Source organism: Oryctolagus cuniculus, chromosome 7 (genome assembly GCF_051225735.1).
Source record: "Oryctolagus cuniculus isolate XC-2025 breed Fujian yellow rabbit chromosome 7, ASM5122573v1, whole genome shotgun sequence".
Taxonomy (NCBI): Eukaryota; Metazoa; Chordata; class Mammalia; order Lagomorpha; family Leporidae; genus Oryctolagus; species Oryctolagus cuniculus.
In genome coordinates, this window is record NC_142873.1 from 144,720,143 (window position 1) to 144,841,183 (window position 121,041).

The window sequence follows — 121,041 nt, forward strand, 5'->3', positions numbered from 1 at the left end:
CTGTGCTCACATTTTGCTGATGTTTTTCTCCAAAGAGCTTTCCCTCATCAACTGCAGCTCTTACCAAAAAGGCAGGATAAAGGTGTCATTCTCTCAGGGAAGGTTTGTGGTTTTTCTTTTCTGGATCAAGTTTGGGTGTTCTAGACAAGTCCTTAGATAGGGAGAGATAGGTGGTGCAGGAGAGGGGGTTACAGAGCATGTGAGGGCCTCAGAAGCTAGAGTTCAAGTGAGGAAGGGGATATAGGGCAGGAAGTTAGAGGGTGGACGAAAGGATGTGGCCAGACGTCTGGGCAGAGAGACGGAGCGCTTCCTGAGAAAGGCAGAGAGCTGTGGAGCCGGCTTGCTGTCCTTTCAGAGCTGGGAGTTGTGCTTAGCAGGTGATACTTTCGTTCCCACTCGGAGAAGGTGCATGGTGGGGTTCCTGCAGGCCTGGGCTCTCTGGGCAAGTACCCTGGAGGGAGAAGGAGGCAGGGCAATGTTGGGCAGAAGGGCTACAAGGATGACCAACAGCATGTAGGCTGCTGACAGCAGAAGTGAGAGCTAAGCAGATGCTTAGGTGGAGAATGAATTGGAGGTCGCAGTTATCTTGCTGGGCTTTGAGTTTCAGTTTTGGAGTTGGGGTTCAGAATTGCTTTAGGGGCCAGCCTTGTGGCTCACAGCAGGTTAAGATGCCGACTGCAATGCCAGCATCCCATATGGGCACTGGTTCAAGTCCTGGCTGCTCCACTTCCAATCCAGCTCCCTGCTAATGGCCTGGAAAAGCAGCAGAGGATGGCCCAAGCCCTTGGATTCCTACACCCTGGCGGAGGATGAAGTTCCAAGCTCCTGGCTTGGACTTGCCCAGTCCCCCTATTCTGGCCATTTGTCGGGGGGGGGGATTGCTTTAAAGGAGCATGTGAGCAGGGGCAGGAAGGATGGGAGACTGGGGTCAGAGAGCATGGTTCCACAGGCCTCTCCTGTAGCCACTTGACCCTGTGCCCACCATCTTCTGAGTCACACGGGGGCAAGAACTGGTCATGATTCCTCCCTGAGCCTCCAGCACCCAACCTGGCACAGAATAATGACACAAAGCTTTGAGGCTTGATTGAATGAGTGAATGAAATGTCACCTACATGGCGTTTACCAGGGGCCCACATGATAAACCAGCCCACTGGTTTCCCCAAGATTTCTGTGAAGTGGGGTCCACTATGATCCCCATTTTACAGGTGAGAAAACTGACATACAAAAGGGAGAAATAACTTACTCATGATCATGGAACTAGGAAGAGGCAGAGGTAGTCTATAAGCCAGCAGTCTGGCCCCAGAGTCTGGGGCTATTCGTTAAAAAACGAACAAACAGTTATTTATTTATTGGAAAGGCAGAGTTACAGAGAGAGACAGACAAACAGACAGAGATCTTCTATCAACTTGCTCACTCCCCAGATGGCCCCAACAGCCAGGTCAAAGCCAGGAGCCTGGAATTCTATCTAGGTCTCCCACATGGGCAGCAGGGGGCCCAGGACCTGGGCCATGGTCTGCTGTTTTTTCCAGGTACATTAGCAGGGAGCTGGATTGGAAGTAGAGCAGCTGGGACATGAACAGGTGCTCATACAGGATGCAAGTGCTCATGGCATTGCAGATGGGGGCTTAACTTGTTGCACCACAATAACCAGGGGTTATTCTCAATAGAAAAATGAAAGCACAGCGCCGGCCCTGGAATAGTCTAAGGAGACAAACTGGGTGTGGAGATTAAAAATTTAGGGGAGAGGGCCAATGCCATGGCTCACTTGATTAATCCTCCGCCTGTGGTGCCGGCATCCCGTATGGGCACTGGGTTCTAGTCCCGGTTGCTCCTCTTCCAGTCCAGCTCTCTGCTGTGGCCCGGGAGGGCAGCAGAGGATGACCCAAGTGCTTGGGCCCTGCACCCGCATGGGAGACCAAGAGGAATCACCTGGCTCCTGGCTTTGGATGGGCACAGCGCTGGCCTTGGTAGCCATTTGGGAGGTGAACCAGCGGAAGGAGGACCTTTCTCTCTGTCTCTCTCTCTCTCTGTCTATATCTCTATCTGTCAAATAAAAAAAATTAGGGGAGCTCCCTTAAATGGGGTGTTCAGACGAGACTTTTCTGAGAAGGTAGCACACTCCAGGTGAGAGATAAAAAGGACCAGGAACAGGGGCAGGCATTTGCACAGCAGTTAAGACAGTACCCGGGATGCCCACCCCCATATCGGAATGCCTGGATGCGCGTGCCAACTCTGCTCCTGACCGTAGCCTTCCCGTTCATGTGCACCTGGGGAGGAGGCAGCAGGTGATGACCCGAGTGCTCAGGTCCCTACCACCCACATGGGACACCGAGATTCAGTTCTTGGCTCCTGGTTCAGCTCAGTTGTTTTGGGCATTTGGGAAGCAAACTGGCAAATGGGAGATCTCTAGCTGTCTGTCTGTTTTTCTCTCTACCTTTCAAATAAAATAAATAAATAAATAAGAGCTAGTGCAGTGAAGAGCAAGGGAAGAGTGTCCTAAGAAACGGGACCAGCACCCAAGAAGTTCCTGAGGCAAAAATTCAATGTGTTCTAGGAACTGAAAAAAAGAATCCATCGTGGCTGAAAGAGGAAGATGGAACCGCAGAGGTGGCACAAAACAGGCACACAGGACCTGGGAGGCTGTGGCAAGCATTTGGACTGTACAATTCATTATTATTATTATTGTCTCTTGTTTTTGTTATTCTTAGCAAAATGAATGGGAAGCCCCTGCACAGTTTTCAGCAAGGACTGATGTGGCCCACCGTGTGTTCTAGAAGGCAGACGCGATTCTGTTCTGTTCATTTGCTTATCCCGTCCCTAATTCTTGGGATTCTTCATTGGCTCTTTCTTACCTTCAGTGGCTTATTTATCCAGGGGCTTTCATTTGCTCACCTGTTAAGGCCTTTGTTCCTGAGCAGTCCTCTGCCCAGAGGCCCTGCTACTCTGTGCCAGGCCCTTGGAGGGCACCAGAGACATCCGTAAGAGCAGGAGCCAGTCCTTGTCCTTGAGGAAAACGCGTCCCACAAGCCCATCCCCCAGCAGCTGGCGGAAGTTGTCGCCTCTGCCCGGGCTGAGGGTGGCAATCAGGGACGGCCTCCTGCAGAGATGCTGTGAGCCAGGCCCTGGAGGACTGCGGAGCAGGCAGGGACCAGCCGCTTTCATCTCTGTGTTCCCTAAGGCTGTCAGGGGACAGGCAAGGATGTTTGCTTGTTAATTGCACATGTGGACCAACTGCCAGTCAGTGAGTGCTTGATGGGGCAGGTGAGGCTGCGCACGCCGCGCTGGGCTGAGGCCATCCTCCGGAAGTCCCGCGGCTCCCCTGGGGCTTCCTTCTCCCATTCTCCTGGGAGAAAAGCATTCCTCTCTGCATCTCACCCCTCTCTGTTGCCTTTACAGTCACATGGGACACACCTGAGCGTATGCACACATGCACACATCCCTACACACTCCTGTGCACTCATGAAAACACACCTGCCTGCTGACAGATCCCCAGCATCTCACCGTGTCATTGCCTACAACCTCCCTCCCTCCCTCCCTCCCTCTCTCATCCACACATTTCTGTGTTTACACCTCCTCCCTGCCTCCCCCACCACAGCCCAGTACACAGAACTTCCCTCCCCTACCACATCTATTCTCCCAGTGACAGGGGAGATTTCTCTGGTCCTTGTTTGTTTGTTTGTTTGTTTGTTTGTTTTTGACAGGCAGAGTGGACAGTGAGAGAGAGAGACAGAGAGAAAGGTCTTCCTTTGCCGTTGGTTCACCCTCCAATGGCCGCCGCGGTCAGCGCGCTGCGGCCGGCGCACCGCGCTGATCCGATGGCAGGAACCAGGAGCCAGGTGCTTTTCCTGGTCTCCCATGGGGTGCAGGGCCCAAGCACCTGGGCCATCCTCCACTGCACTCCCTGGCCACAGCAGAGGGCTGGCCTGGAAGAGGGGCAACCGGGACAGAATCCGGCGCCCCGACCGGGACTAGAACCTGGTGTGCCGGCGCCGCTAGGCGGAGGATTAGCCTAGTGAGCCGCGGCGCCGGCCCCTTGTTTGTTTTTTAAGATTTATTTATTTATTTATTCGAAAGGCAGAGTGACAGAGAGAGAGAGAGAGAGAGAGAGAGAGAGATATCTTTCATCTGCTGGCTCACTCCTCAAATAGCCACAGTGGCAGGAGCTGAGTCAGGCTGTAGCCAGGAGCCAGAAACTCCATCCTGGTCTCCCACCTGGGTGCATCATCTGCTGCTTTCCCAGGTGCATTAGCTGGGAGCTGAATTCCCAGCAGGGCAGCCAGGACTTCCAGAAGGGGTGCTGGCCGGGCACGTGGCAGCTTAACCTGCTGCACCACAGCATGGGACCCTAGTGCTTGGTTTGAGGCTGCAGAGGCAACGGTGGAAGCAGGGGTGGAACCCCAGGCCAGGGGTCAGGACTCACTACTAGCGGCAAAGGCTGGGACTGTAACAGAAGAGGAGGCTTCGCTTTCTCTAAAACAGAGCTGTGGGGAGCGACACCCCTCCCCCACTGGATGTGGCCCGAGGGAAGTCTCTGGCTGCTCCCTACCCTCCCCAGGCACAGAGACAGCATCCACAGCAGCGGCTCCGGTGACAGCAGTCTGAGGTCCTCTGGCTGAGTGGACCTGTTCCTGGGCTTCCCCAGGAGGAACTGGCCTTCCTGTGGCAGAGAAAAGCCCATCTTCCCCCACCCCAGGGATGCCCACAGCACAGGTGTCGGTCGGGAACCATCGGGAAAGCTCTGCCTGGGGCAGGGGCTGGGAAAGCAGCCGGGGTGCGGGGAGAGGCCTGGGAGAGCCGACCCCCACAACCAGGGGCCGGCGGGAAGTGAGGGCGGGCGGGCCTGGATCTGGGGGCCCCTCCCCACTGCGGGCAGCCGGGTCGGGGCTGGGGCGTGACAACGAATTCTCCCCGCCGCCACCACTGCCACCGCCGCCCGCGGCTGCAATAAGAGAAGTCCGAGGCGGCTTCCTCCTCCCTTGTCCAGAGGGGGCGGCGGGCAGAGGCGGGCAGCACCCCAGCCCTCGCCCACGTCGGCACTCGTAGCTGCGTGAGCCCCGGCTGGCTCGCCGGGGGCTGGCGGAATCAGGCTCCCCTGGCACCAGGTAGGTCTGGCCGCGGCAGGTGGGGGCTGGGACAGGTCTGGGAGAGGAGGGGGCGGGCTGGAGGCAGTAGGGACACTTGAACTTAGACAAGCTACAGAAGTTGAAGGCCAAGGGAACCTCACCTCGAAAAGGGCTGAGGGGGGAAACCGCAGAGACCTGGGAGTAACCTGCGGGGCAGGGCCCGGGGCATCTGGGAACCCCCAAGGCGGGGTCTGGCGGGGAGGCGGAGTGGGGGCCTGGAGGGTGCGATTTGGAACGCGGGGTGAGAGTCGGGGGAGGCCTGGGGTAGAGAGTGCGGGGACTCTGAAAATGCAGCATTTGGGAAGGAGTTCCGTGGGGTGCGGGGACATTCGAGAAGAGGGTCAGGGAGAGCGAGTTCTGGCCCGCGCAGTTTAACGGGGCCATTCAGGGGCCCAGTAAGTACCCTCTGTTCCGCATCGTCAGAAGTCGGGGGTCAAGCCTAGGCCCGCAGGCCTGCGGCCCCCAGACCTGCCCGCCCCCGCACTGGTGGGCGCCAGGGGCCGGCCGCAGGGACTCCTGCAGGGCGCTTCCTGGGGAAGTCCCCGCCCTCCGCAGGGACGGCCTCTCCCGGCGCCCCCTCCCCGCCAGCGGCGGCGGCCTCGGTCCGCGTTCCTCTCGGGATCCGGGAATTGCTGGCCGCCCCGACGGAAATCCTGCCTTTGACCGCGAAGGCGCGGAGGGGCTGTGTCCATGGCAACCAGAGGGCGGAGAGGCGAGCTGGGCTCTGGCTGCTTCGGGGCTGGTGGCCGGCGCAGCCCCCCACCCCCACCCCGGGGGCCCGGTCTTTGCTGCAATTTGGAGTCCTTATCTTGGGAGGGGTGCGGGACAGAGGAGGGGGTGCTGATGTTCCATGATCTGGGATCCTGGAGTGGGGGGCTCTTAGCAAGACTATGTCCTCAGTTGCTGTGTGACTGTTGCAGGTCAGGCTTCTCTGGGCCGCCTCCTTCTGTTTGAGCTATGGAGATAGAAGCTGGCTACACCTGCCTGCTGGCCCCGGGTGAGACCCTGGCCTGCAATGCGGGTTTTGCTGAGGGTCCTGGAGGGGGTAAGGGGCTCTGTCCTTTGCCTTCTCAAAAACATGGAGGGGGACAAGAGAGGGACCCACACACAGAGGGCACCTAACAAACAGATGTCCTACATCTCTTGTAGGACCCATGCTGGGGAGATCAGCAGGGGTGAGATCTGTCCCCCACCTTTCTTGGTGCCACACCCAGGTGGCCACCCCTCCAGTCAGTGGTTTTTTCAGGGATCCTGAGGCCTTTGGCACCTTTTCATCTGTGCTGGGGATGGGAAAGCAGGCTGCTAACCCCACTTCACAGATGGGGAGAGGGAGGTTTGGGAGTCGGTGACTGGCAGGACCCACAGTAGGGACCAACAGTCCAGGGCACCTTGCCTCTGAGCCACCCCGCCCCCCAATCTCATCCCTACCCAATCTCTCAGAGCCCCCTGGAGAGGGAAGAGGTACATGGGGGAGGAGGTTGGGGGTCCTTGGGCTCCTCCACCAGCTCCTGCTCCCCAGTGGGTGTGAAGCAGTGAGCGTGGGCGAGAGAGAGAGAGAGAGAGAGAGAGAGAGAGAGAGAGAGAGAATGTGCGTGTGGTTTGGGCTTTGGGTGAATGCGTGTGAGCCTGTGAGCATCTGTGTGTGCACTGGGTTTCCTCTGCACCCACCTGGGGCTGGTGTGGTGAGGGAAATGGCCTGACCTTCGGAGTTTGGGGAAGGATGAGCCAGGGTGCACTCCCACCCTTGGGCTGCCCAAGGTGGGAGAGGGCCCGATGCCCCACCCTGCAGGACCTGGGAGGGGGCTTCCGGTCTGCCACACTGTGGAACCCGGACTCCTCTGCCCTCAGCTGCCCCTGGGCACGGAGCCAGCTCCTGAAAATGCTGAAGCCCAGGCCAAGCAAGTGGCACTGGGAGCCCTGTGCAGAGGCTGGCGTGGGTGGTTCAGTGCAGGTAGGAAACCACAGTACTGCTGAGAAGCGGTGCCCTCGGGAGCCAGCTAGGGCCGACGGGCCGGCACCCGGGGTGCGGGGTGGATGCCCGCAGCCACGGCTCTGGTCTTGGCGAGGGGCCCAATGGCACTGGGACTCACCTGCCGACCTTAGCCTTTCCCCTGCCCCACCCCTGCCCGGCCGGAGCCTTGAGGAGAAGCCGGAACTCTTGCAGGATGGTGGTTTCCGGCTGCTGCCCAGAGTCCCAGTTCCCTTTTGGTGAAATCCCCCATGCGTGGTTGAGGCCAGCCCAGCCCTCCCACCTCGCCTGGGAACTTCTCTTTCTTCTCCGCTCTGCCCAGCCCCGTGCCCTCAGCTGCCTCCCCCTACTGTGGAGGGTCTTCCTCAAAGGAAAGGAGGGGAGTGAACCTTCACTGAGCACCTACTGTGTGCCTGATGCTTTGGGGGCTTGACTGCATTTGAAGCAACCCCTTGAGGGAAAGATCTGCATTCCTGTTTTTTAGGTAGAGCATTGACAGCTGAGGGAGCTGCACGCATGCTCTTTCTCGGGCAGGGGAGAATTTCAGCCTGAATCTGTCTCTGGATCTCACAGATACTAGGCTGGGGGTGGAGGGGCACCCAAGAAGATCCCGTTTCTACCTCAAAGCCCTGATGTGGCTTTGGGAAGTGTGGACCTCAAGAAATGATGGGTGGGCGTGGGTCTTCCTACCAGGAGTAGGGGCAGGGCCGGTTCCCTGGTGGGTGGTCAGCTACCTCATGACAGGGGTGGTGTGTTCCGTTGGCCAGGGACTATGTAGAAAGCAGGACAGGCACCAGTCAGAGACAGCACGGTCTGGCTGCTCAGGCTCCTCAGGCTTTGGAGAATGTCGCAACAGCCCTGGGAACAGAGCTTTGGACCTGAATAAATAGCCCTGACTTTGAATTCCCTGTTTGGCTGTGTGACTTTGGGCAAGTCACTTCCCCCCTACATAGGAGCAGGTGGGGGATGGGTGATAAATGGTCCCTGGGAGCCAAATTAGCTTTGCTGCTTGTGGTTCTCAACTTCACAGGGCTACTGCACGCCCGGCAAGAAGCTCATCTCCTCGAGCCCTGCCAGCAGCTCCGCACAGAGGGGCAGGTGCAGAGACTGATGTCCTTCATGCAAGGTCACTACTGAGCAGAGCAGGGCAGGGCCACACAGCAGCAAGTGCTGGACGTGGGAGCAGCACGGTCCAAGGCCAGGACCTCAGTTCTGATACCCATGACCTGCTGTTGGCCCTGATGGGGCTCAGAGAGCTGACTCCCACCAAGTAGATGTTCAAGGGGCATATTCAGGGCGAGGGCATTGTGGCACGGTGGGTTAAGCCTCTGCTTCCAATGCTGACATCCCATATCCAAACGCTGGGGTTGCTCTGCTTCCGATCCAGCTCCCTGCTAATGTGCCTGAAAAGGCAGCGGAAGATGGCTCAAGCGCCTGTACCCCTGCCACCCACATAGATGGAGTTTCTGGCTCCTGGCCCAGCCCTGGCTGTTGTGGACATTTGGGGAGTGAGCCAGCAGGTGGAAGACCTGTCTCTATCACTCTGATGCTCAATGTAAATAAATAAATCTTTTTTTTTTTTTTAAAGAGCCATTGTGCACAGCCCAAGTTCCCGCAGTGTCCAGAATGCTTGTGGTCACTCTGGGCTGCTACTCCCTTTCTGGTCTTAGAAGTCTGGTACTGAGAAAAGATAGAAGTGGCTTCAGATTCAGTGACTGAGGGTATGTGGGCAGATCTCCTTCTCTCTCTGGGCTGAAAGGAAATTTCGAGTGTGTAACACCTGGCCTGGTGCACAGTAGGTGTTTATGAAGAAACACTCATCAGTGCTTCTACGAGGGCTACAAAATAGAACAGTGCTCAAGGCAGGCTTTGGAGCCAAATGGATTAGCATTGTGTTTTAGCTTCCTTCACTTGCCCTGCCATCTTCAGCGAATAACTTAGCATCCCTGTGCCTCAGCGTCCTCATCTGTAAAACAGGACTAAAAGTGAAGCCTCCCTCTCAGGGTCACTGAGTGAGATTACGCCTGGAAATTGCCTGGTATGATGCCAGCCACTGTGTAAATGTTTAATAAACGAGCACATTTGTTACTAGTCTTTACTGCCACCCCAACTTCTAGGATGCCCAATTACTCCCCACAGAGTGGGAGGCACAGGGCTGGAACCAGCCTGGGGAGGATGTGGAGTCCTGGGGCTATGGCCACCAGACGCAGGCGGCTGAGCAGAGAGGCCGCAAGCTGCCCCCTCTCTTTTTGCCTGTTTGGCTCTTTAGCTCTCTTCGCTGCATCTCGACCTTTCTCTTCTGCTCCTGCCTCTTTCAGTGCCTCTGCCTCTCCTCTTCACCTTGCATTTTCGTCGCTGTGTCTCTTTGTTTCTTTCTGGCAGTGCTGCAGACGGTGGAGCCAACTAATGCTGGCTCAGGTTGGTCCCGCACATCTCCCAAGCCAGCATTCAGGAAGCCACTCCAGGAGCTTTAAATCAGCCGCAGGAGGAATATCTACACCACGGACATCAGCAAGTGGTGCAAATCAGGATTTTCTCATTTGAGATTCAGTTTATCAGCACACCATACTCTCTCTCTCTCTCTCTCTCTCTCTCTCTCACATCCCTCTGTCTTTATGCCTCTATTACTGTCTCTTCCTCTTTGTCTCTCTTATCTCTCAATTTCTCTTTCTCTCTCTCTCCCTGTTTTTGAGAGATACCACATATACATACCCGAGCCATCACCTGCTACCTCCCAGGGTGTGTACTAGCTGAAAGCTGGAATCCATAGCAGGGCCCCAGGTCTTAAGCCCAGGTGCCCCAGTGTGGGATGCAGGCAACCCAAGTTGCTTCTTAACCAGTGGATGAAATGCCCATGCCACTCCTGCCTCTCCTGTCTCCTCATGTCTTTTTCTCTTCTGACAAAATCCTGTGAACCAGGTCACATTCAGTGTGGCCCTTCACTGCCTTGGGCCGTGCAGACCCCCAGACCCTGGCCCCATGTCCCCTGATGCCCTCAGCATTCCTGTCCCCGGAGAGCCAGGCCCAGCTGGGGCTTTGGTCCTCATCAAGCCTGGAAGTGACAAAGCTCTGACAGCTGCCACCTCTGTCTGCCGCCCACACCGTCAGCGCTGCCAGGGCTCTCCTCGGCCCACAGAGCTTTCTGCCTCCTTGCCCAGGGCTGACAGTCTCTGAACACCATTCAGAGCAGGTCTGAGAGAAAGCCAGACTCTAGACTGATAGGGATACATTGTGGCAATGTGCACTTGGGAGGTAGCAACATTGTATCTGCATGTGGGGGAGGGGTGGACCTGTGGATCACCTGCAGAGCAGAGCCCCACAGTGGGTCTGAGCGCCAGCCCAGGGCTGAGCTGTGGCTGCCACTGTCCCTGTCTGACAGGCAAGGCAGAGAAGGGTGGCTGGGCGCTGTGATGTGGGAACAAAATGCTAGGATACATCATTCTGTGTGGCACTGGGCAAGTTTCTAAACTTTTCTGTGCCTCAGTTGTCTCATCAACAATAATCCTTGAATCCCAGAGCTCTGATGAGGATCCCAAGAGGTGTTTTAGGTCAGGGGCTTCACAGAGCTGCTGCCACCTCTTCAGCTCTCCATCCCGTATTTGCAAGTGGACAGAGCTGGGACTGGGCAGCTATGGGGAGGGTGTCCTCAGCACAGAGGGACCCGGGCTTTCTATGGAGGGGCTTGGGCAGCCCAGGGAGTGGGGAGGCCCAAGAATGGGTCAGGAGTGCTGTGCAGATCTGGGGTCAGCCCTGGTCACCGGCTTTTCTCACAGACCCAGAAATCCCTTCAGCTGGGCCCAGATGTCCCTTCTGGGCCCCCTCTGTTCTCTCTCCCGACCCTCACCGGCACTGCAGCTGCCTGGGGCCCATTCAGACAATTGGCTTCACCCAGGGGAGGGTCCTGGGGGAAGGATGTGAGCCCAGGCCTGGTGACAGGGGCTATTTTAAGGGTGGCCTCCACCGCAGCCTGCCTCACAGTTTACCACATGGGTGTCACCCTCTCTCCCCAAAAACACACACCAGAGAACAGTTACCGTGGAGGGTGATTGGGCTGATGGGACTTGGGTGAGGTCAAGGCAATGATGTGACAGAGCCATGGGCCAGGAAACTGGACGTGGTAGATCCAGGAAGACTTCTTGGAAGAGGTGAGTGGTTCTGGTAGGGAGGTTAGGACTCAGAGAGAGGAAGAGAGAAAGAGAGTGATGTCCACCAGGAAGCTTCCTGGGGGTCCAGAGAGGGAATCTGGGGGTTCCTGTACCCAGGACCTTCAGGCCCCTCTGGGGGAAATCAGAGTTCATTAGGGAGGCCCCACCCTAACTCTGCATTCCTCCCATGTCTTAGGAAACCAAGCCCAGTCCCCGGCCAGTTCCTCTCTGAGTGGTGCAATGGCAGTTTCTGTGTGGGGGTGGGGACCCCTTGCTCAATGACCTCCCTGCCTGTTGCTCAGAGGACTCAGCTGCCTAAGAAGGCTTGGCGCATGGTGGGGGGCCTGCCCAAGGGACTCTGGTGGCCCCAGCTTTGGGCTGGGCCTCTCCCTGATGTGGGGATCAAAGCAGAGCTCCGCAGTAGGTACCTGCTGCCCCTCTGTGACCAGAGGCGACCCTGGGGCTGCTGTGGGGAGGGGTCGCACAGCTCAGGCTGGGGCAGAGGCGGAGCTTGTGGGGGAGGGGTTTGTGTTTGTGAGACAGTAGCTGGGGGGCCTCTGTGTGAGCTGAGCCTGGCCCCTGGAGGAAACCCACTTGGAGATGGGCCCAATGCAAAAGCAGGAGTGTGGCAGGGCAAGAATGCCCTGCAGAGAGGCAGCTGAACGCATATGCGTGTCCACGTAGACAGGCCGTGTAGGTGTATTTGTGAACACGTGTGTGCGCCGTGTGTCTCAGCCAGGCTCATGCGAGTCTGTGTCGGGGTGTGCTCATGTGTCAGGTGTTAGGTGGGCATGAGTGTGGGAGTGGGTGTGGAGTTGTCCCACGTGGGGCGATGTGTAAGTGTGCAGGTGTGGTGGGGAGGAAAAGGGGGGCAGAAGTCACGCTGCTGGGCAGGGCAGTCCGCAACTGTTTCCGGCCTCCCCTCAGGTCCCCCGACCTTCCCAAGGATCATGGCGCAGCCCCACTGACCCAGGAGTAGAGGCCTTCGGGGTGAGTGTGGCGGGGAGGACTGGGGGTTTTTGGGGTCAGGAAATGGGCTGGGGGTGGCCTTCCTGGGCCTTGCAGCTCCTCACAGCCCCCTCCTCCCACAAGGCCTGTTGCTAGGTAACGGATGGGGGAGCCAGAAAGAGGCAGCTTGAGAGGCCTGAGGCTGGACCCACGACAGGAAATGGCCTTGATCCCCCTCTGCAGGGAGCCTCCAGGTGCAGGCACACAGCCCTCACACGCACCCCCGCACACCGCTGTGCAGATTCATGCACGTACGCACACAAAGACACACAGAGACAGGCATACACACAGGCACATGTGCTCTCCCCACAGAGCCATGGACCCTGTCACAGACAGCGACACCTTCTCACACAGACCTGCACATGTTCACACACACACACACACACACACACACATACTGAGACAGGCACACCAGCACAGACGTGCACACACGCAGCCAAACACAGGTGCCGAGACACATACACGAATTCACACACACACACACACACCTGCACATGCACACACACATTTGCAAGGAGCTACACACATACAAGCAAGCTACACACAGACACAGGGACACAAGCACCCTGAGGGATTCACAGCGATGGGAGGCGAAAATATGAAAGAGCCATAGCAACACCCTGATGTGGAAAACCAGCCTGGAGGAGTGGGCTTGAGCCACTGGCTATCTCCAAACATGCCCCGGCCACTGGCCGGTGGAGCTGGCTGGCGGGGGGGGGGGCATACCTGGGCCACCCTCACCTTCACAAGGGGGGACCTCAACCCAGGGGAAGCCATGTGCCTGTATGAGAGTGTGCACAGGAGTGTGCATGCCAGCTCTGTGCAGGGACCCCTTGGTGAGGCACGCCCCCTTGTGTAGCAGGGCACCTGGAATGGGCTGTGTGTTCTGCAAGAAGCTGGAGCCGGGGCCCAAGGAGGATGTGGGCCTGGAAGGAAACTTCAGGGCCTCTGGGGCTGCCGACCGCTATGGCCCTGACCCCACCCAGGGCCGGCCGGCCTCCTCCTTTGCACACATCCCCAACTACAACAACTTTACCCCTCAGCCCTCCAGCCACACCTTCCTTGGTGGGGGCACCGTCAAGGGCATCTCAGGTGAGTGCAGGGGGTTGGGGGCAGGTGCGGCCTGGATCTGGGGAGAACTCGGGAGAAGGGGAGACTTGGACTTGACCCCAGGGAGCCTCCAGAACCAGTGTAAGAGCAGCCCTATTTCCATGACTGCACAGGCTGGATTGGGGAGCCTGTGCAGCCTCCTCCTGGGAGCCCTCCGAGGTGGGGGATACAGCTGTGCTCTCAGGCTGGGGGGGACCTGGTAGCAGGTACAAATGGGAAAGGGACCCTTCTGGGCCACTTGAGTGCCACTTTGCAGTTAGGAAGTCTTGGCAGGAAGAAGAGGAATGAGCAACATGGAGGACCCCCAGGTCCTGAATCCTCCAGGGGCCAAGTCAGAAACCCACAGGGCACCAGTGGTCCGTGGGTTCTGGGGCATTGCAGCAATGGGCTGGGGAATGGGTTCTGGGGGTTCAGCCCCATTGGCGCCGCTGTCCTGTGCCCTTCTCGGCTGAGTGGTCCTGGCTCCACAGGCTCTGGGGTGACCCTGTTCATTGCCCTGTATGACTATGAGGCCCGGACAGAAGATGACCTCACCTTCACCAAGGGCGAGAAGTTCCACATCCTGAACAACACGTAAGTGACCAAGCCACCCAGCTGCTGTGGGGCCTGTGCTGGAGTCTCACCCATTTCCCATGCTCAGAAAGCGCCAGGCTGCTTGAAGACACATAAATGACAGCCTGAGCAATGGCTATGACATGGGGTGGGGGAGCATAAGGAACAATGGGTACATGACCTAAACAGGGTCCCCAAGGCAGCGGTGATCAGGGCGGGCTTCCTGGAGAAGGTGATTTTAGGTTGCGACTCCAAAAATGAAGAGCCAGTGAAGGCACAGATGAGAAAAGAGGAAGAGGGTGAGAGAGACCATGGAGTGGTTTGTTCTGTCCAGATGAATCATGAAGTGCAGGATGCGGGTGGAGCGCGCAGAAGCCGGGGAGCAGGTAGGCGCAGGGGCTGCAAGGTGTGTGAAGCCCTGCTGAGGAGTCGGGATTTTATCCAGAAGGAAGAGGGTGAGTTCTTGAAAAAGTTCATGGAAAAGGTGTCCTGTGAAAAAAACTATGGGAGCTGGCGCTGTGGCGCAGCAGATTAAGCCGCTGCCTGCAGCACCAGTATCCCATGTGGGCACTGGTTCAAGTCCCAGCTGCTCCACTTCCCATCCAGCTCCCTGCTAATGTACCTGGGAAAGCAGCAGAAAATGGCCCAAGTGCTTGGACCCCTGCACCCACCTGGGAGACCCAGAAGCTCCTGGCTTCAGCCTGGCCCAGTGAACCAGCAAATGGAAGATCTCTCTCTCTCTCTCTCTCTGCTTCTCCCTCTCTAACTTTGAGTTTCAAATAAAATAAATCTTTTTAAAAAACCTGTGAATGAATTTCAATTTTTTGAATCAAAATAACTTTTTTTTTTTTTTTGGACAGGCAGAGTGGACAGTGAGAGAGAGAGACAGAGAGAAAGGTCTTCCTTTGCCGTTGGTTCACCCTCCAATGGCCGCCGCGGCTGGCGCGCACCGCGCTGATCTGATGGCAGGAGCCAGGTACTTATCCTGGTCTCCCATGGGGTGCAGGGTCCAAGCACTTGGGCCATCCTCCACTGCACTCCCTGGCCACAGCAGAGAGCTGACCTGGAAGAGGGGCAACCGGGACAGAATCCGGTGCCCCGACTGCGACTAGAACCCGGTGTGCCGGCGCCGCAAGGCGGAGGATTAGCCTAGTGAGCCACGGCACTGGCCCAAAATAACTTTTTATATATTATATTTAAGAAGACTTATTTGACTTATTTGAAAAAGTGAGAGAGAGAGAGAGAGAGAGAGAGAGAGAGAGAGAGATCCTCCATCCACAGATTTGCTCCCTAAATGGTTGTAATGGTTGGGCTGGGCCAGGCCAAAGCCAGGAGCCTGGAACTCCACCTGGGTCTCTAACATGGGTAGCAGGAACCCAAGCACTTGACCAGCTGCTGCTGCTATCCCAGGTACGTTAACAGGGAGCTCGATTATAAGTAGAGCAATTGGGACTCCAACGAGCACTCACATGGGATGCTGACATTGCAGGTGGCAGCTTAACCCAGTGTGCTGTAACACTGGCCCCTAAACTTATCTTTTAATTTAATTTTTCCTTGAACTTTAAAATTTTTATTCATTTATGTATTTATTTTTGCAAGAGAGACAGACAGAGGTGGTTCACTTTCCCTCTATCTCTCTCTTTTAAACATTTTATTATTAAACTACAGTTAACATACCAAAAAGTGAACTTAAGTGTACAGATCAGTGAGTTTTTTTTGTTGTTGTTATATGATTACCCTCATAACCATCATGGTTCACTTTTTTTTGACAGGCAGAGTGGACAGTGAGAGAGAGAGAGAGACAGGGAGAAAGGTCTTCCTTTTGCCATTGGTTCACCCTCCAATGGCCACCGCGGCTGGCGCATCACGCTGATCTGAAGCCAGGAGCCAGGTGCTTCTCCTGGTCTCCCATGTGAGTGCAAGGCCCAAGGACTTGGGCCATCCTCCACTGCACTCCCTGGCCATAGCAGAGAGCTGGCCTGGGGCAACCGGGACAGAATCCGGCACCCTGACCGGGACTAGAACCTGGTGTGCCAGCGCCGCAGGTGGAGGATTAGCCTATTGAGCCATGGCGCCGGCCATGGTTCACTTTCCAAACACCCCCAATAGCCAGAGCTGGGCCAGGCCCAAGTTGAGAATTTAGAACACAATCTAGGTCTCCCATATGGGTGGCTAGGGATCCAAGCACTTGAGCCTTCCTGGGAGCTTGCCTTCCAAGGTCTGTGTGAGCAGGAAGCTGGAATGAGGGGTGGAACCAGGACTCTGATGTGAGATGTAGGCATCCCAGCCAGCATTTTATCTGTTAAGCCAAACACCCACCTCCCCCCTACCCCTTGAACTTGAAGTCTCCTTGTATGTAGCCATTGGCAGGTTTCCAGCAGGGAAGAGATGTCATCAGCCGTCCGCTGTGTCCCTGAACCCCAGAAAGAGGCCCAGAGGCCTGGGTGACCCCGCTTGTTTCTTCTGCAGAGAAAGTCCTTGGGGGCAGTGGCCGCTGGGCAGGTTTTGATGTCCGAGGGGAGGGGAGGACCAGGCCAGTCTGCGCCCAGCCTCTGTGTGGCCCTGCCTGGTCCCAGGGTGCCCCAGGGGCTGAGGTTGTCTGACTGCCCCCTGTTCTGTGCCTGCAGTGAAGGAGACTGGTGGGAGGCCCGGTCCCTCAGCTCTGGACAAACTGGCTACATTCCCAGCAATTACGTGGCCCCCGTGGACTCCATCCAGGCTGAAGAGTGAGTGCTGGCTTGGGGGGGGGGGGGTGCATCCAGACAGGGCCCTGGAGTCTGGACTCCAAGGCTACCTCTCAGGCAAGTCATTGCCCCTCCCCAGCCTGTCTCCTTATTTCTGGCTCTGTGAAGTCATTGAGGGAATGGAAGGAGGTGATGGAGGTCGTGGTTGTGTGGGCAGGCATGCTCACGCTGCAGTACTGCGCTCTGCACAGGAGGTTCCTGCGCAGGAACAGAATCAGAAATTGTTCATGTGCTGTTTTACAAAGGAGGAAGCTGAGGCACAGAGACAGTAAATACCCCGCCCAAGTTCCCAAGGCTGGTGAGTGGCGGGCCGGAATGTGACCCCAGGACACCAGGCTGCGCTGGTCGCCATTACGCATGCTGACAGCAGTGCGGGAGCTTTAGAGCATTCCAGAGTGTTGGAGACCTGCAAAGCAGCCTGAATCCTCTTACTTCCTGCTTGTGGATACCTTCACAGACACCAGTACTCCACCTGCCCCGGGTCCTTTGATTCCCACACGAACATCACTGACAGGACTGTGACCCCCATGTCAGAGATGAGGAAGCTGAGGCTCATAGTCTCTCCTCACCACCTCCTACACATGTTGGGAGAGAGAAGATTCGGGACACTTTGCCGTGTGGCAGTCGTTGGTGGCGGACTGACCTTGGGGAGAGGGAGGAGCCAAGGGGGCTGGACATCTCCTTGGGGAGCAGAGTGGGTGTCAGTGCCATTCAGGTGCCATTCATTCAGACGAGGAATGCAGGGGCCCCAGGGTGGGAGAGGGGGCGCTGGGCTGAAGTTCCCAGAGCTCAGGTTGTGTTTTGTGTGGGAGGCCTGTGTTGAGGCAGACCCAAGGAAGGGGCCCTTTTCCTAACTGTCACCAAGATGCCTCCCTGCCTAGGAGTGGAAGCCGGAGTGAGGGTGACGAGGAAGGCTGCCTGGGAGGGTGACGGAGGAAGGAGGAGAGTGAGGAGGAGACTGGCCTGACCCCAGCTCCGGGGAAAGCAGCCTGCAAGGAGAAGCCCCTGGAGAAGGGAGGGAACCCAGGCCAGGCTGAGCAGAACAGCTCCGAGGGTGCAGGCGAAGTTTCAGGAAATGAGGGGCGGAGCAGAGGCTGCTACTGCATTGGGCAATGGAGGTGACCTTGGTGAGAAGTGAGAGGGAGGTGACGAAGTGGAGAACCAGGTGAGAAGCAGAGGGGGAGGGTACGGCAGGATGTGGGTGACAAGACAGGACTCAGAACAGTTTTCTTGGGTGGAGCAGGACAGACGGGGCCCCTTCGGGCATTGGGGCTGCTTCACGCGGTGGGGACAGGGTCCCTGAGCAGAAGGGCGTGGGCAGGACCAGAGCCCAAGTGCACTGGGGCCTTGGTCTGGGGAGGGAGGTGGAGGCAGCGGGCAGGTGGTTCACGTCTGCATATCCTCTGGGAGGCAGTGTCTCGGAAGCTGGGTTGCACTCAGTGTGGTGCTGTGGTTACGTGAGTGTCATGGTCAAGTGCATAGGCCCTAGAGCTGTAGCTCGGGTTCCTATTCTGGCAACACAGCTTCAGAGCGCCGTGGCCTTGGGCAAGCTGCCTGACCGCTGGGAACCTCAGCTTCCTCATCTGTGTGCTGGGGCCAGCAAGAGCACCCATCTCAAAGTGTGGGTCTGCAAATTGATTGGATGCACGTGGTATTAAGGCAGAGCTCGAAACAAAATAAGTGCTGTTATTATTATATTGCTTATTAAGGAAACCACTAATGTCATAGACGCAGGTGGGGGCAGGGCTGTGAGACAACCTGGGGAGGTGTCCTGTCTCCACTGCCCTTCAACAGCCCCTGATCCCCCTCCTGCCTGTTCTCCTGGCCATGCCACTTGCCAGGGCCTTCTCCTGTTTCCCAAATTCTGCCTAGTACCCAGGTGTGAGCTGACCATCCAGACTTTGGAGATTTCTACCTCCCTTGATTCAAAAACTATGCTCCTTCTAATTCGTCCCAAGATGACCACAGGCCAATGTCATAATTGCAGCACATCTGAGTCTTCTACGCCACCTTTGGTCACTTTGATGGCCACGGTGTACTCACACCGTTTACGGCTGCAGTTTGATGCCAGAAAGAGCCATCAGGTGCCAGCAGGAGGGGTGAGGCCTGAGGTTGATGTTGGGACTGACAATGCTTAAGAGAGTGGAGAAAAAGCAGCCAGCAGATCTGGGCAGGATTGTCAGAGAAGAGTGGAGAGAGGATGCTCTTCTGGAAGCCGGGGAGGACAGGCTAGGAGATGGGGGAAGGGAGGGATCTGAGTGATTGCCTGGAGGGCGGAGGTGGGCAAAGAAGTCAGTTGGGTGGCAAAGGGTTCTAGGTGGGAATCATCGGACAGTCTTACAGGCGGTCACTTCCCCTCTCTGAGCCTCGAGTTCCTCCTCTGTGAGAGTGTGTGAAGGGCCCTAAGGAGAGGGACTCAGGGGCTCAAGACGCCCTGGTGCAGTCACCGGTGACTGGGGTTCTAGCAGCCTCTTTATTTGAAAGGCAGACATCAGACAAAGATCTCCCACCTGCTGAAACCAGCAGCCAGAAGCTCCAGAGCTGGGTCTCCCGTGTGGGGGCAGGGACCCAGGAACTTGAGCCACCACCTGCTGCCTCCCAGGGTGCTCATCAGCAGGAAGTTGGAATTGGGAGCAGAGCCAAGGCTCCAACCCAGGCGCTCAGATACAAGATGCAGGTGTCCCAAGCGGCATTTGAAATGCGTGCCAAGACCTGCTGCTCTCACAAATTTATTTATTTATTTATTTATTTATTTATTGACAAGTAGAGTTATAGACAGTGAGTGAGAGAGAGAGAGAGAAAGAGAAAGGTCTTCTTTCCGTTGGTTCACTCCCCAAATGGCTGCCATGGCCGGTGCTGCGCTGATCCAAAGCCAGGAGCCAGGTGCTTCCTCCTGGTCTCCCATGCAGGTGCAGGGGCCCAAGCACTGGGGCCATTCTCCACTGCCCTCCCGGGCCACAGCAGAGAGCTGGACTGGAAGAGCAACCAGGACTAGAACCTGGCGCCCATATGTGATGCCGGTGCCGCTGCAAGCGGAGGATTAACCAAGTGAGCCATGGTGCCGGCCCCAGCTCTCACAATTTTTAAAAAGACTTATTTATTTATTTATTTATTTATTTATTTATTTATTTTGAAAGGCAGAGTTATGGGGTGAGAGAGAGAGAGAGAGAGAGAGATCCTCCATCACTTTCCAAATGGCTGCAACAGCCAGGGCTGGGCCAGGATGAAGCCAGGAACCAGGATCTTCATCTGGGACTCCCACATGGGTGTCCCAGGCACATTAGCAGGGCACTGGATCAGAAGTGGCTCAGCCAAGACAAGAACCGGCCCAGCATCACAGGCAGCAGCTTAACCCATTACACCACAATGCCGGACCTCAAAATTTTAACTCAAGGGCTGGTGCCGCGGCTTACTAGGCTAATCCTCCGCCTGAGGCGATGGCACCCTGGCTTCTTTCTAGTCCCAGTTGGGGTGCTGGATTCTGTCCTGGTTGCTCCTCTTCTAGTCCAGCTCTCTGCTGTGGCCCGGGAAGGCAGGTGGTTGGGCCCCTGCACTCTCATGGGAGACCGGGAGGAGGCACCTGGCTCCTGGCTTCGGATCAGCGGAGTGCACCGGCTATAGCAGCCATTTGGGAAGTGAACCACCAGAATGAAGACCTTTTAAAAAATTTTTTTAACTCAAGGAAACCCAAAGAGTAGAGACGGGAAAGCTCCCCTTTGTTGGGCACCTGCTATGTGCCAGGGGTTTTCCACGCCCTGCTCTGGGATCTTCACACAGGCTGAGTCCCATTGTACGTGCGAGGAAAGTCTTGGCTGCAGAGGTGACTGCCCAAGGGGCTGGGCTGGGGTCTGCACAGAGTGTCCCTGACTCTCACCTGCCCTTCCCAACAGGTGGTACTTCGGAAAGATCGGGAGGAAGGATGCAGAGAGGCAGCTGCTGTCCCCAGGCAACCCCCAGGGGACCTTCCTCATTCGGGAGAGTGAGACCACCAAAGGTGGGGGCTGCGCCCTGGCAGTGTGGGGAGGGGCCCCCTGCCCCCCAGCCCTGGCCTCTTCCGGCTACCAGACTGGGGAAGACGCCGACAGCACACCTGCAGTGACCCTTTCCCACCCACAGGCGCCTACTCGCTGTCCATCCGTGACTGGGACCAGAGCAGAGGTGATCACGTGAAGCATTATAAGATCCGCAAGCTGGACACGGGTGGCTACTACATCACCACGCGGGCCCAGTTCGACTCAGTGCAGGAGCTGGTGAAGCACTACATGGGTGAGGGCGGGCGCCTCCGGTCGCTGAGCCAGCCCGCTGATGCCCTTGTCCATAGGAGAGACGGAGGCCCAGAGAAGGGAGGGTTCTCCCAAAGCACTCGTGGCCACACCGGGCTCAGGATACTGCTCTGCGGGCTTCACCAGGAAACTGAGGCAGGCATCCCACCATGGCCAAGCAGCGCCCCCTAGCATCTGAGCAGGGAATTGGCCAGTTTCTGGCATCAAGTCCTGAACCCAACAGGAAGTTTAAGCACTGAGCTGCCTTGTATGCCCACCTTCCCCTCCCCACCCCACCCCACTCCTCCCAGCACCAGCAGGGCACTAGGACTGCCCTGTGGCAGGGAGGGAACCACCGTGACAGGGACCACAGCAGGGGATGGCAGAGGCTGTCTGCACTTTGGTGAGACACCCTGGCGGCTGGTCAGGCATGGATGCCCAGGGCAAGGCGGAAGGAGGAGAGTGCTCAGAGGCAGCAGCTGCCACACTCAGGCAGCAGAAGTAGAGCAGAGGCAGAACGGCCCAACCTGGAGGGTTGGCTGGTCGGTCAAGGGCAGGGTGGGGGTCAACGCCCTGCCTGGACTGGTTAGGTCAAGGATGGGCCTCATGTCCATACCTTGTCTGGACTCCCCACCCCTACACCTGTCCTGATCTCACTTTCTCCTTCAAGACCAGCTCCCATGTGAGAGCCCCCAGTCTTTACAGGAAAACCCCTTGTCCTGTAGGGATCTTCTGTCCCCCTGGGGTGCCACGCCCTTCCCTGGGTACATACGTGTTCATTGACTCAGGGCCAGGGGTGCATTCCCTCCTGGCCTGTGCCCTCCTGGGAGGCCTAGTTCTTCATAGTTGGGCACCAGGCACCAGTGGGATGAGGTGGGGGGGAGGTGTGGCCCTGGCCCATGGGTAACCTGCAGCCCTCCTCCCTCCAGAGGTGAACGATGGGCTGTGCCACCTGCTCACGGTGGCCTGTGCCACCATGAAGCCGCAGACCCTGGGCCTGGCCAAGGACGCCTGGGAGATCAGCCGTGCCTCCATCGGACTGGAGCGCCGGCTGGGCAGCGGCTGCTTCGGGGATGTGTGGCTGGGTATGGAGATGTGAGGTGCCTGGGGGGGGGGGGGGCGTGGGGAAGGCCTGGGCCCGGGGGGAGCAGTCCTGACGCGCTGGGCCGTGGGACAGGCACGTGGAACGGCAGCACAAAGGTGGCGGTGAAGACGCTGAAGCCGGGCACCATGTCCCCGAAGGCCTTCCTGGAGGAGGCGCAGGTCATGAAGCTGCTGCGGCACCACAAGCTGGTGCAGCTGTATGCCGTGGTGTCCGAGGAGCCCATCTACATCGTGACCGAGTTCATGTGCCACGGTGAGGGCGCGCGACACTGGGTGGGGGTCTCTAGGAAGGGGACCAGAACCCTGGTGAGTGAGAGGCCCCTAGGTAAGAGGACAGCAGGCCTGGGAGTGGGGGCGGAGCCTTGGGATGGGGTGTGGGTAGGCGGTGGGTGGGGCTTGAGCTAAGGAAGCCAAGCTCTGTGCTGAGGGAGGGTCTGGGCAGAGTCCGTGAGGGGCGTGTCCAGGAGAGGAAGAGGATCCTGGAGATGTGTCTGGGTGGGTGTCTGAGAGCAGGAGGCGGTGGGCGAGGCCAGCGAGAGGGCTGGGGGTTCCACGGGGGTAACCGGGCGGGTTCAGGAGAGAGGTGGGCCTGGAGCGGGGGTCCTCACTGATTTTCTGGCTTCCTGCCCCCAGGTAGCTTGCTGGAGTTCCTCAAGGACCAGGAGGGCCAGGATTTGAGGCTGCCCCAGTTGGTGGACATGGCAGCCCAGGTACCCTTCAGCTCCCAGACCTCTCTGAAAATCACCGCGCCCTGAAACACCTGGCCAACCCCTGGAAGCGCCACCCAGCCCCTGTGCCAGCGGGGCCACCTGGGGAAGGGCACGACTCCTCCTTGAGTCTCAGTCTCCCCATCTGGAAAGTGGGTCTTGCAAATGGTCCCCTCATCCCTCAAACAGGCCGTGGTCCTGTGAGGTCACGCGAGCTCCTGTCTCTTCACACTTGACCCCCAAGGTAGCTGAGGGCATGGCCTACGTGGAGCGCATGAATTATATCCACCGGGACCTGAGGGCGGCCAACATCCTGGTGGGGGAGCGCCTGGTGTGCAAGATCGCAGACTTCGGTCTGGCCCGTCTCATCGAGGACGACGAGTACAACCCTCGGCAAGGTGCCTGGCCTTGACCCACCCCTCCAGGAGTTCCTGGTGCACCAAGGGGTGGACGTGGGCCCCACATCCTCAGGATCCTTGCCCACCCTGGTTCATCACCCCGGGGACACCCTCATCCTGATCCTTCCAGCCCCAGTGCAGCCACTTCCCAGCCATGTAGCCTGTAAAATGAAAATCCCCAGCCAGCGGCAAGTCTGCAGACCCCTGCCCTGTGCCAGGTGCTGCTAGGAGTCTTCAGTGAGCTACGGCGGGGTGTAGCAGCAGTGCGAACTCCCGCCAAGGGGCTGGCGCCTGAACCCCAGGCCCTCAGCTGTGTGACCCAGGCGAGTCATCTGCCTGCTTTGCCTCCTTTTCCTCATCTGCAAAATGCAGGCAGGGGCAGCATTGCCATCCTGGGGCTTCTGTGAGGGTTAGCGGAGCCACTGTGCACCTGTCCCTGCAACAGGGACAGGCACATCAGAAAGGCTACACGAGTATGGGCTGTGGTTAACCTGAGCATCACTATGAGGCTGACAAAGCACCCAGCACCACACTAGACACACACAAGAGGCCCTAACGAGAGCTGGGTCCTTTCTGCTCTGCCAGGGGCCTGTATGTTCAGGACCCCCAAGATCCCCATGTCATTTCCTTCCTTCCTTCCTTCCTTCCTTCCTTCCTTCCTTCCTTCCTTCCTTCCTCCTCCTCCTCCTCCTCCTCCTCCTCCTCCTCCTCCTCCTCCTCCTCCTTCTTCTTCTTCTCTCTCTCTCTCTCTCTTGCTTATTTGAAAGGCAGACTGACAGAGAGATTGTCTATCTACTGGTTCACTCCCCAAATGCCCAGAACAACCCCAGGCTGAGGTCAGGCCAAAGCCAGGAGGCTGAAACTTCATCCGGGTCTTCCACATGGCTGGCAGGGCCCCAGGCACTTGAGCCATCACCTGGTGCCTCCCTCCCAGGGCACTGGCAGGGAGTTGTTCCCACGGACCTCCATCACTAGCTTTCCCTCCTCCCTCAACCTCCCAGGGACCAAGTTTCCCATCAAGTGGACGGCTCCAGAGGCGGCCCTCTTCGGCAAGTTCACCATCAAGTCAGATGTGTGGTCCTTTGGGATCTTGCTCACCGAGCTCATCAGCAAGGGCCGAGTCCCATACCCAGGTTTGGTGGGGAGGGGGCCGGGGACGGGCTTCCTCCAGGCCGCCCCTTCGGGAGGGAGCAGGCCCTCTGACCGATGGAGCCCACCTTTCAGGTATGAATAACCGGGAAGTGCTGGAGCAGGTGGAGCACGGCTACCACATGCCGTGTCCCCCAGGCTGCCCCGAGTCCCTGTACGAGATCATGGAGCAGACCTGGCGGCTGGACCCGGAGGAGAGACCCACCTTCGAGTACCTGCAGTCCTTCCTGGAGGACTACTTCACCTCCACAGAACCGCAGTACCAGCCCGGGGACCAGCCCTAGCCTGCCAGGGTGTCGGGCGCCCTCTGGGGATGCCCATCACCCCTTGCCGGTCCCCAGGACTCTGACCCTGAGCCCCCCCAGGCTGTGAGCAGATGCAGGTGCTGTGACGCTGGCCAGGGCAACCCAGATGGGGCACATGGGGGCTCCGAGCCCTACCCTCACCCATTCTGACCCCAAGCACTGCTTCTGCCCTTTCCCACTTAGGCCCCCTGCATGCCTCTAGCCTCTCGCCCCGCCCCCAAACACTCCGACCCTATGTGGTTATTTATAGCTCGGCATAGCCCCTTCCCTAACTCACCTCCTGACCCTGCTCCCCCACCGTGCTGTCGGGCCTCTCTGATCTGAGCGCCGGAATTTACCTCGACCCCCCCCTCCCGTAAGTTACCAGCCAGGAGGTCTTGGCCTTCCCCTTTGCCTGCTGGGTGGGTGGGGGCTGCAGGCCGGGGCCAGAGCAGAGGGGGTAGGTTGCTGAGGGCTCGCCTCCTCGCTGAACAGTGTGTGTTTATTGATTTTGTAAATAAGGAAAGTTACAATATGAATCTCCAAAGTACCAGCCGTGAGCATCCCCTGAGCTTCCTCTGGATGGGATGGCGACTGGGGCGTGGCTGTTGGGAGGGAGGTGACCAAGCAGGCGTGGCTTTGGGAGCTGGCAGGGAAGGAAGGCAGGAGAGAGCACTCCAACTCCTAGCACACACAGGGCACCCTTTCAGGGCACCCTTTCAGTCCCCCTGCTCGTACCGTGGCAGTTTAGGGTGAGTTGAGAGATGGATACGGAAGACAGATAATGGGAGAAGCATCAAGCGTGTCCCCTTTGCTAGCAACGTGGCTTTCGCTTTGTGTGCAAGGGCCTTGCTCATTCTGTGCCTGAATTCAGCAGATTTGCCACCCATCCCAGGCACAACCTTGGCCTCTAGCCACAGGGGCAGGGCAGCTGTCAGATTCCCCAAGAGGATGAGGAGAGGGCAAGGAGGAGGGAGAGCTGATTGGCTCTCACTGGGGGCATCCCGTCCCCCAAGGGGAGGTTCTGAGGCAGTTTTGTTTGTCACAGTGACTGAAGGCTCCTACTGGCACTTTGGGGGCTGTGATCAGGGGCGTAGAACAACCTGCCATGCACCTGTGCCCTGAATTGCCCCGCCCCCAGCTCCCCTTGGAGAAACTCTGGCAGCCTCTGTGTGGAAATCAGAGCGCGGGGAGGCAGCTGCCGTCCCCTGGCTCAGTGGGGGAATGGGCTGGGACGGCCGGCAGTCGCTGTTGCAATAGGCAAGCAATGATGGCACATGGACTCCCTACAGGGCCCTGGGCTAAGCAGGACCCAGGCATGAGTAAGACGCGGCCACACCCGGGGGGAGGTCACGGGCAGGCTGCAGAGAAGGAGTGGTGGTGGCGGCGGCGTCTGCCGGAGGTCCCCTCTGCTCCCATCCATCCTCTCATTGACTCAGGACCTGAGCCTGGTTCTCTGCTTAGTGCCATTTGCAGACCAGAAGCCTGAGGCCAAGGGTTCCGTGATGTATCCAGGTCACACAGCTGGATGTGAGAGAGCTGGGATTTGAACCCAGGGCTTACACCAAAGCCCGTGGTCTTTTCTCTTAGACCTCCTTGCCTCTAGGCTTTGGGAAGAGAGTGTATCTCTCCTGCATGTGTGAGGGATCCTCCTCCTCCCTGTAGTCATTCATGGAAGGATGCCCTGGAAATCCACCCCCGAGTTGAGTGGCCTACAGGAAAGCAAGCCAGGCAGACCGAGGATTCTCTGTGTGTAGCCCTGCAGTGGGGCGGTTGAATGTGAGCCCAGAGATGGAGAGAGAGGCTGTCGTGGGGGCCTTAGCTCTGCAGACAGCTTCTGTCAGACCACAGCTTCTCCAGGGCCATAGTTTCTACCCAGCCAGACTCAAAAGAGCCTGATGTGGAAGCCAGAGGCCAGCGTGTCTACCGCGGAGCAAGCAGCCAAGAGCTGGAGCCGGAGCAGGAGTGCCGGCTGCGAAAATCCCACCTCTGCCCCTCACCAGCCATGTGACGGTGCTGCTCGTTAATCTCCCGCAGCCTCAACATCCCCATCTGTGAAACAGCAAGGGAATGCCCAGTGCATGCTGGGGGTCTGTGTCACCACCGTTTGCAAGGTGTTTCCTCCGTGCCCTGCATCCCGCCAAGTGCGTGCAGCTGGGTCGCCTTGCTGCACCCTACGCAGAGGCGGCTGTGGCACCGTCGTTTGGCTAATAATGAAACCAAGGCACAGTGAAGTAGACCAGCTCTTTCAAGGTTGCCAGGACACGTGTGGAGAAGCAGAGGCTTAACCCAATCTCTGAGCCCAAACCGGTGCACTTTGTATCCACAGCCTTTCCTGGAGCCAGAGCATTCTCGCCTGCCTCCGAGGACCCTGCCTGGCACCCGATGCCCGCTTGGTTTCAGTGCAGGCGCTACAGGGCGGTGACCTTCTGGGCGGCCATGAGGCCCCTGACCGCTTCTCCACAGAGACCAGAGTCTCCAGGGCCTGGGCCCCCAGGGTCTGATGGTTCCCTGTCTCTCCTTGAGGAGCAAACGAATGAATTCTCTTTTGCACCCCCTTTCCTACACAGCCTCCTGTTCCCTTCAGATAGAGCACAATGCAATTGATTAGGCTTCTGCTTTCTCAATTTCAATCACATCCTCGCCCTGCCTCCCTGAGATTACAGGCGGGTCACCTTGATTGCGGTTTGCACCGTTCACAAACTCTTCAGTCGTTTACAAAACCATCTCTCGCCTCATTCACTCCCCCACCTGGCTCTTCTCTGCCATGCGTGGATTTTACTGGCTTAAGACTCAGAGGGCAATTTTATTTCCAAGTTCATGGTGGGGGAGAAGGACACCTAATTGACGGATGCTGGGTGTTTCACACGCATCGTCTAATTGGATGCTCTCAGCGAAGCAGTGCGGGAGTGTGATGGTCCCCATTTCACAAAAGAGGGAACAAAGACTCTGAGCAGCCACTACACGCACCCAAGGTCACCCAGCTGGATGGGAGAACCAGAGTCGGAGCTCAGAACGCTCATGCATCCCACCGTGCCACATCCCTTTATTCGCTGGAGCAGCGTGCGAAGGTATAACACCAGGCCAGTCAGGCTCAGGGAGCCACGGTGCAAAGGGTCCGTGCTGAGGATCCTCCTCCTAGAAGAACAAGGTCCTGTGTTGATTTTGCACACGCTTACTGATGTCTCCTGCAGGCTGGTCCTGTGGAGGAGGCAGAGCCATAAACAATCACAACGCTTTGGGGCAAGGTCATTCCGAGAGCCAAGGGAGAGTTCTTGGAATACGTGAAAGCAAAATCTGCCTGGTGAGGTAGCTAAAAGGTGAGGTCATCGCCAGCTGAGGGGACAGCACGTGCAAAGGCCCAGAGGTATGGTAGAGCAAGGCCCATTTGGGCAAGTGAGAAACATTATGCATGGGAGGGCTGAGGGTGCTGATGCGGCATGCAGGAAGGTTGGAAGGTCAGAGACAGGAAGTAGGTGGGGGAACCAAGGGATATGGCCCCTGAGTTGTGGGGAAAGGTTAAAAGACATCAGTGGTTAGGAAACAGGGCTCGTTTTGCAGGAAGCTATCCTGAGTCCCTCTGCTCCAGGACTGGCTGGATAAGTCCTCAATCCAATCCAGTAGTTGTCCCCAGGTGCAGGGTGGAAGCCTCCCTCGCTCCCTCTCGCTCCCTCCCTCCTCCATCTGTCACCCTCCCCGCCCCCCCACTCTGCCTGGATGGTCCTGCAGCGATGTCCACGCTCCCTCTAGTGGGGAACATCGGTACTACAGCCTGCACAGCGGGAAACTTTCCCCTGGGATCTTCCCGCTGCCGGTCAGGAGACGCAGCAAAGTCCCGGCTGGTGACAGGAGCTCAGGGGACAGACACAGGCAGACAATGACAATAAGGGGTGTGTGGCAGAACAACGCAGGGTCCTAACTCCGTTGGGCAGGTGGAAGTCCGGAAGGCTTCCCAGAGGAGGTATTCCTTTATTGCAGACCCTCCCCCCACCAAAAAAAAAAAGTCAGCTTTTGGTTGGTAAAGAAGCAAGAGGAGGGAGGGCATTGAGGACCAGACAGCACGAAGTGAGCTCGGAAGCTGGGAACGGGACTGTGGGGGGCGCGGGTTACACTCACACAGGGGCAATGGGAGTGCGGAGTTTGCGGGGAGGCAACAGTGGCTGAAGGCGAAGATGAAGATGGTGAGGTCTTGTCTGCCATGCACCTGCTGGGGACCCGCAGAGTTCTGAGCAAGGGCTTCACAAGGCTGCAGTCACCTTCCTGAGGGAGCTCCCTGGTGACCAACGTGGAGGCGTGATGGGAAGGGAGGACGTGGAGAGGGACGCCTCTCCGGGACACAGGTCACACTAACAGGGACACACAGTTGGACTGGGCTGTGAGTCAGGCAAGCAGGTGATGACCCTCTGATGTGTCGCGGCCAGACACCCAGACACACAAGCAGAGAGCGCACGCAGGCCCCTCGTCTGCCCAGGCACTGGCAGCCAGCGAGAACCATGAGAACCACGCACACCCTGCCGGCCTCAGGAATTCACACACACGCAGTGTGGCTGTCAAGGGCCCTCCCCTGCCCCCCTCAGCCTCCCCCAGGTCCCTCACCACCTCCGGCAGGAACAAAGCTGACCTTTGCCCTCTGGCCTCTGGCCTCCCCTCCCACACCCCCTGCCCCAGAGGGAGGAGCTGTTTGAAGTCTGGGCTGCAGCTGGGGTTTCCGGTTGCCTGGAAGAATGCGGGAGGACTGCACAGTGGAGGGAGGGGGCCGGCTGGGAGGAGGGCTGAGGAGCCTGGGGGCCTTAGGCCCCACTGTACCACAACGAGGAAGCTTCCTGCTTCTGCGGTATCTTGGGCCCTGGCTCGGACCTGTTCGCTTCCAAAGCAGAGAAAAACCAGGGCCATGGTGGCTCTGGGCCCAGGGACTTCTTCCTCCTGGAGCCCCAGCTCAGCGGTGCAGGACAGCCCAGTAGCTCTGTAGGGCTGCTTGCCTCTGGGGACGTGGCCCTCTGCAGCGCCCTCAGGTCCCCCCGAGGCAGCCCCCTAGCTACAACTTCCGTATTCAGGCAGCAGCCTGTCCCTTCCCAAGGCTCACCGCCTTCTGCCCTCTCCACGAGGCCCAGGGCCGGGCTGCAGGCTGCTGTGACCTCCCAGTTATTGTCATTATTATTATTATTATTATGACTCAATGTTTCCTCCTCATGCCCTTGCTGGTTTTCAAAGTGCGGTCACGTCCATGTGCTCAGTTAGTCTCCGCAGCTCCGCCCCCATCTTCCACGCGGGGAGACCCAGACTGAGGTGAAGGAACCAGCAGCAACAGCGGGTTCAAGAGCAGGTCTGCCTGGCTCCTCGCCTGTGCGGTCTCCAAAGCCGGGGGCCCCACAAGTTTATCTCGCGGCTCTCACGGATACTTCCCCGGATCTGGCTCTACCACCTGCTGCGTCCCATGACGCAGAAGTGGTTGGAGCCGGCTAAGCCCAGAAAGGGCTGATGCAGGCTCTTCTAGAATCCGGGTCCCCTCCCTGCAGTCAGTCGCCTTTCAGGATCCTGCCTTCCCAGCCGCCCTGCTGGCCCGCAGATGCAGACATTAGACAGTAGGTGGCAGCAGCAGTCCACAAGAAGACTCGGCTGGAGTTTGGGGAGACCCCAAAAGCAATTTGAAGAGGCTGGGGGAGAAAGACCAGCCCCCAAGTAACAGGGAACCTCTACAGGGCTTGGTTCCCAGTGCCAGTCAACAACTTGGGGGCTAACGGCACCCATATATTCCGGGGACGGGGCAGGTGACCAGCAAGGGGGAGGGGGTGGGAGGGGCATGCTTGAAAAACCCTAAACTTCTATTCCCCTCTCATTTGTGGAGCTGGCCCCTCCCGTGCCTTTCCCAAACTCACCTTCATCCCAAATAACCTGGACGCCATACCTCCCGGAAGCCATCCTGTATTGGCTTATCCCATCTCACTGCCTCCCAAAACTTGAATTAGACGGAGTCAGGTCCTCACTGCTGGGGCGGGCGGGCCAGGCCTAATGGGCGGGGAGTAGGGGTGGGTAAGAGAGGAACCCAAGCTTCCCGCACCCGCCCCGGTGCCAGGCTCTGTCCTGTGTAGGGCCAGCTAAGGCGAAATGCCAAAGTCTCATCTACTGGTAAGAACTCGAGTCAGGCGATGGAGCTGCAAAGGGCTTCCAATGACATTGACCTGCTTTTGTCACTATCTGGCCACTCACTGCTCCCCGTTCCAGGAGGACAGCTTTGAGTGCAGGGGCTAGCTTGTCTGCGAGAAGCTGCTCCCGGATGGAGCCAGCCGGGCACGGCAGCCACGCTGGCAAGTCGAGGGGTGCACTGGTTGGAATCCTAGACTGCTCCTGTCACTGCCACAGCTCCCCCCACAACAAGAGCCCCTTCACTTCCCACCCCCATCCTCTATTTTGCCCTCTGGGGGTTCCAGATTGTTGAATATGAGGGGCTTGGGAGGAGTGCAGGTGTGGAGAAGATGGTGACCAGGCGAAAGGAGTGAGGGACAGGTGGGCTGAGAACAAAGACATTGTTGGAGGAAGTGCAGACCGGGGCAGCCGCTGGGAGGAGGTGGGACCTGCAGGACCTCTGGACGCCTGTGCCCGGCGGACCTCAGTTAACATTTGCTGAACGGAAGCGCCGGGAAGGGCACACAGAAGCACGGCACGGAGAGAAGCCAGGCACAGCGCATGGAGGAGGGGACCACAGCCACAGCACAATTTCGCCGGGCTGTAGCAGGACGCAGGGGCCCGCGGTGCCTGCGGCAGTTCTTCCGGGGCCGTCCAGCCGCGACAGGCCCTGGGCCGAGCACATTCCCATCTGTGGGTCAGGCCAGGCAGGGGGCCCGCAGCCAGGGGCTGCAGAACAGATGTGACCTGAAGAGGAGGTAGGTGAAAGTGCTGAGCCCAGCCCCGGGCGCAGCAGGAGCTCAGAGCTGTGGAATCTGAATCCTGCTTCCGCGTGGGGCTGTCTGTGGGGTACCCAGGACTTCAGCGCTCTCGCCGCCCTCGGACGTCCAGGAAAACGAGGTGTGGGAGCTCAGAGATAGACGGAGAGGAGGGGTCGCTGGTGCAGGGGACGGGGCTCGCTGGCTCGCGCTAAAGTACGCCACGGGAGACCTTTTTAGAAAGGGAGAGCGCCCCCAAATTGAAGAACCGCTTCTCTCCTCTGCCCCTCCCTTCTAATCGGGACACCCCGGCAAGTCGCAGCCCCGCTGGCTAATCGGCACCCCCCGCCCCGCCCCGACTCCCCGTTCCACTCCCATTCCATTCTCAGGCCCCGCCCCCTTCACTCCCACCCGCAGCCTCCGCCCTAGCCACAGCGCCCAACACGGGGCCCAGAGGCCGCGGGAAGCACCCCGGCCCGTCGGCCACCGCCGGCTCCGCGGCCCCAGGCCCCTGCGCGCACTGTCCCCGCGCGCCGCGGCCGCGCCGTCGGAGCAGCCGCTCGCCCCGCCCGCCGCGCGCGCCGAGCGGCCGGGGCGGGGACTACAAGTCCCGGCGTGCCGCGCGCGCGCTCCCCCCTGGGGTTCCGGATGGTGAGCGGCGAAGGTAAGGAGAGCTCGCAGAGGCAGCGGCGGCGGCGGCGGAGACGGAGAGCGGCAGGCAGGCAGGGCGAGGGCGAGAGACGGAGGGAGGGAGCTAGCGAGGCGGACCAGACAGACAGACAGGCGGGCGGGCAGAGCGAGCCACCCGCTCGCGGCGGAGCGAGCAGAAGGCAGGAGGAGGGAGGGAGGAGGGGGAGGGAGGGAGAGAGGGAATCCAGCTACCACCACCCAAAGCCAGCGTCTGCTTTCTGTCCTCATTTCCTTTTCCCACCCAGCTCGGGGAGCAGAGAAAGGCAGAGCGAGCGCGGAGGGGAGACAGGCAGAGGGACAGACAGACAGCCGGGGAGCGCGGGAGGGCGGAGGGCGGAGGAGGAGGAGCAGGCGGACTGCGCGGGGCGCGTTCCCTCCCAGGTTTGCGCTTGGGGGGGTGGGGCGGGGGTGTCCAGGGCCGACCGAGTGTGTGCGCAGCGGGGGGAGCGAGGGGCGCCGCGAGAGCCAGGAGCGACGAGGCGGGGGGCGCCGCGGACGCGGGGGCCGTGTCCAGCGGAGTTAGCGGCGGAGAATGTGAGCCGAGGCGCGAGCCATGCTGTCAGCGACGGCGGGCGGCTCAGGGCTCCTCCGCGACTCCTCTCCCCAGCAGCCGGGCGCCCGCGTCGCTGCCGCCGCCGGAAGACAGACGCCCCCCAAAGCCCCTCGCCTGGCTCGGACCCACGGAGCCGGCAGCCCTGCACTCCGGTGAGTGGCGCCTCCTCCCCAGCCCCAGACCCCCGCTGGGGACCGGCCGGCTGGGCTCTTTTGTGCAGCGCACCAGGGGGGGCCCCCGCGCCCCCCGGTCCGGTCCGCCGGACCCCGTGGCTGCGGTGCCCGCGGTGCGATCGGTCTTTGTTTCCACCGGGGCCCGCGGCTCGGCTGGGCTCGGCTCGAAGCCTGGCAGGCAGCGCCGGGAAGGGGGAGGGGGAGGTGGACGGGGAGGGGGGGCGGAGAGGGGGGGTTCTCGGGTTTCCTGGCCGCCCCGCGGCTCCCCCGGCTCGGGGGCGAGGTGCGCGCCCAGCGCTGCCGCGCGCCCCCTCCTCCTTCCCCCTCCCTCCGCCTTTGGATTTAAAACTGCAATTTGCTCTCCAGCTTGCTGAGAATGTGGGGGGGGGGGCATGAAGGGGGACCGTGGGAGCGGAGAACAAGGCTGGATTTTAGGATCGGCGCTGGGAAAAGGGGAGACTGCGGAGGGAGGAGCCCCTCCCCTCCAACCCCCAAATCCCAAGGTTCCACTGGCGCTCTGGGAGTTGAGGGGCGGGGACCTAATGACCCGGAGGGGGTGTGGGGCGGAGGAGGGATTTGGGGGCGGCCAGGACCGGAGGGGTTGGGCCGCGTGCCCGGTTACCTGGCGAACAAAGTCGGCTCACTTTTGCATAAATAAATAAATAATCGCCTATCAATGCGTTTCCTCTGGGGCTCTGATTGAATCGGCCCCCTCTTCCCCAGGGGGTGGGGTGCTGAGTGACAGCTGTCAGCCCCCTGGGCCGGGAGCTGGGGGTGAACTGCTGACTCTCCGTGCTTTCTGGCTGTGGGCGCCTTCCCCTACTGGGTCTGGGTCCCCGGGCAGAGCCAGAGGGGCAGGGGGCTGGCTCTCAGTCTAGGAAATAACCTTGTTTCCTGTTCTACAGGAAAAGGGACAGCAACCCAGAGTTCGGGGGCTGGGGATGAGGACTGATGGGAGCTGGGGGGGGTTCCCCAGCAGCCTGACCCCCCAGCCTCCTGCCAGGCGAAGGGGCCAGCTGAGGGAGGAAGGATGTGGGCCTTGCTGGCCGGAGGCGGGATCTGGGGCTGTCCCTGAGGCGGGCAGCGGGCACAGAGCGGGAGGAGGGAGAGAGAGAGAGAGAGGAGAGAGAGAAGCGGGGGCGGGGGCGGGAATTCTCTACCGCAGACCCTGGGGGCCAGGGCCAGATGTGGAGGGGTGGGGAGGCTCCCCTCCCTCCCAGCTTGGGGGCCCTGGGGCTGGGCTGGGAGGGGCTGAGCCTGGTGCCCTTGGTTCTGCACCAGTGCCTGACTGGCAGGGCCAGCTGAATTTGGGCCCAGGCGTCACCCTGGGAGGCAGGGCTGGGCTGCACCAGCCTGGTCCCTGAGCACAAGGAGCGACCCTTGGGGGGCCCGTGCCTGTCTGGCCCGGCAGGCGTTTCCCGCCGGACCAGTTGGTGTCAGGCGGGACTTGGCCCCGGCTCCCTAGGCTGAGCTCAGGGTGTGAGGACAAGCTTTGCCTCCGGGTCAGGGTGGCCACATTTTGTCCGCTGCTGCTGCTGCTGCTGCCGCCGCCGCCGCCGCTGGCAGGGCGGGGGCATGTGCCTGGGCCTGGGCAGAGTCCCGCCGGGGGCATCTGGGGTGTTTCTATTGTTGGCTTGTTCCTGTTCCGTGTGGCCCGGTGTGTGTGAGCTGGGGCTGTGAGTGAAAGCTGACTAGTCTGTCCATCCTACTATCCCCCACCCCGACTTGGGGGGGGGGGCAGGTGGGCCGGGCTGTGGTGGTGACCTGTGGGGGACTCTCCAGGTGGCATGTGCATGCCTCTTGTCCTCATCCTCCTTTGAGCAGATGTATATTTATTTTTATAGTAATGGAAAATCAAACTGGATAGTAAGTTGAATTCATTTTTTCTCCTGCTGTGTCAATAGTTGGAGTAACCCCCAGAGACTGGTGAACTGGCCCAGAGTGCCCACCCATGAGTGGTTGCAAAGACCAGTGAGGGCATGAGCTTGGGGGGCCAGTGGGCACCAACCCACGCCAGTGACGTGTCCCCCTCAGGGCCTCACACTGGGGCAGGTGCCCAGGTGGGCAGGCATTGCCCCTCCCCAGGTGTCCCCCCCAACACACACACACACACACACACACACCAGGTTGCAGCTGGCCTCTCAGCCACCTCGCCGGTCAGTTCCTAAGTTGTGCCCAAGCCCTCAGGGACGTTCCCCTGGTGGGCTCTCTTCCCCGCCTGGGCTCCCAGCCCACGTGCTGATATTTATTTTCTGTAGTAAAATCCATTTTTAATGCCGTTACTTTTGAAATAATATAGAGAGAAACAAATGTGATGTGTTTAAGTTGCCCTCTGTGAGTTTTTAATGTGATCTATGGCTGAGGTGGTGATGGAAGGAGCTGTTGGGCTTGGAGAAATTTGGTGTCATAAAGAAAAAGAGCTTGCTGTTTACCGTGGTTGCTGGGCTGGGGGGTCTGGAAGCAGGGTCATGGGGGCAGGGAGCCCCCGCACGCACCCCCGCTGCTGGGGTGGGCTAGCTCGGCTGAGCTTCTGTGTTTAGCATGTGAGGGTTCCAAAATAATTTTGCGTTGTGCCGCAGCCCATGATGGGACCTCCGGTGAAAGGGCTGGGGAGCTGGGGGGAACTGGGGGGCTCTGTTCCCCCCACACACTGCCTGTGCTTAGGTCTGGGCAGGGAGGCTTCTGGAACCCCTGTGAGCTGAGTCGGGAAGTGCACTGGGGGAGGCCGGGCTTGCTTTCTGCAGATGAGGGGCTGGGGTCTCTACCTGATGGTTGGGGCTGCTCTGGATCTTGGGGGGCAGACTGGACCTGGCGGGGGGCCGGGGGGGCTGGCGCTGGAGTGTAGAGCAGAGGAGGGCCAGTGCCTGCTCTCAAGTCTGCCTCAAGCAGTGACTGAGCCGCTGCCTCTGTTCCTGACAGGACAGGGTTTCCTCCAGGCAAACCTGAACGCCCTCATTTTCTCCTCCCCCCTCTGTCCCACCCCCAGGTCAACTACTTTTTTTTTTTTTTTTTTTTTTGGTTTCTGGAATACAGAGCTCTGTGTCTCATGCCAGCCACCCAAGACCAGGGGGGTTGCCATGCCTGTGTACCAGATGCCCAGGCCCTTCTGGTCTGGCTGGGTGAGGTCAAGCAGATTCACTATTATGGGATGGAGCCTAGCTCCATCTCTGGGTCCCCTGGGTCTCTTGGGAGAGGGGGGAGCCAAGATGGGGTGGAGCTAAGGACTGCAGGAGAGTGCAAGGCTAACATTGTTGCTAATGCCAGCAGATGGGCCCCCCAGGGAGAGAACAGGGGAGAGTAGGGGGTGGGGAGGAGAGCGAGGGAGACCCAGACAGCCACATGCCTCGGCAGCGGGAAGGATGGAGACTGAAGGCAGGGATGAGACAGGGAGAGGAGGAGGCAGAGTCACAGTGCCAGGCACAGGGCTTCAGGGCACCAGAGGACCAGGTGTAACCACTCCCCCGACCCCGCAGCCAGACACAGCACCGAGGGCCTCTCCTGCAAGATCAAATGCTGGGGTTGTTTTTGGAGGAGAGATAAGCAGATGTCTGGGGGAGGGTGGGAGGGGAGGACAGGTGAGAGAGAGAAGGAAAGCCTCCCACGGGGGAGGGAGAATGGGGCACCAAGAGGAACCCAAGAGGCCAGAGGCAGGCCCTTGACCCCAGGGCAGAGTCTCCCCTCTGCCTTCCCCAGATGCCTGGGAACAGGATTGAGCTCTTGCTGGGAGCTGGGGGTGGGACCTGAGGTTGGTCCAGCACCCACAGGTTGTTGGGTGCTCCGTGCCAGGAGGCATCTGGGTTACAGAAGCAGGGAACATTAGGGCCCAAAGGCACTGGCGGCGTCATCATCCAGTTGGAACACCCCCTCCCCCTTGGACAGGATATTGAACCCAGAGAGGGGAACCCAGAGAGGGGAGCTGCTTGCCCAGGTCACAGGTACGCTGGGCTGCAGCCTAGGCTCTTGGCACCCCGCCTCCCTTAGCTGGAGAGGTGGAGCAGCTGCGGGGGGCCTCCTGGGTGCAGAGGGGACCAGAGCCTGGGGAGAGAAGCAGGCAGGCACCCTTGTGGCCAGGCACCCCCCCTCCCCAGGGGAGGGGGAGGCGCCGCTGCCGGGAGAGAGAGAGAGAGAGAGAGGGAGGGAGGGGAGAGAGGAGGGGAAACAGTGAGTCAGGCTTCCAAGAGCTGAGGATGAGAGCGCCAGAGCTGGGAGGGAGAGGGCAGGGAGGGCTGCTCAGAAGGGGGGGAAGAGGGAGGGGGCCCAGCCAGGGGCAAGGAGAGTGAGAGAGGGCGGGAGCCAGCCCCTGGCCCTGGCCCAGCGGCAGGGCTGTGCAGAGGGTGCCGCCAATATGGACTTTGCCCGCGGTGGGTCAGGAAGGAGCCAGACTCTGCCCCTGCAGGCAGCATCTCTGTCCTCATTCCTCATTTATGATCCCACCCCAGGGTCTCCGCAGGGGTGACCAGCATCCTCCCATGCCTGCCTCCTGCACCCCGGTTTCCCATCATAGTGAGCTACTGGAGGGGAGGGGGCACAGAGCAGCCTGGGGCGCTGTGGGAGCAAGGTGCAGGTCTTGAGTAGGGCCCTCATTGAACCCTTGGAGGTTGGGTCACCTCAGAGAGTGCTGGCCTAGGGGAGGGGGCGCTGGTGAGGAGCGCTGGGTTGCACTGTGAAGCCCTGGTCTGGCCGTGGCAGGGGCCACTTGGGGCCTCTCAGGGTGGCCAGTTCCAAGATGTGGACATGGTCCTTGCATGTCTAGAAGCAGCCTCCATTGCTGCAGGGGCTGGGGGAGATGTGGTGCGGCCTCCCTATGTCATGTCGCTCTGGGTAGCTGGGAAGTGGAATGGCCCCCATGGATCTGGTGAGAACTGCTTGTACAGCCCCTCATGCCTGGAGCTGGGACCAGCATGGGAGGGGTCTTGGAAGGACTGCCTGGAAGGGAGGAGGGAAGGTGCCCCCACCCCCCGCCCAGCTGACAGGAAGCTGTGGCTCCCAGCCCCTCCTTCCCTCAAGGCCTGGATCCCAGGTTTCTTCCACTGGCCAGGCAGGGGGAAAATGGGCACTCAGGATCCCTCTGCTGCAGGCCTGGCTCTGGGGGGACTGGGAAAGTGAGGCCCCTGCCTTCTCCCCTACTCTGCCCCCCAACACATGCAGAGCTCAGCTGCACTGAGGCCCTGCTTTCTCTCCTCCTTCTGTTCTGGGGTCCTTGGCCTGGGAGCCCAGGGGAGAGGCTGCTTCTACAGCTGGCCGGCCCCGAACTCCCTGTTCAGCCCAGCTGCTAGTGAATCTTCCAGAAGCTGCAGCTCTGTACCCCCTCCCCACCCTGGGAGCCAGGAGGGGCCTTTGTTGACCTGGAAGAGAGTGTCTTGGGGAGTGAGTGGGCACCCTTAGAAGGACTAACGCAGACAGCCAGACAGATGGGTGGTGGAACAGATGGACAGAGACACCCACGCACACAGACGGAGAGAGACAGACAGATGGACTGGGACAGGGAGAGACGGACGGACAGAGGTGCTGGCAGAAAGAGGAGTCAGAAAAATTGGAAGGACTGGGAGAGAACCCGAAAGGCAGAGACTTGGAGACAGGCGGGGTAACTGAGATGGGGGAGAGAGAGGAGAGGCAGGAAGAGATAAAGAAAGGGGGAAACCCAGCCGGGGAGAGAGAGGAGAGGCTTGAGGCTACAAACCACAGGCAGGGATTTGATGAGGATCTGGAAGGTGTTTTCTGCCTCTTCCCTCCCCAAAGCCTAGGGCCAGCCAAGTCTCCATTCCTTCCACCCCCCAGTCCAGTTCCCAGCTGCTAAAGAGGTCAGGGGGAGAGGGAGGGAGAGAGACAAGCCCTCCAGAGCCCCCTCCCTTGCTCTTCTGTCTGGGGGAGGGGCAGTCGCTGACCCCCATGCAGATGGGCTTGTCTCTAGAACAGGTCCCCTCACACTCACCGCTCAACGGGAGGGTCCTTGTATCGATGCACCCCCCATACTCACACCTGTTTACACAGGCCCTGCTCATGCCCCCCTTCTCTCTCTCCCTCCCTCCCTCCTTCCTTCTTTCTCCCACACACACACATGCACGCGCACACACACACACACGTATTTGTGACATGGAACTCTCCACCCTCACACTCATTCTGTATCTCACAAATAGAACTGATGAGCGGGTCCCTGTGCTTCCTTTCCCATCCAGGTGGTGACCCACAGACCCTGTCATGGGCTCTTAAGACACATTGCCCTCCCCCCACACACACACTCACACTCTCACATCTCTGGTGGCAGTCACACTGGAGCAGAGAGAGGCCTTGCACTCTGACCCAGGTGGCAAGGTGCAGAGGCAAGAGCCCCCTTGGTTGGTGGCAGCTGTCCTGGGAAGGTGCAGGACCTGACCTGGACTCAGAAGTGGCCAGGCGACTTGGGTGGCGGGAAAGAGCTGACTGGTGGCTGGTGAGGATGTGTGTGCACGCACGTGCAGGAGGGGTGGCGGGGGTCTGTCTCCGTGTGTGAGACAGAGATTGAGTGCTTGTGAGATGGGATTTGGTGTGACAGGGAGCGCCGAGGTGTATGGAGTGTGTGGGTGTGTGCATGCCAGCTCCTTGTCAGGTGTGCATGTGTGCATGCGTGTTTATGTGATGTGTGTGAGATGGGCGTGTATGACAGTCCAGGGCTCGCCGAGTGGGGGTGTGGGGTGAGCTGCGTGTGTGAGGACGCAGTGGGATGCACGCAGACGGGGGTGGGGGTGTGGGAGCTGTGTGGGAGCACAGGGCCCATGTGTAGGTGAGGGTGTCCCTGCAGTGTGGGGCCGGGGCGCCTGCTGCTGGGGTTGGAGAGGGGCTTTCCAAGGCCCGGGTACCACCTGAACAGAGACTGTCGGCACAGAAGGGGCTCGGGCTCCCAGCTGGGCACTGACCCACACAGACGCGCACAAGGACAGACGGAGCCGCCTGTCCTCCCTCTTCCTCTCCTGGCGTCAGTGGTTTTCAAAGGAGCGTCGGTGAGGACTGTCTGCTGTGCAGTCCCCCGCCCCAGCCTGTGCCTCTTCAGACACAGCGATGCCCTGCAGGCAGCTTTGTGGAGGCTCCTGCCTCAACCATCTGAGGCAGATGGGGGGGCTGGGATCCCCGCTGTCCCCCAGGGAGCCAGGAGGTGGCCCTTGTTCCTCTGGCTTGGGCACAGCACGGCACAGCAGAGGGGTTCTAGCAGGTAGCCCACAGAGGGGCCCTGGGCAAAAGCCAGGACTTTGCCGCTTGTCTCCTCAGACGGGCCCCCACCAACACCCAGCAGCCCCAGCTTCTCTCTGGACACAAGGATCCAACTGCAGCCCCCAGTACTTCCTAAGTAAATAAATACAACTGCCCCTGCACTCACAGCCCCAGCCCTTCTAAACACAGCTGCTGACTGCTCAGCACCCCTACACACACACACACACACACACACACAGCCACTGCATACCCACACCCCCATGCCTCCTGCACACACAACCACCGCAGGGCTGCGGCACTGCCCCAAACACCGGGACCCCAGGGGCAGCCGGCTGCCAGCCACATGAACTCCCCAAACCCCTCCGCTCTCTCATCCCAGGGACCCATGCTTGCCTTTCCACTTACAACACGTAGCTACAACCCGCACCCAGGCCAGCAGCCCCCCACCACGGTCCCACACCCTGCCCTCGCAGGAGCTGGGCGCAAGTCCCAGCATCTTTCAGAGACGCTGCCCCAATTCCTCCCCCCAAACCCGCTGTGCCCCCAACAAGCTCAACAGCTCTCCAGGCACATTTACAACCCAGCGCGTAACCTGAACCCAGATTTCACGACCCCTGACACCCACACACACCCCTTCTGCGGCATTCTCAAGCTATCAACTCCCTCTCCCACCCCAGAGCCTCGCCTCCTCCACCCAGGACCCACTGCTGCCCGGGCCCTCTTCCACTCACACTCCTGGAGCCCCGGCTCTCCCTGCAGCCCCAGCCCAGCGCCACACACACATGCACACACACTGACGCTCTCCAGAGTGTCCCCTGTAGCCACAGCATTTTCCTCAGACACACAGTTGTGGCTTCCACCTCTCCTGGGTCTCCACGCAGAAGCTCCTGCCAGCGTCCCGCACGCCGCTGCAGACCCCAGGACCCCCGCAGCTGTCCAGCTCTAGCCCTTTACTCAGCCCGCGGGACACCCCCCCCCCCACAGCCCTGCACCTCTGCCGATGCCGGCGGCCCCGGTGCACACCTGCAGCTTCACCCCTGTAAGCTCGGAGCAGTGCGTCCCTGCCCCCCCTGCACCCTGTCACAGAGCCCACCTCAGCTCTTCTGCAGCCCTCACTCCCACCAGTCATGCATTCCAGTCCCACACGTTGCTCCCTCGCCTGCTGCCTGCCTCCCCTTCCCAGAGCCACCTCTGCCTGGGGAGGCATCTCCACCCCTTCACTGCCCCAGGCCTCCCATTCCTGCACGGTGAGACTGAACTGCTTCAGAGCCGCTCCACCCAAGACCCTGTGCTCGGTGCCCCCCGGCCTGGGCTTGGGGTTAGGAGCTGCTCAGGGGGTGAGGCAGAGCCCCTTGGCGCCCAGTCTCCCTGGTCTCCCAGCCAAGAACTCTTGAGTAGCCAGCCCTGCCCTGGCTGTGGCATGCCTGGGGAGCAGGGGAGTTACCCAACCTCCATTGCTCCCCCCTCCCACACCTTGGCTCACCTGGGAGGGACACTGGGCCTGGGGCTTCAGGGAAGGGTTGGGGAGGGTGCTGGGTCGACAGCCCCCCAGGCCCGTGCTTCGGGGCTTGGTTTCCCTAGGACTCCGTTCAGTTCCGACAGGGAAGGTTACTTTACGAGATGCATGATTTTAAACGGAATCTCCACCATCTGTTCCACCCCCTAATTACAGATGCACAGAATCCGCCTCAGAGGGCAGCGCGAGGGGAGTGATTTAGAGGCAGAGCTGCTTCTGCCTGCATTAGGGCTGGGGAGGCTGGGGGGGCTGTGGGTGTTGCTCACAGCCCCCCAATCCCGTCTCTTTCCCAGGGGCCCCTTGTGCCTCTTCTCTTGCTGGAGGGAGGCTCATGGAAGGGTCTGCCTGACCTCCAGGACCTGAAAGCAGCAGTAACTTGTGCTGTGGGAGGGGTCCCCAGGACATGGCCTGTGCCCCAGTCCCTCCAGCCCTGGGATGCAGGCTCCATTAGGGCCTTAAAAAATTCAGTGCATCGATCTCCTGCCTGCCTCCTGTGCCCTGGGGAGCCAGAGGCGCAAGGTTGGCCCAGCTGTCTGCCCACCCCAAGGTAGCAGGGATGGGTGAGGCAGGGAGGGGCCAGGTCCTGGTGGAACAGACACAGCAGGCCCGCCCGCCCACCAGGTGTGTTGCACCCCAGTGCCCCTCCGCCCTGGAGCCGCTGGCACGCCTGGCCCTGGCCAGAGCCACAGTCTGTCTGCAGGATGGGGTCAGCACCGGGGGTCAGACAGAGTGGGCCAGGGCCTGAGGCACACCCTGAGGCCAGGCCCATCTTTGCCCAAGGGCACCAGGGTCCCGCGAGCACCGGCCTGCTCAGTGATGGTGGTGGCGGCGGCGGCGGGTACACTGCGGTAGGCTCCGGAGCATTCACTGCGGGGAGAAGGGAGAGAGGCTGGGCTGGAGGAATTTTAAAGATTGCTGCAGGCAGGAGGGTCTCTGGAACCCTGCGGAGCGGGCAGTCATGCAGAAGTAATCCTATGGCTGCTGCCTGCCTGGAGGAGCGCAGTGGAGGGGGGTGGGGAGGGAGAGCCCAGCCGCTGTCCCTCTGCCACTGGCCCTGCCCCCGCCAGCCCTGGAGGGAGCCAGGGACCCCGGGGGCCTTCCTGAGGAGGCACCTTGTTCCACTGTGGCATGTGCCCCCTAGAGGGGCAGCGCCACAGCTGTTGCTCAGCCCTGAGCTCTAGGTTTTATAAATAATGCAGCTCAGAGGTGGGGGCCAACTCAGCCCCCGGTCACCTTGGGTCACCTACTGTGGTGCCTCCAGCTGGCAGTCCCGTGGCAGAGCCCCTCTCTCAGCCTGTTTCTCTTCTGCTGTGTGAGCCTGGGCCAGAGGCCCAGCCACTCTGGGCTGGGCCAAGGGCAGTGGAGTGTGGAAGAGCCCAGAAACCCATCCTTTTGTCCCACCCCCCAGCCCTCACAGGTTAACTGGCAGCGGGCTCAGCCAATCCAGGCTGGAGAGGGATGGCCTGCTCTACCAGGGCCTTGCCCACTCCCACCCCTCCATTTTGCAGATGGAGTCACCGAGTCCAAAGGCAGAAGGGTGGTCAAGGCCGGCCAGCTGATGAAACCCCTCCTTCCTGCCCCATTCTGCTGTCACTCAGGCTCTTCCCAGCCTCAGCTCAGCTAAGAGCAGGGCCTGGGGGGGGGTGGCGGGGGATGTTTGGGAAAGTGGTTGCGGCTGAGAGGTTGCCATGGCGATGCTGCAGGATGCTGAGCTGAAGTGGGGGTCCCACAGGGTCTCTGGGGCCCCCAGCTCCACACCCCTGTGGTCTTGTCCTCCCCATCTCCAGTCCCCCACCCAAATGCCTGTCAGGCAGCTCCAGTGACAGGCTGGGTGGGTGACAGGTGGTGCAGGTGATGGGCTGGGTGGGTGACGAGCTGGGTGGGTGACAGGTGGTGCGGGTGCGAGGCAGGCAGGTGACAAGCTGGGTGGTGACAGGCTCTGTGGATGACAGGCAGGGGGTGTGGTTGGCGGGGATGCTGTCTCCTGGCTGGTGGCCTGTTGCAGCCCCCTACCCTGGTGTGCGCGTGCACATGCGGAGACTCTGGGCTCAGAGCTTGGGGCTAAGATACTAATGAGGCTTATTCGCATGGAGGGGCAGGTGCCCAGGCTCACTAATGAGAGGCCTTTAATGAATCAGGGAGGCAGCTGGGGGGCTTCAAGGAATTTGGCTGGCTCCCCTGGGCTGAGGCCCTGGGGGTCACGACCTGGCGTCAGCCTCCAGCCGGGTCAACAGCCCTCCTGGCCTTCTCCCCTGGCTGCTTGGGTCTGTATTCATGCAAACGATGGGCATGACAGTGGCTGTCGTTCCGGCGCTTACTGTGTCAGGCATGGCATCGAGCCCTTTCCATGCGTGTTCTCATTTCAGCTCTGCAGTCCTAGGAGGGAGGCACTGTGGCCCCATTTTACAGGTGAGGAACCTGAGGCTGGGAGAAGGCGTGGGACTTCACGTCACATGTTCCTGCTGCAGCTAGGAGTTGATCCAGGTCTTTCTGTCTCCAGAGCTTAGGTTCTTAACTCCCCCACTGGGAACACTCAGGTTTTGGTGCAGCCCCAGGGCCTCAGTGTCACTCCTTGGAGATGGACGTGTGCTGGAGGGACAGTCCCCATGGGCTCTTCAGCTTGGGTGTGGGTGACTCCAGGTAGCTACCACCATCTCACCCCAGCTTCGGGATGACATCCTGCCCTGGAAAGGGAGCAGGCCTTCGTGTGGAGGGGGCTGAGCTGAAGCGCGGTGGCCGAGCCACTTCCTGCATTGTGTGGCAGGGAGGCAGAGGCCCATAGCAGAGCAGCAGCCACCGGAGCTCACACACCCTGAGAGAGCTGTAGGGCCCCATGGGATCCCAGGTCTCTTGGCCTGTTGGAAGGGTGGGGCTGGGTGTGGCGGCGGGGCTGGGAGGCCACCTCCTCCTGGGCCCCACCCACCAGCCTACTTTCCTCCCTGGACATTGCAAGCCCTGAGCTTCCTGGAGGGTGCAGAGGTCTGCTGGCTCACTCCTTACTGGGGCCATGTTCCCTCCCCGTCAATCTGGTCTCCTAGTGTCAGCCGAACTCCTCCCTTTGGAACCCCCTGGGGTGGAAACTCCCTGGCAACAGCTTATGGATGAGTTAGGGCCTTGACATTGGCCCTGGGCCACAGCATGGCCCAGGAGAGACCAGAGTGGGGCTGGGGGGCTTGGAGGGGAATTTAAGGGAGAAGAAAGAGGCTCATAAATCCTGTAGCATCTAGTTTATTCCCTTCCACCTTAATCTTTTACCAAACCTGCTCTCCAGCTGTTCTGGGGCTTGAGGGAGCCCACCTGCCCATTTCCCTCTCCTGCCAATCGAGGCTCAGCCCCTCCTGAAACTGCACCTCCCTGAGGTGAGACAGAGTTGACACCCCTGTTGTTGGCAGGCTAAGTCAATAGTGTCCAGTGATTCGTTGACGTAGGTACGGCAGGGGGCTTCACTGCCTCAGTTTCCTCAGCTTTAGGTTTGAAATCCTCCCTGGAGGCTCTCAGCTAAGACGCAGGAGAGACTGGGCAGACGCAGCCTTGTCCCCAGAAGGCCCAGGCGCTGACGGGCAGCACTCAGAGCCCTCAGAGCCCCAGGTGAGGTCCAGAACCTGGGCCGGGTGTGTGCTGTGGCTGGAGCGGGGGCATGCTGGGGGGTTGGCCTGACAAGGCTTCTCTCACAAAGGCCCAGGAGGCTTGGAGGGGACCAGAGGCAGGGGGCTGGTTGGCCTGGGGGGCTGGCAGCTGGGGAGCCATGTCTGGTTGGGAGGCAGGGGCCTGGAAGGGTCTGGCTTTCCCACGGGCACAGGCAGCAGTAAGCTGGAGCTCTGGGGCCCTCCCAGCTCCCCAGGGAACCCGTTGTTGCCTGGCCCTGGGGACCCAGGAGTCCTGGCGGGTGAGGGCGGGTCTCCAGCAGGCGCCCTGCCAAACCCCGCAGCCTGCTCACCAGGAATCTTGTTGCTGAGAGATGGAAAATCCCGGCCGGCTGGGCCTGCAGCTCATCCCTCCCCTCCGGGAGGAGGAGGGGCCCAAAGATTCCTTCCTGCACCCACCCCCCTCCCATCTTGGGACAGGGCCCTCCTCAGCAGTGGGAGGGGCTGGGGGGCCCAGGACAGGCCTCTAAGGCCCGGTCACATGTCCTGGAGCCTTGCCCAGCCCGCAGTGGGCACCAGGGCACTCTGGAGTCAGAATGAGCCTGGCGCAGCAGAGGGGGTGGGGGTGGGGAGCTGAGGCCAAAAGGGGGCCTGGGTGGGGGCTGCTGCCTGGCCCTGGCCCCACTGGCTCCCCCAGGGCGGAGGGTGAAGAGTGGGTTCTCTCCTTGGACAGGAAGACGAATGATCCCATTATGGGAGCGTGATTTTATTCCACGTGTCACGGAGTCTGAGATTAACTTGCTCACCAGTCTGTGACAAACCTCTCACACCCAGCACACACACGCACACGCACAGACACACACATATCTCACAGACACAGATAAGCATTTCCATACTGTAGCACATACAGAGACACAAGTGCACGCTTCCACTTGGCTACGCCAAGGCCTGGACGCCACAGCCTGGGGAGTACAGTGTGGCCTGCCCCCACTCACAGCAAGGCCACCCAGACCCACAGCTGCCAAAGGCAGTCCAAGGGGATCTTGCACTCACTGCTTAGACATGCACAGAGTCAGGGACACACAGTGTCCCGCAGATACACGCACGCAGACAGGCGTTGACCAGCAGCCACACACACTGAGACAAAGGCGCAGATACATACAGAGACAAAGACAGGCACAGACACACAGCCGGCGGTGCTCACACAAGCACAGGCGTGCACACCCGGACACAAAGACAAATAAATGCCCAGAGGTTTTGCTGCGGACAGATGTGGAGGCGCACGCACATCTGGGCTGCCTCCTCGACCTCCCTGCCTGGGGACATGGTAATCTGGCGCCTGTGGCTCCAGGGAGGACTCTGAGGAATCTTCTGCTCTGTCAGAGCCCCCCACCCTGGGCCCCCGTCCAGCCCCCACCTCTGGCACTGGGCCTGGGACCGAGGCCATGGCAGCCACGCCCTTAGCAGAGCCCTGACACCTCTTTCCCTGGCTTCTCATTGGTCACACTCGAAGCACACCATCTCCTCTGCACATGCCCCCCACGCCCCTCCCATGAGTGCCCGCCAGTCTCTGCAGTCCCCTGCCAGCAGACACGTGCATCCCGCGTGCACCCCATGTGCGCACGCGCACATGCACACACACACACGCACAGCCTTTGTGGCACACATAGACTCAGGCACACCCCCTCACACACTCCCCCTCCCCCTGCCTTCTCACGCCGGCTAATCCACAGATGCAGCACACACGCACACTCCCTCCCGTGCGTCTGCACCTCTCGCACGCACACACGTATGCACTCTCACCATCGCTTCTCTTCCTGTGTCTCTCGCAAACATACCCTCTGCCAAGAGTGCAGCTCTGCCGAGATTAGCCCCTGTGGTATTTGTCACTGCGTCCTTGGCCTTCCTGGCCTGTCTCTCCCCCCTCTACCTCCGGCCCTGCCTGTTGTGGCCTTCTAGTCTCTTGTCACTGCTCTGTTCAGTCAACAAGTATAGACAGAGCGCTCATTTAGTCAGTCAGCAGATACTGACTGAGCACGGCTACAGGGCAAGCCCTGGGGATGCTGTGGTGACCAAGAGCGCCCTGGGCCCTTTGCTCACAGAGCCCTCAGTTGGCCAGCTTGCTTGCTTGTTGCCTGTCCCTCCCAGTGAGACGAGCAGGTCTTGTATGTTGAGGGGTGTGTGGGAGTTCATAAGAAGAGAAACCTGGAAGGGTGTTCCAGGCAGAGGGAACAGCGTGTGCAAGTCAAGAAATGGAATCAAAGTGTGGTGTGCTGGGAAAAGAGCACAAGCAATGTTCAGGGACCAGAGAGGACGCTGCAGAAGTTGGGATGTCCCTGAGCTGGGGTGCCACGCCCTGGGCTCCGAGGATTCGAGCCAGGAAGTGTCTGATGACAGGACTAGGGTAGGCAGCACAGGTGGGCAGTGGTGGCGGGCTAAGCCAGAAGAGGTGTGCGAGGTGGAGAGACTGATTTAGCAGTGAGGCCAGCAGCGTCGTGGTTCCAGAGCCTTCACGAGGCTGGCAGGCAAGGCCCAGTGACTGGGGTCGTCACCTGTCAGCTGGGCGTGGGAAACCTCACTGGAGAACCCCCAAACACCTCCTGAGTTTGGGGCACTGTGCCGGGCTGGGGCCCCTAGGCAGGCAGCCCTGGCTTCAGAAGGCTCACCTGAGCCCCCCATCTCACAGGCGGCAGAGGGGCCTGGCAAGGCCTGGCAGGCGGCACTCTGGAAGCTTAAAAGAGGACGAGGCAGCCCCTGTGGGCTCTGGGTGGCTCTGGGGGCAGCTGGTGGTGATCGGGCAGGAGAGGTGGAGAAGGAGCTGCAAGCAGAGTGAGCTGTATGAGCAGAGGCCCCCGGGGCTGGGGCTCAGAGGTTGGCTGAGTCCTGTGTGCCTGCCCACCCACTGCTGCTGAGCTGGACCCCAGCAGCCAGAGTGAGAGGGTGTCCGGCTGAGAGCCAGGATGTGGGTGGTGACCCAGGACGTGCCCACGAGAGATTCCGATCCATGCTTTGCCGCTTGCTCTCTCTTTGGCCTCGGTCTCCCCATCAGCATCGTGAGCCGATCCGGTCTTAGAGGGAATTGGAGCAGTGGGTCTGACGGGCCGGACTGGCCAACCTGGACGAGTGTCTGAGCTTGGGATCCTGGGCCTCCACAGAACTTTCTTCCAGAGGAATCTGAGCACAAGAGCTCAGTGAGGGTGCCCATGGTTGGATTTGGGGTACCCCGGGTGAGGGGCACAGTCTTGCAGAAGATAGGGCATAGGGTTCTTGCCAGATCTGACTTGAAGTCGCAGAAAAGACCCGGAAGAGAGGGCCTAGTCCCTCTTCCCTCCAGCCCTGACCTGTGTGGCAGTAGACAAAGGGCCATGTGCCCGGGAGGGCACAGTGCCCGATCCCCGGCCTGGAGGGTAGGAGCACCCTTCCTGCCCACTGCCCGGGCAGAAGGCTTGGGTTCAGGAATGCGACCCCGGGCTGGGAGGGCCTTGGGAGTAAGGAGCCAGGAGGCCAGTGTCGGGGCGGCGGAGCCGTGTGAATGCCTGTGGGTGGCTGGGTTCTGCTGTTGACGCTGGGGCTGCTGGAGGTTGTTGCGTAAGGTGGCTTCTGGTGACCCCTCAGCCGCCCTGCATCCTGGCTGCAAGGGGCCCTTTAACGTCTCACCTGTGAGGTGGAGCTGGTAGAGAATTAATTTCCTGTGCTATTTTAATTTTTGCTGTATTTAATTTGCTGTTTATTTTAATTAATTAGCGGCGGGTAATCGCCGATCGTAACTTGCTGCCGCCAGCTCGTCTTCCTTTTGGGAGGGGTGGAGGCCAGGCCGGGTGATGGCAGGATTGGCCTTTGGAGAGAGGGAGGCCCTTGGCGGCAGGGCCCCCCTTCTGCCTGTTCCACCCCAGGGTCTTCCCCACTCCCCCTGGTTCAAAAGGGCCCTCTGTCAGCCTGCCCCGCCCCCAAGGGCTGCTTTGGGGCCTCAGGTGTGGGGACTGCTTTGATGAGCCACACCTCGTCCCCACCAGACAGTATTTTAATGTCATAGGGCAGTCACAGGGACCTTGCCTTGGGTGGTACAGGCTGTTGAGGAATCTTTTGGGAAAATAAATTATTTTTATTTTATTTGAAAGGCAGAAAGACAGGGAGACAGAGATCTTCCACCCACTGGTTCATCCTCGAATGCCCACAACAGCAGGGCTGAGCAGGCTGAAACCAGGGGCTAGGGACTCCACTGGGTGTCCTCCATGGGTAGACGAGAACCACGTACTTGAGCCCCACCGCTGCCTCCCAGGGTGTGCGTTACAGGAAGCCGGATCGGAAGCGGAGGAGTCCCCGCAACCAGGTACTCGGACGCGAGATGCGAGCATCCCAAGTGGCACCTTAACCTGTGTACCCAATGCACACCTCTGCTGGGGAAACCCTGAAGCGTGGGCCAGTTCTTCAGGGCAGCCCTGCTTCCCCATCCAGGTGGGCGCACCCGCGGGACTGCAGCATGTCCAGGCACCCTGCACGCACCCCTGGGCTAAGTTCAGTGATCAGTCAGCCCCAAGGATAGACCTCTGGGGGGGACCCCCCCCCCCATGGAGATGAGGAAGCCAAGGCTCAGAAGAAGCTAAGTAACTTGCCCAAGGTCACACAGTAACTAAGTGGCAGGATCTGGATTCTGGCCATGGCCAACATTTGGAGGAAGGGAAGGGAGGTATAGTGGAAATTAGGGTGGGGAGATTGAGTCAGAAATATAATGGGACCAGGAGTGGGGTCCCTTGGCTGTGTAGGATCTGAAGGGAGGAGTGGGTCCCTGCCACAGGGGGCGTCTGCAAGGTACAAGGTCTCTGCTGCCTCTTCCCGTTGCCTGCGGTAGCCTCTGCTGTGGTTTGTATCTGGGGTTACTTTGTTACACGCTCTGCCCCTACCACAGGGACCCTTCTGCAGCCTGGTGGAGCCTGCTTTCATGTAGTTAACACTTACTCAGGGTTCGCCCTGTCCCAGAGACTCTTATAAATCTGTAAGTGCACATTCATTTAGTCACCATAGCAACCCTCTGATTATTGTCCTTATTTCACTTATCAGAAAACTGAGACTTAGAAAGGTTAAGTGACTTGTCCAAGGCCATACAGCCAGTACCTGGTGGAGGTAGCCTTTGAACTTGGTACTGGAGTCCTTGTTCTGAACCACCATGTTATCTTGCCCCGTGAATGCCCTAAGTAGGAGACAGGAGCCCTGAGTTTCCGGGAGATAAGGCATCTTTGGGGGAGCCTCTAGTCTCGGTTGAAAGGGAGACCCAGCTCTGCCCTCACCACCCACACGTCTGATAGGGCAGGCACAGCCCACAAATCAGGATCACTCTGGGGGACACAAGGGGAAGGTCAGGGTGTGCCCAGCCGAGCGGGTGCCAGTCGGCGGTCAGGAAGCTTTTGGGGAGCACTGCCCACACTGCTATAGTGCCAGCCGCCAGTGGGGGCGCATGGATAGGCTGGCCCCAGAGAGCTTGCTGTCTAACCAACTGGAAAAGCGAGGCAGATTGTGGGAACACTTCCCAACAGTTGTATAAGACAACAGGAAAAACCTCGATGCCCATGAAAGGGTTTGGGCTTTTGAGTCCTGTGTGTCCTTAGTCACTCGACTCCTCTCTAGGCCTCAGCGTCCTCGTCTGCCAAAAGGAAATGATGGTGGCACTGACACCAGAGGGTTTTGTGAACCTCAAAAGAGAGAAAAGACAAAGGGTTTGGCCTTGGGAGCAGGGGCTCAGTGGGCATCTGAACGCTGCCACCCAACACCTGGAGAGAGGAAAGGTCCTGGCCCTAGATGGGCATAAGAACAGGTCAGGATGCGAAGGGCAGCAGGGGCCTTTGGAGTCAGATCCCCACCAAGGCGAGTCACTTTTCTTTCCTGAGCCTTGATTTCCTTGTCTGTAAAATGGGTATAATGGTGGCTTCCCCCCGCCACACCTCCAGGCTGTGAGGATTACATTAGTTAATTTATTCAGTAAGTGAGATTGAGCACATGCAGGGTGCGAGATGTGTGTCCATGCACCGCAGACAGTAAGGGACGTGTTACCTGTTAGCAGTCTTCCTGTTATCATCCTCATCTGCAAAGGTAGGGGCTGCCTGGGCAGGAGAAAGAAGAGCCTGAGGCTTGTAGAATGATGAGCGATGAGATAAACTGCTGCCGCGATGATAACGGGCTGGTATTTATTGAGTGCTTACCGCGTGCCGGGTACCCACTTACGAGGCAGGTGCCCACATTCTCCCCATTTCGCAGGTAGGAAACAGGTTCAGACAGGGAGAGCGCCAGGCCCAAAGGAAGTCAGCACGTCAGGGAGAGCGGCGCCGGCCACAGTCTGAGGCTCCCTGGCTGCGCTGTCAGTCACAGAGCAGGTGGGGGGCCTACCCAGGAGGGGACAGAAGGAGTAGAAAGGCAGGGACAGAGGTGGGCCAGGCCTCAAATTCAGCAAACAGCTGGAGAATGGGCCAAGTGGGTTTTCCTGGAGTAAACCAGGCCTGAGCTCAGGGAAGGGAGCAAGTGAAGGCTGGATGGAAGGCTTCCCGAAGAGGTGGGTCTTGAGAAATGGGTGAGCTGAAAAGACGGGGAACAGGACATTCCAGGCCGCGCACACAGCATCAGCAAAGGCCCTGAGGTCAGCATGGTTTAGGGCTGAGAGGGTGGAGGAAATGGCTGATCGAGTTCAGAATGAGGCGTGAGAAGGCTGGTGGCCTCAGGGCCACAGGGAGGGTAACAGATTCAAGAGGCTTTGGTAATGCAGAAATGGAAATGACCCCCCCCCCCCATATGGACTGGAAATAGAGCAAGGTCACCAAGAGGGCAGCTCTGGAGTCCAATCCTAGCTGGGCTGCTCCGTGCCGACGGTCAGGGCGAGTCCCCTCATGACTCACTTTCAGAATGAGATGGTCTGCGAGAAGCGCTTAGCACCGGTTCATTCGTTCATTTCTCAACTAGCAAGTGTGCACTTGGTGTCAGGCACTTTTCTGGGCACAACAGCAATGAACAAAATAGATAAAAATCCTTGCCCTCGGCGAGCTTACATTCAGAGGGGAAAACACACAGCACGTCTGCTACATGGGAAGATGGTGGTTCTGCTGAGGCAAATGAAACCGGGTAGGGGCTTAGGGGTGCCAAGGTTCCGGGTTATGGAAGTGTTAAGTAAACTTCCAAATGAAGGCTGTGGTTGGTGTTGGTTGGGTAGCAGGTTGTAGTAGAAAGGGCTGCTTCCATTGACAAGGCACGTGTCCATCAGGGGAACCATGTGATACATGGGTACTGCTGGCCTACTCCCTAGATGAGGACATGAGGGCCCAGCCCAGGAGTCCCGACTCTGAGGCACCCACTCCCTGAGAGGTGAGGAGAGGGCAGGGGCAGTGCCGAGGTGGTCAGTGTGTACAGCTGGGTGGAGAGCAGGGCCAGAGGCCTGCGTCCAGGAGGCAGAACTGTGGTCGGCCAGGCCCGGCTGGATGCGGGTGAGCTGGGAGAGTGGCGAACCCGGGGGCGAGCCCCAGGGCACAGCGGGGGCAGCAGCTGGGCCTGAGACACTGTGTGATTGAGCAGAGGGGCAGACTGTCCAGAACTGATGAGCGTGTGGGTGGTGCGGGACTGACGGGAGGGGGGAGAAGGCGGCCACTGGCCACAGGAGAGGGGCCAGCGAGGAGGTCGGCGGGGCCCGAGCTGGCTGTGAAAGCCCTTGAATGTCCGGCCAAAGACCTCAGCCTTGATGTTGTTGTCAGCAGTGGGGAGCTGTGAGAGGTTTCCGGGGGGAGGCAGTGTCGGGAGAATGGGATTTGAGGACTGTGTCTCTGCACCAGGTGGGGCAGACTGCATGGCTGACTGCAGAGGGAGCCCCAGGAGGCTGCCTTGGCGGAGCAGGTGAGATGTGATGGGGGCAGACCACCTGGGCCTGCAAGACCGTACCCCTGGGTTCCAGCCTCAGGTCTGCCCAGCTCTCTTCCCCTCTGTGTGCCTGTTTTTCCACTTGGGTTGAATTAAAGCCCCCTTTCCTTTTTCTTTGTAATCATTTGGACTAAGCATCCATTTTGAGAAGATGAAGAAGGCTAGGACCTTCTCTCCAGAAAAATACAAAAACAAGTTTTGGTTAAACTCTTGTGAGGTTTCCAGAGGCCACCCCTGGAAGCCAAGTAGGTCAGATGATCAATAGCAATAAAAATAACAGCTAGCATTAACTGCTTAATGTGGGCCGGGTGCAGCACAAAACGATAGCTCATGGTTTTTGTTTTTGTTTTTAAGATTAATTTATGTGTTTGTTTGAACACACACACACACACACAGAGAGAGAGAGAGAGATCTTCCATCTGCTGGTTCACTTCTCAGATGGCCTCAATGGCCAGAGCTGGGCCAGGCTGAAGACTGGAACTCCATCCTGGTCTCCCACGTGGGTGGCAGAGACCCAAGCACTTAGCCATCTTCCGCTGCCTCCCAGGTGCTTTAGCAGGGAGCTGGATCAGAAGCTGAGCAGCCAGACTACTTCATGATATTGTTAAAGGGGTAGAACAACCCTGTGAAGTAGGCCCTGTTGTTATTATTCCATTTTACAGATGTGGACACTGAGGAGGCCTCAAAAGCTGAAATAATTGGCTCAGAGCCAGAGCCGGGACTTCTGTCTGCATTTGGCAGCTCCAGAGCCTGAGGTCTAAACCATGCAGGTTAGCCTGGGGTTCTAGGATTGAGGAGGAGGCAGGTGGAGGGGGCGGATTTTCAAAGAAAGCCTTGCGGAAGGCAGGGCTGGAGGTCAGGGAAGGGGGGCAACCGTGCCTGCTCAGCACTGAGGGATGAAGGGTGAGGGGCCAGAGGCTGCCGCAGGCGACCTGCTCTCGAGCCCACAGGGAAGGGGTGGAGTGTGGCGCTCCTCTCTCTTCTTGGCCTCATTATGTTCTGCCCCATTGCCAGGGTTGGGCATCTCCAGCTCTGCCCTGCTTCCCCCGCCCCAGGCCAGTGAGAAGGGCCAGTAGGCCATGCTCTCTCTGGGGGGGTCAGGAAGAGGGCTTACTTTCCCCATCCCGAAGAGGAGTCCTAGAGCCCACCTGCTGAGCTTGGAGTGGAGCCTGGACTCCAAGCTCCATGGGACCCGGGATAGGCTCCGGCTCAGATCCTGGTTGACAGCAGGAGGTGATCCAGGTTAGCGCAGGCCATGTCTCAGTCTGGAATCTAGATTCATGGCGAGTGGGATCTGTCAAACATGGCGAACAGGAGTTTTCTGTAGAGAGCTAGAGAGGAGAAGTTTTAGGCTTTGTAGGCTATTTGGTCCCTGTCCCGAGTACTCAGCTCTGCTGTTGTGCCTAAAGCAGTCCTAGACGACACATACACCAGTGAACTGGGCGGTGTTCCACAGAGACCCTGCAACAGGCCGGATTTGGCCAGAGACATAGTTCGCCAATCCCAGATCTAGAACCTTATCCTTCTTCCTGAGTATGTAGATTTAAAAAAAATATATTATTTTTTAAAGTTTTATTTATTCATTTTGGAAGTCAAAGTTACAGAGAGAAAGATTATTTCATCTGCTGGTTCACTCCTCAGATGGCTGCAGCAGCCAGCACCAGGCCAGGCTGAGGGGCCCAAGCACTTGGGCCATGTTCCACTGCTTTTTCCGGGCCATTAGCAGGGAGCTGGATAGGAAGTAGAGCAGCTGGGACACAAACCAGCCCATAAGGGATGCTGGCACCACAGGCAGTGGCCTTACCCACTCGCTTCGCCATAGTGCCAGCATATTTTAAACCTTATATATGATGACCCAACACAACAGGCTGGAATCGAGGTCCACGGCAGGTCATCATGGAAGCTGCTCTAGAGCCGCGCTCCTGTCGGGTCCACATTTTGGGAACTGATGAAGAAACGTATCAGACAGTGGTTTAAAGCAGACTAAGCCAAATCCCCTGCTGAGCCTAGATGGGGTGGTACAGGGTAGTGAGACTTAGGCCCACCCAACTGGCTGTGGCCTGAATATGGGGAAGTGGGTGAACTAAAGCCACACAGATATCGATCTGGAGCGAGCAGAGTGTTGGTCCTAAGCCAGAATCTAGAACAGCACTGTCCAACAAAATTGCAATAGAAGCCACATGTGTAATTTAAAATGTTCTGGTAGCCACATTCAGCACAGTAAAAAGATACGTGAAATTAATTTTAACAATGTATCTTATTTAACCCAGTGTATCCAAAATATTATCATTTTAACATATAATCATTGTAAAAATTACTGAGATGTTTTACATTCTTTTTTTATAGGACTCCAGAATCAGGTGCATATTTTATACCTACTGCGCCTCCACACCGCCAGTGCTCAGTAACCACAGGTAGCCAGTGGCTACTATATTGGGCAGCTCAGGTTTAGAAGCAGGCTTTTTCTTTGGAAGGCATGAGCAAGAATGATTTGGAATAAATAGGGCTGGAAGTGCCAGAGGTTCCACCCTTAGCCGACTTGAACTGGGTGTAGCAGACTCGGCCTGGGAGAGCATCTGGACTGCGGGCTGGGAGTAGGGAGTTCCCTGTCTTGGAGCCCTGACCTGCTGGCCTCAGGTGGGACCCCTGTCGGGGCTCTGGCCATCACCTCTGAGCACTGGTCCCCAGTCCCTCCCTCCCTCATCCCAGTGCCACCTCTGACTCTGGAGTCTGGCCTGGCAGGTGAGGAGTGGGCAGAGTGGCAGCTGGACGCTTGAGGGAACCGGAGCTCCACCCCTCTCAGCCAGCTGCTACCAGCCTTCCTGGAGTGACTCTGTGGAAACAGGGGGCCCAGAGACAGAAATAAACTGCCAGGTTTCCGGGGCGGAGCTGGGGGGGGGCTGCCAGTCTTGGTGCTTCCTTGCTGGGGGTAAGCGGCGCAGGAAGCAGCTCCAGGTCCTATCCAAGCTGTTTCCTCTGGATGCCATCTTTCCTCACCCCGTGACACTGAGGCTGATCTGAGTCTAGAATGTGATGGGTTACTAAACTCTGGGGGGCCAGCAGTCTGGGACTGATACTTGGCAGGGATGATGGTCCCTGGGGCACTGGGCACAGCTTGGTGGTCACTTGTAGGCCTCTGTCCTGGGGTGTCCTCCAGCTGCTCTGCCACAGGAGCCGGCCGGGCTGCAGCATTTGTGTTGGATGCTTGCCTCTGCCAATCACTGGCCAGGGGCAATTGGCAAACCACACCTGGAGCCTCAGTTTCCCACTGTGTAAGGAGTACAATCCGTGTTTGCCCTGCTTCTCAGCCTCTGGACTCTGCCACTGCGGCGTGACCTTTGGGTGGTCACTTAGCCTTGCTGAGTTTCCGTCTCCTCGTCAGCAAAACGGGGATAATACTGCCTTCTTAATGGGTACCTAATAATCAAGTGAGCCATGCTAATAAATAGCGCAGGACAAGCGCTCGGCGTCGGCCGCTAGCCTTCCGTGGTGGCTCAGTGGGCGCCAAGTGAAAATGCATTGCCCAAATGTTAGAGCCTTTCCGTGGAAAAGGCCTCCTCCGACACCCCCCCCCCCTTTATGAAGGGGTAAACTCCCCCAAATGTGAAGGCGTTTTGCCCAAGGAAAGGCGAGCAGCAAGCAGAAGCTTTATATGGTACTCACCATATAAAGCCAGGAACCTCGTCCCCAGTTTACAGGTAAGGAAATCGAGGCCTGTGATTGGCCACCGGTGCACAGTGGCGCTATTCAGTGAGGTCTTAGTCCGCCGCTGGGGCTCACCGGAGGAGGGGCGTGCAGGTAGCGGGCGCCTCGGAGCCATCGCTCGAGCCAGGCGCGCTATTAATAATCGCTCCGCTTTGGCCCGGGCTGAGAGCGTGGGTCCGGTCCGCGGCCGGGCGCCTCCTGGGCCGGGACCCGAGCCGAGCCGGATCGCGGCGGCCGCCCCTCCCCCCGCCACGTGACCCCTCCCCCCTTGGGCAGCCGAGGGCCCCGGGCCGGCGGGCCGGGGGCCAGGAAAAAGCCGAAAACACCGAGGCTGGGCCGCTCCCCTCCCGCTCAAAATAGCCCCCAGCCGGGGCTGCCACGCATTCCGCCCGGTCCGGGGCGCGGGAAGGGGCGGCGGGGCCCGTCCCCGCCCGGTCCGACGTGGCTGCCCGGCCCGGTTGGACGGGGTGGGGGGCGAGGGCGGGCCGCGCGGCCGGCCGGCATGTGGCTCTCCTTCGGGGAGCCTTGGCAGCCCGGGCCGCGCGCTGCGCCGGGATGATGGAGAGCTTCTGGAATTTCCTGCAGCTGGAGAGCGCGGCCGTCCCGGGGAGCGGGCCGAGCGCGCCGCTCGCGCAGGGGCGCCCCACTGCCCGACCCTAGGGGGCGCCTGCGCGGCCCGGGTTCCGGGGGTAGGGGAGGAAGGCTCCCCGCCTGGCCCCCGGCTGCGGGAGAGGAGCAAGCTCCCCTCCCCTCACCTCCGTTTTCGAGTCTGGCGGGGGTCCAGTCCCGCCTCTCCGGGCCGGGGCGGGGAGAGGGGCCAGGTGCAGGCACCGCCCCTCCCCCAGCTGCCTGGTTTCCCTCTCGGCCCCGTCACCTCCTCCAGGAGTCAGAAGCTCCGCGGCCTCATCTGGGGGAGGGGGCGGGGGTGGCCAGGTAGCCTGAGAGGCGGCGGGAAAGCGCAGAGGCGCGCGGACCCACACCTCCTGCTCGAGCAAGGGGCTTCGAGGAGGGCAGCGAGACCTTGGTCCCCCGCAGCCCCTGCCGGGCCGGTGGGGGCGCAGGCGTGCTGGAAAAGCCCTGGGGTAATTTCCCGGTCGGTCGGCGGAAACAACTTGCCTTTGGGGGCGGCTTTTGCACCTTACTGGTCCGGTTGTCCGGGAAGAGGGCCCCCGGGCGGGAGGGACCTAATTTTGCTGGAACCCTGAGATCCAGGGGAGTAGGTGAGTGACCTCAAGGGCTCACTCTTGGCACTGTGGGTTGAGGGAAAGCGGTGCACCCTGTTCTTTGTGGGGGAGGGGAGGGATCCTTCGCACAACTTCGCAAAGTTACTGCACCATTTGGTGCTCTGCAAGCTGCCGAGCCGTTTGGCGGCTCAGCAGGCATCTCCTGGCCCTGGGTGGATCCCCTCTCCCCCTGCCAGTGGCCCGTGTTCTGTCCCATTTCCTGCCCCTCCCCAGACACCCTTACCACATTAAAGGGAAGCCCTGGGGATGAGACTGCTGTACTGCCCCCCCCGCCCCCCCCCCACAGCGTGACCTTGAGCCAGTCCCTTCACCACCTCCTTTTCCTTTCCTGTGAAAAACTGGATCCTAGTGGGGAGGCCCTAGGCTGTTGTGCACTTAGAAGCAGTTAGCGTAGTGTTTGCCCACTGGAAGGGCCGGAAGTGAAGGGCACCTGTGTGCCATCAGCCCCACTGAGGGGAGTGGAGGGAACCCTCAGAGTGGCAGAAGTCTACCCCTCCTCGCCCCGACAGCGCTGAAATTGGGCTTCCCGAGGTAAGTAGTGTTTCTCAGCCCAACTGGGGAGGATGGGAAGATGTGTTTTATTGAGCTCATTTATTTATTAAAACTCCTATTTACTGCCCAGATCATAAAGGGAGAGCCTTCTGCCTTTGTGCTGGGAACTGAGAAGCCTGCTGGTCACCGTAGGTGAGAGCTGGAAGTCCTTCCTGCCAGACCAGCTCTTAGTGCTGATGGGGAAACCGAGGCCCAGGGAGGGGGCCTAGCCTGTGCACAATGCTCCTTCTGTTGTTCCACGGGGGTGGGGGCTGGCGGAGCAGGCTGGCCTGGCTCCGCAGGGAATGGCCCAGGCAGGCTTGTAAGGCTGGTGGAATTCGCTTTCCTCTGCCCTGCATCTCCTTGCTGACCTTTCACTCCACCACTGCCAGACACCCAGATTCAAATACACATGTCCCTGAGCTCCCCCTCTGGCCAGGATGTGGGACCTGGGCCTGTCAGTTCCCAGCCTCTCCTCACCCCACCTCCCGGAGCCCAGTTCTCCTGGTTTCCTGTTTAATTGGCCTGCCTTGTCCACTGGGAAAGACCTGGTGCACTGGAAGGCGTTCAAGGCTCCATTTGTTGTCTGTGTGAACTTGAGCACATCACCCCACCTCTGTGAGCCTTAATTTGCTTTTCTGCAAAATGGCGTTGAAATAAAAACGACCTATCAGCACCTCTTCTCCCATGCATCCAAGGGCTTCCTGGCAGAGAGCTAGTGAGTGATCAAAGGCAGGGATGCCCTGGGACTTGAGGGCATTTGCGTTCAAGGCCAGGTACAGGGAACAGAGTAACCCGCCCTTCCCTTTGGTGTGTGGAGGCAGCTCACTGGGGCCCTGGGACAGAAAGTGGAGCTAGGATGGATGTCCATAGATCATTTTGGCAGAGCCTGTACTTCAACAAATTTGTGTGGCTCAGGTTCCCGGCTGCCAGATGCCCATATCTCCGAGTGCACTCTGGGTGGTTCTCATGAACTGTTCTCTAGGACAACACACTACCCCTCCCAGCAAGGCCAGTCCCAGCTCCCTCTACCTTAGGGCAGCCTGTCTGGGCTGACTGTACGCCCCCCACCCCCACTCTCAACACACATGCTCCCATTTCTCCCATTTCTCTGTAACCCATAGAGACTCCTGTAAAGAGAAGGTCTGGACACTGGGACTGGGCTGTGTGACTTCAGGCAGGCCTCTTCCTGTCTCTGGGTCTCAGTTTCCTGCTGCGTAGAGGAGGCGGCTGGATTAGTGACTCCCTAAGGCACCTTCCAGCTCTGACAGGCGCCTAGCCTGTGTTGACTGATGTATCCTAGGAGATGGGTGCACACAGAGCACCCTGTCAGCTGGGAGATTCCTGTCGAGGTGTTTCCCCCCCTGCAGAAGGCTGCAGTGACTCCCTTCCTGACACACCCTTCAGGGATCCTGGTGGAGACGGGCGGAGGGGGCGGATCACCCAGGTGCTGCTGAGAACCAGAGCTTGTGTCAGTGGGGCTGTGCAACCGACCGACCTCACGCTTCCAGCGGAGGGAAGGTGTGAGTCGGGGCCAGCCAGCCTCCAGGGAATGGGGTGCTGTGCACGAAACATCCAGCTCGTGGGCTGGTATGTCCAGAGGAGCTAGCACAGGGGCAGTGTGTCGGGGTGTGGGCACAACAAAGAGTCTGGCAATGGAGGGAGGGGAAAGCATACGTGAGCCAGGAAACCAGCCTTACTGGGCTGTGAGGCAGTGTCAGCAAGACTGAGCGCGCACGGCTGCCCGTGCCTGGGTTTGTGGGCTCTTCTCTGGGTGTTGAGATGGCTCCGAATTGCAGCTGTCCTGTCCTGTTGGGGCGGGGGGGTATCAGTGCAGGGCTGTTGTGCAGACTGTCTGGACAGGGTTGGAAGGCAGTCTGCAGCTCCTGGCCATTTGCAGTGCTGTCAGAGTGTCCTGAGACCATCAAGTGATATTTTCAGGCTGTGCATGAATCCTGGTGGTGTTTTGGGTGTCTCTTTGCCCTCCATCCCTTATATAGAGGGAGGCCTCAGGACCTGAGGAGAGAGATCTCCAAGCTTAATCAGTCCTCTGCAGGTAAGCAGGCAGGCAGGCAGCCGCAAGCCCGCTCACTCTCACAGTAATTTTACCACGGTGCCTAAGTCAGGAACAGGCGTGAATTGACCTTTTAACCCCTTCCCCACCACGGGATTAGACTCTGTTTCCTGTTCAATCTCCTCCAGAACCAGTTCTATCCCGCCTGCCCCCCCAACAGTGGATAAGCAGCCCCCCTCCACCTCTCTTCTCACCCCCCACCGGCCCTGGGGGGCCGGGGGCCCGAGGGCCAGGCTGGTGCAGGGTCTGGCAGGAGCTAAGGGCCCAGGCGGGAGTGATAAATATTGAAGAGGAGGGATTTCGGTGTGGGCTGGAGCAGCTGCAGTGGTTCGAGTGTCACACTATCTCTCCCCAGGTTTACTGACCCATTTCCATTCACGCGGCTGCTGGTTTCCTAGCAACGGCAACAGTCCCCCCAGAACAGGCGGAGTGTGTGTCTGCCATTAGCGACTGCCGCAACTGTGTCAAGGTTACCCCGCTCCCTGCAAACCCACCCCGGCGGGTTTGTTTTCTGCCAGTGCCTGGCACACACCGTGCCAGCTAGGGAGGGGGAGGGCAGGGGGCTGGGGGCCAGCCCAGGGGCTTGGTTGGGGATGGGGGGCTGTGGAGGAACTGTAGTTCTACGTCCAGTGGGAGCCAACTTGGACTGAGGCCGAAGCAGCCGTCCCCCCCCCCCCCTTGGCTGGTGGAATTCCTGAGCCTGAGGGGAGCAGGGGGTGGGGCTGTCCCTCAGTCCTGACCCCCGAGATTCCAGAGCCTGGGGGGAGAGGTGTGGGCTGAGGGGCCTCCGGGAAGCCTGCCCGGTCTGACCCCACCTGGCTTGTTCTGCTCCTGCCCTGGCTTCCTCCCACTTCTGTAGCTCCGTGCTCCTCTGTGCTCTCAGCTCTTTGTCCTGGCGGTCTCTGAGCCTGTTCTCCCCCACCAGACTCCCCAGGGCAGGGTTGTGTTTCTCCCATCAGACTAGGGGCTCCTGAGGTTGGGGTTCGCGATGCTCCTGACTGTTTCCCTGGGTGTCTTGGGAGATGAGATTAAGCATTTAGTGTGGCAAAGGGCAGTTTTCCTTGATACCCCTGTGCCACTCCTCTTACAGCAGCAGATTCTGCCTGCACACACTCCCTGCCACCTGCAGGCAGTCCCACAGGAAGGGACTGTTAGGCTGCAAAGGGTTAAAGCAGCTCCCCCCCCCCCTTGGTATGTGAGCTCCCCCAGGCAGGGAGAGGGATGAGAGAATGGGGGTCTGTCACCTTATAGCCTCTCCTGTGGTCAACTCAGACCTGACCAGTCACATTCCTACCCAGGAGGGCTGGGGCTTGAGGCAGGGACAGGGGCAGAAGGCAGAGGCCCCGGGGAAGGCCAAATTGTAGGGATTACGGTGGGGGAGGCAAGGAGATGGGGCAGGGCGGCTGGAAACAAAGCCTGAGTCTCTCGGCTCGGCATCTTTCCTCTGAGTTTGCACCCCCTAAAACCTGGTGGTCCACAAATCCTGGACACAGATACTGACCTGGTCCCAAGTCTACACAAAGTGTGGCAAAGGTGGTTTCTGACAGGCAGGGCAGTGCAGGGACTTGTGGGTAGCCTGCAGTGTGACTTTCTGGTGCTTGGCAGGGGTTGGCTGGGCTCTGGCTGGGTCAGAGGCGCTGAGATCTAGGGTACAGAGCAGACCGTGCTAGACGGTAGAGGATACCTGGGCGGGGACCAGGGAGTCTGGTCCTCTGCCCAACCTTTGCGACTGGTTCCTTACCACCTCAGTGTCCCCATCGGAGGGCCTGAGGCCAGTGGTCTCTGGAAGCCTGCCTGCCCTGTTAGTGGCTCCGGGTGAGGGATGAGGGGTGGGGGGCGATGGTCTGGAGGGGTGTGGGAAGCTGCCAGCTCCAGGGGGAGTTTGCAATGTGATCCCTGAGCGAAAATAGCCCAGGTCATTTTCAGCTGCTTGGGCGGAGGTATCTGATCCCGGCAGGGCAGCTAGGGCAGGGGGCAGGGAGGAGCGTTCTGTAAAGCTCTCTGGGAAACCAGACCCTGGGATGGGAGGGTAGGAAAAGGTTGGCATTCCCAGCTAGGCTTCCTAAGACTCCCCTGGTCCTGGTGGGGGCCCAGAAATGAAAAGATGAGGAATGCACAGGGTTAACCGGAGGTGAGGGCTGGACTCCTGCCCCCTTTGGGTCCTGGCCTGGATGAGGTGAAAGGTCAGCCCCAAGGAGCCCGAGCACAGCTGGGGAAAGAGTAACCCGATCCTTCTCACTAGCCAGGCTCAGGGGATCACAGAGCCGCCTCCCCCAGGAAAGGTGCTTTGACATCCCCAGGAAGGAGTTTGTTTCCACCGAGTTCTCAGCAGGGGTTGGGGGCTAGGGGAGGGTCTGGGCCCGTGGGGTCAAGGAGAGTTGCAGGCCAGGCGCCCCAGCCGGGATGCAGTGCTTTGTCATCCTGCGGGCAGGGGAGGTAGAGGTGAGCCTGTTCTGGCCCCGCGGCCGTTGCTCTGGACCCCATCTGTAATACCTCTGACGGCCAGCATCCAGCATCGGGGTGGGGGGCCGCTCAGAGGTAGGAGACATCCCCTCCCCCACCCTGCCCCCAGCACACAGGCTGTCCAATTAGTGAGAGAAACTGCCCTGGTCCTAGACTGTGATGTTGAGGTGTTTGGGCTTCGCTGTCTGTGTGTGGTGGGGCGCTGGGGTGTTAGGATGGTATGATGGGAGGCAGAGGCGGCACCACCGGGAAGTGCACATGGGCTCTGAAGTCTCGCTGGACCTTGCCTCCGTCTGAAGGCAAGCTGTTAACCTGAACCTCAGTTTCCCTATGTACAAAATAGGACTAATGAAATAATTAGGACTGCACAGAGTAAGTGCTCAGTAAAAACAAACAAAAAAACCCACCTTATTAAGGAGCCTTGTTGGGTGCCAAGGTCACACAGTGTGGAGCCCGCGTGCAGCGCCGGCTGACTCCAGAGGAGCTGGTAAGCTACCGTGGGCTGGGGGGCAGAGTTTGAGGATGGGACTGGGTCAGTGTGCCCGGGCTGCGGTGGACCTATGCAGGTGATGTGGAATGTGATGGGGTGGAATGGGTTTCGGAGCAGAGTTCTTACCGCCCACCTCTGAGTCTGGCGACAGCCCCCCTACCCCCATCCCGGCGGGCTTTGTGCGGCTGTAAGGGTGTAGCTGTCCCCGGAGTGCGGCTGTAGGTATGTTTGAGAAGGCGCAGGCATCCCGAGAAAGAACAAGTCGCCTTTTGTACACGTCCAGCCCCAGGCTGGGTTGGGCTCTCTCTAGGGGATCCCCTGTTTCCGCGCCCAGCTCCCCGCCCACGGACAGCACCGGGGTCCAGCCGACCACGGCCCCCACCTGAGAGGTGCGTCGGAGCGGGCTGAGCGCCCCCTCCCGGGAACCGGGACTGGGGACTGGGGCAGGGGGCGTGTCCGAAGCCTAGACCCCGCCCCTCGTGACATCACTCCAGGTGCGACCAATCTTAGGGAGCGGTGCCCGCAGGCGACCCGCCCCCTCACGGGCACCGCTCCCCCGGGTTCGGGCCGCGCAGTGGGTGGAGTCGGCGAGGGGAGGTGGCGGAGGAGGCTGAGCCCGCCCATGGGGCGGGGAGGCAGTTCCTGCTCTGGCCGAGGCTGTGCACGCGATCCGGAGAACCTCGCAAGAACTCTTTCCTGGAGTGCTCTGCCCTCTTGCTCACGGTCCCAGCCTGGCCACCCACCACCTTCTGCAGGAAGCCTCTCCTCTCCACCTCTTTTGTTGACCTGCACGCTGTCAGCGGGGACGGTGCCAGGCCTACGAACAGTACCAGCTGCCATCCACTTCCTGTGTTCCAGACCCTGCTACAGTTTTACATGGACTGCCTTACCTGGCGCCTTCCTGATGGCTCTGTCCCTTGGACACTGGAGCCCTTCTCACCAACCCGATCAGAAGTTCTCCCTGGGCAGGGGTTACAGACACCAGGGACTCAGTAGGCACTCCTGCGTGTGGAGGATAGATGAGGAGACAGGCCCGTGTGCATGGTCGCACAGCAAGTGGGCAGTGTTAAGCAGGCAGAGCTGGAGCCAGGGCTCCTGACTGCTTTCAGGCCTTGGGCTTTGGTGGGTGACCAAGTCCAGAGCTAGCTCTCTTCCCGCCTCCTGAGATCAGAGGAACCCTAGGGCTATCTTCCTCTGCAGTGCGCATGGCTTGCCTGAGGACCCCCCCGCTGCAGGGAAAAGGAGGGGCAGCCAGCTATGGGGCCAGCTGGGAGGGCTTTGCAGGCCGAAGGGGACAGTGATGGGCAGCAGGGAATGCTGTGGGCCCAGTGACAGTGGGCAGTGGTTCTGGGGATGTAAGGATTTTTAACTTGCAGGTGGGAGGTTGCAAGTTGGGCAGAGAGGAGTGTGGGAGCTTCAGTGTGTGGGGTGCAAGGGAGGCAGGGAGCATGCTGGGCCGGCACTCCCCCCACCAATAAGCCAGCCCAGTGGAATGCTGGGAGGCCCCAGGGATGGGGCCAGGCAGCCAAGGTGTCTCTGGTGGCAGGGAAGCAGTTAAGAGCTGCCTCAGCCCGTTCCTTCAGACAATTAGTGACATCTCGCTTGACAACACCACACTGAGCCGATGCAGACCTCAGCCCCCCTCCTGGCCCCCCCACGGCCGCTTCAGCTGTTTATTCTTGGGCTTTAACAATTGGGATTCTGACTTGGAGGAGCGGGCGCCCCGCGCTGCCCTCTGACCCGTCGTCGCCTTGGCAACTGGAGCCCGGTAGGCCTGGGCTCTGCGTTAGGATTACAGATCCTGAATTCACAATCTTGCTGCTCCCCTGCAAGCAGAGGCGGCGGCGGCGGCGGCGGTGGCAGCGGTGGCGGCGGCGGCAGCAGCAGCATGCGGGATCTTCAGCTAGACTGGAGGGGCCAAGGAGGAGGGGCCTCAGGGCCCTGCGGGAAGCACAGGTGGGAATCTGGGATGCCTGCAGGCCACCTGGAGAGTAGTGCCCCCTGGCAGCCTCCATGGAGGGAGCAGGGCCCGCAGCCCTGCCACTCCCAGCATCTCTGGAAACTTTCTTCCTGTTGAGCCCCAGGGCAGGGGCAAGGCTGCTTCGCCGCCCCCCCTCTTTCCCCCTCAGCCAGCCCCCTACCATGCCCAGAGCTCCAAGTGCCAGCAGACTGTGCCCCTGCCGTGCCCGCCGCCATGGCAACAGGCCCCCCTCCCTCGCCAGCCCTGCTCCTTCCTCCCCCCAGCCTAGCAGCCAACTGCCCCAGCTGAAACCGGAGCCCATGCATCTGTGAGCCTCATGCCCAGACCCACATTCCATTTCTGTCCTCTGTCCCCCCCAGTTCTGGCGACGACATCGCCCCTCCTCCTGCTCCTACGCCCCCTCCCTCCTCGCCTCTGCCTCCTCCTGCTGCTCCCCCACACTGGATCACTTGGTGTCTCCCCTGCCCACCCGTTCTCCCCGTGTGTCTCACCCTCTCCTCTCTCTCGGCCTCTGGGCGTGTCCGTCCCTCGGCCTGCCTCCGGTTCCCAGGGTGCGTCTCTGCTTTGCCCTCTGTCTGAGGAGGCTCCTGGAGCTCCCTCCCAGCCCTCCCCCTCCGTGTGTCTCTCTTCCTCTCGCTGTGTGTGGGTCTTTGTCTCTGCATCCTCCTCCTGTCTCTCTTTGTCTTTTTCTTCCTTCTCCTCGGTCTCTCTCTTCCTGAGTCTCTCCTGCTGTTTCCCTCCATCTAGCCTGCTTTGCCTCTCATCCCTCCCTCGTGTCTTCCTCCGCAGGCCTCGTCCGCCCTCTTTCTCTTGACCCCACCTTCTCCCTCCTTCTGTCTCTGGTTCTCTGCCTTGACCTCTCCCTCCCCCTCTTCCTCTGACTTGCCTTTTGGGTCTGCTTCCCTCTACTTCCTGCTTGATCAAAGCCCCCAGGCTGCAGAGCGGAGAGGGGAGGATGCTCCAGTCACCCCAAAGGATCCCCCTTCCTGGCAGGGGCCAGATGTCCTGGAAGCCCCCTCGAGCATGCGTGGTTGGACCCCAGATGGGGAGGGCCTGGTGCTGATGAGCCTGCAGAGAGAGGGGCACGGGAAGCAAACGCCACACTCCCTTTCCAGACTCTCGGTCCACCTTCCATCAGCCCAGGCAGGGGCAGGGGGTGGTCCCAGGGGCTGAGCCCACCAATAAGCCTCCTAGTTCCTGGGATTTGTCTCCCCCTGCTAAAATGCTAGTTGTTCCAGACCGTGCCTCAGTTTACCCAGGGGTACAGGGTTGCTACGCTTGCTCTCTGACTTCTCTAAAGTACTGTGAGTTCCTGTGGCGAAGTCAGAGTTACGAGGAAGAAGGAAAGCTCGAGCAACTCCGTTCTCTTCCTCTCCAGTGGCGACAGGAGGGCTCCGGCAGGGACGGCCCAGGGCCCCCCGGGGAATCAGAGTCCTGTCTCCTTAAGTGAAGGGTGGAGGACAGGGCCCGCCTTCCGTCAGGACTGGCAGCCCCTGCTGTCCGGCCTCCCTCCCTCGGTCTGGGCAGTGGCCTCTAGGCTTCCCCTGTCTTTCCTCTTCAAGGAAGGAGCTTGGAGCCCTGGGCAGACAAGCCCTGCGGTTGGGAAGCCAGGCTTCAGGGCCCAGTTCTTGCCTCTGGGGGCGGTGAGGCCTGGTCAGGCAGGCAGTTCTAGGACCCTGGGGTCTGGGCACTACTCACCAAGGGGCCAGGCGGGGGAGTAGGGGTGCCTGGGGGAGGCTGGTTGCACGCAAGGCATGCTGGGCCCCCTCAGCGGGTGGGGGGGGGGGAACAAAGCTGGCATCGAGGCCTCAGCTAAAATTAGCCGCTTCCCTGCGCGGGAGCAAGCATGCCTGCCAGCCGCCCAGATCGCCGCTGCCTCGGCAGGCCATCTGTCGCCACGTTTCGCTCAGTCCCCCGGGGCCCCCCAGCTCCAGCCACCCCCAGGGGCTAGAGGGACTCTGCTCAGAGGCTGTCCCTGACCAGGTCTCTGGACTCTGCTGCTGTCATGCTGTGTGACCTCAGGGTAGGCCTGTCCCTCTCTGGGCTCCTGTGCAGCGAGCAGGCTCCAGACGTTGACATTGCACAGAGCCTAATCCCTCCAAGCAGCAGGTGCTGGTGCTGGTGCTGGAGGCTGGGAGGGGGCTGATCCCTCCCTGCAGTCTTCCCCCAGTCCAAGGTTTGAAGGTGGGGGTGTACAGCAGACTCTCCGTCAGATCCGTGCGGTAGGGCCACTCCAGTAACACGTGCACCCCACCCCCACCACCTAATACACACACACACACACACCCACACACACACCCCGTCTGCAAGCAGTGGTAAAGAACCCCCCAGGTGGGCTCCCCAGAGGCAGAGGCTGAATTCAGCTGTTGCTGATTGGCCCTGGGGCTTGGGCCAGTCTCTTGTCCTTTCTTAGTTTAATTTTCCCCTCTTCAGTGAGACACTTCCCACTTCTCAAGGAGCTGCCCACTTTTGGCCATGTCTGCAAGGCTGGCATTATTGTCCCTTCTCTACAGATGAGGAAACTGAGGTACAGGAAGGGAGGGTTCCTGGTAAGGAGGAAGCGAGGCGGGCGTGGACCCTGCTGGGTCCTCCCCCCATGTTCCCTCCCTGCAGTGGCCTGATCACTGGGCTCCTGGCTCCAGCCCCTCTCGCCCTTCCCAAAGGCAAAGAGGCTGGGCTGCTCCACCAAGGTCACCCAGCTTGGCCCGGGAGGAGCTCAGACTTGAACCCCAGCCTCTTGGCTCTTGGCCTTCCTTACCACTCTGGCCAGCAGGCTGGGCCTGTTCCCTGGGTGAGTCATGCCCCTGGACTTTGGCCTCCTTGTCCCCAGCTCTGTGGCCTGAAGTTTGGAAAGAGGGCCTTTATAAGGAAGAGGGGCACCCCTGGCAGCAGCGGGGGTCTCAGGCCTCATTGAGTGCCTGGGGACAGCAAACCCTGCTCCCTACTCCCCACTGACCTTAGACCTCAGTGGCAGCCCTGCCCCCACTACCTGTTCTCCTGTTCCGCCCCCTCCTGGGATGCACAGCTACTTTCAAGTAGAGGTGGGGTGAGGTGGGGCTTGGGGAGGTGGCAGTTCCAGGCTGTCTGTGTGCCCAGCAGCTTCCTCTCCAGAACGCTTCTCCCCCAACGCTGGGTTACCCCGGGGGAGGCCACAGCTCCTCCCCTCTGGGTGCTGAGGGACCAAGGTCACACCCAGAGTCCTGTGTGCCTCCACCTCCTCCTCCTGGGGCCAGTGGTGTTTGTCACTGGGGCAACGTGTGGCTGTGCCCGGCTCTGGCAGTGCTGGGGTGACATTCATGCCCTGTGAGCTGTGACGCCTCTGCAGGCAGAGGACAGCACCACCCAGGCTGGCGACAGTGGTGGGGGAGGGGTGGGGTGGGCTGTCACCTGTCCAAAGCAGTCAGTGAGGTGACATGTTGCGGACCCAGCCCATAGTCTGGAGGGAGGACTCAACACCTGGGAGTGGGGGCTTCTCTCATGGAGCTGTGGGAGTGTTGCAGGGGTCGGCAGTGAGACAGATTTCTCTGTGCATCCCCCATCCTGGGTGGGGGGGGTGCCTGCTTGTGTGCTGATGGCACCATTGTGACGGATGACAGCTTGTGTACCTGTCTTGTGCCGTCTGGGGGTATCAGATGTGCCCATTTCACACTTGGGGCGAAGCGACAGGTTACGTGCTCAGCTCTTCCTGTTGGGAGGGTTGTCATAGGCTCGTGTGCCTGTCTCTGGCTGTTGTGTGTGAGCTGTGTCACCATGTGCCCCTCTCATGCTGTTGTGGGGAGTGACATGTGTGATATCTCGTGCTGCTAGGAAGTTGTCAGGAACTGGGGAGCTTGTCTCTCACCCTGAGACGACAACTCGTTACCCTGTGGTATGGGGCTGGCAGCTGGCGGGCCCTTGTGGGGCAGGCCACAAAGCCCAGGGGACTGGTGAGGGGCCAGGGGGCTCAGTCCCGCATGACTGACCTTGGGACCCTGTTACCAGGGCAGGCAAGGCTTCCAGGGGGGACCCTATTCCCTGCCTCTTCTGCCCCCGAAACTGTTAAACTAATTAAGGCTGTGGAGCCGCAGGATTAATCGGGGCAGCTCGGCGCGGGCCGGGAGCTCAGGTAGTCGATTAGTGCGCCACGAGGATATTGGATTTCTAAACCGCAAGTCAGCACTATTCGGCCTGTTATCTCCCAGGCCCCGGGGGTCAGCAGGCACGAGGCTGGCCGCCCACTCCCCACAGCCTTCTCCCAGGCCCACCCTGCTCCGCCTCCGTGCCAGGCTCCTGTGGCACCAGCTCTCCCCGGTTCTCCCTTTCCTCTGTGGCCTGTCTCCTCTGGCCCTCCTGGCTTCGGCCTCACTGAGTGGCTGCCTGACCTGCACCCAGTGCTGAGCCTCTGACCGGGTCTCCTCTCCCCACCCCTGCGCCTCCCTGTCCTGTCCCTGATGACCAGCTCTCCTCGCCGGTCTCCAGCTCTCTCCCCGTGTCTGTGTGTGCCTGTCTCACCATTTCTGCCTGTCTGCATCTCTCGTGTCTCTTTTTCCCTTTGTGTGTCTCTGTGCCTGTCTCTGTCTTCCTCTTTCCTTCTGGCGATCTCTCAGCCTCTCTCTCTTTCTCTCCTCTCTCTCTCTTGTGTGGTCTCGGCTGGTGTCTGCAACCAGAACAAATCTCCCCCAGCCGACACCCCCTGAACAGGGAGGCCAGAGCAGCTAATGGGAAACATGTGATGCTGCCTTGCGCCTGGAGCACCGTGAAGGGAGTCTCAGTCCCAGCCCAGCCGCGCTCCCCCTTGCTGCGTCCCCCCGCCACGCTGCCCTCCGCCTGCCTCCCGGCGGCTCCCCCAGCCCGCGTGGGCACAGTTGCATGCTGCCAGCCCCTTGCGTTCCTGCGTTGCGGGGAGGGGGCTGACCGGTATCAGTTGGGCAACATCGGATTGTGGGCAGGCTGGGGCCGCCTCGCTCTTTAGGTCTCCTTGGCCCCCAGGGCCAGGCAGAGCCTGTGTAGCTCCCCCCACCACCATGTGCAGGAGAACAGGGCCAAGATGCGCTGAGCTGTGAGGGCCTGGTTGGGGGGCAGCCAGTCCGCCCCCACTGGAGGGCCCCGGGGCCACCCAGATTTCCATCTCTTCCGCCCTCCTGGGCCTCTGGGGAGCTGCAGAGGTGGGGGCTCCCTGAGGGCTTGGGAGCTGCGAGGCTGCGTTTCTGTGCCCACCCAACCACAAGAAAAGGGGGGACGGATCCGAGGAGGGAGGCTCTGGCAGGTTGGAATTCTCCTTCTCTGCCTGTGGATAAATTGTCCCTAATCCAGGCTTGGGGAGTTGTCTGGCTCCTACAGAGAGAGAGAGAGAGAGCGAGCGAGAGAGAGTGAGCGCCGGAGCGAGGGAGGAGGGAGGAGGGGAGCAGGAACATACAAACAGTGACACCAACACACACTGTCACACAAAGGGTCTTCCTGTGCACACAGTGGTCGCACAGAGGGTCTGTGCCATTGTGCACAGGCATACTGGGCACACAGGCCCTCTCGGCACATTGTCGCCGACACGAGCTGTGATAGCACAGAGACCCAGTGACAGGGCACAAGGGCCCACCTCCATGCACAGGTACAGTGATCAGGCCGTGCAAATCCACACATGCAGACACACCCGTGAGCACATTGTGACCCTGGTGAAACAGACTCATGGGAACACTGTGACCAGGCACGCGGTGGCCCTGGAAACCAGAGACAAGCAGAGGTAGGGGGGCGGCAACGCTGATGCCCAGCGACACCAGTGCCCGTGGTCACAGGCCTCGAGATTGGAAACCTGCAGGGACAGCAGAGGATCAGCCGCAGCCCCCGCCCCCCTCACACACATCCAGAGAGCTCTGAAACAGGCAAGAGCCGGTTTGGCTCCTGACACAGCGAGATGTGGAGAGCCAGGCAGAGCGCACACGCAGGCGCTCACATACCCGGTGACAACAGGGCACGCCTTGTCGCACACCAGCACACTTAGACCCCTGTGTCCTCACAGGTGTACCTACGCAGGTGCAGCTGGGCACACACAAGCCGAATAGAACAGAAATACAGATAATGCCCACATGTACCGTGTGAGCACGCCGAACCCAGGCACGCACTCAGCTGACCACACCAACCACAGGCAAGCAAACTGCTCGCACACACGGGTTCACACACAGACCCAGGCACCCACGTACGGGTGTGGGCACCCGCACTGCTGAACACAGACAGGAGTGTGATCTTCAGGCAGGGACTGACACATGCCATCAGCTTCCCAGGCGACCAGAACCCACGAGCAGTCCACAAGACCAGCTTCCCGGGCCCCTCGTGACTCTGGTGCAGAACCCAGGGAGGCAGGAAGCAGGCATTGGTGAGCAAGGCCATGGCTATTAAAGCGAACAAGAGCTGTGTCTGGTCGGTGATAGAGACAGGTGAATGCCAGCTGCACGCGTAGCCGCGTGGAAATCTGCTTTCACCATCATTCTGGGCTGCAGCCCACACCTGCCCTGTGCCTGGCTTCCCCCGAGTGCTCCTCCTCACTGCTAAGATCGTCTCCCCATTTTATAGGTGAGAAAACAGAGCTAGAGAGGTTAACCCGCTTGCCAGAGATCACGCAGAGCCAGCGAGTCCAGGACCATCTGAGTGGCAGAGGCTGCACTGCCATAGCCTGTGTTTGTGTATATGCATGTGTGTGTATGTCTGCATGTGTGTTCCTACACGTATGAACGCAGCTCCTCAGGAGGAGCCTGCAGGCTCACAGCTCCCACTGGGAGGGCATTGGAGCCAGACCGGACCCCATCTGGGCCCAGTGGCCCTCCGTTCCCTGCTCTCCCTGCATCCGTGCTTACGCCTAGGGGGCCTGTGTTTGCTTCCACAGATGGGAGCTTGCCTGACTGTCTCCCCATCGGCCTGGACCCCGGAGCCTGCCCAGCTGAGCGTGTGCAGAGGGCCCCGGGTGAGGGGCGCCGCTTGGGCCGCCGTGGAGACCATCCTGGAGATGCTGGTGGAGGCAGGCCTGTCCTGCTGAGCCGGGCCTGTTGGCACAGCCTGCTCAGGTAACTGCAGGGAAGCCGGGCCTGCCCCCCCACCCCAGGAAATCTTCCCACGCCCAGCAGAGACCCTTTCACACTTAGACCAGAAAGAGGCCCTTTACATCAGGGGTCTGAAAGCTGTTGACCAGCTTACTTCAACTCCCCGCTGTCCAGAGAGGGGAACTGAGTCCCCCGGAGTCCTGCCTGCCCCTTAGTGACCCGAGAGAGGGGTTGTGACAGTGACCAGGCCTCAGGGCAGAGGTAGACACCTCTGTGGTAGAGGCTCTGGAAGCCCAGAGCTGGCCGGCCAAGGGGAGGAGCTGGGAGGGCCTGGGGAACCCTAGGAGGACCCGGAGGGGACAGGGAGTGGGGCAGGGGCAGGGCTGGCCTCCCTCCGCCTGGCCCCAGTTAGCCCACCCAGCTCAGGAACTGCAGAGGCCAGGTGGGGCTGCCCTGCCCAGCAGAGGCAACACCCTGAGTTGACACATGAAGCCTCGGGCGCCAGGAAGCTCCCCAGAGCCCAGCCTGCCTGGGGACCCCACCCAACTTCCAAAGGAGCATTCCTGGGGGCTGAAGTCTGGGGGTGGGGCCTCCTGGGATTGCAAGGGTGGGGAGTACACCTGTGGGCACCCAGCTGTAAATGTGCAGGCCACTCAGGCTTGCATGCAAGCAGGTGTGTGTGGAGGGTGCGCAGGGCTGGGTATCCAAGAGTTACGTAAGTGGATGGGGCTGGAGGGCGGGCAAGGGCTGTGTACACAGTGCAGCAGAATGGTGAGTGTGCAAGATCCAGGGTGTGTGCTGGGCAGGTGTGGGAATGCTGGGTGTGTGTGTGTGTGTGTGTGTGTGCATGCAGGGTGCTGGTGTGCACTGGAGAGAGGTGGGTAGACGCTCCACACACCAGGGTGGCGCAGTGTGTGCCCAGAGGGAGCTTCGTGTTCACAGGGGAAGCGAGTGCTCGTGGTTCCGGGTGCACGGTGGGGGTGGTGCGTGCACGTGGCTCCGTTTGTGCTCTGGAGGTGGCTGGGCGAGCCTTGAGCTGAGCTGGGCTCAGCAGTGCCCAGCCTTGTGGCCAAATCGCTGAAGTCACTTCCTTTCCAGCAGCAACTTTCCAGGAGGAGGAGTCCTTCAGACCTGGGCGGGGAGGGGGGGGCGGAACAGGGAGCTCTCTCGGGGGAAGGAGGTGGGCGGGGGTGAGAGGCGAGGGGGAGGGCCTGGTGGGGCTGGAGGAGGGGAGTCCTCCGGGAGACCGAGGGAAAGACAAGGACAGGAGTCTGGAAGGGCCAAGGGCAGGAGGGGATGGGGGCGGAGCAGGGCGGGAAGCACAGTCCCTGGGTGACCTCGGAGGGAGGAAGGGAGGGCCGCCGGCAGGGTGACCCTCAGGTCCAGTGAGAGCTGGCAGTGGCGCCCGCACACCTGGCACCCGGGGCAGGGGGCTGGCAGGGGGCGGTCCTGGGGCAGACCTGCTTGCCAGGTGCCCCACTCTGAGCAGGAAGGGGGTGGGCGAGGGCTGCACAAAGGAGCTCTGTGTGGCTGGTGGTAGGGTGGGGTGGGGTGGGGTGTGCTGTGCTGGGGGGCGGGGGGGGGGGCATGGCCAGCTCCCCTTGGGGGCATCAGTGGCTCCGAGGGGACACCTAGTGGTGAGGGAAGGTAGTGCATCTGGATGGCTGCAGTGGGAGGTGGTGACCAGAAGCTAGGAGGATAGATTAGAAGTCAAAAACTGGAACCAATGGTTGGGACTAGGACAGTTGGAGGAGGCAGCCTAGGAGGGGGCTGAGTCTCTGGAAAGCAAAGCGGTTTGGTTTGGAGGAGCCCAACAAACCTAAATTCAGACTCCATCTGAACTGGGTGACATGGCTGTTTGTCCTTAGGGGCACAGCTGAGCCTCTCTGAGCCTCCGTTTCAATGCCAAAAAGTGACCGCTGCAGCTCTCATTTCCATCACTTGTTTCTTTTTGTTACAGTTTTGGGGCCAAAATCAGTCTTCAGGTCCAGTGGGCTGGATGGGTAGGGGGCTGAAGAGGAGGCAGACCAGGGCCATGACAAGTTCCTGATGGGCAGATCCCAGGAGATGTGGCCCCAGGAGGGGAAGGTCTCTGAGCGGCAGTTATAGCCCCTTTGAGGCAGTGTTTTCCATTTGAGGACATCCCTGGGCCTTCAAACCAGGCTGGGAGGGAAATGGGGGGCGGGGGAGTGTGCAAGCTGGAGAGAGGGTCATGAGGCCGGAAGTGAGAGCTGGGGCTGGCAGGCTGGCTCCCCTGGGGAGGCTGTGGGTGGGGGAGGGGGCGGAGAGCTGGGGAAGGGGTGGGGTGGTCACAGCCACAGCGGGGAGGGTGGGGCTGGGGACTCAAGGATGTGGGCTGGCGCTTCCCGGCACTGCGCACAGCAGGTTGGGGCCCCCTGCCCCTCCCAGCAGGCTGCTGTCCCCATGGGCAGAGCCAGACACACTGACCCAGAAGCAGACAGGCAGACAGAAGGACCCTTTTGACTTTGTTCACAGACCAAGGCTAGGTGGTACCCTTGGGAGGGGGCCAAGAGAATGGCTGCCAGGGTGTGGTAGGGAGGGGAGCCAGCTGCTTCCCTCAGATCCTGGAGGCTCGGAGTGAGCGAGTGAGCAAGTGAGAGCAGTGGCCAGAGCCGGAGGACGTGGCCAAAGGTCTTCACGGGTGGGTGGAACAGAAGCCGGCCACGGCAGAGGAGGGTTTGCTCTCCTGCCAAGATTACACCCTCTGGCCCCAAGTGGGAGGTCTGCAGGGCCCCACCCTCAGCCAGGGTGGGTTGGAGGCTTCTGGTGGCACCTCAGAGAGTGCGGCTGGGGGCTACAGGACGGCTGTGCTGTTGGAGAGTGGCCCTGGGGGCTCCCTTCCCCTCCCTCCTTTGTGAAGGTGTCCCCACCAGTGCTCCAAGTCCTTGGAGCAGAGAGCGCCTGACCTGGGAGGGGCCGGGTCCACGCCCGGGCGTGGAAGTGAACAGTGCCTGAGTGAGCCAGTAGGTGGGACCCCGAGGAGGAGCAGCCAGGCCCAGGGCCTGCAGAGACGGAAGGGACAGTGGACAGAGGGATGTTCCACCCTAACAAGCACCATAAGGGCCCTTTGGGGCCTCAACAAAGTCTCTCTGCCCCTTCCGGTCTCAGTTTCCTCACCTGCACAATGGGTGGGGCACGAGGTGACACTAGAGCAGTGTCCTCTCTGGGGTGGCTGATGAGAAATAGATTCCCGGATGTTCCTTCGGATGTGTTCGAGACCCCTCCCGGACCAGGACCTGGCTATCCGGAATGCTGCATGGCTCCCCCAGGCCTAGGGCTTGGAAGCCAATGGGTTAGATAACTTGAAGGCTCCTCCCAGCCTTAAATTAGACCACAGCTCTAGAAGAAGCATTTTCGGAAGTGGCTGAAGGAGAATTGCAAGAGCTGGGAGTAGAAGGAGGCTTTGGACTTAGGACAGAATTAGGACTCCTGCTACCCGGTAGTTGGGTGACCTCAAGCAAGTCACACAACCCCTCTGAGCCTGTAGCATGGGGGTAATAAACCATGCTTCCCCGGTTGCCATGAGGATTTTGTGGGTCGCCTGTGAGGGAACTTGTAGATTGCAGATGACTGCTCACCGAACAGGTGCAGGGGGGTGTGTCCCTTTCCACGCCATCCCATCACGCTGTCACCTCTGCAGTCTTCCTGGGAGGTGACAGTCCTGGGAGGTGTGCCAGCCAGTGAGAGTCTCCCTGTGTCTTTGGAGGTTAGGCCTTGCGAGCCATCCCTTAGGTCAGGTCCAGACACTAGACAATGATCAGGATCTGTCTTCTTCTTCTTAAAGATTTATTTATTTACTTAGAGAGAAAGAGACAGAGAATTCTTCATCTGCTGGTTTACTTCCTGGATAGCCACCACGACCAGGGCTGGGCCAGGCTGGGGCCAAGAGCAAGGAGCTCCAAACAGGTCTCCCATGTGGCTGGTGGAGGCCCGAGCACTGGGGTCATCCTCTGCTGCTTTCCCAAGCACACTAGTAGAGAGCTGGATTGAAGTGGAGCAGCCGGGACTCGAACCAGTACCCATATGGAATGCTGGCATCGCAGGTGGTGACTTTACCTACTGCACCACAGTGCCAGGCCTCCAGGGGCTGTCTTTAAAACCCTCCCAGTGACCAGGGCCCATTCAACTCCTCCAGATCATAGTTCCTCAGGATCAGCCATGGTCCTGAGGCTTCAGGCTCCCTTGGGAGTCAGATGCCTGGATCTAAATCCCAGCTCTGCCCTGACCAGCTTGAGGGCTCAGTTGGTAAATATTTATGGAGCATCTGTAGCCCAGGCCCTGGGGTCAGGGGATGCTGTGGTAAACAAGACAGATGTGATCCCTGCCCCTGCAGAGCCCACACCCTCGGGGGAGGTGCTCTGGTGATTGCCTACGGTTGATGGGGACTGTGACATGGAGATTGATGGGGCCCGAGCGAGCTGGGGCTGGGCTGGAGCAGTGGAGAGGGTCAGAGAGGGTCCCATCCTGCAGCCCTGTCCCTCTCCCTGCCTCAGCTTCCTTCTTGGGTCACACTTGAGGCAGGGTTGACTGTTGTGTGTGCCTTGTTCATTCACTCATTCCACAAATCTTTGTTTTTTAAATTTATTTTACTCATTCATTTGAGAGGCAGAGAGAGAGAGAGAGAGGTCTTCCATCCTCTGGTTCATTCCCCAAATGGCCAGAGCTGGGCTGATCCAAAGCCAGGAGCCAGGAGCTTCTTCCAGGTCTCCCACGTGGGTGCAGGGGCCCAAGGATTTGGGCCATCCTCCAGTGCTTTCCCAGGCCATAGCAGAGAGCTGGATCGGAAGTGGAGCAGCCGGGACTCAAATCGGCGCCCATGTGGGATGCCGGCACTGCACCATAGCACCTGCCCCACCACAAATCTTTCTTGAAACCATCTTTTGAGGGCCACGTGCCATTCTGGGTGTTGGAAGCCACGAACAGAAAGGGACACGATCCTTGCCTTCATGGTGCTTAATGCCTTCAGCGGTGGGCTCTGTGGAGTTGGGAAGGGTGCTGACCTCAATCTCTGGTCTGCAGGGGCGTGAGGCGAGGGGTGCCGTGTAATGGGCGTGGCCCCGTGTTTGGCAGCAGTGACAGTGTCTTTGGGGGCAGCAATAGTAGTGACTGTTGAAGCTCTGACCTTAGGCATGCTTCACTTCCCTGGAGCTCTTATGCCACTAACGATTAAATCATTCACGATTATCTAATCGGGATCTGTCTGCCCAGCCCTTTTGCAAAGCAGGCACTCCATAAGTAGTGAGTTCTTTCATCTTGGAGCCTCCATTTCTTCTCTGTGAAATGGGCTTATTACTAGCCCGCACCTCACAGCATCTGTATGAAGCGTTAAATGAAACGATGCCCACACAGCATCCAGCCCAGTGCCTGGCGCGCAGTAGGTGCCCACTAAACCTGAGCTGCAATGGTCCTTTCCAGGCGCTGTCCACGCCCGAGGCCTGGGCTCAGGCCGAAGTTGCTCCATAGCACCCCCAGCTGACGGCCAGCGACTGGCAGCGCCCCCAGGCACAGGGGCCCTCTCTCTCCCAGGTCAGCGGGGTATGCGCGCTGCAGGGAGCAACCTAGGGAGCTGGGGGTTGGTTCCTGGAGGAGACCTGAGCAGTGGGCAGGTGGCCAGGCATTGAGCTGTGGCCCCCAGACCACGTGGGGAATTCAGGTCCCCTGTCGCTGTCTCATCCACAGAGCTCTCCAGTGTGACAGCCCAGGCGGCAGAGCCGAGGGTGAGTGGCCAGATTCTTGCAGTCCTGGGGTGGGGGCGGGGAGGTGGGAGGCCATGCCCTTGGTAGGATTTCCCAGCCTCCTTCTTAAGTCGACCCGAGCGCTCCCCTTGCTGTTCCCTTGGGCTTCCCTGCAGAGGCGGGGGTCTGTTCTCCCTGAGCCCATAGCCAGGGTCTCCAGGGCAGGTGAGTTGTCAGTAAGAACCGGGGCCCATGCATGTGGTGCTTTGAGAGGGCTGGGGGAAGGCCCAGGGGTTCACTGAGAAGAGAAGCTGGTGAGGTGTTCAGTGAGGGACCTCCCGCCTGTCCTGCCCAACAGGTCCTGGTCCCGGCTTCTCGCACCCTCATGTCAGCCCCGGCCCCGCCCGGCGGCCCGCGGAGGACAAGGTCAGGATGCGTGTGAAGCCCCAGGGCCTGGTGGTGACTTCCAGTGCCGTGTGCAGCTCTCCTGACTACCTCCGGGAGCCCAAGTACTACCCCGGCGGCCCCCCCACCCCCCGGCCCTTGCTGCCCTCCCGGCCCCCCGCCAGCCCACCTGACAAGGGCTTTTCCACCCACGCCTTCTCCGAGAACCCACGCCCACCCCCACGCCGGGACCCCAGCACCCGGCGCCCACCAGTCCTCGCCAAGGGGGACGACCCACTGCCCCCGCGGGCAGCCAGGCCCGTCTCACAGGCCCGCTGCCCTACACCGGCGGGCGACAGCAGCAGCTCCCACCGCCGCTGGGACAACGGGCGGGTGACCCTGCGACCAGTGGTGCAGCTGATTGACATCATGAAGGACCTGACCCGGCTCTCCCAGGACCTGCAGCACAGCGGCGTGCACCTGGACTGCGGTGGGCTCCGGCTCAGCCGCCCGCCTGCCCCGCCACCCGGAGACCTCCAATACAGCTTCTTCTCCTCCCCCAGCCTGGCCAACAGCATCCGCAGCCCCGAGGAGCGGGCCACCCCCCATGCCAAGTCGGAACGGCCCAGCCACCCCCTCTATGAGCCTGAACCTGAGCCTAGGGAGAGTCCCCCGCCTGGCCAAGGCCATAGTCCCGGAGCCACGGCTGCAGCCCCCGGGCTGCCCCCAGAGCCGGAGCCAGACGGCCCTGATTACTCGGAGCTCGCGGATGCCGACATCCTCAGTGAGCTGGCCTCCCTTACGTGCCCTGAGGCCCAGCTGCTGGAGGCCCAAGCCCTTGAACCCCCTTCTCCGGAGCCGGAGCCTCAGCTCCTGGACCCCCAGCCCCGCTTTCTGGACCCGCAGGCTCTAGAGCCGCTCGGGGAAGCTTTGGAGCTGCCGCCCCTGCAGCCGCTTGCCGATCCGTTGGGGCTGCCGCCTCTGACGCTGCAGGCCCTGGACACCCTGCCTGACTCCCTGGAGTCGCAGCTGCTCGACCCTCAGGCGCTCGACCCCTTGCCCAAGTTGCTGGACGTCCCGGGTCGCCGTCTGGAGCCTCAGCAGCCCCTGGGGCACTGCCCGCTGGCGGAGCCCTTGCGCCTGGACTTGTGCTCACCCCACGGCCCCCCCGGGCCTGAGGGCCACCCCAAGTACGCCTTGCGGCGCACTGATAGGCCAAAGATTCTGTGTCGCCGGCGGAAAGCCGGACGGGGACGCAAGGCAGACGCTGGACCCGAGGGCCGCCTGCTGCCCCTTCCTATGCCCACAGGGCTGGCGGCTGCCCTGGCTGAGCCCCCTCCCCCTCCACCGCCTCCACCGCCTCCTGCGCTGCCGGGCCCGGGCCCAGTCCCAGTCCCGGAGCTGGAGCCAGAATCTTCCCAGACGCCCATGGTCCCCAGCCGCAAAGGCAAGTGCCGGGGTGTGCGGCGCATGGTGGTGAAGATGGCCAAGATCCCTGTGTCGCTGGGCCGGCGGAACAAGACCACGTACAAAGTGTCCTCCCTGAGCAGCAGCCTGAGCGTGGAGGGCAAGGAGCTGGGCCTCCGTGTGTCCGCGGAGCCCACGCCCCTGCTGAAGATGAAGAACAACGGGCGGAACGTGGTGGTGGTCTTCCCGCCCGGCGAGATGCCCATCATCCTCAAACGCAAGCGCGGCCGTCCCCCGAAGAACCTGCTGCTGGGTCCCGGCAAGCCCAAGGAGCCGGCCGTGGTGGCCGCCGAGACGGCCACTGTGGCAGCGGCCACCATGGCCATGCCAGAGGTGAAGAAGCGGCGGAGGAGGAAGCAGAAGCTGGCATCGCCTCAGCCGTCCTACGCGGCCGACGCCAACGACAGCAAGGCCGAGTACTCGGACGTGCTGGCCAAGCTGGCCTTCCTGAACCGCCAGAGCCAGTGCGCTGGGCGGTGCTCGCCGCCCCGCTGCTGGACACCCAGCGAGCCCGAGTCGGTGCACCAGGCCCCTGACACCCAGAGCATCTCCCACTTCCTGCATCGCGTGCAGGGCTTCCGGCGGCGCGGGGGCAAAGCAGGCGGTTTCGGCGGCCGGGGCGGGGGCCACGCGGCCAAGGCAGCCCGGTGCTCCTTCAGTGACTTCTTCGAGGGCATCGGCAAGAAGAAGAAGGTGGTGGCAGTGGCAGGCGCTGGGCTCGGGGCCCCCGGCCTCACTGAGCTGGGGCACCCACGCAAGCGGGGCAGGGGGGAGGTGGACGCCGTGACCGGGAAGCCCAAGCGCAAGAGGCGGTCCCGGAAGAATGGGACTCTGTTCCCGGAGCAGGTGCCCGGCGGCCCCGGCTTCGGGGAGGCGGGCGCTGAGTGGGCCGGAGACAAGGCAGGCGGCTGGGCCCCTCACCATGGGCACCCAGGTGGGCAGGCCGGCCGAAACTGTGGGTTTCAGGGGACCGAGGCCCGGGCCTTTGCCTCCTCGGGGCTGGAGAGTGGGGCCTCGGGCCGAGGCAGCTATTACAGCACGGGCACACCCTCGGGCCAGAGCGAGCTCAGCCAGGAGCGCCAGAACCTCTTCACCGGCTACTTCCGCTCGCTGCTCGACTCCGATGACTCCTCGGACCTCTTGGACTTCGCGCTCTCAGCCTCTCGCCCAGAGTCCCGGAAGGCATCAGGCACCTATGCGGGGCCGCCCACCAGCGCCCTGCCTGCTCAGCGGGGCCTGGCCACCTTCCCCAGCCGGGGAACCAAAGCCAGCCCGGTGGCAGTAGGCAGCAGTGGAGCTGGGGCAGACCCCTCCTTCCAGCCTGTCCTGCCCGCTCGCCAGACCTTCCCCCCGGGCAGGGCTGCGAGCTATGGGATAACCCCGGCCACCTCGGACTGCCGGGCGGCCGAGACCTTCCCCAAGCTGGCTCCCCCACCCTCAGCCGTGGCCCGTTCGCCCACGGCCCACCCGCCTGCCAACACCTACCCACCCCAGTATGGCGGCTATGGGACTGGACAGAGCGTTTTCGCCCCAGCTAAGCCCTTCACGGGCCAAGACTGTGCAAACAGCAAGGACTGCAGCTTTGCCTACGGCAGCGGCAACAGCCTGCCCGCCTCGCCCAGCAGCGCCCACAGCGCTGGCTATGCCCCACCGCCGACTGGGGGCCCCTGCCTGCCACCCAGCAAGGCCTCCTTCTTCAACAGCTCCGAGGCGGCCCCCTTCTCTGGCTCCGCCCCGACACCCCTGCGCTGTGACAGCCGGGCCAGCACCGTCTCGCCCGGTGGCTACATGGTGCCCAAGGGCACCACGGCTTCTGCCACCTCTGCAGCCTCTGCCGCCTCCTCCTCATCCTCCTCTTTCCAGCCCTCGCCCGAGAACTGTCGGCAGTTTGCGGGGGCTTCTCAGTGGCCTTTCCGGCAGGGCTATGGGGGCCTGGACTGGGCCTCCGAGGCCTTTAGTCAGCTCTACAATCCCACTTTCGACTGCCACGTCAGCGAGCCCAACGTGATCCTGGACATCTCCAACTACACGCCCCAGAAGGTGAAGCAGCAGACGGCTGTGTCCGAGACCTTCTCGGAGTCGTCCTCCGACAGCACCCAGTTCAGTCAGCCCGTGGGCGGCGGCGGCAGCGGCTTCCGGCGTGCCAACAGCGAGGCCTCCAGCAGCGAGGGCCAGTCGAGCCTGTCCAGCCTGGAGAAGCTGATGATGGACTGGAACGAGGCCTCCTCCGCCCCCGGCTACAACTGGAACCAGAGTGTCCTCTTCCAGAGCAGCTCCAAGCCGGGCCGTGGACGGCGGAAGAAGGTGGACCTGTTCGAGGCCTCGCACCTCGGCTTCCCGACGTCCGCCCCAGCTGCCGCCTCGGGTTACCCGTCCAAACGCAGTACCGGGCCCCGGCAGCCACGGGGAGGGCGGGGCGGTGGGGCCTGCTCCGCCAAGAAGGAGCGGGGTGGGGCGGCGGCCAAAGCCAAGTTCATCCCCAAGCCTCAGCCCGTCAACCCGCTGTTCCAGGACAGTCCGGACCTCGGCCTGGACTACTACAGCGGGGACAGCAGCATGTCCCCACTCCCCTCGCAATCGAGGGCCTTTGGCGTGGGAGAGCGAGACCCCTGTGACTTCATGGGACCCTACTCCATGAACCCGTCCACGCCTTCCGACGGCACCTTTGGCCAGGGCTTCCATTGTGATTCGCCCAGCCTGGGTGCCCCTGAGCTCGACGGCAAGCACTTCCCGCCACTGGCCCACCCACCCACGGTGTTTGATGCTGGCCTGCAGAAGGCATACTCGCCCACCTGCTCGCCCACGCTGGGCTTCAAGGAAGAACTGCGGCCACCGCCCACAAAGCTGACCGCCTGCGAGCCCCTCAAGCACGGGCTCCAGGGGGCCAGCCTGGGCCACACGGCTGCAGCCCAGGCCCACCTGAGCTGCCGGGACCTGCCCCTGGGCCAGCCTCACTACGACTCCCCCAGCTGCAAGGGCACAGCCTATTGGTACCCGCCAGGCTCAGCTGCCCGCAGCCCGCCCTATGAAGGCAAGGTAGGGGCAGGGCTGCTTGCTGACTTCCTGGGCAGGACGGAGGCCGCGTGCCTCAGTGCCCCCCACCTGGCTAGCCCACCGGCCACGCCCAAGGCCGACAAAGAGCCACTGGAGATGGCCCGGCCGCCCGGCCCACCCCGTGGCCCTGCTGCAGCTGCTGCTGGCTATGGCTGTCCTCTCCTTAGTGACTTGACCCTCTCCCCTGTGCCGAGGGACTCGCTGCTGCCCCTGCAGGACAGCGCCTACAGGTATCCAGGCTTTATGCCGCAGGCGCATCCTGGCCTGGGTGGGGGCCCCAAGAGCGGCTTCCTGGGGCCCATGGCAGAACCTCACCCTGAGGACACATTCACCGTCACCTCCCTGTAGTGCCAACTGAAGTGCCGACTGGACCGCGAGGTTTTGTTCCTGGGTGAGTCTGGGGATATGGGAGCAGTGGGCAGAGGCTGGGGGCAGAGGGCTGAGGACCATGGAGCTGGGGAAGGGGCAGGGGATGTGCAGGACCCCTGGGTCTCGTTTGAGCACGAGACGCGGAGCCTGGCAGTGGCAAACAGGGACTCAGGGCTAGATGTTTTGTGGCCAGGCGGGGAGGAGTTGGGTGCTCGTGTGGGGAGCCCACCGGCGGGCTCAGACATCCCAGAAGTCCTGCTACTGAAATGGCTGGAGGACCATGGCCAGGGTGGGCTCCATCTCTGTCCCTCATTTGTGCTAGCTCATGAGTTCCTGGGAAATGCTCACCACCGGGCTCCTCACAGAGCAGGGCGTTTGCACTGCTCAGTGTGAGCAGGAGAAGGGCCGCCCCCACTTCCTGGGTGCTTCAGAGGTGCCAAGACTCAGCCGGCGCGTGGTCTTGGTCACACGCTCATCGAGGGTGTTATAGAGTGGCCCAAGGAGTCTGCTCTCGGCCCCCCAGGGGATACCCCCACAGGCCATTTTGTGATGTCTTAGGCCTGGGGTGGGCTCTGTGGTCAGAGACTATGGGCCAGGTAGGGGTCCCGTGATGGGGAAGGGGTGCTGGGATTCGTGCGCTGCTGGGGACTCCCGGCAGAGGGGCTGTCCCATCAGTGCCGCGCCCCTGGAGGAGCCGTTGCCTTTCTCGCAGCCGAAGGCTTTGCTGAGAGTTCAGTTAAATACTGCGAGCTCTCCCGTATGATTTTTGTCAGGTACTGTGACCTCATTAGGTGGAGTCAGTTTTAGTGTCCTCAAGATTTGGCGTTTAAGAAAGGAAAGAAGAAGAGAAAGTACCCCCACAATGGTGAAAGGGAGCAGGGTTGAAGGCGTTTTCTCCACCAACAACCTGCTCCAGAAATACAGTCACAACCGGCCCCCTCTGGGCCAAGACAGCTTCACAGATTGGCCCAGCCATGGTGGCCCAGCTGGGTGGCCTGGGGACACATCCGAGCCCCGGAGCCCTTCACCCCTGCTGCCACCACAGCCTCCTGGGAGCTGCTGTTCCAGAGAGCAGGTCGCCTGGCCAGCTCTGTCCGTGCTCTCCGTGCTCTGGGGGCACCATTCGAGGCCAGGGTGACTCGAGATCCTGAGGCCGTGTCTGTGGGCATTTGGTGCCCCGTTGCTGCCAGTACCCCCCTCCCCGGGGCCCAGTGGCAAGGACTGCACATGGGGGTCAGGAGGTCTGGGGCAGGTGCGGTCCATGGTTGACCACCCACTTGCTGCACGCCCTTGACCAAGCTTTTGCCCCTCTGGGCCTCTCTCTCCCCATCTGTCCAAGGAAATGGACCCCGTGAATCTCTCAGGCTCTTGCAGCTCTGTGTGGCAGAGACAATGGACCAAAGTTGTTGTTGTTGTTTTTTTTTCCTTTGGCAGCGTATTTTCCTTTCTCGCGAGGCCAGGCCAAGATTAAAATGGCCTTCCATTCCCCTTGCGTCTCACTGCAGATCTGAAGCAGGCCAGGAAGAAGCTGCTTAGGGTTTAAAATGTCAAATTCTTGATCCTTCTCACTGGAGGGGAGATGTCTCGTGGATAATCCAAAAAATGTGGAATAATCCAAAAACCGTTCCTCCCAGGCTCCAGGAGGGAGAATGAGCGGGTGTGGGGGCTGGGTGTTTGGGCAGGTCACAGCTCAGTGAAATGCCTAACAGAGCCACCCAGGGAGGCCTGGACGCAGGAGAAACTGGGACACCATCCAGCCCCACGTCCTGGCCGCACTCCCCACTCAGGCAGGGACTTAACAGCGCCGTCCTCCAACCCATGCATTCAGTTGTTCCAGGGACATCTGTCCAGCACCTCCGATAAGCCAGGCACTGGGGGCACCACAGTGAACACTGCAGATGAGGCTCGGGTCCTCGGGGGACTTCCAGTTGGGAGGGAGAGACAGTGAGCAGAATGACACAAAGCATTTGATGATTACGGCCCTGGAGAGGACTGTGCAGGAGAAAACCAGCGAGGAGGCTGTGAGAGCCTCCGCCAGGCTGACCAGACCCCAGAGCTGGTGCTGAAGGAAGCGGGGGAGCGGCAGGTGCGCTCTGGGCAGAGGGAACGCAGCGGGGAGCCGTGGCCACGGGGGCTCAGCTTCGTGGGCAGCCGGAAAGCTGAGTGAGGGGCCACCCATTCAGGGCGTTGCTAGGACTTGAAGTCTTGAGACAAATGGGGACCCACCCAGGAGTCCTCAGCCGGGATGCCGGGGGCTGCAGTGGGGAGACCACTGGGGCAGTCTAGGCAGGCAGTGATGGTGAGCTTGGACCGAGGTGGTGGAAGAACTGTCTCGCTTCTCCAAGGCAGGTTTCCTCGTCGGTGGCAACCCTCCGGGACCAGGGACTGGCTGCAGCCGTCGTGGGAGGGAGTACAGGTTGGGGATGCAGGAAAGAGGGAGTCACGTTGTCGCCAGAGAGCACAGCAGAAAGGACAATGACACGCTCATTCCCCAGCGAACGGGCACTGGAGGAGCAGTAATTCAGCTCAGCCTCACGTCCTGAGCCCCAGCGGGCTCGTTCAGTGCCAGGCGCTGGGCAGACAAAGCAGAAATGGCCCCTGTCCTCGCTCCCAGCGTCCACCTCAGGAAGCCAATGCAAGTACACAGAGAACCCGACAGCACGTGCTAGCCAGAGGCAGGCAGGGACGGAGACTGCATGTCAGCCGGTTGGGGTTGTGGTCAGAAGCCATCCCTCTGCCCCCTTGGGAGAGGAGGGACGCGCATTTGTGCTAGTCCCTTCTGCTGTGCCTGCCCTCACAGTGCCTGCCCCTGCCCCCATTGCAGAGTTGAGGAAACAGCTGTGAACCTTGTACAGGGGATGCATAGTTAGAAAATGGTGGAGCTGGTGTTGGTTTGTTTTGTTTTGTTTTTTGTTGTTTTTGTTTTTGAGATTGATTTATTTGAAAGGCAGAATGATGAGGAAGAGAGAAATCTTCCATAATCTGGTTTACTCCCCAAATGGCTGCAACATCCAGGGCTGAGCCAGGTCAAAGCCAGGAGCCAGGAACTCCATCCGGGTCTCCCACGTGGGTGCAGGGGTCCAAGGATTTGGGCCATCCTCCTGCTGCTTTCCCAGGCACATTAGCAGGGAGCTGGATTGGAAGCAGAGCAGCTGGAACACAAACCAACACTCAGACAGGGGATGCAGGCATTGCACCAGGCAGCTTCACCCGTCATACCACAGCGCTGGCACCAGTGGTGAAGCCACGGTCATAGTGGACCCCGCGCTGCCTCTGCACAGCCTGGGGGCCGCTCCACCCCCACAACCCTGACTCCCCATCTGCAGAGTTACGGCTTGGGGTGGGCAATTACTGCAGTTCCTTCTGAGTCTGACATTTTTCAAAGAATTTTGAGGTTCTGTGGAAGAAGCTGCTTTTGAACTTGACCTTGAAGGATAGGCAAGATTAGGAGACTGGAGGGAGGATATTCCAGGCAGGGGGAACTGTGAGCCAAGGCAGGTCACCTCCCACTGTGAATTAGGACGTGAAAGGTCAGAGGAGGCAGAGGCGGGAATGTGGGACCCGGCTGGCCCGAGCTGTGGCTGATGGGTCAAGGGAGGGGGGCCTGGGGCCCACGCAGGCATCTTCTCTGGTTCCGTAGATAGAAAGCAGAGCCAGACAGACTGGCTCCATGTGAGACCCCCTCAGGCTGAAGCCGGGCCCTTCCAGCCCCTGGAGTGGGGCGGGAAGGGTAGGATGAACCCTCCAAAGTGTCCAGGAATCTCGAGTCCCTCTCCCCTCTCGGGTCTGGACCTGAGGCCAAGACAAATGTCACAGGTCCTCCAAGGCCACACCAGCTGGGGCCTGACTGGAGCAGGAAACCCTTCCCAAAGCCACCATCCAGCTGGGGTCATCAGGCATGCCCAGGCCTGGGCCAGGCCCCGGCTGCTCTGGGCTTTGTCTAAGTCTTGGAACCTCAGGAGGTCACTTGATCTTGCCTCTGGCTCTGAGCAAAAGGCCTCACGTCCCGCTCAGCCAGTCCTGCCCTGCCCCTTCTGGGCTTGTGCTCGGACCCCTCTCAGGCCATCGTCGCTCCCGCAGCCGAGCTTAGGCCAGGTCCTTGTTTCCTGGGAAGGCAGTCTCTCCTTGCCCGCTGCCCCACGTCCTGGAGCAGGGCCCCCACACGAGGCTGGTGGCTGGCCACCTCCCCGTGCACGGCCTGGTGCTGTCACTCACCAGCTAGTGGCTCTTTGCGTCTCTTGGGAGAATCCACTGTGATTCCGTGTGAGCTTCTGGCCGCTGGCGTGCAGTGGGCCTGTGATCCGTGGCAGGTGGTTGGGTGGATCGGCTCCCCCCCACAGACTGGGTTCTGGGGCCTCTGACCCCGGCCCTCCGAGTCGTGCACCCTGCCTCTTGCCCCTCTACTCAGCACCACAGGTCCCCAGCTGCTCTCCTAGGATGGGTCTTGGGTTCTAATGTGGATTTGGGGCCTTTGAAGGGAGGCCCCAAAGTATCACTTCATTCTTCACCTTAGAGCTGGGCTGAGTCCTCCCTGGGGGGCCCCGGGACAAGGTGAGTCACAGACACCACCCCCCCCCCCCAGGGACCCAGGGCCTGACAGACAACAAGACTCACTCAAAAATAACTGGAGTCCACTGGGAACCCTGTCCACACAGACCCACCGGAGCCTCTCTCCCAGAGCAAACAGTCCGGAAACATGGCCGCGTGACTGTAATCTCGCGTGACTTGTCTCCTGGAGCACTTGCTGTCTTTGTCACAGCCTGGGCCGCCATGGGAGGCGGGTTAGCTCCACATCCAGCCTGTGTGGGTTCGCAGCCTGCTCTGGGCCGGGCACTGCATCTGGTACCGAGGGGGCCGCTGGACGAGACAGGCGACAGCCCGCCCTCCTGGGGCTTACAGGCGGCCATTTCCCGGGGAAGGACCGGAACACTGCCACAGGGGTCTCCAGGGACCACCCCCTGCCCCATGTGAACCGAGTGGGCAGTGGGAGCTTCCGGAGGCCAGAGATGGGTCTTGAATTTGACTTCAGCTCAGCCACCTGGGTCTCCGGCCCACCCCCCATCCTCACCCGCCGTGCTTCTCATTTTGCCCGCCAAAGTGCTTATTCCTCAGCGTTCTTCGATGCACGGTGTCTGGAGCCCCTAAAATATTTATTGGATGAATTGATTAAAACACATCTGCTCCTGTGACTGTTGCTTAACACCTTTGGATTGCATCCTTCCCACTCCAGCCTCCTTGCCTGCAAAATCAAGACCCAGCTTCCTGGTGTGGCCTTGAAGGTATCCAAGGCTCTGTCCTGGCACCCAGACTGCTCCAGCCTGACCTCCCTCACGCACCCCCTTCCTTAGCAGCCCCCGGGGAGCAGGTCAGGTCAGGAGGGAGTTTCCACTGTGCTCTTTCCCAGATCGCCCTGCGTTTCTGCGGTTCCCTGGCCTGGGATGCCCTTTCCTGCCCACCGTGGTCTCCCACCTGTCAGTTCCTATCTTTCACTCATACCTCACCTCCTCCAAGAAGCATTCCAGGATCCTTCCCAGACCAGTTAACTGTAGATCTCTATGGCAGGATGACAGCCCTTCCTGGGAATGTCCTGCTCTCCACGCCGCCTCCTTGGAGCCCATTACTCATCTGTGCCCACCACCCTCCCCTCCCCCACTGCATCTCCTCACATCTGGGTCATTTCAGGTTTGTTTGTTAAAAAAAAAAAAAAAAAAAAAAAAAACCTCGAGTCAAATGTGTAGAACAGGGAGAAAGGCTGAGTGGCAGAGGCTGGGCATAGGGCACCCTCACCCCCCGCCCCCCGTCACCATGAAAGGCTGCAGATGGGGCCAAGAGGAGGTGTGTAAGTGCACCGGCCGCAGCTCTCTGGGGTCACTGAGCCTCTGCAGTTCCCAGGGTGCCGTCTCTGCCAGTTCACGGGGTGGGGAACGACTCACCGCAGGGCTCGGAGCCACCCAGGCCTCAAAGCACAGAAGGGCAGAGCCAGGCAGGGCCCGTGAGGCCCGCCCAGCGCGTTGTTCTCGCCCCTTGCTCCGCCTCAGTGGCACACGTAGCAGCCCTTGGTAGCGCCCGTCTTGCCATAGGGCATCTGCAGCCGGGCTGATGGTGGCTGCGGTGGGTGGGGGTCAGGGAGGCGGGAGCCACCCCGAGGTTGCTGAGTGACTGTGGGTGCGGACCCCGTGCGGGTTGTTGAGTGGCCTCTGTGCCCACTGCCGAGGCAGTGACTGGCAGAGCTGGAGTTTAAGGGACTCTCAGTTCAGTGTGGACGCAGGCTTTGAGGTGCTTCTTGAGCTAGGGAGACCCACTCGGACCCCCGCCCCGCAGTTCCCATCGCCTCTCGGGGGCCCTCGTGATGCCTCGGGGAGCTGCCGGCCCAGCCAGCCTGACGGGATTTCTGTCCGTCAGGTGTGGCCTGAGCCCTGGGAAGCAGAATCCTCTGCACCCTGAGGTGACTGACAGGAATGACCACCTGGAGGTGGGGGCGGGGCAGCCTTCCATTTAGGGCGCCATTTTAACACCCTTACTTTACCGAGTAGAAACAAGCCCAGACAGGGAAAGGCCTTGCTCTAGGTCACACAGCAGATCACTCTCGGGTTCTCTTGTCCTGTCCTGGCCTTGTGCTGTACTGCCTTGTTCGACATCGAGACCCCCTTGGAGGGCAGAGGCTGGAGAGAGGAGCCGAGGCCTCACCCCTGCCCCGGCAGCTACTGGTGTGAGCAGCTCCTTCCGGACAACCTGACTTATCGCTGGTCTGTAGCGCTCTGACTCTGCTCAGCTGTCCCCCTGCAGCGCCAGGGCCAGCCCCCCCGGCAGGCAGAGGCCACTTAATGCCCTGGCACCTCGGGTGCTAAAACTCTCAGAGCACGAGGACTCTGCGGAATATGGTGTGGCAGATGCTGCTCATGGAGGCACTAAAGGGTTAAGTCGTAGGACCAGTGGTGGGTGTCCTGGGGGCCAGGTGCATGCCAGCATTGGGGTACAGAGGTGCCGCACGCAGGTCTCTGCCCTGAGGAGCAGGACAGGAATGCCAAGTGCACAGGTAGCTATGGTAACGGGTGGCCATGACTAGGGAGCGTCCCGGAGGTGTGCAAGACCCGAGCTGGACCTTGACACGCCGGCCACCCTTGTACCCCTCAAGGCTCTGTTGTTCAGTGTGCACGCATACGGGACCCCAGCAGTGAGTTCAGAGCCTCGGCCCCTCCTGCTGAGATGGGGTGAGGGCCCCCCTCGTTCTTCCCAAGCCCCCAGGACTTCGCTTGGCACAGCCCCTGTCTCCGTGCACTGTAATTGCCTGGCTCGGGGCCTGCTCTGGGAGCCTGTCAACAGCAGGACCAGAGCTGTCCTGTTCTCTGCTTTGTCCCCAGCACCCAACACCATGCTGGGGCGTGCTGGCTTCCCTTGGGCGGATAGTTGAGCCCAGCGAGGTCAAGGCCCTCCACAGCCGCAGCCACAGCGCTCTCCCCCCACCCCCCCCCCGCTCCCCCGCCATTGCCGCCGGGATCCCTGGCCTTCGATTTTGCCCCATCCCCCAGATCCTGCCAGAGTCTGGCTGGCCAAGTCCTAAAAGCTGGGGAGGGCTGGGGAGGAGGAAGGTGAGCCTCGCCTGGCGGCTTAGCAGAGGGTGAGAAAGCCTCCTGCTGCCTGGCCGTGGGCACCGCAGGGAAGGTTCTGGCAGGAGCTGCCTGCTGGGCTGAGATCACCATGGAGACCTGGCTTGGAGAGGGTCACTGGCAGTGGCTAAGGGCTGGAGGGGGCGGGGGCGGCAGGGATTTGTGCAGAGACTTCCAGCCTGCCCTTGGGCCCTTGGGTGGGGGGAGTGCTGGGGTTCAGCACCATTGGTTTGCCAAGTGGGTTGGAGCAGCTGCCTAAACCTCCCCCTCACTTGTCACCCCCCACACACACTCTACCTGCCACCCCCACAAGGGTCCTCTAGCTTGGCAACTGTTCACCGGCCCAACAAAGCCGTCCTCTAGATAGAGGCCCCCAGCTCCCTGGCTGAGCCTGCACCCCCAGATACACTCACCCCGCCCCTCGCTGGATACCCCTCTCCTCTGGGCAGCTGGCCTGTTTGTCACCCTAACTGGGGAGTCCCCAGAGCAGCTTTTCTACCTATGGCCCCCACTGGAGCCCAGCTGCCTCCCTGGTGGGCACATGGCTCCCCCCACAGCGAATACCCCGCCGGGCGGACACGCAGCTCTCGCCCTCCCTCTCACACCTCTGCCTGCCACCTGGTCTGTGCACCAGGAGAGAGGGCTGCTCCAGGCCCTCGGGGGAGTCCTGGCAAGTCCAGCCTCGGGACAAAAGTCCTCCCCAGGGCTGACTGCCCGGCAGACAGCAGCCGAGGCTGAGCGGAATTTAAATGTGGCCCCGTCGCAAAAGGAAGCTAAGGAAGGGGATAGGGAGGAGCTTCCGCGCCGCTGGTGGGGAGAATGGGGGCTCGCCGAGGAGCCTGAGCACCCCGTGTGACAGCCGTCGCTTGCTGGAGGTGGGAGGCATGGATCCCGCTCTCGAAAGAAGATAGATCCCGAAGGGCCAGGCTGACGGCTGGGGGTCTTGGGAGTGGCCTAACCTGGTACTGTCCTGGGTGCCTTCCCACTGACCCCTCAAAGAACTAGGAGCCCAGAGGGTCCCGCCAGGCTGGGGTCTGGATAGGGAAATCAGGGCCCCAAGGCTCTGCAAACATAAGGACCATCTGAGAAAAGGGGGTTCTCCCAAGGCCAGGCGGCGATGCAGAGTAGGGGCTGGGGCATCTCCAGGAGGGCGGCGCAGAGCTGGGCTCCTTCCTCAGTCCCTGAGTTAGACTTCCTAGTCGCCTCACCCTCCACAGAACTGGGCGACTTTGCGGGATCCACACCTGTGCTGGCCTAGGGCTGTCACCCCTCAGAGCAGCCTGGGGCGGAGAAATGACCGAGCTGCTCCTGTTACACAGGGAGCCTGAGGCTGGGAAAATGCTGACAAACAGTAATTAGCTTAATTGATCATGCCACATAAAGCTGGGTCCTTAGACAGGCCTTTGTACTGCAGAGTAAACTGAGGCCCACAGGGCCCACCCTTGACTTGCCAGGATCCTAGAGAATGTTCAGTGTGCTGCCATCCGAACTCAGCTGGGTCTGACTCCAGAGAGAGCCAGAGCGCTCAGCCTGCTCCATTGCCTGCAACCCCATCTCCCCGGCAGGCAACTGAGCTCCGAGAGGGCCCAGAGCTACCCTGACATCCCCCGGGGCGGTGTGGAGTTCTGGGGAGAAGGGACAATGCAGTTAGCCCTGCAATCTGGAGGCGCGGCAGGGGTCCCGTCCCTCCCGAGACTCAAAGCCCAGTGTCCACCTGCCGCTGACTTCTGCCTCTTCTTCTGTTTCTTTGCAGCTTTCAGAAAACCAACGCCAAGATCCCTCCCAGCGTCCACATCGTCCTCTGGCAGGAGCGCCTGCCCCTCCACCTCCCGCCCCGTCCCACCTGCACCCCCTGCGCCCCATCTCCCCCCACCCCTCCCTGCCCATCTCCTCCACGCAGAAGCCGAAGGTGAGCCCTTTCTGCACAAAACCAGCAATTGTAAATACTTTTTAAAAATGTACAAAACTTAAAAACAAAACACAGTTTTAGAAAAAGACAAAAAAAAAAAAAGAGAGCGAGAGAGCGCGAGCGTGTGCAAGAGGTCGCGAGCGGGGCCCGAGGTGTCCAGAGCCCCTGCAAGAATGCACTGAGAAATTTATCTACAGGTCGTTTGACACAAATGAACAATATCCTATTTATTGTACATACTGTTTTATTATAAATCGTGGATTGTATATTGCATTCTGTAAACCTGCTGTGGTCCCGTGGTGTGCAAATTCGCATGGTCGGGGGGAGGGAGAAGAACCTCTTGCGGGAGCTTTTTTTTTTTCCTTTCTTTCTTATTTTTCACTCTTGGGTTTTCTCTTTTGTTGTTGTTGTTTTCTGTTGGCAGGACACACCCAAAGATCCAAGTTTGTATTAAAAAGAAATGAAAAAAAGCAAAAAAAAAAAAAAAAAAAAACCAACCTCGTGTCTTGTGAGCAGGGGTGAGTGGGGGTGGCTGGGTTTGGTCCCCAGAGGGGTTGAAATACCTCTGCGTGTTCCTTACCTTGGAGTTCTGCGTTCTGCCCGAGAGCTGTGTCACCATTGCCCGCCTGAGCCCCCCAGTCCCACCCCGACACCGAGTCACCCCGTTCATGGATCTTTATACTTCACCCCAGATCCTGGGACCCTCACCCCTGCCAAGTTCCAGGTCTCCCTTTCTGTGGACCCCCAGTCCTTGGTCTCCTCTCCCTGAGACCTGCCCCGGTCACTATGGGCCAGATTGTAGGTCTCCCCCGTCCGACTCCCTCATTCCAGCCGAGGGCCCAGGTCTCTGCCTCAGGTCCCTTCATTTATCTTGTGTGGCCCTGGCCTCGGGGCCCCGTCATTCTGGCCTGGCTCAGGGCCACTTACCTCTGAGACCCTCATTCCATCCCGAGCCCAAGAACACCTGTGAGCCCCTGTTTGTGAGTCTGCCCCAGCTGCTGGGTCTCCTGCACCTCTGGCCCCCTACTTGACCCCGGCACACCACATCTGCTTTGCAGAACCCAAGACAGGACCAGGCCGGTCACTCCCATCTCCTGCCTTCCACATGCCAGGTCTGTGCTTGCTTTTAGCCGTCAGGGGCCCTGGAGGGGCTGAAGTTTCCCTCTGCCGACCGGTGGGTGCTCTTGGCTGTCCTTGCCTGAGCCAGGCCATTCTGGGCCTTGGGAGGCTTTCCCATGACCAGATATCTTGTGTTACAGCTCTGCTGGACGTGGCTTCTCCATGTCCCTGCGCAGTGACGCTCAGGGGGACACCCAGGGCAGTTCCACATGCCCTGCCCTCCCTGACCCAACCAGCAAAACCCTTGGCTTGAGGGGGCAACACGCACCTCTTCTTGGCATCCCTGCCTGGAAGAAGAGGCAGGACTCGGGTCACAGTCCCCAGAACAGCAGCCGCTGTGCTAGAGGACAGGCTCGCACGCTGCCCGCCTGGCATGTCCCCAAGGCTCAGAGACTAACACGCTGTCCTGCCCTTCCTGCCTGCAGACTGGGAGGCACCAATGCCACACCAGCGTTGGCCTCCCGGTGGCGAGCAGGAAGCAGGGAGACCTCCCTGAGGGTCAGGCAGGTGACCGTTTCTAAAGAGCCAAGGCTAGGATGCTAGGCAGGAAAATGAGGGCATTCCCAGAGGATGAAAGCGCAAGCAAAGGCCAGTGCCGAGAGGGTGGCAGGAGGGAAAAGCCATACAATGAGGTCTGCTTGGGTGGGGGGCAGGGCTTTGGAGAGGTCACTCTGGGCAAGGTGGGGCTGGGTGGAGGCAGAACCAGTGGGTGAGGCTGGGCTGGGCCAAAGCCGGAAGAGGTGTGCTCAGCAGGGGCCTCTGGGCTGAGTTGGCCTGGGGGGGGGGGGGGGGCGGGGACAGATCTCTAAGAGGGTGAGATCTGCTAGGTTGAGCCGGGAGTGTGGGGGATGAGGGAGAGGTTTTCTGTTAAAAAAAAAATAGAAAAAAGAAAAGGAGACTCCTTTATTTGAAAGAGTTACAGAGGGGGAGAAGCAGAGGCAGAGAGACAGAACGAGAGAGAGAGATCTTTCATACTCTGGTTCACTCCCCAAATGGCCATAATGGCTAGGCTGAAGCCAGGAGCCAGGAGCTTCAGCCGGGTCTCCCACATGAATACAGGGACCCAAGCACTTGGGTCATCTTCCACTGCTTTCCCAGGAGCATTAGCAGGGAGCTGGATCAGAAGTGGAGCAGCCAAGACTCTTAACTGGCACCCACATGGAATGCTGGCACTGCTTTAACCAGCGCTGCTTTTTTTTTCCCCCAGGCAGAGTTAGACAGTGAGAGAGAGAGACAGAGAGAAATGTCTTCCTTCCATTGGTTCACTCCCCTAATGGCCGCTACGGCCGGCGCTGTGCTGATCCGAAGGCAGGAGCCAGGTGCTTCCTCCTGGTCTCCCATGCGGGTGCAGGGAACCAAGCACTTGGGCCATCCTCCACTGCCCTCCTGGGCCACAGCAGAGAGCTGGACTGGAAGAGGAGCAACCAGGACTAGTACCCGGTGCCCCAACCAGGATTAGAACCCGGGGTGCTGGCGCCGCAGGTGGAGGATTAGCCTAGTGAGCCACAGCGCGGGCCCACCAACACTACTTTTATGCCACAGTGCCAGCCCCAGGCAGAGCTTTTCCATGCAAAGGACTGATGCTGAGCGTGAGATGGGCTTTGAGAAGGGAGAAGGTCAGTGAAGAGATGCGGGCCCAGGGCTCCGGAATTGAGGCGGAGAGGGGAGACACAGGAAGGAAATGGGAGTCCAGGCAGGTGGCTGAGTGCAGAGGTGGTGGTGTTCACTTTAGAAAGGACAGGAAATGCCTGGGGAGAGCAGGAAGGGCACAGAGAAGTGGTGGGAGGAGTTCTTGGTATGCGGAACAGGGGCTCCAGGAGAGTGAGGAAGGGGACGAGAGGGATCTTAGACATGGCCGGAGACTAGAGCCAGCCTTTGGGTAGAAGCTTCTGTGTGCCCACAGGCCTGGGGGCTCACCCTGTTCTGACATTGGCGTCCAACCACAGCCACACCTGATCCCAGAATGCACCAGGGCAGCATGGCTCCCAGAGACTTAGGTTTTGCCAGCATTGGGTAAGCACTCACCTAAGGGGTTTATCCTTCAAAACAACCCTGGAGGTGGTAGGCAAGAGACTTTGTTTACAGATGAGAAAACTGGCTCACAGTCCTGAAGGAAGTGCCCTTGTCCAGGGTCACTCGCAGGTGCCAGAAGCAGGTTGACCTAGAGTCTGATTCCAGACCCTTGCTTTTTTATAACACTTTAAGGAAAAAATAAATTCTGCTCCTGGAACCCAAAAATCAATCCATTCTGTGATTCAACAATTTTAATGATAGAAATACAGCAAAAATGATAAAGCATTTGCTGCACACCAACCATTCTACACACTCTCCGGCAGCAAGGCTGTGAGGGTCACTGTAACAGGAAGTTCAAGTGCAGAGAGGCTACTTACCAAAACCACACTGTAAGTGATGGATCCCAGAGCTCAAACTAAGTCACCTGGTTCCAGAGTAAAAGCCCAGGCTGTCCCTGTCCTGTAGCAAGCCCCACGTCAACGTGTTAGTCTGTTCATCCAGATCGGAGGTTCTCCATTCAGCTGTAGAGGAACCACCCGAGAGCTTACGAGTGCGGAAACCCAGTCGGGTGCTGTGGTGCAGCAAGTTAAGCCACCACTCAGCATGCCCACGTCCCATACAGGAATGCTGGTTCGAGTCCCAGCTCCTCTGCACTTTCTGATAATGCGCTATGGAGGCATTGGATGATGGCTCAAGGACTTGGGTTCCTGCCACCCATGTGGGAGACCTAACTGGAGTTGTGGCTCTAAATGAGAATTCTGGGAGTGAACCAGCAGATGGAAGATAGCTCTCTCTCTCTCTCTCTCTTCTTTTATGCCTTTCAAATAAGTGAATAAGTCTTTAAAAAAATAATACTGGGCTGGCATTTCGGCATGGCAGGTGAAGCCACTGTCTGCAATTTGAGCATCTCCTATGCACTCCAGTTCATGTCCCAGCTGCACCACTTCTGATGCAGCTCTCTGCTAATGGCCTGGGAAAAGCAACAGAAGATGGCCAAAGTGTTTGGGCCCCTGCCACCCATATGGGAGACCTGACTGAAGTTCCTGGCTCCTGGCTTTGGCCTGGTTCAGCCCTGGCTTTTGCGGCCATTTAGGGAGAGAACCAACACATGGAAGATCTCTCCTTCCCTCTCTGTAACTCTGATTTTCAAATTAATTAATTAATCTTTTAAAAAATAATAAACTTAAAATACAGATGCCCACATCCTACCCCAAGAGATTCTGATTTTATTGGTCTGGGAATGGGCCTGGGCACTGAGATTTTTTTACTTTTTAAAATTATTATTCAAGAGGCAGGGAGAGAGCCGGCGCCGTGGCTCAATAGGCTAATCCTCCACCTTGCGGCGCCGGCACACCGGGTTCTAGTCCCGGTTGGGGCGCCGGATTCTGTCCCGGTTGCCCCTCTTCCAGGCCAGCTCTCTGCTATGGCCAGGGAGTGCAGTGGAGGATGGCCCAGGTGCTTGGGCCCTGCACCCCATGGGAGACCAGGAAAAGCACCTGGATCCTGGCTCCTGCCAGGATCAGCGCGGTGCGCCGGCTGCAGCGGCGGCCATTGGAGGGTGAACCAGCGGCAAAGGAAGACCTTTCTCTCTCTGTCTCTCTCTCTCACTGTCCACTCTGCCTGTCAAAAAAAAAAAAAAAAAAAAAAAAAAAAAAAAAAAAGGGAGAGAGAGAGTTTCCATCTGTTGGTTCACTCCCCAAATGTCCACAACAGTTGGGGCTAGGCCAAAGTCAAGACTAGAGCCAGGGCCGGCACCGCGGCTCACTAGGCTAATCCTTCGCCTTGTGGCGCCGGCACACCGGGTTCTAGTCCCGGTTGCCCCTCTTCCAGGCCAGCTCTCTTCTGTAGCCAGGGAGTGCAGTGGAGGATGGCCCAAGTACTTGGGCCCTGCACCCCATGGAAGACCAGGAGAAGCACCTGGCTCCTACCATCGGATCAGTGCGGTGAGCCGGCTGCAGCGCGCTGGCCTCGGCGGCCATTGGAGGGTGAACCAACGGCAAAGGAAGACCTTTCTCTCTCTCTCTCTCACTGTCCACTCTGCCTGTCAAAAAAAAAAAAAAAAAAAAAAAAAAAAAGACTACAGCCAGGACTCTGGAACTCAATCTAGGTCTCCCATGCGGGTGACAGGCTTTCAAGTATTTGCTCTCTGCTTCCAAGAGTTACTGGAGTTACCGAGATTTTTTTAAAAAGAATTTATTTATTTGAGAGGTAGTAACTCTGAGAGGGAGAGACAGTGACAAAGGTCTTCAATTCGCTGGTTCACTCCCCAAATGACTGCCACAGCTGGAGCTGGGGCGATCTGAAGCCAGGAGCCAGGAGCTTCTTCCGGGTCTCCCACAGGAGTGCAGGGGCCCAAGGACTTGGGCCATCTTCTCGTGCTTTCCCAGGCCATAGCAGAGAGCTGGATCGGAAGTGGAGCAGCCAGGACTAGAACCAGTGCCCATAAGGAATGCCGGCACTGCAGGCCGGGGCTTTAACCCGCTGTACCACAGCGCCGACCTGAGAGGTTTTTGTTTTATTTTGTTTTGTTTTAATATTGAAAGTATAACTCCTTTGATGAGATTTCAGGTTTGTTTTTTGTTTGTTTTTTAAGAATTATAGAGAAGAAACGGAGAGATCTTTCCTCCGCTGATTCACTCCCCAAATGGCTGCAGTGTCTGGGGCTGTGCCAAGCTGAAGCCAGGAGTTCATCCGGGTCTCCCCACATGGGTAGCAGACGCCCAAGCACTTGGGTCTTCTGCTGCTTTTCCCAGGCCATTAGTAGGAAGCTGGATCAAAAGTGGAACAGCTGAGACTCGAACTGGAGCTTATATAGGATGCCAGTGTCGCAGGCAGCGGCTTTATCTCCTCTAGCACAGCACGAGCCCCAGACATTGAGTTTTACAAGCTCCTCAGGTGGTTCCAAGATGCAGCCGAAATTGAGAAGCCCTCGCCTAGCTCGCATGCTAAGTGTTTTTAGCACGCACCTGTATGAGTGTGCTGTCCTAGGTGTGTGAATGATGCCTGCTTGTGTGTGTGCACTGTGGTGTCCGTTAGTATTTTTCACTCTGAGTGTACATTACTATGAGTTCTGAGTAACTATCAGTCTCTGTGTGAACACATTCATCCAACAAAATCTTTTTTTTTAAGACTTATTTATTTATTTGAAAGACAGAGTTTCAGAGAGGAGGGAGAAACAGATCTTTCAACTGCTGGGTGCACTCCCCAAGTGGCTGCAATGGCCAGAGTTGGGCCAGTCCTGGGCCAGCCCAAGGCCAGGAGCCAGGAGCTGCTTCTGGGTCTCCCACACGGCTGCAGGGGACCAACCTCTTGGGCCATCCTCCACTGCTTTCACAGGCACATTAGCGGGGAACTAGATCAGAAATGGAGCAGCCGAGACTCGAACCCACACCGATATAGGATGCTGGTGTCGCAGGTGGCGGCTTTATCTGCTGGCCCCAGCATATATTTCTTTTCTTTCTTTTTTTTTTTTTTTTTACAGGCAGAGTGGACAGTGAGAGAGAAAGAGAGACAGAGAGAAAGGTCTTCCTCTGCCGTTGGTTCACCCTCCAATGGCCGCCACGGCCGGTGCGCTGCGGCCGGCCGCGCTGATCCGATGGCAGGAGCCAGGTGCTTCTCCTGGTCTCCCATGGGGTGCAGGGCCCAAGCACTTGGGCCATCCTCCACTGCCCTCCCTGGCCACAGCAGAGAGCTGGCCTGGAAGAGGGGCAACCGGGACAGAATCTGGCGCCCCGACTGGGACTAGAACCTGGTGTGCCGGCGCTGCAAGGCGGAGGATTAGCCTAGTGAGCCGCGGCGCCGGCCTTGCATATATTTCTTAATCACCTACAAGTCACCAAGCACTGTCCCAGGCCCTTGACACAACAGTGGAGGTGACAGAGGGCCTGCCTTTGAGTGTACAGTCTGATAGCATTGACAAGTGTGGTGCTGTGTCTTCTGCTGTGAGCCCAGGGGTCTGAGAGTTGCTGACCGGTGAACAGCGGACCTGCCGACAGGTGTGTCTCTCCACACGCCTGGCCCTCTGTGCAGGTATGACTGAGGGAGGAGGCCCAGGGCACATTTCCAGGTTTGAATGAGTGTGGCTGACCCTGTGGCATGTGTGTAAAGGTGTACACCATCCAGGTCTTTGAAAATGCAGACAATGCATGTGGAGGGGTTATGATGCATGAGGGCTGTGTGCAAGCTAGGCACCAGCCCAGAAGGCCACACTGAGGCAGTACACACACACATACACACATGTGTGCACACACACACGGCCAGCTGTGAGGCAGAGGCTGGGTTCCAGCCCCAGGGCCAGGAGAATTGTGTGTTAGCTCTATGGGGGAGGCACAGCTGGGGCTGGAAACTGCAGAGGGGGGAGCGGGAGGCACAGCCTCGTCTGTGCGGTTTCAGCAGTTCCGGACTTGGTGCTCTGGGGCTGCCCTCTCTCCCTGATGCTGGCATCTCCGTGTGCCTCCTGTGGGCCCTGGGCTCAGAGGCTGACCCTGTGACAGCGGGTCTCCACCTCTGCAGCCTGCTCGGCTCTGTGTGCCCCTCCGTGTCTCCGTCTCTACCTCCATGGCTGCCTCTGTCTCCGTGTCCTTCTCTGTCCTTGCCAGGTGGGGGGAGGGGCCCAGTGCTCAGGGAGCAGGTGTCAGCTCGCTCAGGCAGCAGGGAGTGAAGCCGAGGCAGGCAGAGCGCCAGCAGCCCCTGGACGCAGCCACACTCCAGGACGCAGACGCAGGGCGCCCACAGGCACGCACGCCGTGACATCCACGGAGAGCCGGGCTCCTAGGGGCAGTCACAGGGACATCGACAACTGCACGAAATCCACCACACGGCCATGCCCAGCAACGTGCAAGAATGCCAGGCACAGGTCACAGGCAGGTGTCAGCGGATCCCACAGGCACAGACATGCTCAGATGCAAAGGCACACACACACGTCCACACACGCACTCAGCTGGGCACACAGACATGAGGTCAGGACACTCCTGGGGCGCTCTGCCAGCGGAAAACCCAGAGTCATAGCACACAAACAGGCACACTCCTCTGGTACAGACAGGCGCAAAGATGGTAGACCCGAGCATGCAGCGGCAGGCACCCAACACAAAGGCACAGGTACATTCAGTCCACAACAGCCATGCTCCGCGCCACATCCAGTCAGGGACAAGGAGGCAAATGAGCACAGACAGGCGCATAGCTGTGAGGACAGGCTGACAGACAGAGGCAGACAGGCGCGCTGGAGGCCGAGCGGGACACACCCCAGCACAGGTAGAACATCCTCGGGTACTGCTCCTCCCGCCGGGCTCACGCTGGAGCACCTGGGGGACACGCCCATAGGTGGCAGGAGCCGGGCAGGGCGGCCCCAGCGCACCTGGCGCCCAGGGCGCGCCCCCGGGCACCCTGCGGGCCCGGTGTGCATGCGTGCCCGTGCGTGCGTGCCCGCCCGCGCGCGCCACCACCTGTGGGAGAAGAGGTGCGCTCTGCGCCCGGGGCTGCCCGGCTGGCGCGGCGCGGGAGGGGGGCGGTTGCCATGGCGCGCGGAGCCTGGCCGCATACTAATGGGGCGGCCATGGGCGCTGCCCCCGCGGCTGCGGCCCCGCTCAGCCGCAGCCCCCGCACCCCCTGCACCAGACCTGAGTCCCTTGCCTGGGCCTGGGGGCCCTTATCTGTCCAGGGAAGGTCCAGGTCGGGTGAAGGTGGCGCTGGGGCCCGCGAGGGCTCTGGGATAAAGGCTGCTTTGCAAACAGGAATGGCCAGGATTGCGGTCCTGGAAGAGGACAGACGTGGGGGTGTTGGAGGGAATAACGGGGAAACTTAACCCCTCCTTACCGCAGGGTCCTTCCGTCTGTCTTCCCCGGGCTTGGCCGGGGAAGGGTCTTGACCCATCCCTAAAACAGCAGCTTCCAGCCTCTCAGGGTCTGGTCTGACTTCCCGAGGGAGGGAGGGGGTGGTTACCACCCCAGCTCTCAGGACCTGCTCCTCATCACTGCGGTCTGGCCTGAATCTGCCTGGTGAGGCAGGAGGTATGCGGACTGTGCTGAGCACTGGGGCAGAGGGGGCCATGGCAGAGGAAGGGTTAATGCCTCCCCCTACCTTGATCACAGTCTCCCCCCCCCCAGCTGCCCTGACCCCCTACTCCCTCGGCCCTGCTGTGTTAATTGGCATGGAGGGGCCAGGCCATATCCTGGGGGGGGGAGCCAGCAGAGGGTTTGCAGGTAGAGGCAGTGGGAGGGGGGCCTAATGGGGGGAGCCAGGCAGTTGCCTAGCAACCCCACAGCTGTCTGTTGACCTAGAAGAAGCGGCGCTGTCTTGACACAGCTGGTGTTTACATGTAACCGAGGCTCTGGCTTAGCGCTTGCTCGGAGGAAAGCTGAGGCAGGGCCCTCGTGGCAGCCTGGCCCTGGCCCCCGGCAGGCGAAGGCTCAGCGCCTGCCTGCCCTCTTCTTTAGTTCCCACCGCAAGTCCAATGGAGAGAGTGGGAGAGAGCTTGGGGCTGGAGGTTTCAGGCTGGGGAAAGTTGGTGTGTGCACACCCACGCACCAACACACACACAGGCGGAGACCTTGGACACAGAGACAGCAGGAAATGAGGAAGTGGGAGAGGGGGAGCAGGTTTCAGCCCACACAGAGAACACCCCAGCCTGGGACCCTTGGACACGTAGAGCCACAAAATCCGAGTGACAGAGGCATAGCACACAGACACAGGGCTGCCCATCCGTGTGACATCCAGGCAGAGGGCACAGACACGTGGGAGAAACACAGACATGGCGAGGCAGAGGCCGATACCATCTGACAAAGGCGCCCTCACACACGCCGGCACGCAGGCGTTACCACCAGCGCCTCTCCCCGCCAGTGTAGGCAGAAGCCCACAGGCACACAAGAGAGCGAGGAGGAACACCACAGCTCCCCACACTAGCGCTGGTTGCATACACAGTGCCCCAGGCAGGCAGTAGCAGCACCACGGACACAGGCAGAGGCACACCCAAGGAGCCCCGCATGTGAAGCGGGGCCATGGGCCCTGACTTGTCCCCCCTGCACCCACACAAGTACCCACGGCACAAACACGTGCCAGCCCAGGGTGTGGTGTGGGCAGCGCCAAGACTCCTCCCTGCCCACAAACTCGGAGTAGCAGCAGACCTACCCAGGATGGAGGAGGGTCACAGGGCCCTGTGGCCCCAAGACCAGGGCCAGATGAGCCCATGTGTAGCCTGGGCTGCCTCCCTAAGCCCCAGCACTGGGGAGGAGATGGCACCAGCTCTTTCGATGGGAGGCCTCTGCAGGGGAGATGTAGCTCTGGCTGCTAAAGTCCCTGGCCTGACATGGGAGCCACAGCCTTGGCTTGAGGAGCCCCAGTCTGATGGAGGCCATGTCTCCTTCCCAGGCAGCTGTGGCTGACACACACGTGCGTGCGCACGCGCGCACACACACACACTAGCATGTGGCAGCTCCTGAGGGGTTCTTGAGGGCTTCCTGAAAGAGGTGAGCCCAAGGCCTGGCTCTGGAGCCCACGAGGAGAGGGGGAAGGGTGTGCACTGAGGAGGGCCTCCTTCCCCTCTCTCCCCTACCCCGCCCCCTCATCCAGCAGTTCCTCCTCCCCCCAGGGCCCAAGGGGCCAGCTGGGGCCCCACAGTCCCATCAGCCCCGGCAGAGAGCAGAAGGAGGAGAGCGGATATTTTTAGCTGCTCTGCCACTGACATTTCGCAGCAGGCGACCTGGGCTGAAGCTGAGTGAGTGCTGAAGGCTGGGAGAAGCCGACAGCGCCTTCCCGCCCCCATGCACAAGCACACACGACTGTGCACGCACACAGCCACGTCGCTCCACACTCGAAGTGCTCCCGGCCCACGGGGACAGGCCTGGCATACACACACCTGTGCACATGCTTGGTTCACGTGCCCCTTAGAACAGAAACCTAGCCCGCTTGAACACACAAGAGGGGCGCCCGTTCACACAGCCAGACACACGTGACTCATACGTGTCACACACTCCCCACACCTAACCAAACATGCGCACGCTTGTTGTCCGTTCCTTCAAAAAATGGACTCAGCGCTTATGATGTGTTGGGCCCTGTGCTAGACGCTAGGGAGACTGTGAGCGAAACAGAGAAATATTTCTGTCCTCATGGAGTTTACATTCCTGCAGGGGAAGTTTGGCAATAAACAGAAAATAAATGAAGTACTGGATTGCTCCAAGGGCCCCACATACATGGGGCAGGCATTTGGCACAGCAGTTAAGACACCGCTAGGGCCGCCAGCATCCCTTAGAGTGCCTGGGCCGGTGCCCCTGCTCTGCTTCTGATCCCAGCTTCCTGCTAATGCACACCTGAGAGGCATGGCGGTGGCTCAGATGCTGGGGGCCCTGCCACCCACACAGGGGACCGACCCAGGTTGAATTCTGGGCTCTTGGCTTCAGCCTGGCCCACCTTGGCTGCTGTGGATGGAAGATCTCTCTTTGTCTCTCGCTGTCTCTCTGCCTTTCCAATACAATAAACATAAATGAATCAAACAATTAAAAGGAACTACAGGCTGGCGCTGCGTCTCAATAGGCTAATCCTCCGCCTGTGGCGCCGGCACACCGGGTTCTAGTCCCGGTCGGGGCGCCGGATTCTGTCCCGGTTGCCCCTCTTCCAGGCCAGCTCTCTGCTGCGGCCAGGGAGTGCAGTGGAGGATGGCCCAAGTGCTTGGGCCCTGCACCCACATGGGAGACCAGGAGAAGCAGCTGGCTCCTGGCTTCGGATCAGCACAGCGTGCCGGCTGCAGCAGCCATTGGAGGGTGAACCACCGGCAAAGGAAGACCTTTCTCTCTGTCTCTCTCTCTCACTGTCCACTCTGCCTGTCAAAAAAAAAAAAAAAAAAAAAAAAAGGAACTACAAGTATAACCCAACCCTCCCAAAGATACAACCGCACGTTTCAATAGCTCCCTTGTACTCAACCGCCTCAGAGACCCAAGACAGCGCCACACACGCACCTCAGAACACATGAGCATAGGCGCACACACGTACAATTACACACTTCACAGAGGTTGATGCAATTCAGTCCCAAAACACACAAATGCAACCTCACCTGCTACACCTACACACGCACACAGAATTCAGCCTCGCAGGAGCAGGCAAGTGCAGGTTCACACGGCTCCCCGCCCCCACGCCATTCCCCACCTGTCACAGAGACACACAGATACACATCCCCACAACCCCCCCCCGCCCAGGGAAGTCACAGCCTGTTTGCCACAGCTTCACAGCTACACACAGAGTCTAAACACACTCACAACATTGCATACACACCTAACAACGAGGAGGCCACAGACCCTGATCGGCGCATGCCTAGCGCGTGCCGGCTCTGCTCATGCAGCCCCTCTACCCTTTCTTGGTGCAGTGAGTGTTGCCACTGCACAGCACACAGGCACGCACAAGGCTGCCCCTCAGAGTCCAGCGCCGCCGTTCCCAGGGTTTGGGAGTTGAGCCCTAGAGAAGCCTTGAGCTCCCCTGCCCCTGCCCAAAAGAAGGCAAGACCCCTCGAGCACAGAGATCGTCCCTGGTGCCCCCAGCTGGAAGGAGAAACAAAGGAGAGCCTGGCTTCTGGGATCTGCCCCTCACCAGCCCCCACCTCTGCTCTCCGGCCCCCTACCTCTCGTCTCAGCTCCTTTCCTCCTGTTTCTGCGTCTCCCATCCACCCCTGCCTCTCCAGTAGCCTGTGGCCCAGAACCAAGCTCTCATCTTCCCTTCTGGGATCTGCTAGAGGGTATTGGAGCCCTTGCAACACAGAGATAGACACTTGAGACTAAGAAAAGCAAAAAGGAGGTCATTGTCATGGCCTGGAGAACCCAGGTGGGAGAAAAGACTGAGTGGGCCAGGGAAGGAAAGGACGAACTGACCCATGAGCCCACTGCACAGCAGACAAGAGTGGGAGAAGGAGCCCTGAGCTCCCCCCTCATTCTGCTGTGTGACCCTGGCTCAGTGGCTACCCCTCTCTGGGCCTCTTTTGCCTCTCTACGCAGAGAATTGTGGTGGGTGATTTCCAAGGCAGTGGGATTCTCACAGACACTGCAGCAGTTGTATAAGCAGGGAGAAGGGCTGGGAGTCTTAGGAGCCTGGTCAGAGCCATTAAAGCCCCCTCCTCCCAGAGACTCCCCCAGCAGCCTCCTCCCCCTCCCAGGCCTGGGCTCTGGTCTGGGCTGAAGCACCAGAGGCCAACAGCACCCCCTGCCCCTCAGCGCAGACAGAAGCACGTGCTGCCCCTCCTCGGTACACAGCCGCCTCCTCTGCTCTCCGCAGACCTGAGTGTCCAGGCTTGTGTGTTCAGGTTTGGGATCTGTGCCGCGGAGCCAGTCTGTGTGTGCACTGTCTGTCTGTCTGTCCCTCTGCCAACAGCCTCCAGGCGCCAGGAGGGGAGGCAGCAGTGGGGAGGGTGGGGGCAGGGAAGTGGTAGCGTTGACAAGTTCCAATGTCTGCTTTCCCTCCTGGAAACCCCGAGCTGGGGCTGCCCCCCCTCCCTTCCTGTCTCTCTCGCTCGAGCACGTCCCTTCTAAGAGCCCCTCTCTGCAGACACCCCCAGTGGAACCAAGCCCAGATCTGCTGCCAAGAAGGCCGATATTTCTTAGACTTGCCACGTTAAAGGGGCCTGCGCAGGCACGCACTCAGATCCCCCCCGCCCCCCGTCCTCCTGTGCACATTCAGGCGACCTGAAACACACAAAGACACGGTTGGACACAGCGGCCACCTGTGCACACAGGAGGCAGCACATGGAGCGCATCTGACCCCGGGCTCACTGACAAGCACAGGCACAGCCGTGGACGCCCTCCCCCTCCCTCGGCTCAGCTCACCACCAGTGCTCACAGACGCGCGCGTAGACACAGGCACGGGCGGGACCTGGCCACACAGAGAAATGGGTGCAAACCCCTAGCACAGCACTGTCGCCGTCACCATCCCTGCCACTGCCCTGACTAAATGCAGCCACAGGTATACAATGCCTGTGCCACAGTCACACAGCGTCCCCTGCATCAAGTCAGTGGCAGCGTACGTGAGGTCTGTTGGGCGCAGACACACCGCCTGCCCAGCCCCTGGACATCTGGCCCAACCCATACAGGCACACAGTGTCCCGTCCTGGGCACGGAGAGCCATGCACGGCATCACAGCTGCACACAGCAATGCCTCAGTTACACACTACCCTGTCCCTGGTGTGCACACGCACCAGCTCACACCCACGTCACGTCACTGTCTTGCTGCACACCGTAAATTCACAGGCGTTCACAACACATCCAGACATGACACACACAAGCTCAGACACGAGTGTACTGACCCTTTCGTGCGTACTCAGATTCCTCGTCACTGACGGCACACGTCCGCTTCTATGCGCACGTACTGCTAAGCACAGCGTGTCTCTGTTTGTAGGCCCATGCTCAGACTCGGGACACATACAGCTCTCCTTTGTGCTTACACAAGCACACAGCGGCCTCATACACACGGCATCACCCCTGCATACCGAGACAAACACAGACTCACACACTGCCTCCGACATGCTCTTCCCGCACACACACGTGTGCACGTTCCCACACAGACCTGGCTCTCAGACCCCCTCCTCCCCGCAGCCCCCAGCCCCAGCCTCTTGCCTCCCTCTCTTGGCTGGGGAAGATAGGGAAAGGCTGAGAAGGCTGGGGGCTGGCTCAGCCCTTGTTCCCTCCCTCCACTGGCTGGCTCACTCCCTCCTGTCTGGCAGAGTCAGCCAGCCCAGCCTGGTTCCAGCAGCCCTGGCTGCTCTGGGCAAACTCTCGGCGGGTTGGTCTCGGCTGTTGCCGCATCAGCAGCAGCAGCAGCAGCAGCAGCAGCAGGGGCCGAGAAGGCTGCGGGCGGCTGCCAACGTGGCAGACGGCGGGCAGGGCGGCAGGAAGGAAGCCGGGCCGGTTCTGCGCCCACTCACTGGGGGAGACAAAACCAAGGGGGCTGGATGAACAAGCGAGGCAGCTGGGCAGGGGACCTTGTGCACAGACTGGGCTCTGGGCCCACACTGGCCCCAGACTCACTGGGTGACCTTGGGCAACCTGTTCCCCCTCTCTGGTCCCCCTTCCCCCTTCAGGAAGTAAACAGTGTGCACTGGACCCTCTGCCAGCTCCAAATCCCGGTCTCGGGTTCAGTAGCAGGTTCATCCTGTGGCCTTGGGCTAGTCCCTTCCCATCTCCAGTCTCAGCTTTTCAGCCCAACAATAGAAATTCCACCATTTTACAGATAAGAAAACTAAGGTTCCGACAAGCCAAACGATGCACTGAAAAGGGCACCCAAAAGGTCACCCAGTGAGTGAGTGGCAGAGCTGGGACAGGCACTCAGGGCGTCTGATTTAGTCTCTAAAACCAAGGCTGCCTCCTTCATCTTCCAGCCAGTCATCCCCCCGCCCCTCACCTCCCGGCCCTGGGCCCCATCAGAGCCACCTGGTCCTGCCCTGGGGAGTCAGGGTGCAAAGGCCAGACAGGCCTCCCACCAGCATTCCAGCTGCCACTGGGAACACAGCTGTCAGCAGAGCCCAGAGAGCCAAGAGCCGCCTCCCCAGCAGGCCCACATAATTGGTGCATTGTCAGCTCCAAGGCGGAGCTGCCATGGGCCCGTGGGCCTCCCCGGGCCTCAGTTTCTTCACCTGGCTGTCCTGGCACGGGCTAGATCCTTTCCAAGGGCCTTTCAGCTTCCAGTGCTGCCTCGGGATTTGACCCAGGAAAAACAGTGGGCGGGGAGATGGCTGCAGCAGGGCCCTGGGCAGGCTGGGGTGTGCCTCGGGGGCGTGGAACCGGGACTCTGGCCCGGCCTAGTGTGCAGGCCCCTGCGGCGGATCTCTGAGGCCCCGTGTAGGGGCGTGTTTGCAGGTGGATGGATGGACAGATGGACCAATGAAATTATGAAGGAGAAGGAAAGAGAGGCTTCTTCCCAGTGCTGCAGGGCTTAGCACCCCTGAGGAAGGAGCTGAGGTAGAGAAAAGGCAGAGGGTGGCTCCCCCCACCCCGTGCTTTGTTTGTTCCACACCCTCTGCGGATGCGCTCTGTGAGGGCCCTGCAGGATTCAGGCTGGGAGGAGCAGGAGCGTGGGACAGACCCATGCAGGAGCCTGCAGCCTGCCGAGGGCTTAGTCCTGGGGCTGTGAAGGAGGCAGCAGCTGGTCTGTGGGGGAGAAGAAAGGCCTCTAGGAGGCGGCGGCACAGGTATTGAGCTCAGGATTCCAGAAGGAGTCAGAGTTAGTCCACTGAGCCATGCACGCCGTGTGTGGGTGGGTGGGGCAAACAGGCATGCGCAACGATTATGCCCATTGCACAGATGGGGAAATCGGTGGCGAGAGGGAGGGGGCAGAGCCAGGCCTCGCACCCAGGCCTGCCTGGCGGCCACTGTGCAACCCCCGGAGGAGGGGGGTGCTACCCGTGGCATTCAGACGTAGCGACCGTGCGCTGGGCAGAGGGTTTGCACAGATGGTGCCCAGTCGGGCCCCTGCCTGGGGCTAGCAGAGCAGAGGGCTGTCAGGGCAGGAGAAGTCCGCCGCCTCCTCTCAGCTGCTGTGTGGGCTGCAGGCAGGCCCCTCCCGTCTCGCGCCAGCCCCTCCAGCCCTTTGGCCTTGCCTGGGTGACCTGCATGAGCTCAGCTTCCCAGCAGCCCTGCGGAGGAGGCAGCCTGGGCACAGCTGCCTCTGCCCTCTCCCTGCTTGGCAGTGCCAAGGGAGGCAGGGCCGGCGAGCGTCACAGCCACCAGCCCTCGGGTCCTGTCTCCCGGCTCCAGCACCCCTGGGACTCGCTGCTGAGGCCGGGATGGTGGCGCGGAGCTGGGCATGCTGGTCAGGCCCGTCCCTGTTGCCGCAGCCTTGTTGAGCTGCCATTAACAAGTGGCCGGAGGTTGCCGTGTCTCCATGGAGACCAGACAGTCAGTGCGGCTGCGGCTCCGGGGTGAGGGCCGTGATTAGTGAGTGTCAGCTTTGCCAGCCCTGCTCTTACCACCGCCGACCGCCCTGCCGCTGGGCCCAGGGACAACCGGCGGGGTGGGGGGGGTTTGGGAGGGCGGGGCTCAGGGCCGCACAGGTTGGGGGGGCACCCAGGCCCAGCGCCAGGTGCTGCGTCTTTGTCTGCCCCAGTGGCTCCTGCATTCTCCCTCAGCCAGTCACCTGCCTTTCCTCCCCGATCCATCTTCCACACAGCGCCAGGTGGAGCTTTGGAAAACACGAGCTGAATCCCAACGCCTTCCGGAAGAACTTTCCATGGCTCCCCATCCCCTGGAGGTGGAGAGTCAGATTCCTTCTGAGGCCTCCAAGACATTCATGCATCCATTCATTCAACAAACATTTTTGAGGGCACCTACTGTGTGTATGCCAGGGAGCTATCAGGCGTCACGTGGTCACGAAAACAAGCAAGGTCCCGTGTCTAATGAGGAAGACACACTATAAACAAACACAGGGACAGGCGCTTCGCGCAGTGGTTGGGCTATCTCTGGGAGGCCTGCACCCCACACTGGAGGATCTAGGCTCAGGTCTTGGTCCCAGCTTCCTGCTGGTGCGAACCCTAAGAAGCAGCAGGCAACGGCTCAAGTGGTTGGGTCCCTGCCACTCATGCGGGAGACCTGGACTGAGTGCCCAGCTCTTGGCTTCGGCCCCGCCCAGTGCTGGGCACTGTGGGCGTGGATGACAGGATTGGGGGCATGCTCTCTTTATGCCTCTCTGTGCTTCTAGAACTAAATTTAAAATAAAATGAAAAGCAAAACAAAATACCAGTCAAGCCCTTCTCACCCTACAATCGTGCTGAGGGCTGGGCAGGGAACAGAGAGTGTGTTGGCAGAGACCAGTCTGTCGGGGAGACAGCATCCCCAGGGGGTCAGGGGAGCTTCTTGGAGGAAGCAGCACTTTGACAGAGTCACAGGCACTGACGAGGAGCCGCCAGTGGGCAGAGGGAGGGGGAGAGCGTTCCTGGAGCAGCCTGCGCCAGGGCCCCGTCTCCTGCCAAGGGAAGGCTCTGCCCTGCCCCTCTGCCCTGGCCTCCTCCTCCCTCCGTGCATCCAACCTCCTCCTCCAGGTTTCCTATCTTGGTTAAAGGCACAGGGCTTATCCCAGTGAGGAAAAACCTCTGAGTCCTTGACAGCTCTCTGTCCCCGCCCTGCATTTGGCTCTCATCATCCTCATGTCCTGCTGGTTCCGTCCCCGCTCTCCACTGCCACTGCAGACCCCATCATTCTCATCTGTCACACCTGCCCCTGCCAGGCTTAGCCAGGGTGGAGCATGGCCGTGTGCCAGGCACTATGCCCTGGGGCCTTGCGGATACAGCAGTGAGCAGGCACATGGGCCCTGTCCTCGGCCAGAGTCCAGTCGGGAAGGCGGGCAGGTCCGCAAGCAGAGAGGAGGGGGCCAGACCCTGATCTGGAAGGGGGTGTCCAGGAGCGCAGCCACGAGGGAGTGAGCTCAGGCAAGATGAGAAGGAGGACAAGGGGTTAGGCCGGCAAAGGGAGGAGAAGATGTTCCAGAGGAAGGAGCACGTGGGAAGGCAGGAAGTGAGAGGTCAGACCGGCTCTGGGACTGGTGGGAAGCCACCGGGGAACTTTAACCCGTGGGGAGCTGCTCAGATCTGCTCCCCGACATCCAGTCTTTCCCCTTCCGCTTCATTCTGCACACCACAGTTAACCTTTCGTGAAGTCATCGGTCTAAAATAGGCACAACCCTTTCCCTTCCCGGCTCTTAAAATCCCGTTCTGCCTCCCCAGTCCTTTAAAGTCCAGACTCAGTGGCGAGGCCCCGGAGGCCCCTGCCACTGCCCGTCCAGCAGCGATTCGGGCCGCCCCTCCCAGCCAGCTCTGCTTTCAGCCACACCCAAACAGGTCCTACCCTTCCCCCGCGCTGGGCCTTTGTCCAGGGAGCACCTTCCTCCCAGAATGCCCGCTCCCACTTCCCCTGGGGGCCACCAGGGCCACCGCCGCCTCCAGGAATCAGTTTCTCCGCGACAGGCAGCTGCACGCGTCTCTCTAGGCACTAGCCTTTGTCGGCGTGCTCGTGGTCCTGATGGCATGCCAGTCTCCATGGCTGTCCTGCGGGAAGGTGCCTTATCCTCCCCTTTTCTCTTATGTGGTACTGAGGGTCAGAGAAGCTTTCTGAGACTTGAACCCAGGCAGTTTGTTGCCCCAGTTCATTGGCCACTCTGCCCTGGGGGAAGGCTCTCTGGCTCTCTCTTTGCCTCCCCCCACTGGACTAGCAGCACTTGGAGGGCAGCCACCAAGTCCAACTCATCCAGAGTTAACAGGACCCAGCACATGCAGACGTGTGCAAACTGAATACACACATCCAGTTAAACACCGCCAGAGGGTTGTAGGGTGGGGTCAGGAGCAGGTTATAATGGGTAAATTATTTTTTAAAAAGATTTATTTGAAAAGCAGAGTTACAGAGAGAGACAGAGATATCTTCCATCTGCAGGTTCACTCCCCAAATGGCTGCAATGGCCGAGATGGTGCCAAGCCAAAGCCAGGAGACTGGAACTACATCCAGGTCTCCCATGTAGGTGTAGGGGTTCAAGAGCTTGGGGCCATCTTCTACTGCCTCCCCAGGAGCAGTAACGAGGAACTGGATTAGAAGCAGAGCAGCCAGCACTTGAACCAGCTCTCTAATATGGGATGCCAGCATCGCAGGTCATGGCTTAACCCACTGTACCACAACACCACTGCATGGTCTGGTGGTCACTCTGGGCCAGGCCAGGCACACCATGCGCAGTCCAGCACCTGGCTCCTGGTCACCTGCTGGTGGCCTTGGGAACCTCAGCCCTTGGCTACGAGACCCCTTGGAATCAGATTCAGCTTCGAACTCAGTTCTGCACTTAGCAGCACCTGCCCCTCAGCATGGCTGCGCAGGCTGCGAGTGGCAGCCACGGCCACCGTTTCCCAAGGGCCAGCTGTGCGCTGTCCCAGGCTCAGTCGCTGAGTCTTCTTTTGGACAGCGCTGTCCTCTTGGCCTCTCTGAGAGGGAGCTCATGGGGCTCGAGTAGCCGGCGGGGCCCCTGCCTGGATGCCTGGGTGTAAGGGCAGTTGTTCATGCAGTGGGGTGCGGGCCGTGAACACAGCTTAACCATGCAGGTAAGGGGCGGGGGTTGGAGCTCCTTCCAGAAACCAGCTTCCCTCACGGATCCTCCAACTGCCCTGAATTATTCATTGCATTTTAAAGATAAAGAAACAGGTGGCTCGTGGGTCCATCCAGGCCTCCCACGTGGATAGCAGGGGCCCAATCCGTGGGCTATCATCCACTGCCTTCCCAGGAGCATTAGCAGGGGGCTGGATCAGCAGTGAAGCAGCTGGCCCTCGAATCAAGTGCTTCCACAACGCCAGCCCGTGGCAGGCAGGCTCTTAGCTCTAGGCCTGCAGCCTGGCGCTGTGATCATCATGACAACTCCGTGTCTTACTGGTTGCCCGGCTGCCCTGGCTGGAAAGCAAGGGCCGGGGCTTGAACCTGTGCCTTCCTCTCCGTCCCGCAGCCCCAGGGCAGCCAGGCAGGGCCCTGGGCACTGTTCTGAGAGCAGCGGCTCCAGCCTGAGCTCATAGCTCTGCCTCCTTCGCAGCCTGTGGCCTGAGAAGATGGCGCTTTCCCAGGGCCCAGGCAGAAGCCGCCCCCCCCCCCTCCAAGGCCCAGCTGTGGGGCGGCTGCCCAAGCTCCCGCCAGCCCCGCCTCTCCTACTCCCAGCCAAGCTGCTGCTCTGTGGTCACCTGGACCCAATTTCCTTCTTCCTGCCTCCTCCCATCTCTGGGAAGCGCCCCTTGCTGCCCTGCCAATTTCTAAAGGCTGTTCCCCCAGGAAGCCATCTCCGTACTGGCCCCCCTCCGCCCCAAGCCAGGGGCTGCTCACCCCCCCCCCCCACCTTGGAACACTCAGCCCCTCTCCTTTCAACCCCACACGTAGAGAATCGCTTGGACCGTCAGCCCATTTTCCATTTGGTTCCTGGCTGAACATTGGGTCTCCCTGGCCAGACTGCGAGCTCCCTTCCTCAGGGTGGGGTCACGCTGTGTGCTCCCCCCCTTCCCTCCCAGCCCAACCCCACCACAGCGCCTGGCAGGGAGGGAGGAGCCCAGGGTTGAAGAGTTGCCCTTGGCCCAGGAAGTGACCCTTTGCTCTCCGGGACCTGGAGCCTCCTCGAGCTGTGAGATCAGTTGACCCCTTGCTTGCTCAGACCAAGGGGAAGAGAAAAGACTCGCCCAAGGTCAGCCAGGGGCCAGGCCAGGACTCAGCCTGGCGCTCCTGACTTTTGGGTCCAGGTTCTGACACTGTCTGTGTCAGTTTTCTAGTCCCCCCAGGTCCTGGTTCTCACACAGGCCAAATAGCTCCTGACAGCCTAGTGCTAGGAGGCCAGGGGCAAATTCTGCCCCAGTGCCCTGTCTAGAAAAGCCCCAACCTGCCCCCATCCACTTCCGTCTCACAGACAAGCAATGGAGGCCAGAGAGCAGAAGGGACTTCCTCAAGCTCCCTCAGAGCTGGGGCTAGAACTTACATAAGATTCCGTGTCAATGTCTTTGAGGAAAAATAAAGCATCAGCCAGTGCTGCGGCTCACTTGGCTAATCCTCTGCCTGCGGTGCCGGCACACCGGGTTCTAGTCCCGGTCGGGGCACCGGATTCTGTCCCGGTTGCCCCTCTTCCAGGCCAGCTCTCTGCTGTGGCCAGGGAGTGCAGTGGAGGATGGCCCAAGTGCTTGGGCCCTGCACCCCATGGGAGACCAGGAGAAGCACCTGGCTCCTGCCATCGGATCAGCGCAGCACGCCAGCAGTGGAGGCCATTGGAGGGTGAACCAACGGCAAAGGAAGACCTTTCTCTCTGTCTCTCTCTCTCACTGTCCACTCTGCCTGTCAAAAAAAAAAAAAAAAAAGAAAGAGCGAGCATCACCCTTGAATCCTTTCATTCAGTAAACATTCGGGGTGGCTGTTGTGCTGCCATGGCTTAAGCTGCCCCTGGCATGGCCATTCCTGTATCAGCGCTGATTTGAGTCCTGGCCTCCCTGCTTCTGGTCCAGCTCCCTGTTGATGCATTCTGGGAAACAGCAGATGATGGCCCAAGTGCTTGGGCCGCTGACACCCACATTGGAGACCCAGATGAAGCTCCTGGCTCCTGTCTCGGCCTGGTCCAGCCCCGGCCATTGCAGCCATCTGATGAGTGAACCAGCAGATGGAAGACCTCTCTCCCTCTCTCTCTGTGTAACTTTGCCTTTCAAATAAATAAGTCTTTTAAACAACAGTCACAAACATTAATCTTGCAGTGTTACAGATTGTAGGGGAGATGAGACATTAAATTACTAATCACACACAAAAATCTTAATTACAATGTGACAATGCTACAATAAAGTAGAGGCTGGCATGGGCCATGGGGTGAGAAGACCTGATCCAGTTTGGGAGTAGTCAAGGAAGGCACCTCAGTGGAGGTGAGCTGTCAGCTGAGCTGGAAAGAATTCATGAGAATTCACAAAAGGAAGGAGTCTCAATCCCTATCTTACACTGCACAACATTTAACTCAAGGGGCGGCCATTTCGTGCAGCAATTGAGATGCCGCCTGGGAGGCCTGCGCCGCATGTTGGGATGACTGGGTTCAAGTCCCCAGCACCACTTTTTTTTTTTTTGACAGGCAGAGTGGACAGTGAGAGTGAGAGACAGAGAGAAAGGTCTTCCTTTGCCATTGGTTCAACTCCAACGGCCGCTGCAGCGCTGATCCGAAGGCAGGAGCCAGGTGCTTCTCCTGGTCTCCCATGGGGTGCAGGGCCCAAGCACTTGGGCCATCCTCCACTGCACTCCCGGGCCACAGCAGAGAGCTGGCCTGGAAGAGGGGCAACCGGGACAGAATCTGGCGCCCCGACCGGGACTAGAACCTGGTGTGCCGGCGCCGCAAGGCGGAGGATTAGCCTATTGAGCGGTGGAGCCGGCCTCCAGCACCACTTTTGATTCTGGCTGCCTGCTAATGTACACCCTGGGAGGCAGCCGGTGATGGCTCAGGTGGTTGGATGGCTGCCACCCACATAGGAGACCTGGTCAGAGTTCCAGGCTCCTGGTTCCAATGTGGCCCAGCACTGTCTGTTGTGGGTATTTAGGAAGTGAACCAGCAGGTGGAAGATTGTTCTGTCTCTCTGCTTCCAAAAAACTGAAAATAAATAAATTTAAAATTTTTTTTAATTCAGAATGAAACATGGGCCTAAATGTGAAAGCTAGCACAACAAATGTTCTAGAAGAAAACATACAGGAACATCTTCATGACCTTGGGATAGGCAAAGATTTCTTAGGCATCAAAAGTGCTAAACATAAAATTATCAGGGGGTGGGGAAAAGCGTTCGCGACGGAGGAAACTGTACGACGGCCCAGAGGAGAGAAGGACAAGGTGTGTTGGCTGAACTGAGAAAAGTCAGGCAGGAGTGAAGAAGGGGGGAGAGGGAGGTGAGAGAGCGCCCAACAGGTAGGCAGCGGCCAGGCTGAGGGCTTCACCCTGGGGGCACCGGGCAGCCAGAGGAGACTGTTCAAGCTGCAACTGCAGCCACGTGGGGGTTACTGTGACCTCAGCCAGGATTTGTGGAAGCCAGTGTCACCTTTGAGGTGCTCTGACTGCAAGGTGCTGCGTGCACCCAGAGGAGCAAGGGAAGCACGCCCACTTCTCCTTGTTCCACCGTAAGACAGGGCCACGCTGCTGCCTTACAACCCAGACCTTGTTTTACAACTTGCAAAGTCACTTAATCCAGGTGCCAGGATGAGGTGGGGCCCGGCAGGTGGGGACTCGGGCTGTGAGGCCCTGTCCTGCCAGGCCCAGCCCTGGTCTCAGAGCAGCTGGAGACTGCCAGCTCCACCCACGCCCCAGCTCCTCTGAGAGCCCCACCCCGTTCCTGCTGCTGACACCTGGACCTCCTCCCTCCTCCTCCCTCCCCCTGCCTGGAGAAGAAAGAGCCTCCCCTCACTCCCACCCCAGCCCCTGCCCCTGAGCTGGGCTGTGCCCCTGGAAGTTGGGTGCTCAATCACTAGAGGCTGCTCCCTGCAAGGCGCCCGGGAAACACACTGACAGCGGTGACTCCATTCAGTTCAATGGACATTTATTGAGTACCTGCTGCATGCCAGGCACCATGTTGGAGTGAAGAAGGATGGTGTTCCTGCTCCTTAGGGACCTCCGGGAGGTGGGGGAAAGAGACTCATGTAGCCAACACACTTCCAGGTGCTTCACCGTGGTGCAAGGTGCAGATGGGTATGGAGAGCAAGACTGGAGCTGGCGTTGTGATGTAACAGGGAAAGCCGCTGCCTGCGAAGCCAGCATCCCCTCAGTCCCGGCAGGTCCACTTCCAGTCCAGCTCTCTGCTAATATGCCTGGGAAAGCAGTGGAAGATGGCCCAAGGGCTTGGGCCCCTGCACCCATGTGGGAGACCAGGAAGAAGCTCCTAGCTCCTGGCTCCGGTCTGGCCCAGCCCTGGCTATTGTGGTCATTTGGGGAGTGAACCAGCAGAGGGAAGATCTCTCTCTCCTCTCTCTCTCTCTCTCTCCTTTCAAATAACCAAAATCTTTTAAAAAAAAAAAAAAGGCAAGACAGATTTCACTTGGAGTGCAGTGTGTGGATAACAAGGGAAATTTTCTGCAAGTGACATCTCAGTTGGGTTGTAAAGAATTGCAGTCATTAACAAAAAAAAAAAAAAAAAAAAGAATTTCAGTGACAACTGGGAGTGTCAGGTCCTGTTCCTGTGGTCAGCACCTTATGCATTCATTTGAGCCCATGATGATTCACAATGGAAACAGCATTATAATTATACCCACTTTCCAGATATGCTAGCTGAAGCTCCAAGAGGGAAATTGATTTGCTTTCAAATTCTCAGAGCTGGCTGGGTGGCAAAATCCAGGTCTCTTTGCATCTATGCAATTGACTTCCACTCCACAGAGTAGCTGAGGCAAAGGACATGTGACATCTGAGGACTGGGCGGGGGTGGGCTGGGGGAGGCCTGGGTCAGGAGGGCAGCTTTATCCAGGGAGCAATGGGGAGCTGGGTGAGGGTTAAGAGCAATGACACGGCCGGCGCTGCTGCTCACTAGGCTAATCCTCTGCCTTGCGGCGCCGGCACACCGGGTTCTAGTCCCAGTCGGGGTGCCGGATTCTGTCCTGGTTGCCCCTCTTCCAGGCCAGCTCTCTGCTGTGGCCAGAGAGCGCAGTGGAGGATGGCCCAAGTGCTTGGGCCCTGCACCCCATGGGAGACCAGGAGAAGTACCTGGCTCCTGCCATCGGATCGGGGCGGTGCGCTGGTCAAAGCGCGCCGGCCTCGGCGGCCATTGGAGGTTGAACCAACGGCAAAGGAAGACCTTTCTCTCTCTCTCTCTCTCTCTCACTGTCCACTCTGCCTGTCAAAAAAAAAAAAAAAAAAAAGCCCACTTGGAAGAGAGGTGCTACAAAAACACAACAGAAAAGGGGGGGATTGAGGCACAGAGAAGAGGGGGTGCACCAGAGGGACATCGAGCAGAACCTGGGGACTGACCGATTCCAGCAGATGGAGACGACAGAGCAGCCAAAGATGCTGTGTGGGGCGCTCGGGGACTTGAGCATTGGTCTTTACCCATAGCCTGGCGCCTGCTTCCCCGACACGTGGCGCCCACGGAACTCCCTCCTGGAAGGTGCTTTATGTCTCTCTGAACACTCATACATATTCAGCACCTGTTTGTGCACGCTTCATCCAAAATCTCTCGGCACCCACTGGATGCCAGCTGCGGGCTGGGAGCTGGGAACACCACAGGGAGTGAGCTGAACTCACCTCCTTAGAAGAGTGATGGTGACAGAGCAGGATCTGGAGTTGAATCCTGGTTCTGCAACTGCCTTGTGGTGCGTCCTGGCTTATTGCAAACCTCTTGTTGCGTCAGTTTTCTCATCTGGGAGATGGGGAGAAGCACAGCCCCTACCATATGGGTTAATACACGTAGAGTCCCCCACCGCCACACTGGGGAAGCCTGCAGAGCCAGCTGCCAGCGTCACAGAGTTCAAATCTTCGTGGGACACAGAGCCATTACCTAATGAACTGTTTAATTACAAGTGGGATAAATACACCGAAGCAAACGCACAGTCAGAGCAAGAATGGCACAGGGCGGGGGGCGGGGGGGAGCACGGCTTCCTTGCCAGAGCCGGCCATGGGCCTGCTCAGCTGAGCAGAGGGAGGTGAGGCTGGCCAGCTCATGCAGCAGGAGAGTGAGCGGGACCATTGAGGCAGAAGTCCTGGGGAGCAGGTGGTGGGAGGAGGCGCCGAACCTGAGTTTCTGTTCACTTCACCTCTTCCAGGCCTCGAAACAGCGCTGAGAAGTAGGTCAGGCAGCTGCTCTGCTCCCATTTCACAGAAAGGGCGCTAGGGCCCAGAGAGGGCCGATGACTTAGCAGGTCTGGGATGGAGGAGGCTCTGGGCCAATGCCCTGCAGGCTGATCCTGGGGGCTGCAGGGCCCGGCCTGAGAAGATGCCTTTGTCCCCTTGCCTGCTGGGGCGGGAGCAGCAGGGGCAGAGCTGCAGCTGGCCACCAGCAGCTGTGGTGGCCAGGGCCACACTCCCCCGCCCCTGCCAACAGACCAAGTCCAGGCATGTGGAGGGGATGAGAACTTTCTTTTTGTCTTTTAAAAAAAAAAATGCACATTGAGTTGTGACTTCCACCAGGCACAGCTTGCGACTGTCCTAGCACTGGGGTTGTCCCCAGGGTCAGCCCCCTTGCAGCCAAGTGTCCTGGAAAGGTAAGGAAGACTGGACTTGGGAGTCCAGAGACCTTGCAATGAGCCTGGGTTCAGCCCTTGCAATTTGCTGTGTGACCTCAGGCAGGTCACCAGCCTTCTCTGGGCCTGAGTCTGCAAAACAGGGAAGGGAGGATCAGATGACCTAAGTGGGGTGGGGAGCCCAGGAACCAGCTCCAGCCAGCTGCAGCAATGTTGCCTGCCCTCCAAGTTAGAGGCATGGGGGCCCTGGGGGTCCGGAAGCCGAGGACAGGCAGTCTTTCTTCTGCGCTGGCCCAGGGACCCTGCAGGTTGGCAGGCCCCACAGCCTGAGAGCGCCTTTCAGGCTGCAAGGGGCCTTCCTGTGACTTCACAGCGGCCCTGCCCCTGCGCCCCTCCTCCCCAGCCTCACCAGAGGGAAGCAGGCAGCATCCCGCCCAAGGGCACTGGCCGGCAAGTGGCTGTGCTTTGGCCTGCCTTCCCTCCCACCCGCAAGTCAGCCCCCACCGGCCGGCCTGCAAAGCGGCAGGTCTCCTGGGCCGGGAGGAATCTGCCAGGCGAGGCGTGGTCTTTTTCCTCTCTTGTTTCTTGGCTTGTTTTCCCAGTCCTCCAACAGCCGCCTCCTGCAAAAGCCTCCGGGTGCTGTGCGGGAACATTTTTCCTTTAAAAAAAAAAAAAAAAAAGAGCGAGACGGAGAGGAAGAGAGAGAAAAATGCAGCCATGGTTTGAGTAGAAAAGCAACCAACTCCTTAATCCTCCCCTTGTAACCCCTGGCTCCACAGCGCTTGGCTCCGGGCGCTGGGAGGGAGGCCCGGGCTTGTCCCCCACTTGCCCCCTCCTCACCGCCCCCACAGCCCTCCAGGGTTTGGTCTGACTTTTGGAGCCAGGAGGAAAGTGGTTGAGAAAACTGGGGGTGCAGGCCCTTGGCTGGGGGCTTGGCCCCCCCTGCCCACGTGGCTGCCTTCTGCAGGGGTTTCTGGGTCTGGAATGTTCTTCCCTAACCTGCTACCCCTCTGGCGGCATCCAGGCCTTTGTTCCAGGTCCTTGGGAACCCCCGCCCACCCACTGTCTCCCATCTCTGTCCCATGGCCCAGCCCAGGGCTCCCCTTCCTTTTTCTGGTGAAAACCGTCCTACTTTTTATCTGTCTGGTGACACTCGTGTCCCGTCCTCGGCTCTGCCGGAAGGACCCTGCATTGTCTGCTGTATGTGCCAGGGCCCCAGTCAGTGCCTGGAGTCTCCTGGGTACTTTGCGTGCCTCCCTCTTTCTTTCTTT

At 59.9% G+C, this 121,041-nt stretch overlaps 2 protein-coding genes across 34 annotated transcripts; both read left to right on the top strand.

The window, feature by feature from the left end:
- The first annotated feature begins 4,554 nt into the window (after nt 1-4,554).
- On the top strand, nt 4,555-25,110 carry FGR (FGR proto-oncogene, Src family tyrosine kinase). Of its 7 annotated transcripts, XM_089299149.1 has the most exons (14): nt 5,053-5,102; nt 6,044-6,120; nt 12,165-12,227; nt 13,108-13,337; nt 13,826-13,928; nt 16,535-16,633; nt 20,542-20,645; nt 20,768-20,917; nt 21,843-21,998; nt 22,091-22,270; nt 22,651-22,727; nt 22,969-23,122; nt 24,124-24,255; nt 24,347-25,110. In XM_089299149.1, exons 4-14 carry the CDS (start codon nt 13,118-13,120, stop codon nt 24,553-24,555), a joined length of 1,584 nt encoding a protein of 527 aa, XP_089155275.1. In that variant the 5' UTR covers nt 5,053-5,102; nt 6,044-6,120; nt 12,165-12,227; nt 13,108-13,117; the 3' UTR covers nt 24,556-25,110. The 7 variants fall into 7 exon arrangements, with proteins under 7 accessions (XP_089155276.1, XP_089155273.1, XP_008264099.1 ...); XM_089299150.1 differs by lacking the exons at nt 5,053-5,102; nt 6,044-6,120 and adding an exon at nt 4,555-4,710; XM_089299147.1 differs by lacking the exons at nt 5,053-5,102; nt 6,044-6,120 and adding an exon at nt 4,563-4,710 and having other exon boundaries at nt 13,105-13,337.
- A 6,845-nt stretch (nt 25,111-31,955) lies between these two features.
- AHDC1 (AT-hook DNA binding motif containing 1) lies at nt 31,956-94,004 on the top strand. Of its 27 annotated transcripts, none has more exons than XM_089301237.1 (8): nt 32,117-32,154; nt 32,737-32,831; nt 49,256-49,467; nt 72,369-72,546; nt 77,959-78,069; nt 78,223-78,260; nt 78,577-83,514; nt 92,853-94,004. In XM_089301237.1, the coding sequence occupies exon 7, from the start codon at nt 78,651-78,653 to the stop codon at nt 83,469-83,471; it is 4,821 nt and encodes a 1,606-aa protein (XP_089157363.1). In that variant the 5' UTR covers nt 32,117-32,154; nt 32,737-32,831; nt 49,256-49,467; nt 72,369-72,546; nt 77,959-78,069; nt 78,223-78,260; nt 78,577-78,650; the 3' UTR covers nt 83,472-83,514; nt 92,853-94,004. The 27 variants fall into 27 exon arrangements, 26 of the variants coding, with proteins under 26 accessions (XP_069935105.2, XP_069935118.2, XP_069935110.2 ...); XM_089301235.1 differs by lacking the exon at nt 49,256-49,467 and adding an exon at nt 58,326-58,507; XM_070079012.2 differs by having other exon boundaries at nt 32,126-32,158.
- Nucleotides 94,005-121,041: the final 27,037 nt, after the last annotated feature.

Bases quoted from the DNA above. Each gene is read 5' to 3' on its own strand.
- AHDC1 (XM_070079004.2), top strand. From the start codon at position 78,651: ATGCGTGTGAAGCCCCAGGGCCTGGTGGTGACTTCCAGTGCCGTGTGC.
- FGR (XM_089299150.1), top strand. From the start codon at position 13,118: ATGGGCTGTGTGTTCTGCAAGAAGCTGGAGCCGGGGCCCAAGGAGGAT. The intron at 13,338-13,825 runs GTGAGTGCAGGG...CTGGCTCCACAG, and splicing joins CACCGTCAAGGGCATCTCAG to GCTCTGGGGTGACCCTGTTC. The intron at 24,256-24,346 runs GTTTGGTGGGGA...CCCACCTTTCAG, and splicing joins GGGCCGAGTCCCATACCCAG to GTATGAATAACCGGGAAGTG.